Raw genomic sequence first — 144,179 nt, forward strand, 5'->3', positions numbered from 1 at the left:
CTCCCAAGGCTGTGGATCTGGAGTCACCTGGAGGCCAGACCAGGAAAAGGACAGCAGAATACCTTTGCTAAAGGACATTAGTGAACCAGGTGGGTTTTTAACCACAAATGGCAATGATTTATGGTCATTTTTAATTCCAGATTTTTATTGAACTCAAATTTCCCCATCTGCCGTGGTAGGATTCAATCCCCAGAGCATTATCCTGGGTGTCTGGATCACAAGGCCACTGACGATACCACAATGCCATCGCCTTCCCGCCTACACGATCACTGGATGTCTCCAAACCCTTTAAAGCCATGGAAACACTTTTGGCTTGTAGTCACTCATTACATGGGAATCACAGCAGCCAATGTACAGCAAATCCCACATAATGACTAACTGATTTTGCAATGTTGATTGTGATCTAAATATTGGTCAGGGCACTGGGGATAATTCCCCTGCTCTTTTCCTCATTCGTTCATGAGCGGCGGGACTTCGGCCCATCGCGGGTTGGAGAATCGCCGGGGGTGGGCCTGCCGACCGACGCGATTCCTGCCGACCGGCGCGGCGCGATTCCCGCCCCCGCCGAATCTCTGGTGGCGGAGAATTCGGGACACGGCGGGGGCGGGATTCACGCCAGCCCCCGGCGATTCTCCGACCCAGTGGGGGGTCGGAGAATCGCGCCCCAGGTCTTTGATTTGATTTGATTTGATTTATTATTGTCACATGTATTAGTATACAGTGAAAAGTATTTGTTCTTGCACGCTGTATAAACAATGCACACCGTACATAGGGAAGGAAGGAGAGACTGCAGAATGGCAAAGGGGCTGTTTAGCACAGGGCTAAATCGCTGGCTTTGAAAGCAGACCAAGGCAGGCCAGCAGCACGGTTCGATTCCCGTAACAACCTCCCCGAACAGGTGCCGGAATGTGGCGACTAGGGGTTTTTCACAGTAACTTCATTTGAAGCCTACTTGTGCCAATAAGTGATTTTCATTTCATTTCATATAATGTTACAGTTATAGCAAGGTGTAGAGAAAAGATCAACTTAATACGAGGTCGGTCCATTCAAAAGTCTGATGGCAGTAGGGAAGAAGCTGTTCTTGAGTCGGTTGGTACGTGACCTCAAACTTTGGTATCTTTTTCCTGACGGAAGAAGGTGGAAGAGAGAATGTCCGGGGTGCGTGGGTTCCTTAATTATGCTGGCTGCCTTTCTGAGGAAGCGGGAATTATCAATTGAGTCAATGGATGGGAGGCTGGTTTGCGTGATGGACTGGGCGACATTCACAACCTTTTGTAGTTTCCTGCGGTCTTGGGCAGAGCAGGCTCCATACCAAGCTGTGATACAACCAGAAAGAATGCTTTCTATGGTGCATCTGTGGAAGTTGGTCGTAGCTGACACGCCGAATTTCCTTAGTCTTCTGAGAAAGAAGAGTCGTTGGTGGACTTCCTTAACTATAGTGTCAGCATGGGGGGACCGGGACAGTGATCTGTACACCTAAAAACTTGAAGCTCTCGACCCTTTCTACTTAGTTCGCATTGATGTAGATAGGGGCATGTACTCCACTGTGCTTCCTGAAGTCAATGACAATCTCCCTCATTTTGTTCACATTGAGGGAGAGATCATTGGGCGGGATTCTCTCCTACCCGGCGGGGCGGGGGTCCCGGCGGGACGGAGTGGCGTGAACCACTCCGGCGTCGGGCTGCCCCAAAAGGTGCGGCATCCTCCGCATCTTCAGGGGCTAGGCTCGCCCCGGAGTGGTTGGAGCCCCACCGGCTGGCTGGAAAGGGGCCTGGCGCCATGCCAACCGGCGCCAAAGGGCCTCCGCCAGCCGGCGCATGCGCGGGAGCGCCAGCGCGTGCTGGCATCATCCCCATGCATGCGGAGAGGGAATCGCTTCCGCACCGGGAATGGCGGCAGACCACGGCCTCCAGTGCGTTTCGGTGGGCCCTGAACGCGGGCCAGGCCACCGTGGGGGCACCTCCCGGGACCAGATTCCCCCCGCGACCCCCCCAAGCCCGCCTGCGCCGCCAGGTCCCGGCGGTAAGGGACCTACTCTAATTTATGCCGGCGGGACCGGCAAAGAACGGGCGGGACTTCGGCCCATCGCGGGCCGGAGAATTCGGTCAGCCCCGGGGACCATTGAGTCGCGCCGGACCCCGCCACTCTCCGAGGTGGGCGGCGCGACTCATGCCGGGGCAATTTTTGGGGGCGCGAGAATTAGGAGGACGCGGGGGTGGGATTCACGCCGACCCCCGTCGATTCTGCCACCCGGCAGGGGGTCGGAGAATCCCGCCCATTGTCTTCAGCCGCTACAGAGCTTTGCATATATCGGGTGGTATTCTCCGGTCCCCCAGCCGCGTGCTTCTGGGCTGTGTGGCAGCGGGATTCTATCTTCCCCCTGCTTGTCCATGCGATTTCCCATTGAAGTCACCCCACACCGCCGTGAAACCCACGGGCAGGGGTGTGCTGCCAGTGGGAAACGAGAATTCCGATGGTGGAGAATTCCAGCCATCATGTCTGAGAAGTTGTTTTCTCCCTTTACCAAACTGGATGTTCCCATCTAGCTAACCATCTACAGGCAAAAACAGGAGTGGCAGGGTGGTTCCCTCTTGGGGCGAGATTCTCCGACCCCCGCCGGGTCGGAGAATCGCCGGGGCTGGCGTGAATCCCGCCCCCGCCGGTTGCCAAATTCTCCGGCACCGGATATTCGGCGGGGGCGGGAATCGGGCCGCGCCAGTTGGTGGGCCACCCCCCGGCGATTCTCCGGCCCGGATGGGCCGAAGTCCCGCTGCTGGAATGCCTGTCCCGCCGACGTGGATTAAACCACCTCTCTTACCGGCGGGACAAGGCGGCGCGGGCGGGCTCCGGGGTCCGGGTGCCCCCACGGTGGCCTGGCCCGCGATCGGGGCCCACCGATCCGCGGGCGGGCCTGTGCCGTGGGGGCACTCTTTTCCTTCCGCCTTCGCCACGGTCTCCACCATGGCGGAGGCGGAAGAGAGCCCCTCCACTGTGCATGCGCGGGAGCGTCAGTGGCCGCTCACGGCATCCCCGCGTATGCGCCGCCCGGCAATGTCAGTTTTGTGCCAGCTGGCGGGGCACCAAAGGCCTTTCCCGCCAGCTGTAGGGGCGGAAATCAGTCCGGCGCAGGCCTAGCCCCTAAAGGTTAGGGCTCGGCCCCTCAAGATGTGGAGGATTCCGCACCTTTGGGGTGGCGCGATGCCCGACTGATTTGCGCCGTTTTTGGCGCCTGTCGGCGGACATCGCGCCGATTACGGAGAACTTCGCCCTTGGTATCTTTCACCCACAATTGCTGCAGCAAAGTAATCCAACCATCATTCTTTGGTCTTAACTCTCTACTTATAGGGAAGTACTTGCTGCTGTTCAATATCCACCAGCTGTTTCTTATTGGTTATCTAATCCCCAATTAAAGTATTCAGAGAATGGAACAGTGTATGACATCTCAGTGTTAACACTTACTTACTTAATGTTCCAAATGAAGTGAAATCATCAACCTTTGGAATTATCCCAAACTGTGGCAATGGAAGCCACGGGTGTCTTATCGAGGCTGCACTGCACGATGGCCGAATCTCAAATCAGCTTACATCTGCAAATTCTGACATGCAATTACAACTTTGCAAAACGATTATGAATTTGAACAAACACAAATCAATGAAAAACAAATGTATGGAATTTTCCTCAGGGCGGTTCCCTGGAACTCCACTGACACAACTTCCCAGGAATCTCATTTGACGGGTTGGGATTCAAAAGTCAAAAAACCCAGATTCCAAATTGGGACTCTCTGTACTTGAAGTTTAAGAGTGAACTCTCCTCTATGGGCCAAGCAGCTTCCGTTACTGCGTGCAGCTATATCCAGGTACTGTTGATTTTCCTCAGATATATTGCTAATCTGCCTTATTTCACCAGTGCCAGACTTCATGATGTCTGCCGAGTTGGGGAGGGGAACGAGTAATTAGATTTATTTTTCCAAGTCCTTCATGAAAGATTTAGTTTCGAAAATACAATCCAAAATTCATGAGGTCGGTTTTCCAGTTCTTCCCCACCCTAAACCTCAACCAGGCAGATCTAAAGAGCAGAAGGAATTGCAGTCTACGTGTCTTGAATGAGAGCAGCATGTGGAGATGCATGGGCTTCAGAAATTAGCTAAGCTGAAGGAGTGCTCGGTTTGCTCTTTAAGATGGAAGCATTTAGAATTCATAGGCCCATAGTAAAAATTATCCTTGCTGCTATCACCAAATTTAACTGGTTTGCAATCTACCAAAAGAGGCAACGGCCACCCCATTGTGGAGGAGGTGGGGCTGGGAAATGCGATGAGCCATTCAAAGGTCAGTTGGCTTTGGCGGGAGAGGTTAATCCCGCCGTCAGAAAGTCCCACACGTTGGCCGGAATTTTCCGAGCGTTCCCGTTGGCAGGGTCTTCCTGTCCCGCCGGCGGTGAAACCCCACCGTTGGTTTCCCGGTGGCGAGGGGAGCGTAACAACGGGAAATCCCATTGATATTGGCGGGACCAGAAGATCCCGTCGCCAGCTGACTGGGGACCGCCTCCACGAAACATGCCACGGGGCGGAGGAGGGGCACAGAAACATGCCATGGGGCAGAGGAGGGTGCAGAAACACACCACGGGGTGGAGGGGGGGCACAGAAACATGCCATGGGGCAGAGGAGGGTGCAGAAACACACCACGGGGTGGAGGGGGGGCACAGAAACACACCACAGGGCAGGGGGACACACGCAGAAACACTCACAGGGCGGAGGAGGGTGCAGAAACACGCCACGGGGTGGAGGGGGGGGCACAGAAACACACCACAGGGTGGAGGGGACACACACGCAGAAACACTCACAGGGCAGGGGGGGGGACGCAGAAACACCCACAGGGCGGAGGGGGGGGCGCAGAAACACCCACAGGGCGGAGGGGGGGCGCAGAAACACGCCACGGGGTGGAGGGGGGGCACAGAAACACCCACAGGACGGAGGTGGGGCGCAGAAACACCCACAGGGCGGAGGGGGGGGGGGGGGTCGCAGATACACGCCACGTGTGGGGGGGTTGCGCAGAAGATCCCGCCTGTTATTTCCGCAATGCTGTTTACAGACTCAATTCATCCAACACAATTTAAGCAGTTTGTAGTCCGCCTGTTCCTTAAATTATAATAATGTGGAGATGCCGGCGTTGGACTGGGGTGAGCACAGTACGAAGTCTTACAACACCAGGTTAAAGTCCAACAGGTTTGTTTCGATGTCACTAGCTTTCGGAGCGCTGCTCCTTCCTCGGGTGAATGAAGTGGTCTGTTCCAGAAACATATATATAGACAGATTCAAAGATGCCAGACAATGCTTGGAATACGAGCATTTGCAGTTAATTAAGTGTTTACAGATCCAGAGATGGGGTAACCCCAGGTTAAAGAGGTGTGAATTGTATCAAGCCAGAACCTGGGGCGGGATTCTCCGCAATCGGCGCAATGTCCGCCGACCGGCGCCAAAAATGGCACGAATCAGTCCGGCATCGCGCCGCCCCAAAGGTGCGGAATTCTCCGCATCTTGAGGGGCTGAGCCCTCACCTTGAGGGGCTAGGCCCGCGCCGGACTGATTTCCGCCCTGCCAGCTGGCGGGAAAGGCCTTTGGTGCCCCGCCAGCTGGCGCGGAAATGATTTGCCGTGCGGCGCATGCGCGGGAGCGTCAGCGGCCGCTCACGGCATCCCCGCGCATGCGCAGTGGAGGGGGTCTCTTCTGCCTCCGCAATGGTGGAGACCATGGAGAAGGCGGAAGGAAAAGAGTCCCCCCACGGCACAGGCCCACCCGCGGATCGGTGGGCCCCGATCGCGGGCCAGGCCACTGTGGGGGCACCCCCCGGGGCCAGATCGCCCCGTGCACCCCGCCAGGACCCCGGAGCCCGCCCGCGCCGCCTTGTCCCGCAGGTAAGATAGGTGGATTGATTCTCACTGGCGGGACAGGCATTCCAGCAGCGGGACTTTGGCACATCGTGGGCCGGAGAATCGCCGGGGTGGGGGGGCCCGCCAACTGGTGCGGCGCAATTCCCACCCCCGCCGAACATCTGGTGCCGGAGAATTCGGCAACCGGCGGGGGCGGGATTCACGCCAGCCCCCAGTGATTCTCTGACCCAGCGGGGGGGGCGGAGAATCCCGCCTCTGGTGTTGTAAGACTTCTTACTTAAATTATCATCAAATACATTTGTACCAGGAGGTAACATTGTCTTGCAATAATCTTTTTTATGCCTCTAACTTATGTCATAATATACTTTTCTATCAAAAGTACGGGTGTCAAATTTGAGGCGACATGGTTATTTTATGTCATAAATGGCCTCAAGAGGCTCAAATGCAAACTGTGACCATTTGTGGCACCGTGAACTCCTGATACTTGTTCTGCAGCTGTGACTCACATCACATTGAAGCTGATCAGACCCACGATTATCAGAGTCCACGACAGGACTTCAGCTCGTTCAGAACTCCTGATTTTGAGGAATATGAGGGCAGATCAATAAATCTGTATTCGCCCTCCACCAAGGCTTTCGGCTGGACTGCAGTCAGCACGCCGTCTCCTGCTGCAGTCCGCTTATGCGGCAGAGATGGTGAATGAGCCATGGAGGAAGAATTGTTAAATTGAAACCAGGCACCTCCCGAAATGGTGAGCCAAACGCAGAGCTCTCCGGTCTCCTGCTACAAGGCATAAACCTATTCGACCATGAAAGAATGTCTAATGTGGAAAACCAAAAAGCAGAGCAACTGACAGAAAAGTCATTTTTATAAAATTAGACTGTTGGTTTGGCCGTTAACGGTGCTGAATTATTGTTTAACTTACGACTGAAAAAAAATGAGGAGAATTTATATACTGTGGTTACCATTATGTATAAAAAAGACTTGAAACACTGGGAAAAATGCAGAACGATTGACAAATATAATTTAGATATTGATTTAGATTTATTGTCCCGTGTACCGAGGTACAGTGAAAAGTATTGTTCTGCGTACAGTCCAGGCAGATCGTTCCATACATGAAAAACATAGGACATGCGATAGATACACAATGTAAATACATAGACACAGCCTCCGAGTGAAGCACACGGAGTGTAGTACTACTCAGTAGAGAAGATGTGTGAAGAGCTCAGTTCAGTCCATAAGAGGGTCATTCAGGAGTCTGGTAACAGCGGGGAAGAAGCTGTTTTTGAACCTTTTAGTGCGTGTTCACAGACTTTTGAATTTTTTGCCCGATGGAAGAAGTTGGAAGAGAGAATAACCTGGGTGGGAGGGGTCTTTGATTATGCTGCCCACTTTCCCCAGGCAGTGGGAGGTGTAGACAGAGTTAATGGATGGGAGGTGGGTTCACATGATAGACTGGGCTGCGTTCACTCTGTAGTTTCTTACGGACCAAGCGGTTGCCATACCAAGCTGTGATGCAGCCAGATAGCTTACTTTCTTTGGTTCATCTGTAAACATTGGTGAGAGTCAATGTGGACATGCCGAATTTCCTTAGCTTCCTGAGGAAATATAGGCCCTGTTGGGCTTTCTTGGGCGTAGTGTCGACTTGGGTGGACCAGGACAGATTTTTGGTGATGTGCACACCTCGGAATTTGAAGCTGTCAACCATCTCCACCCCAGCACCATTGATGTAGACAGGGGTGTGTACAATACTTTGCTTCCTAAAGTCAATGACCAGCTCTTTCGTTTTGCTGGCATTGAGGGAGAGATTGTTGTTGTCACATCACTCCACTAGGTTCTCTATCTCCCTCCTGTATTCTGACTCGTCATTGATCGAGATCCGACCCAGTATAGTCATGCCAGCAGCAAACTTGTAGATGGAGTTAGAGCACATTTTTCCACACAGTCGTGTGTGTATAGGGAATATAAAGGGGCTAAGTAAGCAGCCTTGCCCGTCCCCGGTATTGAGGTTATCTGGAGGAGGTGTTGTTGTTTATCCTCACTGATTGTGGTCTATGGGTCAGGAAGATTCCAGAACAAAAAGGGGACGACTATCTCACGCTGGGGCTCTTTTCTCTAGACTCTGTAAGATTGAGAGCTGATGTGACAGAGATCTTTTGGGACCGGTTTAGCTTAGTTGGCTGGACAGCTGGTTTGTGATGCAGAGCGAGGCCAGCAGCGCGGGTTCAATCCCTGTACCGGCTGAGGTTATTCGCAACCTTCTCAACCTTGCCCCTTGCCTGAGATGAGGTGATCCTCAGGTTAAATCACGATCAGCCTGCTCTTCCCATTGACAAGGGGAAGACACCTCTGGCCTTCTGGGACTATGGAGACTTTTCTTTACATTTTGATGGTAGACAGAGAGAAGATGTTTCCACATCTGAGTTTGACCAAAGTAAGCACCATAAATATAAGATTAATAAATCTGTTGAGGAATTCAGCAGAAATTTCTTTGCTCAGAGAGTGATTAGAATGGAGGACATGCTCCTATATAGACTGATTGAAGAAAATATCAAGATGCATTTGAAGGAATGTTCAGTAAGTACATGAATGGGAAAGGAATAGGAGGGTACATCAATAGGGTGAGATGAAGTAAAGGAGTCGGACGAGGCTTGTGATGAGCATAAGCACCAGTTGGATCAAATGACCTGTTTCTCTGAAATCTTGTGGCTGAGTAGATAGTGCCAGTGCCTCTGAGACAGATTGCTGAACCCATTCCAGGTCTTGTTGGCTGTGGGAGGAACATTCATGATGCAGTTCAATGATCCGATAATCAGTCTGTAAATTCACTTCCCCATTATTTCCCAAGTAACCATGGAGAACAAACAAAGTCTGTCTCTCTGCTGCAAATTCTGTGTTATAGTTGGGTGATTTGTCTGTTCTGGAAGAGGATTGAGAAATTGGCCTTACCTGCGCCTGTGCCTGTGGAAATTAAGTTTCACCACACTTCAAGTCAAGTCCAAATAATAACACTATTATGCATAACTGATGCCATTAGTGGAGCATCAGTAGGACCAATTATAACTGAACAATGGAGCTGAGACTGAACGGTTCTACAAACTCGGCCAACCTTCATGTGGTAAAAGTGTAAATCAGAATCATGGAGAAATAATAGATTTTAAAAATTTGCTTAAAGAGAAAATCTGTTTTAAGTATTGTTGCTAACTTTCCGGTTGGTTCAATTGCTCTGTTTTATAACCTTTGCTCTCGAGTCGCCAGGTATCTTTACGATACCGCCACGAGGCTCAACTCCAAGTAATGATCAATAACTCAATACACCAATTAGTAAGATTCAAATCAAAGCACATTTATCATACACAGTAATCACTACTCATGCACAAATTCTACGTCTAAGCTACTTCTACAACTAACAGGCTTATACTTAACTTCGGACTGGCCCACCAGGTCAGGGGAACAAATGGCCTTTCGTTCGGGTTCTGAGTCTGCGGGATTCGAAGTTGGTACGGATTGGTAGCTAGGAGCGCCTATCTCGTAGCGAGCGTTGAATTAAGACTTACTTCTTTCGGCGGTCACTGCACCGGTCACGGTCAATGTTGGTTTGTGTTGCTGGGTGACCCGGGCAGGACGAAGAGATGAAGAGAACGATTTGAACTTGGGGGCTTAACTTTATAGTCCCCAGGGGCTTCCCGCCTTTCGGGGCGGACCCTGTACCTGGTTCTAGGTGATTGGTCTTCGTTCCAATCGCTTGGTTCGATTTCTCCAATACTGGAGCGGTTCCCTGATCGATGGGCGGTCTTGAGGTGCTCGTTCACCTCGTTTGTGTTGGCTCCTGCTGGCGCCGAGGAGTCTGGCTTTGCTTTGTGTGTCCAAAATGTTACTTATTGTTCCCGGGGATTGCTCATCAGTATGTAGAAGGCTGCTACATTGTTCTGCTGATGGTCGCTGGTATCGATGTTGTCTGGCCTTTTGCAGAGTTAAATACACAGCAAACCTGCACCTGCTGGTTTCTGTCTGTGTTGGCTGACTTTCCCATCAGCCTTTGCCATTCACCATTTTAAATCGGGAGCTGGCCAATTTAGGTGGCTACAGTATCTTTTTTCTCTAAAGATACATTAATCCCCAAATTCCACAGACACTTTTAAATGGGGTGTAAGTGCAGTTAGGCAGGATTTCCTAACCAATCCACAACCCAAATATGTCGGGGCTAGAAGACAGGCCCAATGCCCGTTCACCAAAATTTCCTTTGCAAAATTAATGGGACAAAAATGAGAGGATGCAAATCCTACTCCAAATGCGGCCATCCACTCCCATCATGTCCTAATTTTTCCCCGGGAAATGGAATTTTGGATGCATTATGTGTATTCTTTTGTGTTCTTAACAAGTCACCTCACTAGTTTGTTCATATTTGTCCCCAATAATCCACTCTATTTCTCTGAAAGTGACATGAGAATGTAAGAAATAGGGGCAGGAGTCGGCTGATCGGTCCTTTCAACCTGTTCCGATATTCAATGCTGTGTCATAATGATGGGAAGTTGTGACTGAGTGACATCTACCTATAATTTCACCAGGTAAGCAAAATCATCTTGAACTGTTTTAAGATCATCTTTTCTTTTTAAATACAAGAAAAGACACTGAACAAAAATGGCTGCCATGAATCACCTGATGTCTGGGATTGCAACTTGACCTTTTCTAGAAAGTTACCATATGGATTGCATTGCTGACATGTTACTCAAGGATTTCCACACCTGGGGGTGTCAAAGTCCATTTCAAATAGGGACTCTTGAATGGAAGTCATTAAAATTTTAAAGTGCTCGACTTTAATCAACTGTCAAGACAATGGGAACTGCTGACTAGCCAGATACCCAACAGGCATTCAAAACACAAACCAACCCCATCTCCTGTTGGTTTCTACTGTTTTGAAGTGTGTTAAAAGTTTCTGAGATGCAAGATCATAAATGTTTGACAGCAATGACTACAAAACATGTTACTCAAATTCCTCCATGGAATATACCAGCAGGAGGTCTAAAAATTGGTTTTGCCAAGCCAGAAACAGAGAGAGAGAGAGAGAGAGAGAGAGAGAGAAATCAAAGTAATCTGGAAACGCTGTTGAAGGGAGTAGGGAGGATGGTTATTTTTCTCTCTCTCTCTCAAGAAGAAAAACCCTCAGCGGGGTTCTCCGCCACGGGATTCCCTGTTGTGGCGAGGGCACCCCGCCCAGGAAAACGCAGCTGGCGGACCAGAGAATCTCTCTCCCTATTTCTTAATAGTTAAAAATAATTCACAGAGGTGGAGTATTGCCATCAGAGAGGACCTTAGGAGAAATCCATCACTTTTTCACAGATGGATTATGGAAGTAAAAGGAGGGAAATTGTTTCCAGCGAGGTGCAGTTACCTGAACTTAAATTCAACTGGAGGATTTTATAGGAAATCTACTACCTTCTAATGGCTGCAAAATTCAGCAATTTACTGAGGGATGAGCAGAAACTCAATCATGTCTTCTTTAAACATTATTTGAACTCTTAGCTTTTCTAACTTCTGATATCTGCGTGTGTGTTGGTCCCTTTTTTTTACTGTTTTCCTCAGGTTTGACAACTATTAAATCTGATCTATCTTTGGCTCAAGAGAACCTGTTTTAATTGGCTCCTTAATAAATTGAAAATAAGGGCAGCACGGTGGCGCTGGGTTAGCACTGCTGCCTCACAGTGCCGAGGTCCCAGGTTCGATCCCGGCCCTGGGTCACTGTCCGTGTGGAGTTTGCACATTCTCTCCGTGTCTGCGTGGGTTTCGCCCCCACAACCCAAAGATGTGCAGGCTAGGTGGATTGGCCACGCTAAATTGCCCCTTAATTGGAAAAAATGAATTGGGTACTCTAAGTTTTTTTTAAAAAAAAGGAAAAAAAAAAGAAGTAAAAGAAAATACATTTGGCACTCACACGAAAAATGATTCCAAAATTACCTTTATTATGAACAATAGAGGGGGCTGAATAAAGGGAGCCAGGTCAGTCCCCCTCATCGCTGTGAGCGCCGGGAAACTGGCGGTTAAACACGCTCGCTATGAGACGTTGTTCCCATTTAGTTGAATCGCGCCCAAAGTCTCCCAAACGGAGAATTTGGCCCATGGTTCCAGTTCTTTAAATTTTTTATTTGTTTTTTCGAGTACCCAATTCATTTTTTCCAATTAAGGGGCAATTTAGAGTGGCCAATGCACCTCGTCTGCACATCTTTGGGTTGTCTGGGCGAAACCCACGCAGACACGGGGAGAACAAAGAACAAAGAAATGTACAGCACAGGAACAGGCCCTTCGGCCCTCCAAGCCCGTGCCGACCATGCTGCCCGACTAAACTACAATCTTCTACACTTCCTGGGTCCGTATCCCTCTATTCCCATCCTATTCATGTATTTGTCAAGATGCCCCTTAAATGTCACTATCGTCCCTGCTTCCACCACCTCCTCCGGTAGCAAGTTCCAGGCACCCACTACCCTCTGTGTAAAAAAACTTGCCTCGTACATCTACTCTAAACCTTGCCCCTCTCACCTTAAACCTATGCCCCCTAGCAATTGACCCCTCTACCCTGGGGAAAAGCCTCTGACTATCCACTTTGTCTATGCCCCTCATAATTTTGTAGACCTCTATCAGGTCGCCCCTCAACCTCCTTCGTTCCAGTGAGAACAAACCCAGTTTATTCAGCCCCTCCTCATAGCTATTGCCCTCCATACCAGGCAAAATGCTGGTAAATCTCTTCTGCACCCTCTCTAAAGCCTCCACATCCTTCTGGTAGTGTGGCGACCAGAATTGAACACTATACTCCAAGTGTGGCCTAACTAAGGTTCTATACAGCTGCAACATGACTTGCCAATTCTTATACTCAATGCCCCGGCCAATGAAGGCAAGCATGCCGTATGCCTTCTTGACTACCTTCTCCACCTGTGTTGCCCCTTTCAGTGACCTGTGGACTTGTACTCCTAGATCTCTCTGACTTTCAATACTCTTGAGGGTTCTACCATTCATTGTATATTCCCTACCTGCATTAGACCTTCCAAAATGCATTACCTCACATTTGTCCGGATTAAACTCCATCTGCCATCTCTCCGCCCAAGTCTCCAAACATTCTAAATCCTGCTGTATCCTTTGACAGTCCTCATTGCTATCCGCAATTCCACCAACCTTTGTGTCATCTGCAAACTTACTAATCAGACCAGTTACATTTTCCTCCAAATCATTTATATATACTACAAACAGCACGGTCCCAGCACTGATCCCTGTGGAACACCACTGGTCACAGCCCTCCAATGAGAAAAGCATCCTTCCATTGCTACTCTCTGCCTTCTATGACCTAGCCAGTTCTGTATCCACCTTGCCAGCTCACCCCTGATCCCGTGTGACTTCACCATGAGGGACCTTGTCAAAGACCCAGCAAGTCGGACCACATCTGTGGCGAGAGGAACAGAGTTGATGCTTTAGGTCATTAATTTATTGTCAGAACTGCCCTGACGGGAGGCGTCACGGTGGCGCAGTGGTTAATAATTATTATTATTTTGGCAAAGGGTCATCTGGACTCAAAACGTTAGCTCTTTTCACTCCTAAAGATGCTGCCAGACCTGCTGAGATTTTCCAGCATTTTCTCTTTGGTTAATAAAAATAATAATCTTTATTAGTGTCACAAGTTGGCTTACCTCAACAAGGCTATGAATGTATTGTGAAACGCCCCTGTTCGGGTACACAGAGGGAAAATTCAGAATGTCCAATTCACCTAACAAGCACGTCTTTCGGGACTTGTGGGATGAAACCGGAGCACCCGGAGGAAACCCACGCAGACACGGGGAGAACGTGCAGACCCCGCGCAGACAGTGACCCAAACTGGGAATCGAACCTGGGACTCTGGCGCTGTGAAGCAACAGTGCTAACCACTGTGCTGCCGTGCCGCCCACATTAAGCATTTCCAACAGTTTATCTTTGGATTTGACTTGTCATCGCTGTTACAGCTGCTGTGGCGCAAACTCACACCTGGCTGTCAGCAAGGGGTTAAGAATTGTCCTGGTTTTTATGTGCGGTGACATCATGAATGTTCCTCTAAAGATTTCCTGTGATTTATAGTGCGAGGAAAATTGTAAACACATCCTAACAGATAATTTTTTTCATAATTATGTTAGAAATAACAGACAATATTTTTCAAGCTGTTATGCAAACTGAGTTTTCAAAAGAAAGTTAGTGCAGGCTTCCATATAGGTCACAGTCATGTAACAATACCCGCTTTGAGTTGAACTGGTGACACTTCAGAACTTCTTACTAGCGACGGATCAGAGGGCAAATGAGTGATTATATGGGATAATTCATTCACTTTGTACCAATTGTGCAATGCCGCATTGTTTCTCAACCTTTTAGGTATCTGGAATTTTACTCATGATTCCTAAGTTGATCGGATTGGACAGCTGTGTCCATAAGGAGGCCCTTGTTCTGGTTGAAACAGCATGAGTCTGTGCGGTGCCTGAACGGGGCACTAAACCCCTCCTTTGACTGCCTTTTGTTAATGTAAGTGCAGGGCTGTTAGTTTTGGCAGAGGGAGAGCTGTTCTCAGCTTCCAGTGTGCAGCCAGTCCTGGAGACGATGCCAAGCTCTCCCTCAGGGATAATGCTCCAGTTAAAGGTTCTGAGGAGAGCCAGTACACAGCCTGCAGTGCAAATACAATACAATCTCACTAACCTCTTGGTGTGAAAGGATGAGAGGGGCCTAAATAAGGTTTTCTGCGCCTTAGATATATCTAGAATTGCAAACCTTAATATTATGCAGTAAGTTTTTTTCCTGATGCACGATCAATTGCACAAAGACTAAAGTTGGGTACAACTGTGGCTTTATTACAGTCAGATGCGTGGCCTCCTGCTGCAGCTGGCGAAATGGCAGGGCACTGTAGGTCATGCATGTTTATACAGTTCTCCGTGGGCGGAGCCAGCCTGCACGAGCTACCGGCGAACCTGTAGCGCAGGTCCAACCTTACATCCCCTAAAACAGTGGTTCACCACATTCACCCCCTGTTAAAAATGAATCCGGCGGGAGTGATGTGAAACTATATACAATTAGTACAATTATGTACAATGGCAGGGAAAGAAAAGTCCATGTTGACGGTCTTGAGTCCGTCAAAGGTTCAGCCGGTCCGGTGCTTTGTTGGGAGCGGCATAACGGTGGCGGCGAAGTCGGTGCTGGCGGTGGTGGAGGTGGCACCAATGGCGGTGGTGGTGGTGCTGATGCTGGCCAGTCATCGGGGAACTCCGGGAGCGTGCCGAAGTCCTCTCCGTCCTCTTGTGCGGAAGGTAGGAGGGGGAGGGTGGTCTGGTGGGGTCAATATTGGCGGCGCAGTGGGAGGTGGGGGGGGGCGCATTGGTGGCGGAGTGTGTTGGGGTGGAACCTGACGGTGCCAGGTCCCTGAGTGAGACAGTATCTTGGCGGCCGGCGGGGAACTCAACGTAGGCATATTGAGGGTTGGCGTGGAGCAGGTGAACCCTGTCCACCAAGGGGTCCGCCTTGTGGAGTCGGACGTGCCTACGGAGAAGGACCGGTCCTGGAGCAGCGAGCCAAGTCGGGAGCGACACCTGGGGACTTCCTGGGGAAGGTTAAAACACGTTCGTGGGGTGTGTTATTAGTGGCAGTGCACAATAGTGACCGGATGGAGTGCAGAGCATCAGGGAGGACCTCCTGCCAGCGAGTGGCTGGGAGGTTCCTGGACCGTAGCGCCAGCTGGACGGCCCTCCAAACCGTCGCATTCTCCCATTCTACTTGCCCGTTTCCCCGGGGGTTGTAGCTGGTCGTCCTGCTGGAGGCTATACCCCTGCTGAGCAGGAACTGATGCAGCTCATCGCTCATGAATGAGGATCCCCTGTCACTGTGGATGTAGGCGGGGAAACCGAACAGAGCGAAGATGATGCTGAGGGCCTTGATAACGGTGGCAGACGTCATATCGGGGCATGGAATGGCGAAGGGGAATCTGGAGTACTCATCGATCACACTGAGAATGTACGTGTTACGGTCGGTGGAGGGGAGGGGCCCTTTGAATTCCACGCTGAGGCGTTCAAAGGGGCGGGAAGCCTTCACCAGGCGCGCACGGTCCGGCCGGTAGAAGTGCCGCTTGCACTCCGCACAGACCTGGCAGTCCCTGGTGACTGTCCTTACTTCCTCGACAGAGCAGGGCAGGTTGCGAACTTTGACCAGATGGTACAATCGAGTGACCCCTGGGTGACAAAGGCTGTCGTGTAGGGCCCGTTGTTGGTCCACTTGTGCGCTGGCACATGTACCTCGGGAGAGGGCGTCTGGGGGCTCGTTGAGTTTACCGGGGCGATACAAGATCTCGTAATTATAGGTGGAGAGCTCGATTCTCCACCGCAAGATTTTATCATTTTTGATCTTGGCCCGCTGTGTGTTATTGAACATGAAGGATACAGACCGTTGGTCCATAAGGAGAGTGAATCTCTTACCGGCCAGGTAATGCCTCCAATGCCGCACAGCTTCAACGATAGCTTGGGCCTCCTTCTCGACGGATGAGTGTCGAATTTCAGAGGCATGAAGGGTGCGGGAAAAGAATGCCACGGGTCTGCCTGCCTGGTTTAGAGTGGCGGCAAGGGCGATGTCTGAAGCGTCGCTCTCTACTTGGAAAGGCAGTGACTCGTCCACTGCGCGCATCCCGGCCTTGGCGATGTCTGCTCTGATGCGGACGAAAGCATGTTGTGCCTCGGCCGCAAGGGGCAATTGGATGGACTGAATGAGTGGGCGGGCCTTGTCCGCATAGTTTGGGACCCACTGAGCGTAGTAGGAAAAGAACCCCAGGCAGCGTTTGAGGGCCTTGGGGCAGTGGGGGAGGGGAAGTTCCATGAGGGGGCGCATGCGCTCGGGGTCAGGCCCGAGAAGTCCGTTTTGGACTATATAGCCGAGAATGGCTAACCGAGTTGCGCTGAACACACACTTCTCTTTGTTGTAGGTCAGGTTGAGAAGAGTGGCAGTGCGGAGGAATTTATCGAGGTTGGCATCGTGGTCCTGCTGGTCATGGCCGCAGATGGTGACATTATTTAAGTACGGAAAGGTGGCCCGCAAACCGTACTGGTCGGCCATTCGGTCCATTTCCCTTTGGAAGACCGGGAGCCCATTTGTGACACCGAAAGGGACCCTAAGAAAGTGGTAGAGGCGACCGTCTGCCTCGAAGGCAGTGTATGGCCGGTCCGACTTCCGGATGGGGAGCTGGTGGTAGGCGGATTTCAGGTCAATTGTTGAGAAGACCCGGTACTGTGCAATCTGATTGACCATATCAGATATGCGTGGGAGGGGGTACACGTCGAGCTGCATGTACCTATTGATGGTCTGGCTGTAGTCCATGACCATCCTGTGTTTCTCCCCAGTTTTAACCACTATCACTTGGGCTCTCCAGGGGTTGTTGCTGGCCTCGATAATACCCTCCTTAAGCAGCCGCTGAACTTCGGACCTGATGAAGGTCTTGTCCTGGGTGCTGTACCGTCTGCTCCTAGTGGCAACGGGCTTGCAATCCACAGTTAGATTGGCAAAAAGGGAGGGGGGATCGACGTTGAGGGTCGCGAGGCTGCAAACGGTAAGGGGGGGTCAGGGCCCGCCGAATTTGAGGGTGAGGCTCTGGAGGTTGCACTGGAAGTCCAGGCCCAACAGGAGTGCAGCGCAGAGATTAGGAAGGACATAAAGGCAGAAGTTACTAAATTCTACGCCCTGGACCGTGAGGGTGACTGTACAAAAGCCTCGGATCGGGACGGAGTGGGATCCGGAGGCTAGGGAGATCCTTTGATTGGCAGGGTGGACCGCGAGGGAGCAGCGCCTTACCGTATCTGGGTGAACAAAGCTTTCGGTGCTCCCTGAGTCCAGCAGGCACGAGGTCGCGTGGCCGTTGATTTTAACCGTCGTCGACGCGGTGGCCAGGTTGTGCGGGCGAGATTGGTCCAGCGTCATCGAAGCGAGCTGCGGGTAGCCATCAGATACTTCAGGTGGCGAGCGTGTGCGATTCCGATGTCGGGATGTCCGGAGACCCTGTGGGGGACAAGATGGTGGCGCCCATGGTGCGCACATGGACCCGGGAGGAGAAGATGGCGGCTCCCATTGTGTATCTGGTGTGGGGGAGGGGGCAATAGCGGGCGCGATCGCAGCGACTGCGCGGGCCTGGCACACAGCCGCGAAGTAGACATTGGGCCGCTCCAAAATGATGCTGGTAATCTAGTGATGGGAGACAAGGAAATAGCTGAGGAACTAAATAGGGACTTTGCGTCAGTCTTCACAGTAGAAGACATGAGTAATATCCCAACAATTCAGGAGAGTCAGGGGGCAGAGTTGAATATGGTAGCCATCACAAAAGAGAAAGTGCTAGAGAAACTAAGAGGTCTAAAAATTGATAAATCTCCGGGCCCAGATGGGCTACATCCTAGAGTTCTAAAGGAGATAGCTGAAGAAATAGTGGAGGCGTTAGTTATGATCTTTCAAAAGTCACTGGAGTCAGGGAAAGTCCCAGAGGATTGGAAAATCGCTGTTGTAACCCCCCTGTTCAAGAAGGGAACAAGGAAAAAGATGGAAAATTATAGGCCAATTAGCCTAACCTCGGTTGTTGGCAAGATTCTAGAATCCATTGTTAAGGATGAGATTTCAAAATTCTTGGAAGTGCAGGGTCGGATTAGGACAAGTCAGCATGGATTTAGTAAGGGGAGGTCGTGCCTGACAAACCTGTTAGAGTTCTTTGAAGAGATAACAAATAGGTTAGACCAAGGAGAGCCAATGGATGTTATCTATCTTGACTTCCAAAAGGCCTTTGATAAGGTGCCTCACGGGAGACTGCTGATTAAAATAAGGGCCCATGGTATTTGAGGCAAGGTACTAACATGGATTGACGATTGGCTGTCAGGCAGAAGGCAGAGAGTTGGGATAAAAGGTTCTTTTTCGGAATGGCAACCGGTGACGAGTGGTGTCCCGCAGGGTTCAGTGTTGGGGCCTCAGCTGTTCTCTTTATATATTAACGATCTAGATGACGGGACTGGGGGCATTCTGGCTAAGTTTGCCGATGATACAAAGATCGGTGGAGGGGCAGGTAGAATTGAGTAGGTGGGGAGGCTGCAGAAAGATTTAGACAGTTTAGGAGAGTGGTCCAAGAAATGGCTGATGAAATTCAACGTGGGCAAGTGCGAGGTCTTGCACTTTGGAAAAAAGAATAGAGGCATGGACTATTTTCTAAACGGTGACAAAATTCATAATGCTGAAGTGCAAAGGGACTTGGGAGTCCTAGTCCAGGATTCTCTAAAGGTAAACTTGCAGGTTGAGTCCGTAATTAAGAAAGCAAATGCAATGTTGCAAGGATGACCTTGTGTCCACACAGGGTGGAATGTGGGAGACTATCCAGGAGTGCATTGGGATCGTTGAGCCTGGCGTTAACAAAGTCACAGTTGCAGGTTTCAGCAGCACATGAGTTGAGACAGTTGAGATGGCGCTGAGGGGGAACAAGGTGGCCTTGGGCACAGCACAAATATGAGGTTGGAAGCTTATCTCAGGATCTAATGTGACAGCATGCTCGCAAACAGATTGGCTTAACCTCAGACGGTTGCCCCAGGAATGGAGTCGGTAGTTAGGGAACCAAACAAGGAGCGGGGTCTGAAAAGAAATGCTGCAGCTTTTCCAATATTTAATTAGAGGAGATTTCTGCCTATCCGGTACTGGATAGCAAGCATTGTAGTCACTCTGCCACATTTGGCACTGGAGCGGGTCCAGCGGAGATTCACAAGGATGATCCCAGGAATGGTAGGCCTAACATACGATGAACGTCTGAGGATCCTGGGATTATATTCATTGGAGTTTAGGAGGTTGAGGGGAGATCTAATAGAAACTTACAAGATAATGAATGGCTTAGATAGGGTGGATGTAGGGAAGTTGTTTCCATTAGCAGGGGAGACTAGGACCCGGGGGCACAGCCTTAGAATAAAAGGGAGTCACTTTAGAACAGAGATGAGGAGAAATGTCTTCAGCCAGAGAGTGGTGGGTCTGTGGAATTCATTGCCACAGAGGGCAGTGGAGGCCGGGACGTTGAGTGTCTTTAAGACAGAAGTTGATAAATTCTTGATTTCTCGAGGAATTAAGGGCTATGGAGAGAGAGCGGGTAAATGGAGTTGAAATCAGCCATGATTGAATGGTGGAGTGGACTCCATGGGCCGAATGGCCTTACTTCCGCTCCTATGTCTTATGGTCTTATGGTCTTAAGTGGCCCTTTTTACTGCAGGCTTTACAAACGGCAGTGCGGGCCGGGCAGTGTTGGCGGGGGTGCTTCTGCTGACCGCAGAAGTAGCAGCGGGGACCCCCAGGTTGCGCGGATCGGCGTGCGGCGCAGGCGTATTGCGAAGGCAGGGCCTCGGCTGAGGAGGTCGTCGGTGGGGTCCAGGAGGGGTAGGAAGGAGTAGAAGGGTGGGCAGTGTGGCGGGAGAGGTATGATTGTACGTTACGGGATGCGACCGTCATGGAGAGCGCCAAAGTTTTCGTCTCCGCCAGTTCGAGCGTGGCCCCTTCCAGCAATCGTTCTTGGATGAGGTCCGACGCAATCCCCGTCACGAAGGCATCGCGCATGAGGAGATTCGCGTGTTCGGCGGCCGTAACGGCCTGACAGTCACAGTCTCGGACGAGTGGAATTAGGGCCCCCCAGAAGTCTTCAATGGACTCACCAGGTTGTTGCGAGCGGGTGGCAAGTACATGCCTGGCGAAGAGCGTGTTCGCCTTCTGCGCGTAGTGTTCTTTGAGGTGTTCCATTGCTTTTGTGTAATTCGTGGCGTCTTGGATCAACGGGAACACGCTGGAGCTCAGTCTGGAGTACAGGACGTTTATCTTCTGAGCCTCCGTTGACGCGGGGTCTGCCGCATTGATGTGAGCCTCGAAACATGCTAGCCAGTGAGTAAAGTCTTTCCTGGCGTCGGGCGAGTGCGGATCCAGCTGCAGGTGATCGGGCTTAATTCTGATATCCATTCTGTGGAAAATCTGACTGTAATAAATTGATGCGCAATCAATTGCACAAAGACTAAAGTTGGGAACAACTGTGGCTTTATTACAGTCAGATGCCTGGCCTCCTGCTGCAGCTGGCGAAATGGCAGGGCACTGGAGGTCACGCATATTTATACAGTTCTCCCTGGGCGGAGCCAGCCAGCAGGAGCTACTGGCGAACCTGTAGTGCAGGTCTTACCTTACATCTCCTATTACAGTGGTTCACCACATTTCCACTTTCTGAGTCTGACTCCAGTCTGTCCTTCGGCTCCAATAGATTTATCTTCATTATCAAATTCTGTTCCCCGATCATTGATTTATATGGCACCAAGTAGATTAAAAATGTTCCTTTATTTCAGAACTCCTTGACTTTTATCAACTTCACTTGTGCGATTAGGATTTTGCTGAGGATATGCATGGGTAAATGATATATTTTTAATGCAGTTTTAATGATGTGGGACATGATAATGTTTCAAAGCACTGTGACCATTGTGAGGTTCCAGCTCACTGATTTACACACTGTTTCAGCTCACTGCAGTACGCCTAATGTTGCAGCTCACTCTTATCTCATTGTGCTGTTCTAGGTCACTGCTGCTCATTGCATCCTACCACCTCAGCTCATCGCTGCCTTTGTAACCTCTAGACCTGCCTGTTCCAGTGCATTCCTGACTCTCAGTAAATATGAGACCATGAACCAATACTGCCTGTGTTCTAACCCCCACCTGGTCCCATTCTCCTGTCACCCTTGTGCTCGCTAACCAACATTAGTTCCCAGTTAAGCATTGTGTCATGTGAGAGTACCTTTAAGAAACGGGTGTTTATAAATGGGTGTGTATAAATATCTGTAGTGAGAGTACCTTTAAGAAATGGGTGTTTACTACTGCAGTGATGTCAGTGAGTGGGTAGAACTGGGCTGTCTGTCACCTTTTTACTTTAGTTTTTGAGCAGGCTGCAGGGTGTGTTTTAGTTTCGTTTTCAGTGTTGGAGCTGAAGCCAGACAGAGCAGCTGTACTGTTGATCTCTCTGCCATCAAAAGACTATGTCTTGATCATTTGGTGAATTCAGAATTATAAATGTCAGTAGTGAATGTAAACCTAATGTGCTTCTGTTGAAAGGTGTTTCTTCTGTCTTCTGGAATTTGTTTGGGAAGTTATTGAGGATTACTTAGTGTTGTATTCTTTGGGGGTTGTATTTGAATTGATGGTTGCTAAGATGTTCACTGTATATTTTAAAAAGGTTAACTTGAGTTCATAGAATAAACATTGTTTTGCTTTAAAAAATACTTTTCCATTTCTGCTGTACCACACCTGTAGAGTGGGCCGTGTGCTCCCCATACCACAATCTATTAAAAGTTGTGGGTCAGGTGAACTCCATGATACACTTTGGGGTTCTCTAAACCCTGGCCCATAACAATTGCCTCAATTTTAAAATTATCATCCCTGTTTCAAAATTCCTCCATAATCTCCTCAAGCCCTATCCCCCTCTAAGATATCTGTGCTCATCGAATTCTGAATATTGAATGGTGGTGCAGGCTAGAAGGGCCGAATGGCCTACTCCTGTTCCTAGTTTCTATGTTGTGGTCGCTATTGCTAAAATGCTCCCCCATCAACACATCAACCATCTGCCTGGCTTCATTCCGCAGAATTAGGTTCAGCACTGCACCATCCCTTGTTGGATCCTCTATATATTGAATAAAAAGTTCTCCTGTATACATTTTAAGAACTCTACTCCATCTAAGCCCTTAACATGATGGCTATCCCAATTAATTTTGGGAAAGTAGGGCAGCATGTGGCGTATTAATTAGCACTGCTGCTTCATGGCGCTGAGAACCTGGGTTTGATCCCGGCCCCGGGTCACTGCCCGTGGGGAGTTTACACATTCTCCCCGTGTCTGCGTGGGTTTCACCCACACAATCCAAAAATGTGTACGGTAGGTGGATTGGCCGCGCTAAATTGCCCCTTAATTGGAAACAATTAATAGGGTACTCTAAAAAAAATTTTTTTTTAATTATTTGGGAAAGTTGAAATCACTTAATAGAATTACCGGCTTATCATTTTTACACCCCTACGCGAATTGCGCACATTCTTTCTCCTCAATTTCCCGCTGACTATCTGGGGGTATAATAAACACCTAGCAACGGAGCTGTCCCTGTTTTATTCCTCAGCTCTACTGGGGTGGGGGGGTCATGGCAAGAGGGGTATGAGGGCGGTTGGCAGCAAGGCCAAGGTGATGACTCTGAGTGCCTTTGGTTGCGGGACCTGCTTCTGTCCTGGAGGTGACAAGTAGGTCACATGGGCATGGTGTATTTTGACATTCCTGCCTGCAACCAACGGGGTAGGATGAGTCCCTTAAATTGTCATTAATTTGCCTCTTAAGGGCCTCAATTGGTGGCAGAGTGGGAAGGTCGACATGGGCCTTCCCACCCAGAGTATAATTCTGGCAGGGGCGTGACGGTAACCGGCTTCCAGTCTGCTACCATCCCACCTAAATAAATGGACTTCCCGCATCCCAAGCTCGCCACCAGCAGGAACACAAGATTCTGGCCATTTGGTCAGATGACCAAAAAGCTTGGCCCAAGAGGTAGGTTGGAAGTCGTGTCTGAAGGGAAAGAGAGAGGTAGAGAAGGGGAAAGGATTAGAGACGGAATTCCAGAGCTTCGGGGCAGAGGGAAGAAAGTTGGCCTTTGCGCCAACGTCAGGACTGAGGCAGTCATTTGCCCGACCCATAAACAAATGAAGCGAAGTGAAAGAAATGAAATCGGCTGCAGGACAGAAATAGGCCAAAAAGTCCGAGGACCAATAATTAGCTCCAAGTCCAGACTCTCTTGATCCACGCCAAACTCAAAAGCTTTGGAGCATGTGGCTGAAAATCTACTCAGCAGTCCCATCGAGCAGGGGAACTCACCCATCAGATGAGTTCATCGCAGGGCGAGTTTACTTCAGTAGATTCGCAGGATTGAAGATTGATGGATTTTTTCTGTATGACATGTTTTGATTTCTTTACCTTCTGCTGTTATTCACAGCATCATCATACTGGCTGTCACATCCAACAGAAATGGAATATTTTACAATCACTCCTCATTGAAACCTAATGAGAAATTCATATATTGCCAAGCAGAAAATGCTCCACTCAAGGAGTTAACCTGGGGGCAGTGTTTGCTCTGTTGATTGAGTGTATTATCACATTCAACTATCTAGTTTTTTATTCCTCTTTTTCCATGGAAAGTTTACAAATCAAGTGACGCCACATTTTTACATTCCGTACTCCTTACGCAGCACTTGGAATATTTTAAATTTCCTACATATCACAAGCCAAGTATCCCCTTGAATGCAACCCGCCCCCGCCCCCCCCCCCCCCCCCCCCCAACCCCCGCAACAACTGTCTTTCAAATAACTACTGAAGCACTTCTGCATTTCATCAGTGTCTGGAAACACTGCCTGTTTCCATACCTCCATGTTAACCCTGGACAAACTGCAACTGCTTAGCTGACGGGATGGAAGTCGCACGTTTGCTGCTTTATTTACAATCTGAGTGCATTTCTTGTCGACTGACTTTTCCAGTTGTGGGTCTATATAGTCTCAGTGCATTTGGCAATTACTCTCAGGACTGATTAGCGCTTACTGAGGATTAAACTCCGAAACACGGAGACTGCAAAAGCTCAGACAGAGAAGGGCAACGTGTCCAGATGTCACAGGGTAGCTTAATAAACTATGAATTAAACAAACATACAATTTTCTTCCTCCAATATCTTAATACAGATATTGACCACCGGAAAGAAGTACCAACAATACATTGCATTTATGTAGCACCCTTAAGGGAGTAAAACATCCCAAGATACTTCATTGAAGCATTAGTTTTCAAAATAAATTTGACACCAAGCTACATGAAGAGATATTAGGACATGTGGCCAAAAGCTTGATAGAAAATAGGAGCAGGAGCAGGCCACTCGGCCCTTCGAACCTGCTGTACCATTCAACATGATCATGGCTGATCCTCTATCATAGTCCTGTGCTCTCCCCTTATCCCTTGACGCCTTGAGAGTCTAGAGTGGGAGAAGACATTACCCCGAACATCAATCCTAAATGGCCTATATTGTATTCCAAGACTGTGACCCTTTGTTCTAGATTTCCCCCAGCCATAGAAAACAACACCCAGTCAATCCAACCCCATCAATCAGATCCCCTCTCATTCTTCTAAACTCCAGTGAATATAGGCCCTGTCGACCAGTCAACCCACGACAGCACAGAGGCTAGCACTGCTGCTTCACAGCTCCAGGGACCTGGGTTCAATTCCGGCCTCGGGGACTGTCTGTGTGGAGTTTGCAGGTTCTCCCCATGCCTGCGTAGGTTTCCTCCGGGTGCTCCGATTTCCTCCTACAGTCCAAAGAAGTGGCGGTTAGGTGAATTACCCATGCTAAATTGCCTTTTCATGTCCAAAAGGTCAGGTGGGGTTACTGAGTCACGGGGATAGGGTGGAGGCGTGGACTTTCCAAGGGCTGGTACAGACTCGATGGGCCGAATGTAAATTCTATGATGCGGAGATGCCGGCGTTGGACTGGGGTGGGCACAGTAAGAAGTCTTACAACACCAGGTTAAAGTTCAACAGGTTTGTTTCGAATCACTAGCTTTCGGAGCACAGCTCCTTCCTCAGGTGAGTGGAGCACGGTAAATTCTATGATTATTCTATGACTTTCTCCTCATACAAGAATCCTACACGTGAAGTGGTCCAAAGAAGGAAATCCTGAGCTCAGGGTCTGGGCAGCTGAAGATAAAAGGTCACCAGAGGTGGCGATAAAAATTGGGAATGAGCAAGTAGCCAGAAAATGTAAGGAAAGAAAGCATAAACATACCCACTTGAGGAGTGCCAGGAAAACATGTTGAGAAACAAAAGCTGCCTGAGATCTATGTGCCTCAGCTGTGAATCCGATATGTTGGAGATGTCCATGATGCGAAAGTACAGAAAGAGAAGTAAAGGGAGAAATAATGGATTGAATGGTTGATGCAAACTGCCTAACCCCATTGCATAGGCCAACTTCACAAATTTGGAAGTTAAATAACCACAGATGTTCCAGCGGCTTGTTAATTTGTCAGCCAAAAAATCTGTCCTGGTCCACCTAGGTCGACGCTACCACCAAGAAAGCACAACAGCACCTATACTTCCTCAGGAAACTAAGGAAATTCGAGCATGTCCACATTGACTCTTACCAACTTTTACAGATGCACCATAGAAAGCATCCTATCTGTCTGCATCACAGCCTGGTATGGCAACTGCTCGGCCCAGGACCGCAAGAAACTTCAGAGAGTCGTGAACACCACCCAGTCCATCGCACAAACCTGCCTCCCATCCATTGACTCCATCTACACCTCCCGCTGCCTGGGGAAAGCGGGCAGCATAATCAAAGACCCCTCCCACCCGGCTTACTCACTCTTCCAACTTCTTCCATCAGGCAGGAGATACAAAAGTCTGAGAACACGCACGAACAGATTCAAAAACAGCTTCTTCCCCACTGTTTTTAATTCCTAAACGACCCTCTTATGGACTGACCTGATTAATACTACACTCCTGTATGCTTCACCCGATGCCAGTGTCTATGTATTCACATTGTGTGCCTTGTGTTGCCCTATTACGTATTTTCTTGTTATTTTCTTTTCATGCACTAAATGATCTGTTTGAGCTGCTCGCAGAAAAATACTTTTCACTGTATCTCGGTACACGTGGCAATAAACCAATCCAATCCAAACAGCCAGTCAGTCAGGGGTGGTTTTGATTGAGGCAAGGCCTGTGCAATTCACTATTGTTCCTCTTTGAAAAATGAGAGGACCAATGCGAAAGGGGTGATGACATTGCCACTCCTGAGTCCAAAGATTGTGGGTTTCCTGCAGTGCCGCTCCAGATAAAACAGAATCTAGGCCAGTGGTTTTCAGACTTTTTTCCGGGGACCCATTTTTACCAACCGGCCGACCTTCGGGACCCAACCCGGCCGACCTTCGGGACCCAACCCGGCCGACCTTCTCGACCCATGACGGCCGACCTTCGCGACCCACGCCAGCCGACCTTCGCGACCTACGTCGGCTGACCTGCACGACCCACGCCGGCTGACCTTCGCGACCCACGCCAGCCGACCTTTGCGGCCTACGCCGGCTGACCTGCACGACCCAGCATTTTCTCTTACCTTGTTTGCTGATGACAAAAATGGAGGAAATGGTTTTGAGTCCCTTTGGCCCTTGTACACGCTCCTCCAATAGAACCTGTTGGATGAAGGTGAAGCCTTCTGGTGTCGGAAAGTATGGAGTCTCCATCTGTCCAAAGTAATATATGGCTCGGTTATGCACCTATGAAGTGGTAAGTGTGCAGACTTGGCATACTCCTCTGTTTTTCCTTAGAATTCTGATCGTGAATTAATGCAGCGCAACTGGGGTAGATATGAATGAATGAAAAGAAATGAATGAAAATCGCTATTGTCACAAGTAGGCTTCAAATGAAGTTACTGTGAAAAGCCCCTAGTCGCCACATTCCGGCACCTGTTCAGGGAGATGTTCGCCACATTCCGGCGCCTGTTGGAGTAGATAAAGGGGAGAGAGGCTTCAAAAATATTGAGAAGGTTGAAGGCCCAGGATTAAATGTCACTATGGGATGCGAGCCGGTAGATATGTGACACGTTTGTGTCAAATTCCTTCATCTGTTTTTTGCAAAAGAAGTGCTAATCCATTACTTTTAGCAGGTTAACACCTCCATTGAAATAGCGTTGAACAGAATTTCAGATCTACATGCAAAGTATTTATGCGTTAGCCGTCTGTGTCCCACAATTGCAAAGCCTTGGAGACTGTGTGGGTGAGGCGGGGGAAAGAGGCCGGGAGCGACAAGGGCAAATCAGCCGCCTGCTGGTGATTGGAGCCGCGATTTGGAAATCAGGAGCAACACAGAAAAAGATGCGCTGGAAATTTCAAGATCTTGAAGAAAGGCTAACTTTATCAGGCTGTTAAATCTGAAGCTCACACCAGCTTCAGACAAACAGCCCAAAGTCATTGCTTCAGATGGGTCAAGTCTGAGCCCTTTGCCCCTTGAAGGAGTTAAACGTGACTAAAATAGCCACTGGGGCATAAGCCAGTGTCTCAATAACAGATTCCTGAAATTCAAATACTTCCACTCCTTGGAACCAAAATACACCAAGTGAAATCAGGAGATCAGGAGTAAAGCAACTCGATAACATTTTTAAAATGCGCCTCCCAACCATTAAGTCAAAAGAAAGACAATTTAAAGGAAACCATTCATCAGGGATGAGAAAAAAGCAAACCTACAGCTCTTCAAATAAGTTCGACTTAAAAAAATTTTTTTTTGGAGTATCCAATTCATTTTTTACGATTAAGGGGCAATTTAGCGTGGCCAATCCACCTACCCCGCACATCTTTTGGGTGGTGGGGGTGAAACCTATGCAAAAGAGGGAGAATGTGCAAACTCCACACGGGCAGTAACCCGGGGCTGGGATCGAACCCGGGACCCCGGAGCTGTGAAGCGACCGTGCTAACCCCTGCGCCGCCCATTGCAACGGCAAAACATAATTCACGCTGGAGGAGAAATGACTGAGAGAGAAATTAGAAATTCAAGAATACCCCGACTCTAATTCCATTAGCCACACAGCAGCGCATAGGCAGAGAGTACCTGACTATGAGTTTAGTCTGAGCATTAGTTTCTGTACAGGTTTCGTACAGAGAACTAGAAGGGTCTGGGGATATGGAATAGGCCACAGTGCAGATGCTTTTGGCTTTGCTTCATTTCAGTCTGAACCTGTTTTCAGCTTTCCCGATCCCTTAATGACAGGACGTGCTCCTTGGTGTGCTGTTCCGAGTCAGATGGAGCAGGAGGGCCTCTGCTTTGAGTCTCTGTTGTGTGCTGAGTTTGCTGATCTTGGCAGCACTTGGCACATCATTATTGAGATGCTGTTTAAAGAAATATATTCAAACAGCAGTCGACCGCAATCAAGTGGCTCACTTCCTGTCGGCTGTACTTAATAATGTAAATTTGATAATTTGCCTTCTTACAGCAGCCACAGGAACTAATTTGTCATGTGTATGTATGTGTGTAAGTATGTTTGTTTGTGTGTATGTGTGCATTTGTGCCTGTGTGTGTGTTTGTGTGCATGTATGTATTCGTGTGTGCTTGTGTATGTGTGTATGTGTTGTGAGTGACTTTGTGTGTGTGACTGTGTGCGTGTGTGTTGAATGTGTACATGTGTGTAAGTGTATGTGTATGTAGTGCGTATGTGTTGTATGTATGTGTCTGTGGGGGTGTCTTTGTGTGAGTGTCTGTGAGTCAATGTGTGTGTGGATGCGTGTGGATGTATGTATTGTATGTGTGTGTAAGTGTATGCATGTGTGCATGTGTGTGTGTCTGTTCTTTAATTTTGGTTCTGCCAACGGTTAATGCTGTTAGATGGGAATGTAAAGGGGGTTGGGGGGTGGGGGGGGGGGGGGAGGAGTGGTGATCTGGAGTCTGGCTAGCAACACTACAATGAAAAAATGCAGAGAATCTCAGTGCCCCTAAGTTAGGGAGGGGGGGGGGGGAGGCAATGGACCAGGAAGGCAATGGTCCCTGACAGAAAATAGAAGTGTACGGCCGTAGGATAAAACTGGGCCAGGCGATGAAGCCTGCCTCCCCACTCATTTCCATTACACACACAAGCAAATAGCCTGTGGGCATTGCATTTCAGACTCACATATGAGAAATAGCCACTTGAAATAGCTACTGTAGCTGTCCTAGAACCTCACTGTGCATGAATATCATTGGGAATAGCAGGAGAGCTAATTGAGAGAGAATCTGCTTTCCCCGGTTAAACAAATACTGCCTGCTGAAATTGGACAACGATTTCACATTTGAGAATAAAAGAATCGATTGTTTTGATCGTCTTGTTGTTTCACTGGGAGATGTGTTTTGACTTGAATATAATGTACCAAAGTGAGCTGACTGGCTGGGAACCATTTTCTCATACCAAAGCCAAATTTGGCTGTTTATTGCGAACTGATGCATGCCCAAAGCATTCAGGGTGGCAGATCAGCGTTGTGGCATTGAAGTAAGCTACTCGAGCTTTGTTTCTGCTGTTAATTTTTTTTAAAAATGATGTCCAGAACATGCTAACCTCCCACTGCTTTTACATCCCAGCACCAGTTGGTAATCTGACTTGGCTTGCTCGGTACGCAGTGCACGTTGCCAGTTCTTTTTGTGTTGCTGGTCAGGGCACCCTCACCACAGAAACAAATCTCAGCACTCTTTCTCTCTTGTCCCTCGGTGCTGTGTTTTCACTGGCCAGTGCAGAGCGAAGCAGCAACATCAAGAATGTCGTAATTCCGTTCTTGTCTTTCTCGTCCAGACAGCTGATCTGCGGCAGTGGAAGCAAACGTAAAGAGCAAGGACAAAAATATTAGTAACCATGAAAAGACAGTCTGAAACTTGCAATGAGGACAGGAGCTCCGCTGCAGCAATGTGTAAGTGCGCTACTGCATATCTCTGATTCAGGCTGCAAGCTCTAGTTCCGAGTGGCTCCCAAGGTAGACTCAACTTCCGTATGAAACGTGGGCGGCACGGTGACACAGTGGTTAGCACTGCTGCCTCACGGCGCCGAGGTCCCAGGTTCGATCCCGGCTCTGGGTCACTGGCCGTGTGGAGTTTGCACATTCTCCCTGTGTTTGCGTGAGTTTCGCCTCCACAACCCAAAGATGTACAGGCTAGGTGGATTGCTCCTTAATTGGAAAAAAACTGCCCCTTAATTGGAAAAAAATGAATTGGGTACTCAAAATTTATTTTTTTAAACTTCTGTATGAAACTCACCACATCGGCCCTCATGGTGTGGATCTTGTTGACATAAAAAACTTGTTCACGTCGTCCTAATTCTTCCTTCGCAAAACAGCTTAGTGTAAAACTGCTAAATATGATGGGGGCTTGAGTTGTCACAATTGGCTGCAGCCTGTATGGGCCTCCAGGAGACGGATGGGCCTCCAGGAGACGGGCGAGAATGCAGATTTACCTCCCTCACAGTGTGAGACTTGCACAATTTGTAGAGGCAACGAGAGCTCTGGTCTCCTATGGCACAATGCAACTTAAAGCACTGATCGACAGTGACGCCATAATTCAGCTTTGTTCAGATTCGCTGCTGTTCAGAGTTCGTTCTCACCGCTGGGAAGGCTGTTTAATTAGGCTCGTGATATCAGGATCCAAATTCAAACAGATTCTTGAGGAATAAAGAGTTAAACATTTAAAATTTTGCCCATTTTTGCACGGGGCCATAAAAGGCAACTTCATCATTTGGATACAGCACTAAATTATTACGCTACAAAGTCTTATTTACTTCAGGAAGTGGTGCAGAATGGCTGCTTTGAAGACAAAAGACAAGTGATGAGGCTCTAAAAGCCTGCATGTGATAAATAACACTTCAAGCAGCTACAGCTTTGCTCAGTTGAACACAAACAAAACCTGTAATGGTACATGACCTTTTGGCTTATTCACCAAAATAATTCCCCTGGAAGGTTTTCTTTTGAAAGTGTACAATTAACAAAATGAAATACTATAGGTTTTTGCCTTTACAGTACGATGACTTTACTTTCTCAACATGTAACAATTTATAAATAGTCCACTTTGTGCTCATAATGTATTTAACTCTTCCACTCCCATCGCCTTCAAAGGAGGTTTGGAGAGAACATGGGCTCGATTCAACAACCTCAACGAGCTTGACCTTGGAGTCAGGATGCGATGGTTGAATCCTGCGAGAGGCGGAAATGGGCCTCCGCGCCGGGCGTAAAACCGCGTGAGAGTTACCAGACTCTCAATTTACTCGGTGCCTGGGATTGAATGGCCGCGCCTGCGAGGCCACACTGCGCGCCATTCAGCACTGGCACCCGGGGGTTGGGGGGGTGGGTCTCGCAGGCAATTAGAGGCCCCCGGCTGGTAGGGGACAGGGCAGGGTGGTACCCTGGCACTCCCCCTGGCAGCCGTGCACCTTGGCACTACCTGGGTGCCCGGATGGCACTGCCAGAGTGGCAGGGGCACTGTCAGGGTACCAGCCTGGCAGTGCATGGTGCCTGGCTGCCCGGCTGGGGTGGTGCCTTTCCCATATGAGCGGGGGGAGGGGGGGGGGGGTTTTGAGGACTCCAGAAAAGGTTGAAGTGGTGAAGAGCAGGGCGGGTGGTGGGGGAGGTGGGGGGGTTAGGGTTAGGGTTAGGGTTGGGGGGGGGGGCGGGGGGATCCTGAAATGCCCTTTTTATGGATTTTAAAAATTGGTTAATCTCTTTGTGTGGCACCATTTGAAGAAGAGCAGAGGAGCTCCTGTTATTCTGGCCAATATTTATCCCTCACTCTATGTCGGACGTGTATGTGTCCTTAAATAGTGAGTAGACAATTCTAACATGGAAAACATCATAACCAGGTCCAATCATCTATTCTCTCTGAAGGTTCTTGGTAACAATCAGCAGTGGGAACCAAACTAATATTTTCTCTTGATAGCCCAGGACTAAGTGTAGAATAAAGTGTTAACTGATGGGATATACTAATGCAGGACGTAGATGGTGATGTACCACTGGCACCAATCAGTCATGCCTCATACCTCAAATCAATTAGACGGAGCTCTAATAAATAAATGTTAAGCAGCCACCAATGTTTACAGACTATCTAAGAACCAAATCCCCTGCCTAGGGTGGGATTCTCCCAGCCCCGGGCCGGAGATTCGCCGCAACCGTGCTACGCCGCCCCGACGCCGGCGCGCGATTCTCCGAGGTGCGGAAAATCGGCCCCATTTACGCCAGCGCATATGGCGCGTCGCCGGTCACGGGCCGCTGTCCGCGGTGTGGCACGGTTGCGGCGAATCTCCGGCCCGGCCCGGGGCTGGGAGAATCCCACCCTAGGCAGGGGATTGGGTTCTTAGATAGTCTGTAAACATTGGTGGCTGCTTAACATTTATTTATTAGAGCTCCGGCCCGGATGGGCCGAGCGGCCGCGCGGAAAAAGCAGAGTCCCGCCGGCACTGGTCACCCCTGGTCGCCGGCGGCGGGAACTCTGCGCGAAGGGTTGGGGTGCGGCCTGTGGGGAGGGGAGGGGGGCTCCATCCCTGGGCCCAGGATGGGGTGGGGCCTCCAATGGGGCCTGGCCCGCGACCGGGCCCACCGATCGATGGGCCGGCCTCTCTCCACCGCCCCCCCCCCCGCCGGCCCCTGAACCCCCACACCATGTTGCGTCGGGGCCGGTGCGCTGAAGAAGTCCCCCGCGCATTCGCGGGTTGGTGCGGCCCAACTGTGCATGCGCGGGTAGGCGCGGCGCCCGTTTGGTGCCGGGAAGGAAGGCTCGAGCAGCGCAAACCTCTCCAGCGCCGTGCTGGCCCCCTGTGGGGGACAGAATCGGTAGTCCCTGCGCCCGTTTCACGCCGTTGTGAAACGCGACGGCGTTCACGACGGCACAAACACTTAGTCTCCATTTCGGAGAATCACGCCCCTAATGTCCAAGACAGAAGGACCAATCTTACAACATGGTGGCTGCGATGGCGACGTTGATGTAAAAAAAAATCAGCTTTATCGAAGTAAACACAGACTGAAGAAACCTTTGAAAGCAGCTCGAGAAACTTTGGTGGGAGAAGGAGTGACACTGGAGAGAGATAACAGTGACCTGGTGAGCAGCCACTGCCCCGCTCCGCCCGTCTGGCTGCCTCGAGAGCGCACCGAGAGACTAGCAGTGGGAGTTATACAAATGCCATTTCCTCCGGTGCAGTGAGCATCGGGGGTCTACATGGAAAAGAGCCAAAGCTTCAGTTAACTCCTTCCTTTATACAATAGGTCCAGAAGCAGACAACACTCTCCGAAAGCATGGCATGCTGGAGTCCACCCTACTGAGCCACGGAAGGAGATATTAGAATGGGTGGCCACATATGTGGTCAAAGAGGTAGATTTTAAGGAGGGTCTTGAAGGAAAGAGATGGTGAGGCCGAGGGGTTAGGGAGTGTAGCCACTTAAAATGGCCAACTCCCGATTCAAAATGGCGAACGGCAAAGGCTGATGGGAAAGTCAGCCAACAGGACACAAACAAGCAGCTGCAGGTTGAGTGTGTATTTACCTCTGGAAAGGCCAGACAACCATCAGCATAACAAAACACCAGCCATCTGCATATTAATGAGAAATCCCCGGGAACAATAAGCAACATTTAGACACATAAAGCCAAACCAGACTCTTTGGCGCCAGCAGGAGCCTACACAAAAGGAGGTGAACGAGCACCTCAAGACCGCCCATCGATCAGGAAACCGCTCCAGCATTGGAGTAAATTGAACCAAGCGATTGGGACAAAGTCCAATCACTTGGGACTAGGTACAGGGTCCGCCCCGAAAGGCGGGAAGCCCCTGGGGACTATAAGAATTGAGCCCCAAGTTCAAATCGCTCTCTTCTTCTCCACCTCTTCGCTCTCTTCACGCTCTTCTTCCTGCCCGGGTCACCCAGCAACAACGAACCAACATTGACCATGACCGGAGCAGTGAAGATCGAAATCGTAAGTCTTAATTTAACGCTCGCTACGAGATAGGCGCTCCTAGCTACCAATCCGTACCAACTTCGAATCCCGCAGGCTCAGAACCCGAATGAAAGGCCATTTGTTTCCCTGACCTGGTGGGGCCAGTTCAAAGTTAAGTATAGGCCTGTTAGTTGTAGAAGTAGCTTAGACGTAGAATTTGTGCATGAGTAGCGATTACTGTGTATAATAAATGTTCTTTGATTTAAATCTTACTAATCGGTGTATTGGGTTATTGATCATTACTCGGACTTGAACCTCGTGGCGGTATCATAAAGATACCTGGCGACTCGAGAGCAAAGGTAATAAAACAGAGCAATTGAACTGAGGCAAAGTTAGCAACAGGAGGGAATTCCAGAGCCAGGGACCCTGTAGGCAGCTGAGTGCAATAGGCTGTCAATGACAGGGGAAAGAGAAACAGCTAAAATACTTCACAGGTTTATGGAACAGTGACCCTGAAGGAAGTGAGGCCTTAGCACCAACAGAACATAGAAAAATACAGCACAGAACAGGCCCTTTGGCCCACGATGTTGTGCCGAACCTTGTCCTAGGTTAATCATAGATTATCATAGAATTTACAGTGCAGAAGGAGGCCATTCGGCCCATTGAGTCTGCACCGGCTCTTGGAAAGAGCACCCTACCCAAGGTCAACACCTCCACCCAACACTAAGGGCAATTTTGGACACTAACGGCAATTTATCACGGCCAATCCACCAAACCTAACATCTTTGGACTGTGGAAGGAAACCGGAGCACCCGGAGGAAACCCACGCACACACGGGGAGGATGTGCAGACTCCGCACAGACAGTGACCCAAGCCGGAATCGATCCTGGGACCCTGGAGCTGTGAAGCAATTGTGCTATCCACAATGCTACCGTGCTGCCCTTAAGAACAAATTAATCTACACTATATCATTCTACCGTAATCCATGTACCTATCCAATAGCTGCATGAAGGTCCCTAATGTTTCCGACTCAACAACTTCCACAGGCAGTGCATTCCATGCCCCCACTACTCTCTGGGTAAAGAACCTACCTCTGATATCCCTCCTATATCTTCCACCATTCACCTTAAATTTATGTCCCCTTGTAATGGTTTGTTCCACCCGGGGAAAAAGTCTCTGACTGTCTACTCTATCTATTCCCCTTATCCAACTTCTTATAAACCTCTATCAAGTCGCCCCTCATCCTTCTCCGTTCTAATGAGAAAAGGCCTAGCACCCTCAACCTTTCCTCGTAAGACCTACTCTCCATTCCAGGCAACATCCTGGTAAATCTCCTTTGCACCTTTTCCAAAGCTTCCACATCCTTCCTAAAATGAGGCGACCAGAACTGTACACAGTACTCTAAATGTGGCCTTACCAAAGTTTTGTACAGCTGCATCATCACCTCACAGCTCTTAAATTCAATCCCTCTGTTAATGAACGCTCGCACACCATAGGCCTTCTTCACAGCTCTATCCACTTGAGTGGCAACTTTCAAAGATGTATGAACATAGACCCCAAGATCTCTCTGCTCCTCCACATTGCCAAGAACTCTACCGTTAACCCTGTATTCCGCATTCATATTTGTCCTTCCAAAATGGACACCTCACACTTTTCAGGGTTAAACTCCATCTGCCACTTCTCAGCCCAGCTCTGCATCCTATCTATGTCTCTTTGCAGCCGACAACAGCCCTCCTCACTATCCACAACTCCACCAATCTTCGTATCATCTGCAAATTTACTGACCCACCCTTCAACTCCCTCATCCAAGTCATTAATGAAAATCACAAACAGCAGAGGACCCAGAACTGATCCCTGCGGTACGCCACTGGTAACTGGGATCCAGGCGGAATATTTGCCATCCACCACCACTCTCTGACTTCTATCGGTTAGCCAGTTCGTTATCCAACTGGCCAAATTTCCCACTATCCCATGCCTCCTTACTTTCTGCAGAAGCCTACCATGGGGAACCTTATCAAATGCCTTACTAAAATCCATGTACACTACATCCACTGCTTTACCTTCAGCCACATGCTTGGTCACCTCCTCAAAGAATTCAATAAGACTTGTAAGGCAAGGCCTACCCCTCACAAATCCGTGCTGACTATCCCTAATCAAGCAGTGTCTTTCCAGGTGCTCAGAAATCCTATCCTACAGTACCCTTTCCATCACTTTGCCTACCACCGAAGTAAGACTAACTGGCCTGTAATTCCCAGGGTTATCCCTAGTTCCTTTTTTGAACAGGGGCACGACATTTGCCATTCTCCAATCCGCTGGTACCACCCCTGTTGACAGTGAGGATGAAAAGATCATTGCCAACGGCTCTGCAATTTCATCTCTTGCTTCCCATAGAATCCTTGGATATATCCCGTAAGCCCCGGGGGACTTGACTATCCTCAAGTTTTTCAAAATGCCCAACACATCTTCCTTCCTAACAAGTATTTCCTCAAGCTTACCAGTCTGTTTCACACTGTCCTCTCCAACAATACCGCCCCTCTCATTTGTAAATACAGAAGAAAAGTACTCGTTCAAGACCTCTCCTATCTCTTCAGACTCAATACACAATCTCCCGCTACTGTCCTTGATCGGACCTACCCTCGCTCTAGTCATTCTCATATTTCTCACATATGTGTAAAAGGCCTTGGGGTTTTCCTTGATCCTACCCGCCAAAGATTGTTCATGCCCTCTCTTAGCTCTCCTAATCCCTTTCTTCAGTTCCCTCCTGGCTATCTTGTATCCCTCCAGCACCTTGTCTGAACCTTGTTTCCTCAGCCTTACATAAGTCTCCTTCTTCCTCTTAACAAGACATTGAACCTCTCGTCAACCATGGTTCCCTCACTCAACCATCTCTTCCCTGCCAGAAGATGTCCTCCAGTTCTGAACAGCAGATGCCTGCCCCCTATTTATGTAATACATTGTAAACTTCCCAAAAGATAACTCCAAGTAAGTGATCCTTTGCAGTAGTGATCTTCTTCTGCAGTAGGATTAATACCCATGAGGTTGCTCTTTAAATCCAGCTGTATAGCTGCTGGTTTAACTGATATTCCCACTTGCTTGGCAGGTTCAAGAACACAATACCTACCCTGAAAATCCTTGAGTTGCTGCTTTCCCTGGTCTTGATATTGACGTTGAAAGTAAGGGAATGGAAATATCTTCATGGAAGAGCAATGTGCTGGCAAAATGACATTAACGCATTTGCCAGAAAAGCTGCCCAAAGTAATTGCTTTTGCTAACACACTGGTAATTTGGAGGTTGGCTGTGCTGAAAGTCTCGCGTGTGAACACAGGCCGATCGAGGTCTCCAACAGAATCTGAAGTCGTGACGCAAGTGGATTTTGAATGCTGAGCGTTAGTACTCATCAAAAGCTTCATATTTTGGGGCTGCCGGTTTGGGCGGTCTCTCTATCCCCGCCCATTTGGGAAAATTTCAGTTCATTATAATGAGAATCCATTCAGCTTTTCTTCTGCCGAAAACACTTTCAATTGTAACGATTGAAGATATTGTCAGATCGTACAGCACAGGGGGAAGCTACCCAGCCAATTGTTCCTGTGCTGCCTCCCTGGGTGCTTGGCCATATAGCCATACATTTCTGTTACTTTTTATTTCTGTAATCGGTCAGCTTTGGGTACGATTCTATCCTGATGAAATAATTTGAACGAGGAACCAGGGCCAATGGAATCATACCCCAGTTTGACTCAGTTACCAGAAGAGAGGCAGAGCTCACTTGTTAAACAGTTGCTATGTAAATAGCTCAACATTATGGGCAAGATTTCCTGGCCTCCCCATGCTTCTCAGTGAAGGGAGGCGGCCCGCACCCCTGGGAAACCTGTGGCGAGGGGGGTGCGCCGTAAGCGGGACCAGACGGTCCTTCAGCATGAACACCAGGAGATCTTGCCCCTTATCCTTCTCACTCAGTCCACACGATGGGAAAACTGATTGCACCTTGGAGGTTAGTGTCACTTTTGGTACATTATGACATTGTAGACACACAGCATAACTACAGGGGAAAGTCGTCTGTGCCATTTACGGTGACACGAAGCATAAGAACACTTGAGGAGTTGTTTATTTGAGGGGTGCAAGTGAGCTGGAATTCTGTTATTGTTGGGTTACCTTGGAAACTGTTGGGTGCCTTACTCTTTTTTAAAATTCATTTACAGGATGTGGGCGTCGCTGGTTAGACCAGCATTTATTGCCCATCCCTAGTTGCCCTTCAGAAGGTGGTGGTGAATTGTCTTCTTGAACCGCTGCAGTTCTTCAGGTGTAGGTACACCCATTATGCTGTCAGGGAGGGAGTTCCAGGATCTTGTCCCAGCGACAGTGAGCGAGGGGCGATATATTTCCAAGTCAGGGTGGTGAGTGACTTGGAGGGGAACCTCCAGGTGGTGGGGTTCCCAGATATCTGCTGCTCTTGTCCTTCTAGATGGTAGTGGTCATGGATTTGGAAGGTGCTGACGAAGGAACCTTGGTGAATTCCTGCAGTGCATCTTGTAGATGGTACACACGGCTGCCGCTGATCATTGGTGGTGGATGGAGTGAATGTATGTGGAAGGGGGAGCAATCAAGTGGGCTGCTTTGTCCTGGATTGTGTCAAGCTTTTTGAGTGTTGTTGGAGCTGCACTCATCCAGGCAAGTGGAGAGTATTCCATCACACTCCTGACTTGTGCCCTGTAGATGGTGGACAGACTTTGGGGGGTCAGGAGGTGAGTTACTCGCCGTAGGATTCCCAGCCTCTGACCTGCCCTGGTATCCTTAGCAAGCGATCTGCCATGAGGACAAAGATCTTTTTTTAAAGTAACTTTTATTTACATGCTCAGTCTTCTTCTTCAGCGATCACTCGCTAACGAGTATGATTGTCCACCTAAGAAACTCCGAATAATCGTCATGGGTTCTGTGTGTCCTTGCATAGCTGATGAGCCCGATCATAGGGCCAATCTTCACCCGCACACGTGGCAGGTGTTTCCGAAGGTGGGATTGGTCCTTGGACGCTAAGTCGCAGGTATTCCTTTCTCGGGCTCCTTTTCCAGGCCTCCTCTTGCCGCCGGGTGTCCTCGAAGAATTGTGTCCCTTGAATCAGGAGGTTCCCCCAAGTAGGTCTCTTCTGAGCAAGGGTCTCCCAGGCTTTGACGTCAATGTTGCCGTTCTTGAAGTAAACTTTCAGGGTGTCTTTGAAGCGCTTCCTTTGTCCTCCTTTTTCAGGAGCCTTCCTTGAGTTGTGCGAAGATTTGCTTTGGCAGTCGGGTGGCACACGCCAGCCATTTTGCTTCCGTCACAGGAGAGCTGAATTCTCAGAACGTGTTTGTGTAAAACACATTGGTACCTGTACAGATATCAGAACTTCAACAGACTTGCTGATCAATGGCTCTGCAGGGTAGTCATGCATTGAATTTTCAATGTCCCTATGGACACCAGCCAACGGCAGTGGGCCCACAGAACCTTTTGATTTAAAGGTGAAAAACCGGAGAGCTGTCACTTGCTGCACCAATGCTGGATTAGGGAGGCGGAAAATGAACCAGACACAATTCTTGCTCCTGACCTCTGGGTTTGGTTCCAATGGATAATTCTACAGAGGGGCTTCTGGTGGCAGAGCGTGAGAAACCTCAGAGGAATCGTACCAATGGCTAAATATAACCAACTCTGCTTATGACACAGAATGAGTGCAATATTAATGTCGCTCAAATATAAATTATATTCATTGAAGTTCAGAAAAATGAGAGGTGATGTGATTGAAACATATAAAAGATTCTTAGCGGGTTAGACAGGGTAAATGTTGGGAGGATGTTTCCACTCATGGGAGAGTGCAGGACCAGCGGGCGAGTTGCAGAATAAGATGGTGCTCATTTAAGACGGCTTTTAAAAAAATAAATTGAGAGTACCCGGTTATTTTTTCCCAATTAAGGGGCAATTTAGCGCGGCCAATCCACCTACCCTGCACATCTTTGGGTTGTGGGGGTAAAACCCACACAGACACGGGGAGAATGTGCAAACTCCACATGGACAGTGACCCGGGGCTGGGATTCGAACCCGGGTCCTCAGCGCCATGATGCAGCAGTGCTAACCACTGCGCCACGGTGCTGTCCTTTTAAGACGGCTTTGAGAAAGAATTTCTACTCTCAAAGAGTGGGGAGTCTTTGGAATTCTCTACCCTAGGAAGCTGTAAAGGACGAGTCCTTGAACATTTTCGCAGCTGAAATCGATAAGTTTTTAATCAGTTGGGGAATGAAGGGTTACGGAGAGAAGGCAGAAAAGCGGAATTTGCAAGTGTTAGATCAGCCATGATCTTATTAGATGGTGGAGTAGGCTCGAAGAGCTGAATGGCCTCCTCCTGTTCCTATTTCTTATGGTTTACAAATAAACTCATCAACCTCGGGCTAGGGAGGGGAGTAATGTCCAGGAGGGGTCCCCTGCTGATGCAGTGAGCCCAATTTCAACTCTGACGGGTTTTGAGTGAGTGAAAATCAGGGCTGGCGCGCGGGCTTTATCAAACTCAGAAGCAAGGGAAAGTTTATTGAGGCTCTGCTGCCACTATGAAGGTACGTCGGTGGTGAGCGTTGGAGAATCAAGGTCTTACCAGTCTGTTTGTGCAGGTCAAGGAGACAGATCCTGAGTCGGAATTAGAACATGGTAATTTGCTGCAGTGAGGGAATTCGGTGCAGAGTGGGAGAAGGTGCTTTTTCCCTACCATTTTGTTCTCTTTCTTCTGGCCTGTAACTTTTTACCTGCAGGGAGAGAACCAGAGAGCATCCTGGGAAGGTAAGTGATTTTTATTTTTATTACCTTTTCAAATTGTGTGTGTGTGTGGGGGGGGGGGAACTGAAGTGACATCACAGTAAAGCTGTGACCTGATAGGCTGGTTGGGAATCTACACTAAATTTAAAAATTTAGCATTGTTAAACTAATTAGACATAATTACGTAATTACTTAATTATAATTTAGAGGGGTATCGAAGCCAGAGATCGGAGAGTACTGTATTTATCTTTCACATTTATAGTAGAAATCTAGTGCTCGGAAACATATAGTTAACAGTAACTTAAATTTCTTAATTTTTTTATTTAATTTACTAATTAATTAACGCAATGTCAATTAGAGGGGTGCTGTGCTCTGACTGTGAGATGTGGCAGGTCCGGGAAGCTTCCAGCATCCCGGATGGCTTCATCTGCAGAAAGTGCACCCAACTGGAGTTCCTCACAGACCGCATGGTTCGGTTGGAGCAGCAGTTGGATGCACTTAGGAGCATGGAGGGGCGGAAAGCGTCATAGATCGCAGTTATATAAATGTAGTCACACCCAAGGTGCAGGCAGAGAAATGGGTGACCAACAGAAGGGGCAGGCAGTCAGTGCAGGAATCCCCTGTGATTGTCCCCCTCTTGAACAGTTATATCCCTTTGGATACTGTCGGGGGGGATAGCCTATCAGGGGAAAACAGCAGCAGCCAGAGCAGTGGCACCACAGCTGGCTCTGATGTTCAGCAGGGAGGGTCAAAGCGCATAAGAGCAATAGTCATAGGGGACTCTATAGTCAGGGGCACAGATAGGCGGTTCTGTGGATGTGAAAGAGACTCCTGGATGGTATGTTGCCTCCCTGGTGCCAGGGTCCCTGATGTCTCAGGATGGGTAGAGGGCATCCTGAAGGGGGAGGGCAAACAGGCAGAGGTCGTTGTACATATTGGTACTAATGACATAGGCAGGAAGGGGCATGAGGTCCTGCAGCAGGAGTTCAGGGAGCTAGGCAGAAAGTTAAAAGACAGAACATCTAGGGTTGTTAGCTCGGGATCACTCCCTGTGCCACGTGCCAGTGAGGCTACAAATAGGAAGATAGAGCAGCTAAACACGTGGCTAAACAGCTGGTGTAGGAGGGAGGGTTTCCGTTATCTGGACCACTGGGAGCTCTTCCGGGGCAGGTGTGACCTGTACAAGAAGGACGGGTTGCATCTAAACTGGCGAGGCATAAATATCCTGGCCGCGAGGTTTGTTAGTGTCACACGGGAGGGTTTACACTAGCATGGCAGGGGGGTGGGCACTGGAGCAATAGGTCAGAAGGTGAAAGCATTGAGGGAGAACTAGGGAATAGGGCCAGTATGGCTCTGAGGCAGAGCAGACAGGGAGATGTTGCTGAAAGCAGCGGGTCTGGTGGCCTGAAGTGCATAGGTTTTAATGCAAGAAGTATTACGGGTAAGGTAGATGAACTTAAAGTTTGGATTAGTACTTGGAACTATGACATTGTTGCCATTACAGAGACCTGGTTGAGGGAAGGACAGGATTGGCAGCTAAACGTTCCAGGATTTAGATGTTTCAGAAGGGATAGAGGGGGATGTAAAAGGGGTGGCGGAGTTACGCTACTGGTTAGGGAGAATATCACAGCTGTACTACGGGAGGACACCTCAGAGGGCAGTGAGGCTATATGGGTAGAGATCAGGAATAAGAAGGGTGCAGTCACAATGTTGGCGGTTTATTACAGGCCTCCCAACAGCCAGCGGGAGATAGAGGAGCAGATAGGTAGACAGATTTTGGAAACGAGTAAAAACAACTGGGTTGTTGTGATGGGAGACTTCAACTTCCCCAATATTGACTGGGACTCACTAGGGGCTAGGGGCTTAGACAGGGCAGAGTTTGTAAGGAGCATCCAGGAGGGCTTCTTAAAACAATATGTAGATAGTCCAACTAGGGAAGGGGCTGTACTGGACCTGGTATTAGGGAATGAGCCCGGCCAGGTGGTAGAAGTTTCAGTAGGGAGCATTTCGGGAACAGTGACCACAATTCAGTAAGTTTTAAAGTGCTGGTGGACAAGGATAAAAGTGGTCCTAGGGTGAATGTGCAAAATTGGGGGAAGGCTAATTATAACAATATTAGGCGGGAACTGAAGAACCTAGATTGGGGGTGGATGTTTGAGAGTAAATCAACATCTGACAAGTGGGAGAGGTATTGTAGGCCTCGTCAAAAGAAAAAGGAGGCATTTGTCACGGCTAGAAGGCTGGGAACAGACGAAGCCTGTGTGGAATATAAGGAATGTAGGAAGGAACTTAAGCAAGGAGTCAGGAGGGCTAGAAGGGGTCACGAAAAGTCATTGGAAAATAGGTTTAAGGAAAATCCCAAGGCTTTTTACACGTACATAAAAAAGCAAGAGGGTAGCCAGGGAAAGGGTTGGCCCACTGAAGTAGAGGCAAGGGAACCTATGTGTGGAGCCAAAGGAAATGGGCGAGGTACTAAATGAATACTTTGCATCAGTATTCACCAAAGAGAAGGAATTGATGGATGTTGAGTCTGGAGAAGGATGTGGAGATAGCCTGGGTCACATTGAGATCCAAAAAGACGAGGTGTTGGAAGTCTTGAAAAATATTAAGGAAGATAAGTCCCCAGGGCCTGATGGGATCTACCCCAGAATACTAAAGGAGGCTAGAAAGGAAATTGCTGAGGCCTTGACATAAATCTTTGGATCCTCACTGTCTTCAGGTGATGTCCCGGAGGACTGGAGAATAGCCAATGTTGTTCCTTTGTTTAAGAAGGGTAGCAAGGATAATCCAGGGAACTACAGGCCGGTGAGCCTTACGTCAGTGGTAGGGAAATTACTGGAGATAATTCTTTGAGACAGGATTGACTCCCATTTGGAAGCAAATGGACGTATTAGCGAGAGGCAGCATGGTTTTGTGAAGGGGAGGTCGTGTCTCACTAACTTGATAGAGTTTTTCGAAGAGGTCACAAAGATGATTGATGCAGGTAGGGCAGTGGATGTTGTCTATATGGACTTCAGTAAGGCCTTTGACAAGGTCCCTCATGGTAGACTAATACAAAAGGTGAAGTCACACGGGATCAGGGGTGAGCTGGCAAGACGGATACAGAACTGGCTAGGTCACAGAAGGTAGAGAGTAGCAATGGAAGGGTGCTTTTCTAATTGGAGGGCTGTGGCTAGTGGTGTTCCGCAGGGATCAGTGCTGGGACCTTTGCTGTGAGTAGTATATATAAATGATTTGGAGGAAAATGTAACTGGACTGATTAGTAAGTTTGCAGACAACACAAAGGTTGGTGGAATTACGGATAGCGATAAGGACTGTCAGAGGATACAGCAGGATTTAGATCGTTTGGAAATGGCCGCAGAGATGGCAGACGGAGTTTAATCCGGACAAATGTGAGGTAATGCATTTTGAAAGGTCTAATGCAGGTAGGGAATATACAGTGAATGGTAGAACCCTCAAGAGTATTGAAAGTCAGAGAGATCTAGGTGTACAGGTCCACAGGTCACTGAAAGGGGCAACACAGGTGGAGAAGGTAGTCAAGAAGGCATACGGCATGCTTGCCTTCATTGGCTGGGGCATTGAGGATAAGAATTGGCAAGTCATGTTGCAGCTGTATAGAACCTTAGTTGAGCCACACTTGGAATATAAGTGTTCAATTCTGGTCGCCACACTACCAGGAGGATGTGGAGGCTTCAGAGAGGGTGCAGAAGAGATTTACCAGAATGTTGCCTGGTATGGAGGGCATTAGCTATGAGGAGCGGTTGAATAAACTCGGTTTGTTCTCACTGGAACGACGGAGGTTGAGGGGCGACCTGATAGAGGTCTACAAAATTATGAGGGGCATCGACAGAGTGGATAGTCAGAGGCTTTTTCCCAGGGTAGAGGGGTCAATTACTCGGGGGCATAGGTTTAAGGTGCGAGGGGCAAGGTTTAGAGGAGGTGTACGAGGCAAGTTTTTTTACACAGAGGGTAGTGGGTGCCTGGAACTCGCTGCCGGAGGAGATGGTGGAAGCAGGGACGATAGTGACATTTAAGGGGCATCTTGACAAATACATGAATAGGATGGGAATAGAGGGATACGGACCCAGGAAGTGTAGAAGATTTTCATTTAGACAGGCAGCAGGGTCGGCACAGGCTTGGAGGGCCGAAGGGCCTGTTCCTGTGCTGTACGTTTCTTTGTTCTTTGTTCTTTGTTGGAGGTTCTGTGCAGTCTCACTGGAGTCTGCAGTCCCCCTCATGAATGCATGGCCTACTTACAGTGTGAGGCGATCGACGAGGCAGTGTTGACACAAAAGAGGTTTGTTAAACCCTGGCGAACTATATATACTGGACAGAACAACTAATACACAGGTCTTGTTCCTACGACTCCTGGGCTAACTCTGACCAATCCCAACGACCAGAACCGCGCCTAAACTCCTGACAGGCTTACATTCGCATGCTGTGTCCCCATAGGCCCTAGGCCCATCACATGGCCGGTGAAGTATTGCCCCTTAAAGGGACCATGCTACCACACTACCAGTATTCATTCAGCTGATTGGACAGAGCACAAGAAGGCCACGAGTAGGAATTAATGTCTTCAGCCGAAGGAGGGAAACAGCAGATGGAAAATTGGGGCAGCAGAGAAAATAAAAAGCAAGCTGAATCAATCTGCTGCTCCGTGCTATTAGAATCATTAAGAAAATCCATTTCTGTGAAGAACACTAAACTGATATTTGTAAAAATCGAAGAATAATAGGTTGTCAAATCAGAAACAGTATCATTTTACTTGGTTACCTCATTTCACATTTTCTTGGAAGAAGTTAAAGTCAAATTTATTTTCTCCCAAGAAGGCTTAATTGGAATTAGATTAGAAATTACGATCTCTTTGCTACTGGGTTTTAATTAGCGAGGTTGTTATTTCAGGATTTCGGTTTTATTCAAAATTAAATCTTGATGCAAGATTTTTCTAACCAAGAATGTTATTTTTGGCCCGGTTGTAAATTCCTATCAAATCTTTGGTAGGCAAAACATTAACATTTAACCGAAGCCATGAAGTCGCGGCTTACCTGCTAAGCGCTGCTGAGCCTTTGGCCTCAGAACCCTGTTGAGCTAGGTGATCTCTTCAGGGGTGGAAGTGATGAAAGATTCACAGAATCATAAAATGTGACAGCGCGGAGGAGGTTATGCAGCCCCGCTTGCCTGCACCAGCTCTTTGAAAGAATTAGTCCCACCCCCCAGCCTTTTCCCCACCACCATTCCGGCCAGTACCTTTGGAAAATGGGCATTTGTGTCATTTCACTCGGGTTCGGGTCAGGCTTCATACGGGGAAACACACTCTTGCACATCCTCTCTTTTGATTATTTATCGTGATCGCTGATCCTTGGCCACCATTGCTTAACAGACAGCATTTTGTGTTCAATCATGGCCAACAGTGGGAAAATGGGTGGGGGCATGTCTTCACTTTTTAAGTTAAATTGGCCTGTGTCGAACCAAGTGTGGGTTTGGCACATTTTGGGCCAATGGATCAACTCTCTGCAAAAGCTGACACAGGAGCTCGGACAGCCAAACAGGCCTGATGGGGATAGGCAAGGCCTCTGTGTGCAGTCCCACACATAATGAATGCTCTGTTCAGCAAGGTAGATAAAGCTCACAGGGCCCAGCCAATCAAACCCTAACATAGGGTTGCTGGCTTCGGGAAAGGAAGGCTACATGTTGAAGGGAGAGATTCTGATTGAAGGGATTCAATGGAGATGCATGAGCTGAAGATTAGATTCTGATCAGCGGGCAACCGTCAAGCACAAACTCCAGTGGGATCCTCCACTTCGCCGGCAGCGCACTCACGCCCGCGGATTTCCCGACGGTTTGGGGGTTCCCACAATGGGAAACCCAATTGGCCGTCTGCCGGGACGGAGAATCCCGCTGCCACCGGGGGCGCGCCACACCAGAAAACGGGTGCGGTGGGATGGAGAATCCCGCCCATCTGAAACCCTCCACAATTAATAAAATTCGTTATGATGGCTGCAGCATGAATTCTGAGAAACAAACAATGCTACAATTACCACAGTTTAAGATTTATAAGAACAGTGCTTAAAATAGATTAATTGTCTGAATTTGACCTTTTCAGATTAACATGGCTGTTATAACCTACCAGGGTAAGAGCTATTTTTGCTCCTTACTGCATTATTTATTTACAGCTGGTATCAATTGGAGCGTCATAGTATAGGAATTCAGACTTGAAGCATGTTTTTCCCAAGTTAAGTGAGGCAAGTCAGAGCCAAACTACGTCCTTTGCACTTGACAATAAATCCATGAGGTACTGAATTTTGTACGTTAGTGATTAGTCAGCTTGTAAAAACCCAGGAGAAGGAATTGCTGGCCTTCCAGTTGAGGCTCAGCGTTTCGCAAGCCGTCGCAACCACTACTGCTGATGGTCTTCGGAATGATTGCCATAAAAAGCAAATGCTCCCAGGGCTAATGCGTCATTCTATTTAAATGCAACTCGGGAACATTACGCTGCTGTTGACATCTCGCTGGTAATGTACATTCAGTCCTGCTTCTTCGCTCTTTCTCTCCAGCTGCCAACAGATTGCAGATAGGTTTTGTTCCTGATTTCCTGCTCATTAACCAGGTGAATGTTATTGGCATCAAGCCAATGACCTTAACCTCTTGGCAGGTCGGGTTTCCCCCCTCCCCTTCGACAGCTGCACTTTGTTTTTAAAAGGATGGGGTCGCCTTTCCAAAGCCCAGAGCCATGAAGAAAAAATATTTTTGTGAGGTTCCCCTTTGCTGTAGCAGAGCGTGGAGCTCACAAAAGAATTGGACTTAGCTCGGAGGAATGATCGGGCAGACTGAGCTTGCTTTCCGAGCAATGAAGGAGGCTGAGGGGAGAGTTAGGTGTGTAACATCTTGAGGGGTCTCAAGCGAATGGACAAGAGGGAACTAGTTCACTTAGCAGAGGAGATTAATAATCAGGGGACATGAATTTAAAGTAATTGGCAGAAGGATTAGAGGGGAGTTGAGAAATATTCTTACCCAGGGAGCAGTGAGAATTTTGGACTGTTTGAAAGGGGGCAGAGGCATAAACCCTCACCACATTTAAAAAGTACTTGGTTATGTATTTGAAATGGCTCACAGGCAAGAGCTGGAGAGTGGATATAGGGTGGTTCACTGTTTTTATCTGTCTCAGATACAATAATAATAATAAATAATGATTAATAATAATTTTTATTTGTGTCATAAGTAGGCTTACATTAACACTGCAATGAAGTTACTGTGAAAAGCCCCTCGTCACCACACTCCGACGCCTGCTCGGGTACACTGAGGGAGAATTCAGAATGTCCAATTCACCTAACAGCACGTCATTCGGGACTTGTGGGAGGAAACCGGAGCACCCGGAGGAAACCCACGCAGACACGGGGAGAATGTGCAGATTCCACACGGACAGTGTGAGCCAGGAATCGAACCGAGGTCCATGGCATTCTGAAGCCATTGTGCTACTGTGCCGCCAATATGATTGGTCAATATCACTGACCAATTGACCTTCTTTGGTGCTGGAAATATTCTGTGGATGGAATTCCCCCAACCAGCCCATGGTACGTTGATGGTGGGATTGATGATGGGTTTGATGGTGGGTGGGCGCACAGAATCTGGTTGATCAAAAAATCGGAAACCCACCAGTGTATTTACCATAAGGGCATTCTCCCTCTGCTGCACAAGCACATTTGCCTAGCGTTACAATATGATGTTTATATATGTTTCAGACTGTGAACTTAGGTTAAAATGAGGGGATGTGATTATTTGAAGTCTGCCAGATCACAAGTCCGGACGTAGTCAAGGGACTGGCGGACCCAGGTGTGAAGTCTGTACACCTCGGAACAAAGGACAAGGGCAGCTGTGCTAACAGTGAATAGACTTGCTGGCTCCTAGATTTTGGCGAAGAAGGAGGATGGAGAATGGGAAAGAACAGCAGTTGGTGCGGTCAGAAGAATGAAAAGGCAGCAGGTTCTTTGCGAGCTATCAAAGCCAGACGCAGGAGGGAGAGTCAAGGAGACGCAGTCTGCAATCATCTAAGGAATCCAGGAGATACGTCCTGGTGTGGCCAAGGGGAAAGAAAAACCATTAGGGTCAACTCTACTGCTCATACGTCAAACTCTCCAAAAACTAAGGGAAGTGCTTGGACAGCATAAACCCATTGGGAGCTGGAGGTCACGGTAGGTTATTCAAGGACAGTAATTCTACGGAGACTGCAATGTCTGATGTATAATAGAGGAACTTTCCTTTCTGTAGTTTCAAGTATAAGTTTCCTACAAAAATAATGGGCTGGATTCTCCGCCCTGTGACGCCAGCAGCACGGATCACGATCGGGCGTCCGGCCGAAATCGAGGTTCGTGCCAGGTGCAAAACCGATTGCTGTGCTCCAGTGCCCTGCTGGCAGTGGGAACGGGGTTCGCGCCCTCGTGGCAGCGGGTTTTAATAACGCATTTACATCCTCTTAGTAGGCCCGGCACCAGATTCTCCAGGCCCACCTCCGGGCCGGGAATCACTTGGGTACGGACCAGGACAGGCATCACTAAATGTGTACCTGGCACGCTGGCCCCCACATTGGGCCAGGGGGTAACTCCTGAAGGGAGTTGTCACCAAAGTCCACTCGAGGGCCACCTTTCCCCCCCCCCCGCAATGCACTACCTGCCCATCCCTACCCTTCCAGACCCCTCCCTCCACTACCCTCACCCCCCCCCCTCCCTCCACAGGGACCACCCCAACTAAAGGGACCCCCCCAGGGACCCCCCAGAAAAGAGACCCCTGTTAGGAAGTTACAGACCAGTCCAGACAGGAGCAGTGACAGAAATTACAGTTGAACACTTATCTGGAGGGACCATGTGTCTATTTCTGGAGCGAGAACAGCTCTGCCCTGTGTTTAAATCCCTCAGATGTTTTGTTGCAAGACATTCATTCATTTCAGGTAGTGGGCTCTGATTGACAGCTTCCACAAAACAGCTGCAGCCTTTGATTCATTCATCTCCCTTCATGGGTGAGTGACTCTAAATGCTGAAACCCCAATGTTTACAAACATGCACCACATCAAAGAGAGGTAAGTGCACTCAAGCATGTGATTGCAATGCACTTACCTCTCTTTTACATATGACATGTGCTGTAATACCTCTTGCAGTAAATGCCTGGCATAGACCCTTTTGCCTATCATTCTCTGTGATAACGACAGTGCAAGAATATGCCCAGAAGGAATGTCTTGAGAATTGTGGAAATGCATGGTGTTCTGACTCCTGAAAATCCAGCAGTGGGTCTGGGGCAACAGGTTGAGCCAAGGATGGGGAACAGGACTGGGACGGGGGGGGGGGGGTTGGGGTGGCAGAGTTGTGTGCAAATTTATTTTGAAAATCAAGGTACAGAGAGGAGAATTCTAAATCCCCACTCCCAGCGATTCCTCGCAGATTCTGCCAGCCACTCATTCAACTTTACTGTGCAAAGCCAAGAAAATGCAACTGCCACGCCATTGGCTCTCAGTCTGACATATGACGATGTGGACAGATTGTGCGAAGGTTCTAACACTCAGCGGAAGCGTTTTAATGTCACACAAATAATGGAAATGACTGCTGCCCAAATTTCCCTGAAAAAATGCCTCCTGTGCCAATTGGCAAAGGAAATCCCTTTGTGATCAATCAAGTCCCCGAGCGGAATTTAAACCCACAACCTTTTGCTTCACGAGGACTTTTAGGTTCAAAAGATTAAATGACTCAGGTGTGAGATTAATTCCCATGTCAACATTTTGTACAACAGGAGGGGCTGATATTTGCAGAATAGAATTTCAGAGCATAAATTAAAAATATCCAATGCGTCCATCAAAAACAATCATTTCACTATTTAGATCCATGCAATATGATCGCATCAGCAAATAAGTTGATTCCGCTACTGCAGAAAGTGGGCTAACTCCATTGTGGCACAAACTGTCCATGATTTTCAGACGGTCAACAGTTTGAATCAAATATTTATGCACTCAAAGGTATATTTGTTTACTTCTTTTGAGATATTCCTGTATTACAGTTCTTGACGCGAGTTATCACTGTATTATCTCACTTGTTGTGTGCGACTGTCCTGTACATTTCTTGTGAGTTGACAGAACCTGGCAGTTAAAAATAGACCGAATGACAATCGCGGACGGATGTTCTTTGTGATGTCGCGTCTGCTGAGTGCTGGACGCTGAAGGGCTGTTTCATTTTGATTTGCTTGTGAGGTTCCATTCGGACAATAATGTCAGAAAGCAGGTTGGCAAAGAAAACAGTGACATATGCATGTTTTCACGTCGCTTTGATGGTTCCAAATTGTCTGCCTCCTACTGTGGCCATGTTGATGAGGGAGAATGGGACCACACCATCAATATATCTGACTCGAAATGTCTGCCACCCTTGTGGAGCTCCCTGATGGTGCTGGGTTTGATGCTGCGGGAACATATCTCACTGACACGGCTGTAAGTAACAGCTCAAACCGTTCCTCTATTCCTTCTTTTACTTCTTCGCTTCTCTTGTGGGTAAGGTACTAATCTGCAATAGGATGGTCCCTGTCAGTTCTTAAATGAAAATCAAATTGCTCCTGCTTCATAGCATCACCTACAACCTTCTGGAGATCAGGGGATAATTAGCTAGGACAATTGCCACGTGCCACGACTGGCCATAGGTTTCCTGTCCTGTGACACTAACTGGAAGGACCACTTGTGTCTATTGGGTAAGAGCAGAATTCACGCCAGCTGATATTCCTTACCCCTCCCCAATCTCCAACAGTACTACGCTGTATCAATACGCACGGTGGGCTGAAGGGCCTGCACCAGGCTGTACTGTTCTATGTTCTATTACTGCTGGCTGATCATCATTTGCAGCATTAATGCATGTGTAAATAAGTTGCTTATGATTTCCCTACCAATACCATAGATGGGAAATTGTACCCCATTCTCGAGGCTCATGTATGACCAGTAGGTACCCGGGTAACCTTCTAGGGCAATTCTCAGAAACATAACAGAGGTTTGTTTTTTTGCTTTGGACTGGCTTTTATCCCATAAATGTGCATACTTGAGGTGAAAATGATCAGAAGCGAGCCCGCGGACGAGTCACAGGAGGAACCGAAGGATGGAGGACAGGTGCCAGCAAGGGTCCGGCATGCCTGGAAGACCAAGGATGCCCTCATCCACACCAAATTCATATAGGACGAGGCTTTGTCTGTCAGCACACCCCCTCCCCATCCCTTCCCCTCCTTCCCCCGTCCCTCCACCCCAGTGCTCACTCAGTGATCCTCTCTCTTGATCTTTCGTGGTTTACTGTTGTGTCCCCAGGATGCACGTCAGAGGTGGAGGCAGCCTGCTGCTTACTGTGCCCTGTGGCGTTTGTTGCCCTTGGAGGCTCTGGAGCTGGCGGGCCCTGGCTGACTTACTAGTGTCCCAGGCATCGCCATGCCACCCTGTTCTGCCCGCTGCCTCTGAGAAGCGCCGGTGTCAAGAGAGGGCGGTTCAGAAGAACTGAAGACCGTCATCTCCTTGGAGGCAGGCCCGGGTAGGTCTCCAGTGCTTCATCCTCCCTGACGGGGCCCCTAGGGGGACCACAAGGGACAGACGGGGAATCTGAAGTGAGCTCTAGAGGCCTCTGCGTCATCCTGGCATCATCCTAACGCCTCCCCATGGTGCCGACACCCTCAGCCATGGCCCTCAGTGACTGGGACATGCTCTGCAGTGCCTTGGCAATATCCACCTGCATCTGGGACATGTCCCTCAGTGACTGGACATAATGTTCAGGCCCTCAGCCATGGTTGTCACAGACTGAGCCATGACTTGGATACCACCACCCAAGATGCTGACCTCGTGCTCCATGCTTTCCACTGCGGTCACCACCCTAGCGGTGTTGGCCTCGGTGCCACACGTTGTCGGCACCATCTGCTGTGCCCGTAGCCCTTGGGACTCCTCCAATCAGCTACGTATTTGTTGGAGTGTCGCTGACACCCCCTCCTGAATCTCACTTCTGTGTCCTATCATCTGCATCAGCTCTGGGAAAACCTTGTCCAGAGGCTCAGTATCTGACTGGGACCCAGCTGTGTCCTGGGATCCAGCAGACCTCCGACTGCCACCTCCCTTGGATGTTCCTGCCTCTGCCTGATGTCCATCAGCAACCGTGTGGTGCTCATCAGATTGTGGCCCAGAAACCTGTCCATTAATGTCACCCACTAAGTTGTGTGTCTCTGCATTGATGGAAGGTGGGGTGATAGCTGTGATGTATCGATGGTGGTCTCCCCGGAGCTCTCCTCCGAGTTGGTCTCTTGGGTGGCAGAGGGGGGGTGGGGGGTGGGACTCTGGATGGCCCAGCCCCATCAGATGGAGATCCTGTGAGAGAATGGACTTGTGGTCAGTGACAGGGAAGGATCATTTTGTCTGACATCAACAGTTCACGTGAGACAGGTCATCTGATGAAGAGGGAATGGATCGTCACCTGTGAGGCGCAGGCCAACCTCACTGTCAGTGACTGCTCTCTCCTCGGTCGGCTATCTTCTCCTGCGGGGGCAAGGAGAGGGCCTTGTGAGCCACGTGCTTGATGGATCAAGGGGGTCTATGGCAGTCCGTGTTACCCCAGGGTGATTAACAGGATGTGTAGGCAGCAAAACTGGACATGAAGGGATTGTGCCTCTAGGCTCCAGGGGGCGCTGAGGAACAAGCACAAAGATTGGGTGTGGGGAGGGTGCAAGGTGTCAGCCAGTGATTTGTTTGGGGGGGGCAGGGGGGAGAAGGAATTTGAGGGGTGACAGGTGGCACTGATGCCAGGCAAGATGTGGTAACTTACCCTTGCAGCTCGGGGGATGTCGTTGGTCTTCCGACACTGGACAGCTGCCCGCACTGACAGCCGCTGCCTGTCAGGAGGTATTGCTGACACTGCTGCTGATCCTCCGACCCCCTCGGGTATCCAGGATGTACCGTCTGCCATCCACAGCATCGACAAGCCTGGCCAGGTCGGCATCCCCAAAAGAAAACTTTTATCTCCCTGTGTAAGTAGATGAACAGATTTAATTTTCTCGAGAGAAGGCAACTGTTGTGTCCTGTAACGAATTGGCAGTGTGCCACATGGCTACGTGGTGACTTCAGCAGAGGCTCTTGGGGCATTTTCCCTCTCTTCCATCTTAGACTGTGAGCAAGCAACACCTCTGTAAATAACCTCTGACAACTGGTTAAGTGACCCACGGTGCGGTAACTTGGTTCGTCTTTGTCTCCACTCTGAAGTTAAAGCAAAACTCCTTAAAACATAAGAGCGATGGAAGCATCTTCCTGGAGGTGTGGGTTGAACCATATCCCCAGGTGGAGAAAATGGCACAGCTAAAGGGTGTGGCAATGGGATTGGCGCTGGTAGCGCCGGTCGAAGGGTGTGGCAATGGGATTGGCGCTGGTAGCGCCGGTCGAATGGATGCCTGGGTGTCAGTCACTGGAAGCCAGATGTAACCCATTGTGGACTGACTGGAGAATTCGCTCTGAGAATCCGAAATGAGAAGCAAAAGCTGGGAAATTCTCGGAGGACAGGCTGTTAAAAGGCTGCAGTATTTTTCATGACCTTCAGAACATGACTTTACCAGGAAAGCAAAACATTCCTGTATCTGCAACGCTGCGTCAGGAAGAACACAGCTCAACATTGCTCTTTGTTTTTTCTGTAGATTATGGGAGAAGAACAACAAAAAGAGCTGACATTTATTTTTACCTTTTTATTTATTTGTGGGTTGTGAGCGTGCTGACAGGGCCAGCATTCGTTGCCCATTAGCAGGTGGTACTGAGCTACCTTCCTGAACCTCTGCATTTCCCATGGTGAAGGTATATCCACAGCTCTGTGGAGAGAGGGAGTGCTCGGATTCTGATCCAGTGATGGAACGGTGAGATGGTTAAGCGCGACTTGGAGGCACGGGTAAAATAAAAGCAACATAATGTGGTTGCTGGAAATCCAGAATAATTCCCAGCACTTTCTGTATTTGCTGGCAGTGGTAGTGTTCACGGTGTGAGTGCTCCATTTGTCTTTCTAGGTGTTAAAGGTTGCAGGTTTGGAATGTGCTGTTACAGCTGCCCTGATAAGTTCCTGCAGTAGGTCTTGTAGATCGCACAAATTGCAGCCACAGTGTGCCAGTGTGGCGGGAATAAATGTTCAGACCAACGCAGGTGGTGTCATTCAATCAGGCTGCCTTGTCCAGAACAATATTGAGTGTTTTTGCAGGCATTCCTGATGAGCAGAGTCCTCGATCCAACCACCTGGAGCTGGTTCATCAATGATCCTTTCTCCCACGTGAAGATCAGGGGCTGGATTCTCTGTTTCAGGGACTATGTCCCCGCGCCGTCGTGAATACTGTGGCTTTTCGCGCCAGAAAATCTGGTATCAAAATGCCACATATTCCCAGCCCTGCAGGGGGCGAGTAGGACCCGTCGTGAAGCTTGCAGCTCCAGCTGCAGATTCGGGCCCCCACACTTCCAGGTCAGAGGTGCACGGTGGAGGCATCCAGCGGCCGCGCCGTGCTCCATGCCGGATTCAGACCGCGGAGCTGGACCTCCTAAATAGAGCCCCCAATTGGCCGCGCGCCCCACCCTGACTGCCCGCTCAAAAATAGACCGGTCCCATATGAGGCCCCCTCTGCCTTCCGATTGGCCCGCCCCCGACCATGGGGGCCATGGACTGTCCACAGCCGCCACGCGGATATCTCGAACGGCAGGACCACATTACATCCACGCCGCCGGGACGTCTGCCGGTCAGGGGCGGAGAATAGCGAGGTGGGCCTCTGGGAATGGCGGCAGGTGGGTGATACCTGGCACGGCGTCCTTCCCGGGTATGCCACTTTTCGGGGGCCGGAGAATCGGGGAACCGGCGGCGGTCCCGAGTCCATGTGCGAAAGATGATTCTCCGCCCCGGCACCGGACGTGATTTCGCCCTCGCCGTGCAAAGAATCCAGCCCAGAAGTGACTATGTTTGGCTGGTGGTAAATGCACCATGGTGTGCTGGTGGTGGCCAAAGGGAATGTTTCGGGTTCTGGATGGGGTATCAGTCGAGCGGGCTGCTTTGTCCTGGATGGTGTTGAGCTTATTGAGTGTTGTATGCATTCCAATGGGCATGTGAACAGATATCCAGGCCGGAATCTCCCTCTCTTCATGCTGGTCTGATTCTCCGCTCCCATAGACAGCACACCCCCACCTCTGGGTTCCAGACAACGTGGGGGAGGCTGGGGCGGGGGTTCACTGGGAATTCCCATTGACAACAGCAGAGAATCCCGGCGTCACTGAACGGCGCACCACTCCCCGCTGCCGAGAAACACGCAGCTGGGAGGCTGGAGAATCCTGCCCGCTCTGTCGGTAGCACTTTTGCTTCTGAGTCAGAAAGTTCTGGGTTCAATTCCCATGGCAGAACTTGAACGCAAACATTCAGGCTGAGAAGTACTGGCCGATGGAAGGAATACTGCACTGTCTTCCAGGCAAGGTGTTTACCAAGGTTCCTTCTGCCCTCTTGGGTGGATGTGAAACATCTCAAGATGTTCATTGTATTTGGAGGGGAGTAGAGTAGTTATCCTCGGTGCCCTGGCCAATATTCATCCCATAATCAACATTGTAAACAGAGGATGGGATTCTCCATTTCAGAGACGAAGAGCTGACGCCGGGACTGAATGGCAGGTGGTCTACGGCCCCACTGCCAGGACCGGGGAGCAGTGCAGGAAGAAGGTGCACAACCCCTCCCAGGCCAGCCAGGGTGAGTCACCATCACCACTGTCCCCTGGCACCAACCCCCTGTCCCACACACTCACTGTCCCCCACCTAGAGGACGATCGAACCCCACCCGCCGGCAGTCCGTGTGCACCCCACCCTGCACCACATGCCAACACCCATACCAACCGCCATGGCCGGCATCCCACTCCGTAATCCCGCGACACTCCGGATCACATGTCTGGGGACAACGCTGACTTCTCATCACTGTTGTCGCCAGCACCATCCCCGAGACGTTCACCTCGGTTGGGCTTTATAGTGAAGAGGCTCCTGGGGCTCTACCTGGTGCGTACCACATACATGTGCGCACCACATACATGTAGTGAGTGGTACCTCACGTGGAGGTAGGATTCCCCGGGAGGGCGGACGGTCGGAGGGTGTCCCGACCCCAGGGACTAGCTGCCGCCCTGTCTGGTCTCGCGCTTCTGGAAAGGACAATCCGATCAATGCTGGAGGTGCAGACACCGAGCCAGGGACTACACGAGGGGGTGTCAGCAACCATCCAGCGCCTGCAGGTACAGGTGGAGAGGTCCAACCGACAGACGCAGGATGCAATGCCAGCCATGCGTGCCACCCAGGCCAACACTGCAAGGGTGGTGTCCGAGGTGATGGCCTTGGGTATGAGGGTTTTGCCCATGGGTCAAGACACTCTGTGCGGGTGGTGACCGAGGCACAGGACAGGGCGGCCATGTCACAGACAGCCAGGTCCCCACCTTGAAGGACAAGGACCTTGTGATACTGTCAATTCACTGTGAGACCGTGAGAACGAGTGAATACTAGGCTTTATTATCCAGGAACCCGCCTGCACATTCACCACAGACCTCGAGGCATAAACGTTCAGGGCGACCGTCACTTTGACAGCCTGCGGGAGTAGGTGCCCTCACCCATACCCCCGCGGTTCCGGGTGCACCTTGATCCGGCAGATATGCCATACTCCTTGGTCAGCTGGAGTCTTCGGTGACACGTTTGGTTCGGCAGGTCCTCAAAAGACGGATGCTGCTGGTACACAGGAGGCCTGGTGCAGAGCCTCCTTCCCACCTCCTCCTCGGCCTGTTGGGCGGCTGGCTCTCCATCCACACCGGCTGGCACGTGCTCCACTGGGGCAGGCTCCAGTTCTGCAGGGTCCTCCTCCAGCAGCTCCTGCTCAGGCAGCCTCGGTGCGTCCCCCAGGGCTGCGATGGCCAGGCAGATGCCAACCACCCCTGGTTAAATATTGAAATCAATTGCACGGGGTGAAGGGCAGACGTGTCAGCCTGGGGAGTACTTCCGTGCACACCAAGTCCAACAGGCTGCCCGCTTGCCCTGGTTTACATTGCAGCCCCCAGCCCCACCCCCCCATCCCATTCACACCCCCACCCCTGGTCGTTGCCCCTGACACTTTGCCCTCTGCACTGCACCTCTGGTCCTGTCGGTGCTTGGCACCAGGAGGCATCTAACCACACCATGCCATGGCCTGTGCTGGACCACGCCCAGCCGTTGATGGGTCAGCTGGTATCTATGGGCTCCTAGGGGGGTGGCCTGTGGGGGGCGGTGGGGCACCCATACAACCGGCTCTGTGCATCATTGGGACAGGGTGGGCAGTCAGTGGAGTCTCGGGAGACACCCTGGCTCCACGCCCCCTGCTACTCCCCCCGGCTCTGGCAGATGCCTTCCCACCCGGCGGCACGACTGGCAGCCCACTGTTGCGCCTTTGGAAACTTGCCTTACCTCCTCTCTCGCCCTCATCAGCCATGGCACCTGCTTCCCGATTTTAAATGACACAAGCAAACCGCGCCATCGTCACTTCCATCAGTCGGAGGCGGAGCACCGTGGGAGGCCAGAGAATACCGGGTCGGGCCCGTTGATGACATGCTAACGGCCGTTACTGTACAATGTGGAATGCATTCAGGGCGGCATCGAGGCACTGAAGCATGGTGTTCCGTTGGACACCTGGTGCCCACCTTGATTTTTGTCTGATCCGCGATTCTCCTCCGGATCCCAATTCCGGATACCGCTGGATGGAGAATCCCGCCCAGAGTGTCTGGTCCTATCACATTGCTGTTTGTGAATGTTTGCTGTGTGCAGATTGACTGCCATGTTTCCCACATGTGGTAAACCACTGTTGAATCTGTATTAGGTGATGTACGGTAGGACCTGTACTACAGGTTTGCCGGTAGTCCCTGCCTGCTGGCTCCGCCCAGCAGGCGGGGTATAAATATGCGTGTCCTCCAGCCAGCAGCCATTTCGCCAGCTGCTGTGGGAGGCCACACATCTGATAGCAATAAAGCCTCAGTTGGATTCAACTATCGTCTTTGTCCAATTGATCCTGCCTCACAACATTACAACAGTGACTACACTCAGGAGCTCCTCATTGGCTGGAAAATACTTTGAGACATCATCAAACACATCTGCGGGTCTCAGATCTGTGGCAATGTGCCATTCAGTACATCGTTGGATACCATTCAGACTGAGATTTGAACTTGCAATCTTCTCTGTCAGAGGCAGGTGTGCGAACACTGATCTATAGCATGCAGAAGACTTATAGGAACGCATATTTACATCACCTGTACTGGATATTTTGCCAGTGGGATTTGGTCGTGCAGTACTGAAGGTATGTGGAGAGGTGATACTGCATGTGTTCTGTTTAGTCTGGACCCCTGTTTATCATGGAATAAAACTCCATGTTTACATGACAGCTGTAAATTTTGCATTTGCTGTGAATTTTCACTGACTCTCAGTCGATGGTTAGGTATAAACATTGCACAACTATTTATACTGATGACATTCCAGAGTCCAAGTTTTAATGCACTGACAGAAGATCTGACACCTGCTGTAAAATAAGAGATTCATAGGAGTCCCAAGTAAGAATAAGGTGAAAGTTTCGCTATTGACCTGCATAATGGGGCTTGAGGCCCAGGATGCACTCGGCTAAAACAAACTGGCGTCCGACTGCAAGTGTTTCTGGTTTATTGCCCCTATCGATGAGGGCTCGCTCCCTGATGAGGTAGGTCCTTACTCTGTAAAACCTGAAAGGCAAAGAGAAGATCCTTCTAAAGGCCAGTCTCTGTCACACATGTTTGGGTTTTGTTCAGAGACTCAATTTCACTCAGTGTCCCAGGACATTCGCTGTGGCATTCTGAGCAAGCACTCTATGCAATCTCCCGCCTTCTCATAATATCCTAAGACCAGGAACAGGACTTTCTAATATAATTTTTAATAATCTTTATTGTCACAAGTAGGCTTACATTAACAGTTACCTTGCAAATCCCCTAGTCGCCACACTCGGGCGCCTGTTCGGGGACACAGAGGGAGAATTCAGAATGTCCAAATTACCTAACGGCACATCTTTCGGGACTTGTGGGAGGAAACCGGAGCACCCGGAGGAAACCCACGCTGACACGGGGGAGAACGTGCAGACTCCGCACAGACAGTGACCCAAGCGGGAATCAAACCCAGGTCCCTGGTGCTGTGAAGCAACAGTGCTACCCACTGTGCTACCGTGCCAATTCCCCCTCCCACCCCCCGTGCTGTGTTTTCCAGCGGCAGAGGCGGGGCTGGCCATTAACGGGCAGCAGGGTGATTCAGTCCCGCCGATGTCAACTTTCAATTGTCCGCTGGCCACGCTGCCCGGGGAATCCGCCACAAGGGGGGTCGCCATCGGCGAGACAGGAAACCCGGAACTAAAGGGATATAGAAATTGGTTTAGTGCTGGTCTGTGAGAGTAGGGCGATTGGGAGAGGGAGGGCAGTGATCATGCGGGAGGACAGGCAGCCAGAGAGGGAATTGGTAATTGGGAAGTGGTCAAAATAAGAAGGTTGAGAGATTGGGACTGGGTGGGTTGTCCCTGCAGATGGCTGGCATCGATAAGACAGCTCGAATGGCCTCATCCTGTGCTGTAGCCATTCCATGATATTGTTTAATTTTCGAAAATATCTTTATTCATAAAACACGGAGAGCACGTTTCATATTAAACATTTCCAGAAAGTGCAATAGAATTCAACTTCTCTCCATTCGGCATGTTGCACTCTGAGGGGCCGCAATACTTCAATAGACTCAACCAAGAAGGTTAAAGAAAACGTGGCTTATTCTAACACGCTAGTGTTTGGAATATACATCGGATCCCAGCGAGTCTGTACTCTCAGTACTATACCTCTCAGTACTATACCTCTCAGTACCATACTGTGCTCTCAGTACTATACCTCTCAGTACTATACTGTGCTCTCAGTACTATACCTCTCAGTACTATACCTCTCAGTACTATACCTCTCAGTACTATACCTCTCAGTACTATATCTCTCAGTACTATATCTCTCAGTACTATACTGTGCTCTCAGTACTATACCTCTCAGTACTATACCTCTCAGTACCATACTGTGCTCTCAGTACTATACTCTCAGTACCATACTGTGCTCTCAGTACTATACCTCTCAGTACTATACTGTGCTCTCAGTACTATACCTCTCAGTACTATATCTCTCAGTACTATACCTCTCAGTACTATACTGTGCTCTCAGTACTATACCTCTCAGTACTATACCTCTCAGTACCATTCTGTGCTCTCAGTACTATACCTCTCAGTACCATGCTGTGCTCTCAGTACTATACCTCTCAGTACTATACTGTGCTCTCAGTACTATACCTCTCAGTACTATACCTCTCAGTACTATACCTCTCAGTACTATATCTCTCAGTACTATACTGTGCTCTCAGTACTATACCTCACAGTACTATACCTCTCAGCACTATTCCTCTCAGTACCATACTGTGCTCTCAGTACTATACCTCTCAGTACTATACGGTGCTCTCAGTACTATACCTTTCAGTACTATACCTCTCAGTACTATACCTCTCAGTACTATACCTCTCAGTACCATACTGTGCTCTCAGTACTATACCTCTCAGTACTATACCTCTCAGTACCATACTGTGCTCTCAGTACTATACCTCTCAGTACTATACTGTGCTCTCAGTACTATACCTCTCAGTACTATACCTCTCAGTACTATACCTCTCAGTACTATATCTCTCAGTACTATATCTCTCAGTACTATACTGTGCTCTCAGTACTATACCTCACAGTACTATACCTCTCAGTACTATTCCACTCAGTACCATACTGTGCTCTCAGTATTATACCTCTCAGTACTATCCTGTGCTCTCAGTACTATACCTCTCAGTACTATGCCTCTCAGTACTATACCTCTCAGTACTATATCTCTCAGTACTATACTGTGCTCTCAGTACTATACCTCACAGTACTATACCTCTCAGTACTATTCCTCTCAGTACCATACTGTGCTCTCAGTACTATACCTCTCAGTACTATACTGTGCTCTCAGTACTATACCTCTCAGTACTATACCTCTCAGTACTAAACTGTGCTCTCAGTACGATACTGTGCTCAGTACTATTCCTCTCAGTACTATACCTCTCAGTACTGTACCTCTCAGTACTATACCTCTCAGTACTATATCTCTCAGTACTATATCTCTCAGTACTATACTGTGCTCTCAGTACTATACCTCTCAGTACTATACCTCTCAGTACCATACTGTGCTCTCAGTACTATATCTCTCAGTACTATACCTCTCAGTACCATACTGTGCTCTCAGTACTATACCTCTCAGTACTATATCTCTCAGTACTATACTGTGCTCTCAGTACTATACCTCTCAGTACTATACTGTGCTCTCAGTACTATACCTCTCAGTACTATACCTCTCAGTACTATACTGTGCTCTCAGTACTATACCTCTCAGTACTATACCTCTCAGTACTATATCTCTCAGTACTATACTGTGCTCTCAGTACTATACTGTGCTCAGTACTATACCTCTCAGTACTATACCTCAGTACTATACCTCTCAGTACTATACCTCTCAGTACTATACCTCTCAGTACTATACCTCAGTACTATACCTCTCAGTACTATACCTCTCAGTACTATACCTCTCAGTACTATACCTCTCAGTACTATATCTCTCAGTACTATACTGTGCTCTCAGTACCATACTGTGCTCTCAGTACTATACCTCTCAGTACTATACTGTGCTCTCAGTACTATACCTCTCAGTACTATACCTCTCAGTACTATACCTCTCAGTACTATATCTCTCAGTACTATATCTCTCAGTACTATACTGTGCTCTCAGTACTATACCTCACAGTACTATACCTCTCAGTACTATTCCACTCAGTACCATACTGTGCTCTCAGTATTATACCTCTCAGTACTATCCTGTGCTCTCAGTACTATACCTCTCAGTACTATGCCTCTCAGTACTATACCTCTCAGTACTATATCTCTCAGTACTATACTGTGCTCTCAGTACTATACCTCACAGTACTATACCTCTCAGTACTATTCCTCTCAGTACCATACTGTGCTCTCAGTACTATACCTCTCAGTACTATACTGTGCTCTCAGTACTATACCTCTCAGTACTATACCTCTCAGTACTAAACTGTGCTCTCAGTACGATACTGTGCTCAGTACTATTCCTCTCAGTACTATACCTCTCAGTACTGTACCTCTCAGTACTATACCTCTCAGTACTATATCTCTCAGTACTATATCTCTCAGTACTATACTGTGCTCTCAGTACTATACCTCTCAGTACTATACCTCTCAGTACCATACTGTGCTCTCAGTACTATATCTCTCAGTACTATACCTCTCAGTACCATACTGTGCTCTCAGTACTATACCTCTCAGTACTATATCTCTCAGTACTATACTGTGCTCTCAGTACTATACCTCTCAGTACTATACTGTGCTCTCAGTACTATACCTCTCAGTACTATACCTCTCAGTACTATACTGTGCTCTCAGTACTATACCTCTCAGTACTATACCTCTCAGTACTATATCTCTCAGTACTATACTGTGCTCTCAGTACTATACTGTGCTCAGTACTATACCTCTCAGTACTATACCTCAGTACTATACCTCTCAGTACTATACCTCTCAGTACTATACCTCTCAGTACTATACCTCAGTACTATACCTCTCAGTACTATACCTCTCAGTACTATACCTCTCAGTACTATACCTCTCAGTACTATATCTCTCAGTACTATACTGTGCTCTCAGTACTATACTGTGCTCAGTACTATACCTCTCAGTACTATACCTCTCAGTACTATACCTCTCAGTACTATACCTCTCAGTACTATATCTCTCAGTACTATACTGTGCTCTCAGTACTATACTGTGCTCAGTACTATACCTCTCAGTACTATACCTCTCAGTACTATACCTCTCAGTACTATACCTCTCAGTACTATATCTCTCAGTACTATACCTCTCAGTACTATACTGTGCTCTCAGTACTATACCTCTCAGTACTATACCTCTCAGTACTATACCTCTCAGTACTATACCTCTCAGTACTATACTGTGCTCTCAGTACTATACCTCTCAGTACTATACCTCTCAGTACTATATCTCTCAGTACTATACTGTGCTCTCAGTACTATACTGTGCTCAGTACTATACCTCTCAGTACTATACCTCTCAGTACTATACCTCCCAGTACTATACCTCTCAGTACTATATCTCTCAGTACTATACTGTGCTCTCAGTACTATACTGTGCTCTCAGTACTATACTGTGCTCAGTACTATACCTCTCAGTACTATACCTCTCAGTACTATACCTCTCAGTACTATATCTCTCAGTACTATACCTCTCAGTACTATATCTCTCAGTACTCTACTGTGCTCTCAGTACTATACTGTGCTCTCAGTACTATATCTCTCAGTACTATATCTCTCAGTACTATACCTCTCAGTACTATACTGTGCTCTCAGTACTATACTGTGCTCAGTACTATACCTCTCAGTACTATACCTCTCAGTACCATACTGTGCTCTCAGTACTATACCTCTCAGTACTATACCTCTCAGTACTATACCTCTCAGTACTATACCTCTCAGTACTATATCTCTCAGTACTATACTGTGCTCTCAGTACTATGTCTCACAGTACTATACCTCTCAGTACTATACCTCTCAGTACCATACTGTGCTCTCAGTACTATACCTCTCAGTACTATACCTCTCAGTACTATATCTCTCAGTACTATACTGTGCTCTCAGTACTATATCTCTCAGTACTATACTGTGCTCTCAGTACTATGCCTCACAGTACTATACCTCTCAGTACTATACCTCTCAGTACTATACCTCTCAGTACTATACCTCTCAGTACTAAACTGTGCTCTCAGTACTATTCCTCTCAGTACTATACCTCTCAGTACTATACTGTGCTCTCAGTGTTTCTGGCAGACGCGCGTCCGATTCTAATGCATGCCCGCGGACTGATATATTGCCCAAGTGCGCGATGATGTCGGGACACGTACCGACGACTTCTCTCACAATTTCACACACTTCCTGGTCAGGCTCCCGCCCACCCGATCAACGTAAAATCATGGCCCATGTTTCCAGCACATTTGAACACGTGTCTCGTCTGCCACATAAGGAGATGCCCATTTTGCATCATTGAATTATTGTAACAGAATTTCTGGCCCTGTGTCCCAATACCTAACCAACCACAAAGACACTACAAATTATCTCTTGGTGAAATTCATGCATTGTTTGAAAATGATTGACATGGAAATGCTGCTTTGCAAGGTCGATGCTGTTTCTTTGCAATTTTCACTTTCTGAAGAGGGGGCTAGTTTGTTACCGAACCCAAATCTCACCTCTGTTAAACCTGGGTCAACTCGTTCCAGATGGACTGGGCTCTGATTTCAGATCGTTTTAAATTTTAACTCCCATCCTGACCGTCTCCTGTTGTCTGGTTTATCTCACCTGACGGCCAGTTAGTGAAGTAAGAAACTAAAAGCTAATCTTTAATTTACAGGATTTATTTACAGAGAAAAACATTCGTGGAATCTACCTCCTCACAACAACAGTGTCCCTAAAGTGTCTCGTTATACTCTGTTTAGTGTGCCACTTAAACCAATAAACAAATTACCCCAGTGACAGCCCTCAAAGGGACATTGTTACAAAACTCTAATTTGATGAAGATGTCGGGGGGATTTTCTGTTGCCTGGCGCCGATATCGTAATCAGCATCGGGCGGAGAATCCCTTTGTACGACCGAATCAGGCACACCGCCTGTTTTCAGATGCTCCACCCCCTCCAAAACGGCATCATCGGGGAATACTCCGCACCCCGTTGGGAAGGCCTCTGGACATTACCTGAAGGCTCTCGCCCAATGCTCTGCCCCCTGGTGGGCCGAATTCCCGACGGCGCGGGACATGTGTGCTCTCAGTTTGAGTGAACTTCGTGTGGCGGCTGCGGACTGTGTCCAGCGCCGTCACAGTCGGGGGGGTGGGGGGGGGGGGGTAGTCCCGGGGTGGCGAGGGGGTGTCCAGGGAGGCACTATCTGGCAGGTCGGGTCCACGTGCGGCCAGTGCCATGTTGCACAGCGCGACCGCCGCAGGTCGTCATCGCGCGCATGCACGGCCACGGACCTGGCTATTCTCTGGCCGTTTTTGGCGCGGGAGCCGGGCATTTTACCCGGTTCCGCTTCTAACCCCTCACTGGTCTCAGAATCGGTGAGGGTTTGGCGCTGATTTTGCCGTCATAAAACGCCACAGTTCCCATACCGCCGTTGCCACTTGGCCTCAAAATCGGAGATTCCAGAACATCGTTTCTTGCCTTGATGATGCATTCTGGCCTTTGTGGTGCCCAACAGCCATGGAGGACCTCGAGGGTATCGCAGAATCCTGGGGCTCCCTCTTCAAGGACACTCGGGCAGACAGTCAGGTTGTATAATTCCCCAGCTGCCTGCTGCCTGCAGTCATCTTGGCCAAGTCTAGGAACAAGAAAGCCTCCCCTACCCCCATTCTGCACCAGGGAAATATTTCTTTGTGCTCTTTTGGGTAAAATCAAATAAATAAATAATCAAATTAGCTAACAACCACCACTTAAAGGAGCACTGTATATAAAGCAAATCTTTAACAGAAAATTATCAAATCAAATGAAGATAATGTTCTTGGGATTGATGACACGCTCCAGCCCCTGTGACGACCAGCTGTGGAAGGCCTCAAGCATCCAGGCAGGCATCGCATGTTCACTCTCCCGGGACACTCTTGCGTGAATGTAGCTGTGGAGGAGGGACAGACAGTCGGGCCGAATGACCCCATCAGCCGCTCACTGCCTGCACCTATTAATGGCCACTTGACCAGGCCCAGGAGCAGACTAACAACGGGATTTCCCCAAAACTGTCCCATCCCAACTCCACTCTGCAACAGGGAAACTTCTCTTTGTGATCTTTTCAGTACCAAATTAAGAAAATTAACAATTAACTAAAGATCCACCTCTGAAAGGGGTACTGTACAAAAACTTCAACAGATTTAATATTGTTTCAATTCCCAGCTTGGGTCACTGTCTGTGCGGAGTCTGCACGTTCTCCCCATGTCTGCGTGGGTTTCCTCCCGGTGCTCCGGTTTCCTCCCACAAGTCCTGAAAGATGTGCATGTTAGGTAATTTGGACATTCTGAATTCTCCCTCTGTGTACCCGAACAGGCGCCGGAGTGTGGCGACTCGGGAATTTTTACAGTCACTTCATTGCAGTGTTAATGTAAGCCTACTTGTGACACTGTTGCTCTTATTAGCCTTAGTTTTATTAGCTCTAATTCTGTCGCCTTTGCTCATGAGTCGCCAGGTATCTTTCTGATACCGCCACGTGGTTCAAGCTCCAGTTATGATTAATAAGACAGCACACCGCTTAGTAAGAGTTAAATCAACGATCATTTATTATATACAGCAATAAATACTTATACAATAATCCTACTTTCTAGACTACCACCTACCACTACAGGCCAATACTTAACTTTGGGAATGGCCCACCAGGTCAGGGAAATGAATGGCTTATCGAATTGGGTCTGGCCTGCGGGATTCAAAGGCTGATACAGGTCGATGGCTAGGAGTCTCTATCGGGTAGCGATCGCTGGAGTCAAACTTACGGTTTCTTGTCGGTGGTTCTTGCAGAGGTTGCGAGCAGGAGAAGAAGGGAGAGAAGGGTCGATCTGAACTTGGCCCCTTACTCTTATAGTTCCCAGGGGCTTCCCGCCTCTCGGGGCGGACCTTGACCCTGGTCCCAAGTGATTGGACTTGTTCCCAATCACTGGGTTCGATATTCTCCAATAATGGGGTGATTCCTTGATCGGGGGGTGGTCGTTCACCTTTCTTTGTCTCGGCCACTGCAGGCGCCGAGAGGTCTGGATCGGCATTCAATTGCTAATTTGTAGCAATTGTTCCCGGGGATAGCCGATTAAACTGCAGATGTCTGGGTTGATGTGCTGCTAATGGTCACAGGTATCGATCTGGGCCGACTTCCCCAGAGCCGAATACACTGTTCTGTCTGCAGCTGTCCGTTTGTGCCCTGTTGGCTGATTTTCCCATCAGCCTTTTCCCATTAGCCATTTTACATCGAGTTTTGGCCAAATTAATCGGGAATCAGCCATTTTAGGTGGCTGCAACACTAATAAATATTATTATTAATAAATTAAATTAAAACTTCATTATGGGTGGAGATTATGCCCGCCACTTCCACCTGTATATCCTTGACCTTAATTTAGACAATTAAGATATAACTAACATCGCCAGATGTAAAAACACTTTCAATGTTTCTACAATGTGATCTTCAGCATATATAGATGATCAAATCTTCAAGAACAATTTATAGGGTCTGTCTACAAACTATTTGGCATGTGTGAGATAGAGATGCATTCGTATAATTAATAAATCATTGATTTCTATATCTTTAAGCTAGTATGCATGGCACGATATGTTGTCATTTCCTGAACAATCTCACTACTGTAAACAACACACTCATTCATTCATTTATTCATTCATTGCAAAGTCTGTTTGTATTCCAAATGATTCAGACATCGTTCTGTCAGAGTGAGATTCTCACAACTGACATTATTCCACTCTCAGCTCAACCTTTCTTTGCTGCAGTTGTGAGTCACCGCATTTGTTTTTGCATGCATTAAAATAAGTAGCTTAAAAGATTGTTATTTTCTTTGCAACAAATTATCTTAAGGGCTGTTTTGTGTGGATTTTACACTCTCCAATTCTTCCCTTACACCTGCCCTTGAGGTGATCTGACCCAAGGCGGGATATTGATCCAGTACCTGGTGTAATTGGCCATCCTCGCGTATAAACAAGGCAGTGAATCAAGCTCTTTGACTGTGGAGGGCATCAAAAATCAGCCCCGATCTGTCTTCACCCTGTGCCCTCACACCACCACCATGTTTTGGTCCTTGTCTTACTAGGAGAGTGGGATCTTCCCATTCTGATTCCGTGACATGGCACACGGGGGATGGGTGGGGGGGGATCCTGCCCAGAGTTTTTCTACATTGTTCTGTCAGTGCGCTTTTCGCCTGCAGGTGACACTACAGTGGTCCTCTCACCCATCTCTCAAATCTCTGGAGCTCTACCTTTTTTTTAAATTTACAGTACCCAATTCATTTTTTCCAATTAAGGGGCAAATTAGCGTGGCCAATCCACCTAGCCTGCACATCTTTGGGTTGTGGGGGCGAGACCCACGCAAACACGAGGAGAATGTGCAAACTCCACACGGACAGTGACCCAGAGCCGGGATCGAACCTGGGACCTCGGCGCCGTGAGGCAGCAGGGCTAACCCACTGCACCACCGTGCTGCCCTCTGAAGCTCTACTCTTGGGAGATTAGGTTATTGATTAGTCACAGTTTTGCATATCTTACAAACCTTAGATCCATCACTGCCACACAGTCATAATGTCATCGGGCGGAGTTTTCCAAAATAATGGCAAAATGTCAGGTTCTGACTGAAAACCGAGGTGTTTCTCTCCAGAAACGGAGCCAGGTTTTCTCACCAGATCTTCAGAGAACCCGGAAGGGCATGTCTTGCACCATCCCTCTGGCGAGGCGGGCTCTGATGGAGTCGGCTATCTCGACCAAACAGAGATCGGGATGCCATCTTGAAAAGGTACCCAGATCTGTGAGATAAATGAACTATCCCCCCCCCCCCCCCCCGCCCCACCACCACCGTGGGCATGGAGGACCCCCTCACAAGCTTTGGAGTGACCTTCCCTCCACCATGGAAGTATGGGGGAACTCTTCCCCCCCCCACCCCATGTGAGGCAGGTGCCTCCCCTGTAACATACATAATGGGAAGCCCCCCCCCCCCCTCTCCTTCAATGGAGGACCCCATACAGGACCCTGCTTAATAGGGGGACCACCGTCAGGGACCTCCTTCATGGGGAACCCCCTCAACAACCCGCTAATTAGTGGTACCCCCAACAGGGACACCCTAACTAGAGGGACTCTCCCCACAGACCCTGCTCAGAATAAAGGCCCCTGTCTGGATTCTAGAGAACAATCCAGACAGAGACAGTGACAGAAATTACAGCTGTAACACTTACTTGGAAATTACAGCAGTAACACTTACCTGGAAATTACAGCACTAACACTTACCTGGAAATTACAGCACTAACACTTACCTGGAAATTACAGCAGTAACACTTACCTCGAAATTACAGCAGTAACACTTACCTGGAAATTACAGCAGTAACACTTACCTGGAAATTACAGCAGTAACACTTACCTGGAAATTACAGCAGTGACACTTAGCTGGAAATTACAGCAGTAACACTTACCTGGAGGCACCATGCGTCCATTCCTGGAAAGACAGTAGCTGTGACCTGTGTTTCAACCTCTCAGTTCCTGTGGTTGCAACACATTCATTATTTCTAATAGTGGGCTGCGACTGACAGCTTCCACAAAACAGCTGCAGCCTTGATTCATTCACCTCCCTTCATGGGTGAGTGACTCTAAATGCTGAACCCCCAATGTTTACAAACATCAACCACATCAAACACAGGTAAGTGCATTGCAATCACAAGCTTGAGAGAACTTAGGCCCCTGTTACACAATTCGGAGAGGAACAGGGGCGTGCTTGCCAGTATCTGGACCAACATTTCCTGGGTAACTATCAAGGCACCAAGTTAGAAATCCAAGTCTCTGATTTTAACTCAGAATTTGAGACTTTTTTGGAGAGTTCAGGGCAATGGGGCAATTACCTATCGGAAGTTCAGACTTCCTGGGCAATTCCCAGGAATCCATTCAAGGGGTATGTTTGGTCTCTGGGGACCCGGAGACTGGGCGATCCAAGCCATTACATTGCAGCTTGACACCGGAGTTACTAAAGCATTTGAACATCAGTAGTGCCAAAGCATTGATATAATACCAGCTGAGGCTCCAGACCCCCAAATTTGTTTTGAATTGAAATAGCTTTTACCAGGAGTTGTGTCTCCACTATTATTAATTGGAACAGTAAATTGCTCCTCGACCATTTGCTTTTGAATTGAGTCCCTCATAAAACACAGAACTATAATTTTTTTTTGTTATGAAACCAAATCCAACAGTTGCAGAGCTGACAGTCAGACACTGCATAAAACATCTCAGCCATAACAGTGCGCGCAATTGAATTATGTTCGCAAATCGGTTTCTTCTCACCTTTTACAAATAGACCATTAATACATTCTAAAGCTTTTAATGTTTGCCTGTGTAGGTCCTTAATGGGCGTTAATGGAATGGGCCGCAGAACTAAAGGGTGTAAGGTCGCCACACTCCACATTTGCAATGTTAACACGGGCTTTCTAGTTGTAAATGGAGGTCATAAATCGTGAGTATAATTATAATATATCGTTTAGAGGTTTGTGGGCCACGTCCTTGTTGCACATAGACTAAGGCAGGAGAATCCCGTGTAATCCCAAAAACAGGATTGGCACTGGGTGACAGACCCGTCCCCAGTCTCCAGTTCCGCCCGGTGGTCACGGCGGGATTCCCGTCCCGCGTTGACGGGAACATGCAAACAATTACTTTTCATTAATTCGAATGCGATGAATGGGTTAGAAGCTCAGATCTCTATTCCCCCTCCCCCCCCCCCCCCCCCCCTCCGACATGCTCCATCCCTCCCAGCCAGGAGTCACCCGGACATGATTTGGTGGAAGTATATGCAAACGCAGTCCTGGCACCATGGCCTTTGATGGGGAGCAAGGAGGTTAAGTACTTTTTTCAATGTCTTTGGGCTTGGTGGGGGTGTATGTATGCCTGGAGCCCTGGGACTAGTGAAGACCAACTTGTGACAAGGATGTGAACTCGGAATGTCGACCTCGGGATTGGAATGACCCCCTCAGCATCGGGGTCTCCCCCTCGGGATCGGGGTGTTCCCCTCGGGATTGGGGTACCGTGGCTGAACCTCCCATTGCTGCTTTAAAAGACTAGCAACTCACCCCTTGTGTGTTACCTACAGGATCCTGACTGTTTAAATTGTTGATGGCTGCCAGTACCCTGGAGATGCTCTGAGGTCTCCTGATCATCCAGTCATCCATCGACCCCACCCATCTGCAAACCCTCATGTGTCTGCGGAAGAATCGAGGGGATGGGCGTGGCTATGATCAATCTCTGGACCAGCAGGTGTTGGCACTCCTCGTCGCACTCCTTCGATGTTAAGCTCCACAGCAGAGGAAGCAGGGGATTAATAGAGTTAATCCCACACAAAGGACATTCAGGCCCTGAAAGCAGAATTTAAGGAGCGAGGAAGTAGATTAAAAAACAGGACGAAGAAGATAATCTCTGGATTACGTCCAGTGCCACATGCTCGTGAGTATAGAAATAGGAGGTTAGTCCAGATGACTGTATCGCTGGAGAGATGGGGCAGGAGGGAGGGCTTTAGATTTCTGGACCATTGGAACCGTTTTGGGGGACGGTGAGACCTGTAACAGGCACCTGAACCGAAATGGGACCAGTGCCCTTGCAGGGGGGTTTGCTAGTGCTGTTGGGAAAGGTTAAAATTTCTTGGCAGGGGCCTGGGGCCCTGAGAGAGGGTTCAGCAGGAATTGTGACACAGCCACAATTAGAGGAGACATCAAGTGAATCAGGAAGGCATAGAATGTCGAGCCAGCCAAGTCACAAGGGAGTTTGGCAGGATTGGATGATTTTTATCTTAATGCAAGAAGTCTGACGAGCAAGACAGATGAATTGAGGGCACAATTCGGGCAGGATGCATGTGGGCAGCATGCTGGTCTATTTGCATCGATGGATCACGCCTCCCCGTGGCTCCTACCGGCAGCGTGAAAATGTTCAGATTCTCCGCTGGTGGGAGTACTTAGATTCCGGAACAGAGAATCCAACCTTCATACCTGCTCAAGTTTTATATCCTGGATAAAATATAAAATGAGGTCGCTTTGACCTTTCCAAGTCATAGTTAGGAATGGGATCAAATGTTGGGTTAAATAATCAAACATGAGCCCATTTCTAAAAGTCCAAAAACATGTTTTTAAACTCAGCATATACGATAACACTATAACATACCGAGGCACGAGGTAATTTAATTTCATAAATACTATGGCTATACTGCCACAAAATGCTGCGTATCAATGCGCGTTTTGATCGGGGTGTGTCTGGTGCTTTCATTCTAAGATGTATGAGTTGTGTGAAGGATTCTGTCCCTCACTGATCCTGGTTATTTGCCAATTCCACACAATTCCATACCCTGGTAGAAAACTGAGGATCAGGCCCGGGGTTACCTGCCCATGTGAGGTGGCATGCATGGTGGAGGGGCTGAATGACCCCCTTATAGGTGAGTTGGGCCATTGAAGGGGTCCAGGGGTTGAGCCAGGGGATTGACAGATTGTGACAATCACTTCCTGCATGGAGAAGCTCCACTCGCTGGAGATGGATAGCGGGGCATTCCCGCCACTAGCTAATCCCGCCAAGAACAGACACTATTTTTTTCCCAGTTAGATTACGCACATGGGCGGGATTCTCCCGCAATTGGCGGGATGGCCCAAAGCCGGCGCCAAGAACGGTGCAAACCTCTCGGGCGTCGGTCCAACCGGAAGTTGCGGAATCCTCTGCACTTCCGGGGGCTAGGCCGGCGGTGGAGGGGTTGGCGCCACGCCAACCGGTGCCGAAGGGCCAGTGCGAGTTAGCACATGCACAGAACCGCCGGCGTGTTTCCTGCGCATGCGCAGGGGGGGTTCTCCACGCCGGCCATGGCGGAGCTCTACAGAGGCCGGCGCGGAAGGAAGGAGTGCCCCCATGGCACAGGCCCGCCCGCAGATTGGTGGGCCCCGATCGCGGGCCAGGCCACCGTGGCCCCCCCCCCCCCCAAGGACTCACCTAGCCAGCCTCCAAGCCAGGTCCCGCCGTGATGGACCATGTCCATTTCACGCCAGCGGGACTGGCCAGGAAATGACGGTCGCTCGGCCCATCGGGGCTCGGAGAATTGCCTGGCGGGGGCTGCTGCCAACTGCTCCCAACCGGCGCGGCGTGATTCCCACCCCCGCCTAAAAGCCGGCGCCGGAGAATACGGCAGCCGGCGCGGAGCGGCGGGGTGGGATTCACGCCGCCCCCCGGAGTTTCTCTGACCGGCGGGGAGTCTTTACTGACAGAAGGTATCATAGATTATCATAGAATTTACAGTGCAGAAGGAGGCCATTCGGCCCACTGAGTCTGCACCAGCTCTTGGAAAGAGCACCCTACCCAAGGTCCACAGCTCCACCCTATCCCCATAACCCAGTAACCCCACCCAATGCTAAGGCCAATTTTGGACACTAAGGGCAACTTTTATCATGGCCAATCCACCCAACCTGCACATCTTTGGACTGTGGGAGGAAACCGGAGCACCCAGAGGAAACCCACGCAGACACGGGGAGAACGTGCAGACTCCACACAGGCAGTCACCCAAGGTCGGAATCGAACCTGGGTCCCTGGCGCTGTGAAACGGCAGTGCTAACCACTGTACCACCATGCCGCCCGAGTTTTCAGACCCTTCGTCAGAACTGAAGGGTTGAAAACTGCAGTTTCTACAGCTCAAACACATTCTCCCTCACTTCAGTTATGATGAAGAGTCAAAGGACTCGAAACGTTAACTCTGTCTCTGTCCTAGTAGCTGCTGACAGACCTGCTGAGGTTTTCCCCACATCCTCTCTACTTGGCCCGTTCCTCTGTTGCCTTATTTTAAAAAAAAATTTAAAGTACCCAGTTCATTTTCTTTTCCAATGAAGGGACAATTTAGCGTGGCCAATCCACCTACCCTGCACATCTTTGGACTGTGGGAGGAAACCGGAGCACCCGGAGGAAACCCACGCAGACACGGGGAGGATGTGCAGACTCCGCACAGACAGTGACCCAAGCCGGGATCAAACCTGGGACCCTGGAGCTGTGAAGCAATTGTGCTAACCACAATGCTATCGTGCTGACCCGTGCTGTCCGATCGAATCCCTGTCCCCCATGGTGAATAAGAATCCCAATCAAGTAGGCCATTTACATCAGCTAGTTCCACATCTATTTACCTCTGACTGTTCTCATTTTGGGCTTTCACTAGGAGGTGGTGGGTTTATCCTGAAATAAAAGAGGTATAATTTGCACTGTTTAATTGTGATTTGGAGTTTAAACATCAAATACTCAGCAGACAATGAGTTAATTTAAATTTAGATATTTAGGTACCGTTTACATCAAACAACCTCTTTCAGCGTCTGTGTTTAGATTTCTGGACCTTACCATTTACGCAGTCAAAAGAGCCACTCAGAAAATACAGACTGTAGCATGGCCAAATTGCGTCAACATTGACATTTTCTCTTACCACACGGGTTTTATTTTGGTAAAGCGATGGGACAAAATGACAGGTTGGATAATCAAAAGCGAGGCCATTTTTAAATATCCACAAGTGGCAATTCAGGTTGATTATTCTCTTTTCTGAGGAGTTGGTACAATTAAAAAGCGAACCCAAAATATCGCAGGGCAAATTCAGGACTGTGTTTATTATCACAACATGGAATATGGCCGATGTGCCAGAAATATGGTGACAGTTAAATCTTGTTTAATGTACAAACTGTTTTCTGTTCAAAGCTTCATCCCTTTAGTCACCCCACATGCCTCCACGTCTCTTCATTCTGGCTTTATTGAGAATTCTTACAAGGTATCAATGCAACCTAGGTTCAAATTGCTCCCACGTGTCAGAGAGGGTTCTTGGAAAAAAATCCTCTACATTGAAGCCACAGAGACAATATGTGCATGGCACATATTGGCAAATGTCGGAAAAGTGAAGAGGTTTCGACTATAATTTTTTTTTTCAACAGGTTCCAAAGTTTCCGCCAGTTTTCAAGCTCGAGGGACTGAATGGCCTACTCCTGTTCCTATGTTCCTCTGGACAAGACCGTGACTGATTCCTGTTCTCTTGAAGGTTCTGATTCTTCCTTGAGGGGTAGGTACTCAGGCTCAGGCAGCAATATCACCTTTGCTGCAGTTATTTTTCTGTGAATTTAGCAGTGAGTATGTTATGGCTATTTGACTGTGGGTGCCGTCACAGCCAAGGCCAATTCTGTCATCCAAACATGCACAATTTTCAAAAGAGGTTATTAGACAGTAATGATGAACAGATACCCTTGACTCAGTAAGCAAAGCGGCCAGTGAATGCAGAGTTGTTGCTATTCTAGCCAATGTCATCGCACTCAGCACTGATGGGAATGAAGCCTGGGACCTCCTGTCCTTATGACGCAGCCCCCCCCCCCCCCCCCAGAAAATACCTTTGTTGATTATGTTGTTGGGGTGGCTGCTGCTGTGTAGACAACTCAAAGTGAACCCATATATATATCCCCAACGTAACCTGATCTATCATGGGAAGCCCTTTGGTACTACAGCAGCCGTTTGGGTGTCACAGTGCCATGGGACTGGTCAAACATGGGAGCCTCCGCAGTTGACCCTGCCCTGGCCTCCTGACACCAATGTTTGTGCTTTACCCCTTCTGGTCAGCGGAGAGAGAATCCTGTCTGTAGTCCTCTCCTTCTGGCTGCGTTTCACTAAGCTTCATGGATGACGGTTCAGTACCATCCAGCGCCATTACATAAAGGCTACAGAAGATATTTATGGTCTTAGCCTGCAGAACATTGCAAACATGATAAACTGCATCCTCTACCTCCTGTGAGGTATGATTCTGCCTTGTAACCACAGCTGGAATTCATCCATGATGTTGTCAGTCACAAATTATCTCGTGACTTGAAGATTAAAATCAGATTTACCCAATAAGATGTTGGGGAGGCTGGATCAGCCCTTAACTTTGCAGTAAGTACAATGTGCATCCTACAGTTAATGGTTAAAACATATTTTAACCTTTACTTTTGATGGGTTCCTATGCGTGTTGTGGGGAGAGTGAATGCAAGCAAAACAATGATAACTTACGGAACTGGACTTACGTGGGACTGTTCCCCCTCTGTCACTGCAACCTCAGTGCGATGGAAACTGCTTGTGTGCAAACCTGGCAACACCACCGGAGCAGAGCAGGATCTGCTCCAGGAACGTCCCAGCCATGGCGTCATTTACCCCAAATTCGGAACAGAGAGAGAGTGTATGGCAGACATCGTGAGAGTGAACACAATTTATATTTAAATTCATCGGACACTGTGATCTAGAACAGTTAACATCTCCACGTAGTAGAAAAGGAGTAAAAGAGACGGCAGTGAATCAGTACCGAGCCCTCGATGTTGAGGTTGGTGATACATTTGAAGTGTGTGGGAGGAAGAGAAGGCTGGGGGACTAGTGTGGACCACCCGATCCCCAGGAGAGTTTTTCATCCTTAATCATGCCCAGAAATAAAACTTCCTTTTCTTATACCAGAGACAGGTTAGGTTAGCTTGCTGAATGTTACCAATTGCCAATTGGTTGTCAGAGTCCATTCAGTTACAGGCAGCGAGTGCACAGTGCATGCATTCCAGCGATTCATCCTGTTAAAAGGGTCTCTGTTCAGGTCCATTCTATTGTACAAAACTCTGTTAAATACAGACCACTGAAGATATTTATGTCTAAGTCTGCAAAACATTGCAAGCGTGATAAATGGTGTGCTCTCGCTCCCTGTGAGCAATGATGTTAAGCTGCCTTGTGACACCAACTGGAATTCATTCATGATATTGTCAGTCATGAGTTACCAGGCGAGTTCCACGTGGAAATTAAAATCATATTTCATATTGAACCATTAAATATTTCTTATCCAATATACAAGCTCATTGGGAGAACCTCCCAATGTTAAAAATAAATAAGCCAGTGCAGCAGGAGTTAAAACAATACCATTTGACTCAATATGACGATTCTAGCTTAGGAATAATTGACAATGAACAAGTGTTTGATAAATTAATACTACAGCCCTCTATCTCATTCCAATGCGCAGGTTAGTGCCTGTATTAAAACAGCTCAGGGATGTCACACAACTGCATAAAACACCACTCCACTAATTTTTTTTCACATGTATTATTATCACATGTATTGGGTATACAGTGAAAAGTATTGTTTCCTGCATGCTGTATAACCAATGCATACATTACATAGGGAAGGAAGGGGAGACTGCACAATATAATGTTACAGTTATAGCAAGGTGTAGAGAAAAGATCAACTTTTCTAATATCAGACACAGTCATTTCTAAACTTCTTGGGCGTCATTCTCCGACCCCCCAGCGGGTCGGAGAATGGCCGTTGGCCGCCGTGAATCCCGCCCCCGCCGCCCGCCGAAGTCTCCGGTACCGGAGATTGGGCGGGGGCGGGAATCGGGCCGCGCCGGTTGGCGGGACCCCCCGCTCAATTCTCCAGCCCGGATGGGCCGAAGTCCCGCCCAGAAATTGCCTGTCCGCCGGCGTAAATTAAAGTTGGTATTTACCGGCGGGACCAGGCGGCGTGGGCGGGCTCCGGGGTCCTGGGGGGTGGGGGGGGCGGGGCGATCTGACCCCGGGGGGTGCCCCCACGGTGGCCTGGCCCGCGATCGGGGCCCACCGATCCGCGGGCGGGCCTGTGCCGTGGGGGCACTCTTTCCCTTCCGCCTCCGCCACGGCCTCCACCATGGCGGAGGCGGAAGTGACTCTCCCCACTGCGCATGCGCGGGAAACTGTCAGCGGCCGCTGACGCTCCCGCGCATGCGTCGCCCCGAATGCCATTTCCGCGCCAGCTGGCGGGGCAACAAACGCCATTTCCGCCGGCTGGCGGGGCGGAAATCCCTCCGGCGTCGGTCTAGCCCCTCAATGCCGGGGCTCGGCCGCCAAAGATGCGGAGCGTTCCGCACCTTTTGGGGCGGCGCGATGCCCGTCTGATTGGCACCGTTTTGGGCGCCAGTCGGCGGACATCACGCCGTTGGGGGAGAATTTCGCCCCAGGTATTGATGATTATTATTTCATGGCTGTTTTTGTTCACTGGGCCCATTAACACACAGAGCCCGGCCTTTGCCACCAGCACCTGAATGTTCAGCCAAAGGCTCCCCAGTAAGCTCAGATTTGCCAGTTCCAACGTCTGTGTCACCTCACAGCTGTTTAAAGGATATTAGTGCTCACACACATTCGCATTAGGTATTTTATCTGTGAACATTTACTTTACCAGGCTAACGACTGCCAACCCTCTAGTGAAGCTGCGCACTCTGCAGGAAATGGGCATGCTGTACAAGAGCCCGCAGTTACAGAGCTCACATCGGAAGACATGGAGCCCCGGGCCAGGAGGGCAAACATTGTGGATGGGTTCTCCATCCAGCGCTGTCGGAAGCGCGATCGGGCAGAGAATGGCGCGTCAGTCAAAAATCGAGGTCGCCGCTGGACGCCCAATGGAATGCCATGCTCCGGCGCGTCGAGTGTCGGGAATGCGTTCCATGCCGCTCGCTGGTGTGGGCGTGCAAATTGTACAATAACGGCCGTTAGCATATCGTTAACGGGCCCAACCCGATATTCTCCGGCCTCCCGAGGTGGAGCGCCCCCAGTGGTATGGGTGCTCCTCCCCCACCAGGGTCGGAGAATCCCGCCCCAGGTCTCCCCTTCAAACTTCAGAAACCTCAAGTTCACTGTATTTCCCCCTTACACACATGGCCATTATATTGTGAATCCACTGGCTGGTAAAGAATGATTAACTGTTCAGGTTATTCGTTATTCACAGCTCGAGAATGCAAAATGTCGGTTCAATGATTCTGTCACAACTTTCCTCAGAATCTGCAACACAGATAAAGACCTTTGGGTTAATTACTGCTTTATTAAGAAATGCAAGTCGGAGGAGGCCATTTTGCCCATCAAACCAACTTCACTATTCAGTCAGATCGTGACTGAACTGATTGTAGCTTCAACGCCACTTCCCTCCCTGTTCCCCATCAATTTGCGAACCAAAAACATGTCAACCTTGAATATATTCAATGACACAACCTCCACTCTTTCTTTCTAGAAAATTCCAAAGGTTTGCGATTCTCTGAAGGAAGAACATATGAATAATGAGCAGGAATCGGCCATTCAGCCCCTCAAGCCTGCTCCGCCATTTAATTTTCTCATGGCAGATCTGATGGTAACCTCAAACCTGCATCCAGCTCTCCCCTGATTACCCAGCTCCCTCTTGCTGACCAACAATCCATTCACCTCTGCCTTAAAAATTGTCGGATTCTCCGGTCACCCAGCTGCGTGTTTATCGTGCGCTGCCGGTGGGATTCTATCTTCCCGCCGCTTGTCAATGGGGTATCCCATTGAAACCACCAATGCCGCCTGGAACCTCACGGGAGAGATGTGGCCATGTGTCCTCACTTAACTTTATCCTTCATGGAGCCTGTCAACAATTGAGATATCGAGGACACATCTCCCACATCTTCCTTCCTCCACGGCATCTTCGCACTGATGCCGACTCCCACCAGCTTCCTGAGGTTCCTGGGCGTCCGGATCATCATTCTCCGATGAGCTCTCATCCTGCTCCAGTTCGCCCTCTGGAAAGGTCGCCTCTTTGCTTTGCCAGATTGTGAAGGGTGTAACACACTGCGATGATGCGGGGAACCCTATTGGGTGTGTATTGCAGTGAGCCACATGATTGCTCCAGGCAGCTGGAGCTCACCTTCAGAAGGTCTATGGTCTGCCCTGTAAGGGAGTGTGTGGAGCTGTTGACAGCATTGACAGGGAGTGGGAGTGACTCTGAGGGCAACGCACTGGTGTCATCAGCCAACATTCCAGTCAGGACCTCTTATCCCCAAGAAACAATCCCTACAGACGTTCTGGCCACTCGGAAATCCCAGGCACCTGGGAGTGACTGATGATGTAGGGGTCATGGCTGTGGTGATATGCATCACTGTAAATACACAAGGGGTTAATTTAAATACACTAGAACTAAATAAACACTAGAGGGAGCACCAGAGACACCATGACACACAGACATTCAACCAATAGGTCAGTAAGATAGGACACGACCAATGGGCAGTCAAGACACACCCAGAGGTGACACTACCACAAGGGGGCTACCCATATAAAAGGACAGGGCACACATGCTCGGTCTCTTTCCATAGGCAACACTCAGAGAGACAGGGGCAGATCGGAAGCATCACACCCACCGCATGGATTAGAGCATCTGGTTAGTTAGATTGAGTTACTATAGTAAGATTAGCAGGAGAGTCGAATTCAAGTAGTAGAATTGTTAACTGTTCAATAAATGTGTTAAACCTATCTGCAAGTCTGAACCTTCCTTTGTCAGAGCACACATCAAGGAAGCAGCTTATGCTACATGAAGAAGCAGAACACAACACTGGCAACAATGGGATACTGTGCAGTCTGTGCCTGTGATGGTCACACACCAGTTGTACATAGATAAACGGGAGCTCAGGTAGTTTATAAACATTAGCGGCTGCTGCCATGGAGCCTGTATAGCCAGGTGAGGTGCAGTCTATTGCACCCTGCACTCTTGAGAAGCCTGAGATAACTGAAGCCGGTGAATCTTAGCGCCTGGCTATCCTCGTCCAGAGAAAGCTGGCAGAATGATGGGCTTTCCTGCAAAGCGCACTGATCACCTTTATGTAACAGTGGCATTGATAAGTGGCACAGCAGTGTCTCCAGGTGGCACCAGTAGTACCAGGACACCATCCTGCCCAAAGAGCATGCAGTCGGGGGCCTCTAATCCCCTGGGAGACTGACTGTCTGGTCCCTGTTGGCAGGGCCCAGTGCTGAACAGCGCTAGCCTGAGATCTCGGAGGCAAAGGGGTTGAATCCCAAAGCCTCAGGTGCCTCAGGAATCTGCACATTAGAGTGAGGCTCACTGCCTGGCTCGAATATGCAGATTTGCTAAAAAGCGATCCCACCCGATGTGTTGAGGACTGAGAGATTCCGCAGAGGTCCCCTGTTAATCCCTGGAAAGAACCAGAGGTAAAGAAATTGAGCGCCGTCGTCACCTTCAAAGCCATTGGCAGTGGGAAGCCTCCAACCCCATGTGACGTCACTTCTTCCCAAAGGAATTACATAAGTGATGTACTCTCGGGAAGAGGAGAGATGCCCAGCATTACCTCGCACTCATTTGTAATTAGGAGACTCTTCATCATAAACCCTAGTTTTGCCGAGTCATCTCCATTGTCCTCCTGCCCCTCCTGCCCATGGGTCCCCTTGACCATGTTTCTCCTGCCAGAGCTGCGTTTGGCATTACTACTCCCCTCTCACCGCCTCCTCAGCACCCTGACAAAGGCAGCATTGAGTCCTGGTCCATTTTCCCTTTTGCCTTCTCCCTGAAATGAAGCATTGAAGACAATTAATGATGAAAGGATCAGGAAAGTGAAGTTCTGAATATGAAACCGACGGGAAATGTAAATCTCCGCAGCTTTTCCTACTTTTCTTGCACGGCTCTGAAGCAGCGTGGCCGCTGAGATACCGGCACACATTGAGGTGACCACGATGGCGTCTCGGAAATGTGACATCCCATCTCGAGGCTCTATGCACGGTCACCTCCCGAGGTGGACCCCTACCCCCCAGCCCTCAACCCCCACCCTTTATCATATCTTTCCAGTCTACAGGCTGAAGGTGCCTCCGGTTAGCATCAACATTCCATCTGCAGATCAGTCCAAAGACAGGCAATCCCACGCACAGTGACTGTGAAACAACCCTGTACACCAAGCTGTGCGTTCTTTACTCTGGAACACACAGCTCTTGCCCCTCCCTGGAGCTGGATTACCCCAAAGACTCCTCCTGCTGCATGTCCTCTGCACCCCTGCACTGTCTCCTCTCTCTGACTTATGACCAGGAGGTCTGTAGAGCCCTGAACTGCCTGTAATGTGTGACTCCTTACCACACTGCCACAGGAATGTCTGTACTCTGTGACTCCTGACCACAGGCCCCAGACCAAGGACTTGGACCTTCACAGAGTCCCCCATTGCCATAAAGATTAAGGGCTCCAGCATCCCTCCCAAACTACCCTCATCTTCTGAGTCTCGTGAGTCCTGTCCTTCATGTGCCCCACTAACAACCCCCAGCTCCTATTCCAGAATCTGTGCGTATCGTCTTCCAGTCAAAATTGCTGTATCCCTTTGACCCCCCCCCTTCTTTGTCAGCATTTCACCCTTGTCGGGCTCCAACCTCCCACCTCTCAGCCTTCCATTGTTCCTTGCACTCAGCTCGAAGTCATGAACGAACTGGGGCGAGATTCTCCGGCCCCCCGCCGGGTCGGAGAATCGCCGGGGGCTGGCGTGAATCCCGCCCCCGCCGATTGCCAAATTCTCTGGCACCGGATATTCGGCGGGGGCGGGAATCGCGGCGCGCCGGTTGGCGGGCCCCCCCCCCACGATTCTCCGGCCCGGATGGGCCGAAGTCCCACTGCTAAAATGCCTGTCCCGCCGGCGTAGATTAAACCACCTACCTTACCGGCGGGACAAGGCGGCGCGGGCGGGCTCCGGTGTCATGGGGGGGGGGGGGGGGCGCGGGGCGATCTGGCCCCAGGGGGTCGGAGAATCTCGCTCCTTTTGAGAAGTACTGACGTGCACAAGTTGGACCTCAGGGGCGAAATTCTCCGGTATCGGCGCGATGTCTGCTGACTGGCGCCCAAAACGGCGCAAATCAGTCGCCCGGAGATGTCATTTCCGCGCCAGCTGGCGGGGCACCAAAGGCCTTTTCCGCCAGCTGGCGGGGCGGAAATTAGTCCGGCGCAGGGCCTAGCCCCTTAAGGTTGGGGCTCTGCCCCCCAAGATGCGGAGCATTCCGCACCTTTGGGGCGGCGCGATGCCCGACTGATTTGCGCCGTTTTGGGCGCCAGTCAGCGGACATCGCGCCGTTTCGGGAGAATTTCGCCCCTGAGGTCCAACTTGTGCACGTCAGTGCTTCTCAAAAGGTTTGCGGCCGACTATATTTCCCGCTGGCGTGATGCAAGATTGGAAGGCGTGACGATATTCCAGTGAGCAGCTGTTTGAATGAGCATTCACGGGATGTTAATGAACACCCCAATGATGTTCACGCCACTGAGCAGCAGGATAACCGACCAGCCTTTAACCCGTCACTGGGAGAATTGCAAACTGCTTTTACGCAGGCAGGACTTTTTGTCGGCCGCTAAAGTCTTCGCTCCTGGCCACCACGGGGCCTGCCAGAGGCAGGATGGGAGAATTCCCCCCGAACTGTCAAGTTTTATATTTGAAGATTGGTCCAGTGGATTGGCTAGCTGCAGTGAGACTGCAAACCAACTCCTTCAGGGCAGAAGGCATAACTAATTCTGAAAAGAATTGAATCAAATTCTAAAAAAGAATGAACTGGAACAATCAACCCAGAATTCCCTGTAACTTTTAACTTGGTCACTTGTTCAAAAACAAAAACCTGCCTTTAAGGCACTATCCCTTTAAATTCAAATAAGTGTTATTAATAAGGTCAGCACGGTGGCACAGTGGTTAGCACTGCTGCCTCACAGCTCCAGGGACCTGGGTTCAATTCCGGTCGCGGGTGACTGTGTGGAGTCTGCACGTTCTCCCCGTGACTGCGTGGGTTTCCTCCGGGTGCTCCGGTTTACGCCCACAGTCCAAAGATGTGCAGGTTAGGTGGATTAGCCATGATTAATTGCCCTTAGTGTCCAAAGATGTGCAGGGTATGTTGCAGGGATAGGACGGAGTGGACGGGGGAGTGGACCTGGTTGGAGTGCTCTTTCGGAGGGTCAGTGCAGACTCGATAGGCTGAATGACCTCCGTCTGCGCTGTAGAGATTCAATGATTCTAATCATGGCAATGTTGATTGTATTTGTTTTGTGCTACATTTTGTGGCATGGTCACATGATCACCTCTGTACGATGTGTACTGCCCAGTGTTTGCAATGTCGTTATCAACTTGTGGAATGGACCCGGGGAAAGTAAAAACCCTGGAATCATTTGACAAACTAGGCTGCTGTAGTGAGGCAATAGTAGATTCTATCTGGAGGCTTTAAGTAGGGTGAGGCCTGTATACTTCCTTATCCATATCTATCCTGTGGATCTTGTGATTAACTGATTATAGAGGCAGAGGGAGGTCTTTTTGTGTAGGCTACAGTCTGAAACCCAACACATGTTGAATCACAAGACAAAAGTGCGAAATGGGGCAGGAACTTTACAATTGGTGACAGCAGGCAATATAAATGACAGGCAAAGAATTTTTAACCTTCCCACCTGGAGCTGAAGATTCAGCTGAGTCTTGAAGAACTTCAAGCTGAGGTGGAATTCAGAAACGGCATTAGCCCGGGGAAGCTTCGAGTAATCATAAACACGTCGTGCCAGTGAACCAGATAATAAGATAAACTTATGTTGGAAAAATCATCTATCTTTCAAATCTATGAGCTCGATTCAACCCCAAAAAAAAATCTCTGTCCGGTTTCAGGCACGTTTAATGTGGTGTTTCGTGCTGCCTGCAGCGCCAGGAAAGACCCCGTTTTTTTTTGGTCTTGACGAGAAACTCCCCGCCAAGGCCGCACTTCAGTCATTTCCTGCACTGACGAGGTCAGCTCGCCATTGTTAAAGGCAGCCCTGATCTTTCGACCCCCCCTCAGCAATCCCACCCAGCCTACTTACCCCCACGTCACCCAACTTACCTCTTCCAGGGTCCACGAGCCCCCCTCACCCCACCACTTATGGGTAAGGCACCCCCGGACCTGACCCCTGGCATGGGCAACCATCCAGTGCCCTGCCCGCCAGACAGTGCCATCTGGGTGCCTGGGTGTGGCAGGGTCAATGTGATAGGCTGACCACCCAGGGGTCCCAATGGCCTGGGATCTACCCAAGGTGCCGTTACGACTGGTCCACATTTGAGCACATACCTAATGCCTCGTTTATATATGCATATCTGGATCCTGCCCAGCGAGAGTGTGATCCAGATCGCGACATCTCGCGAGATTCCGTTGAATATTCCGAGACATTTTGAACATTGCGAATTTTGGAAAAGGCCTCTTGTGGGATTCAATGGCCTCATCCTGACACCAACCCGGGAGTGACGAGGCCATTGATTCGCACCTTCAGTTAAACACTGGAAAGACATTGCATTACCTGGAGTCTTGTAGGCTGATGGGAAGTTGTCTTAAAGAAGGGTCACAAGTTCACCTTTGGGCTGGGAGCAAGCCTACCTTTATCCTAGAAATCACCTGACCAGCATGGTACTCGAGGGGGAAGAGTTGTTTGTGGGTTTTGAACTGCAATCAGTTTAACTGATGGGGGAAAACTAGCGGGGCTAGTGATTTATGGAAATCACTTCATAGAGACAAGCTTTAGGTTTTGGACCTGTTGTTTTGGAACTTGCTGGGCTGGATTTACCGAGAGATCCCCTCACCGCTGAGAAACCTAATTAGGCTGCCCTAATTTACTCTCTCCCTGCCTTGGCTGAAACTCTGTGTGCTTGTCAACCAATGGCCAGTGATCCGACATCTGAATGTCACTCCTCTGCATTTGGAACCTGGAAGGCTGAGATGAGAAGTAATCTTCCAGCTCTACGTTCTCCTCCCTGCCCAAGCTCCGCTGGAGAGAACCTCTAGACATATGCTTCACACAAGGGAACTTCAGATTGACAACAACAAAACGCTGCAAACTTCATCATTTATGTTGAAAAGCTTGTCCTCTAAAGTCCATCTGTGCAGAGATCCTGGGCCGGAATCTCTGTTTCACCAGCAGCGCACCCACGGCAGTGGATTTCCTGACATCATGGGGGTGTCCACAATGGGAAACCCCATTGGCCGGCTGGCGGGACGGAGGATCCCGCAGCCGGCGGGGGAGTGCCGCACCAAAAAAACGGGAGAATCCCGCCCAATCTGTTTGTCCTTGTTTATTGTGAGCTGGGTATTTCGGAAACAGGAGAGGCAATTCTTCTTCCAGAGTGCAACTCCGTGTTGACCAGTTCTTACACCTTATTTGAAAAAAAGTTTTTAAATTATTCTGAGTTTATTGAAACAATTCTGGCTAAAGTCTCCTTTATTCTAGGTCCAACAACAGTGAAGGTAAATAAATGGCCATTTTAATTTATGAATTGAACTTTTAAACTAATGGTGTGATCTGGAGATGGGTGGGTCTGGATAAACTGCGCACTCCTCCCATCCTGGTTGTAACACTTACGTTACAAAAATGATGATCATCTTGTGTGTCACCCTGGAAATGAGGGTAAGTTGGAAGACTCGCACTGGGAACCGTACCTTAATGTTATAGAACATAGAACATACAGTGCAGAAGGAGGCCATTCGGCCCATCGCGTCTTCTGATTCCCATAAGTTAGAAATTGTCATGTGCTGGAGATTCAGCAAGTGTCTTTTCTTCCTGCTGCCCATGTGGCTGGCAGATTGATATATATACATTTTTATTACTTATTTATTCCTTTCTCTGGGTTCCTAAGCCAATGTATGCAGTGGAAGGGGTGAGCCCTTCATCCATCTCCTTGCTCCAAACAGCAATCCACTTTACAATCCCCAGACAAGGGAACATCCACATCCAGGCTGACAAGAAGAGGAATTACACTTAATCTTATGCTTGATCTTAGCCAAAAGGTTCAGCAGATGAGAGTGAATGTGGCACCCCAGGAAACATATTCACAGAACAATTAGTTCCTAGTTATTTACGATGAATATAGCAGTACGACAATATGACATCTTCCTTGCAAAATTGTCAGGATGGTTGCATCTATTCAATCTGAGAAATATTTTGCAATTGCACAGACCCTTCTGGTTAATTGAAGAAGTTATCTGACACGAATGAAATAATGAACTTTTCAACCTTTTTCACCTCTTCCACGGAGTAATATTACATTCTAATTTAGTTCTTTAATTTCTGATCTTTGGGTTTACCTTTTCAAGTGGATACAGAGAGGAATGCTGGATGTCAAACACTTGGCGCAGACTGTTATCCATTCAGTGTTGTGATGACCGCTGCTGTCGCCCTGTTCAGAGCTGAAAGCTGTGGCTCTCCTGCTGCATTGTGGCAGCTTTGAGCTATTGCATGTTCGCCTGTATTCCAGACGGAAGCAAGTAACCAATCACATTGGTTACTCATTTATAATGTGATTCACAAATAGTGATAGGGATCATGTAATAATTGATCATCGATTCTACAGCATGCACTAAAATAAGCTTTATCCAGTCCTAATAAACTACAATGTGGAGATGCCGGCATTGGACTGGGGTGAGCACAGTAAGAAGTCTGACAACACCAGGTTAAAGTTCAACAGGTTTGTTTCGAATCACTAGCTTTCGGAGCACTGCTCCTTCCTCAGGTGAATGAAGAGGTAGGTTCCAGAAACATATATATAGGGACCTGGGATTCATGTCGCATTACATTCACCCCCCACCATCTGGCCTCGGCTTACGAAATCCTACCAACTGTCCTGGCTTGAGACAATTCACACCTCTTTCTCCTGGGATTACCCCTATCTCTGGATCTGTAAAGACTTAATTACCTGCACAAGCTCGCAATCAAAGTATCGGGCGCGATTCTCCGACCCCCCACCGGGGCGGGAATCACGCTGCGCCAGTCGGCGGGAATCGCGCTGGTCGGCGGGCCCACCCCTGGCGATTCTCCGGCCCGCGGTGGGCCGAAGTCCCGCCGCTGTCAACCTTCGCCAGCCGGCGTGGATTAGACCTTTTCAACGGCGGGACAAGGCGATGCGGGGAGGCTCCGGGGCCCCGGGGGGGTGCCCCCACGGTGGCCTGGCCCGCGATCGGGGCCCACCAATCGGCGGGCGGGCCTGTGCCATGGGGGCACTCTTTTTCTTCCACCTTCGCCATGGTCTTCACTATGGCGGAGGCGGAAGAGACCCCTCCCCTGCGCATGTGTGGGGATGCCGTGAGCGGCCGCTGATGCTCCCGCGCATGCGTCGCCCGGCGAAGTACTTTCGGCGCCAGCTGGCGGGGCGCCAAAGGCCTTTCCCGCCAGCTGCTGGAGCGGAAACCGCTCCGGCTCGGGCCTAGCCCCTCAAGGTGAGGGCTTGGCTCCTAAAGGTGTGGAGAATTCCGCACCTTTGGGGCGGCCCGACGCCGGACTGATCCACGCCGTTTTTGGCGCCGGGTAGCGGACATTGCGCCGTTTGCGGAGAATCCCGCCCATCGGCTTGCACCTTTAACTTTGTCTATATTAATATTTCTGGAACCTACCTCTTCATTCACCTGAGGAAGGAGCAGTGCTCCGAAATCTAGTGATTTGAAACAAACCTGTTGGACTTTAACCTGGTGTTGTAAGGCTTCTTACTAATAAACTACAGCATGCAATGTAGATGTTGTTGTTTTGATTGAACCATTATCTCATGCCCTGATCAAATGAAGTTATGTCATGAGTTGACCTGTAAACCCAGTGCTCTCAATGTCACATCGTGTTGTCCAACAGAAGGTGCACTGAATGGTGATACCAGGTTCCCTGTTGATTTGTCTTTGCTTCTCAATAATGGAGTAATTTCAATGTCTGGTTGAAACCAGGCAGTGGGCAGTTAAGATGGAATGGACAGAAGCACCCATTGGCCTCGTACCCTGATCCAGCCAACTGCAACTTTAGATCTAAAGACTTGAGCGTCTAATCCAGGGTAACTCTGAACAAGAGCCTTCACTGTTTACAGTGCCTTCTTTCAGATGAAAAGTTAACCCGCACGTCCAGCAGCTCCATAAGGTGGATGTAAAGTCATTGTCCATCTGGCACCATCCATGAAAAGCAGCAAAGTCCTTCTCGTGTCTGGTCAACATTTATCTATCAACTTAAACACAGTATTTTCCAACCATAAATCTCATTGCTGTTTGTGGGGCCTTGCTCTGCGTAAATTGGCTGATGTGTTTCCTATGTCACCCCAGTGACAGAACTTCAAAAGTACTCACAATCTTTGCAATGTCGAGATCACAAGAGATGATTGAGTCCTTTCCATTTTCAGACCAGGAACAGGAGAGATGCCACTAATACAACTTTCAACGTTCAGTAAATCTGCTGAATATCAATAATTGTTTCATAGACTTTCCCAGTCTGTTGAACCCAATTAATGCCATTGCCTTGAATTCTGACCTTTAGATACAGCAGCTCCAATCAATTAGCTATCACTTGGCAGCAGCATTACTTAAATGTGCCCGAGGTTCTAGGAACTCTGTCCCTTAGCCTGTGGCACATAGGCGGGATTCTCCGTCCTGCTGCATCCATTTTCTGGTGCGGCGCTTCCCCGCCGGCAGCGAGATCTTCCGCCCTGGCAGCCGGCCAATGGGATTTCCCATTGTGGCCACCTCCACGCTGTCGGAGAATCCCATTGCCGGCGAAGCGGAGGATCACTCCAGTGGAGAATGCTCCCATTGCCAGCGAAGCGGAGGATCTCGCCGGTGGAGAATCCCAATGCCGGTGAAGCGGAGGATCACGCCGACGGAGAATCGCATTGCCGGCGAAGCGGAGGATCACGCCGGTGGAGAATCTCATTGCCGGCGAGTCGGAGGATCACTCCGGTGGAGAATGCTCCCATTGCCGGTGAAGCGGAGGATCACGCCGACGGAGAATCGCATTGCCGGCGAAGTGGAGGATCTCGCCGACGGAAAATCCCATTGCCGGTGAAGCGGAGGATCATGCAGGCGGAGAATCCCATTGCCGGTGAAGTGCAGGATCCCTCCAGCGGAGAATCCCATTGCCGGCGAAGCGGAGGATCACGCCGGCGGAGAATCCCATTGCCGACGAAGCGGAGGATCACGCCGGCGGAGAAGCTCATTGCCAGTGAAGCGGAGGATCTCGCCGGCGGAGAATCCCATTGCCGACGAAGCGGAGGATCACGCCGATGGAGAATCCCATTGCCAGCGAAGCGGAGGATCTCGCCGATGGAGCATCCCATTGCCGGCGAAGCGGAGCATCACGCCGGCGGAGAATCCCACTGCTGGTGAAGCGGGGGATCTCGCCGATGGAGAATCACATTGCCGGCGAAGGGGAGGATCTCACCGACGGAGAATCCCTTTGCCGGCGAAGCGGAGGATCACGCCGACGGAGAATCCCATTGCCGGCGAAGCGGAGGATCACGCCGAAGGAGAATCCCATTGCCGGCGAAGCGGAGGATCTCGCCGATGGAGAATGCTCCCAATGCCAGCAAAGCGGAGGATCTCGCCGATGGAGAATGCTCCCAATGCCGGCGAAGCGGAGGATCACGCCGACGGAGAATCGCATTGCCGGCGAAGCGGAGGATCACGCCGGCAGAGAATCCCATTGCCGGCGAAGCGGAGGATCACTCCAGTGGAGAATGCTCCCATTGCCAGCGAAGCGGAGGATCTCGCCGGTGGAGAATCCCAATGCCGGTGAAGCGGAGGATCACGCCGACGGAGAATCGCATTGCCGGCGAAGCGGAGGATCACGCCGGTGGAGAATCTCATTGCCGGCGAGTCGGAGGATCACTCCGGTGGAGAATGCTCCCATTGCCGGTGAAGCGGAGGATCACGCCGACGGAGAATCGCATTGCCGGCGAAGTGGAGGATCTCGCCGACGGAAAATCCCATTGCCGGTGAAGCGGAGGATCATGCAGGCGGAGAATCCCATTGCCGGCGAAGTGCAGGATCCCTCCGGCGGAGAATCCCATTGCCGGCGAAGCGGAGGATCACGCCGGCGGAGAATCCCATTGCCGACGAAGCGGAGGATCACGCCGGCGGAGAATCCCATTGCCGGCGAAGCGGAGGATCACGCCGGCGGAGAATCCCATTGCCGACGAAGCGGAGGATCTCGCCGGCGGAGAATCCCATTGCCGACGAAGCGGAGGATCTCGCCGATGGAGAATCCCATTGCCGACGAAGCAGAGGATCACGCCGATGGAGAATCCCATTGCCGACGAAGCGGAGGATCTCGCCGATGGAGAATCCCATTGCCGACGAAGCAGAGGATCACGCCGATGGATAATCCTATTGCCGACGAAGCGGAGGATCTCGCCGGCGGAGAATCCCATTGCCGACGAAGCGGAGGATCTCGCCGATGGAGAATCCCATTGCCAGCGAAGCGGAGGATCTCGCCGATGGAGAATCCCATTGCCGGCGAAGCGGAGGATCTCGCCGGTGGAGAATCCTATTGCCGACGAAGCGGAGGATCTCGCCGGTGGAGAATCCCATTGCCGGCGAAGCGGAGGATCACTCGGGCGGAGAATCCCATTGCCGGCGAAGCGGAGATTCTCCCCGATGGAGAATCCCATTGCCGGTGAAGCGGAGGATCACGCCGGCAGAGAATCCCATTGCTGGCGAAGCGGAGGATCACGCCGGCGGAGAATCCCATTGCCGGTGAAGTGGAGGATCTCGCCGGCGGAGATTCTCATTGCCAGTGAAGCAGAGGATCTCGCCGGCGGAGAATCCCATTGCCGGTGAAGCAGAGGATCATGCCAGCGGAGAAGCTCATTGACGACGAAGCGGAGGATCACTCCGGCGGAGAATCCCATTGCCGGCGGAGCGGAGGATCACGCCGGTGGAGAATCTCATTGCCGGTGAAGCGGAAGATCTCGCCGGTGGAGAATCCCATTGCCGGTGAAGCGGAGGACCTCACCGACCGAGAATCCCATTGCCGGTGAAGCGGAGGATCACGCCGGCGGAGAATCCCATTGCCGGTGAAGCGGAGGACCTCGCCGACCGAGAATCCCATTGCCAACGAAGCGGAGGATCACACCAGCAGAGAACCCTGCTGAATGTCTTTCTGTTCACCCAGAAACCACCAGGATTGTCAACCTAGTTGTGGTGTCACTGAGTTACCCGTCCAGTGTGATGTTGAGCGGAATTTTATTTTCTCACCGTTTCTGCGTGGGTTTCCTCCGGGTGCTCCGGTTTCCTCCCACAGTTCAAAGATGTGCAGGTTAGGTGGATTGGCCATGCTAAATTGCCCCTTAGTGTATAGGGCATGGGTGGGGTTGCGGAGATGTGGCGGGGCAGTGGGCTGGGATGGAGTGCTCTTTCAGAGGGCCAGTGCAGACTCGATGGACCGGATGGCCTCATTCTGCACTGCAGGAATGATTCTATCGTTCTAACACAAATCAAGACAATTGGTTTCTTTCTATCTACCCGATCAAATCGTATTCCAATGTTCCCAATCTAAATTGAAAATGAAAATGAAATGAAATGAAAATCGCTTATTGTCACAAGTCGGCTTCAAATAAAGTTACTGTGAAAAGCCCCTAGTCGCCACATTCTGGCGCCTGTTTGGAGAGGCTGGTACGGGAATTGAACCGTGCTGCTGGCCTGCCTTGGTTTGCTTTAAAAGCCAGCGATTTAGCCCTGTGCTAAACCAGCCCCTATGTTACTGTCCACTACAACTTGTAAGAACTGAAAATAACTAACCGATGTGTGATCAGGGTCCCTCAACACAGGGAGAAGATTGCAGTCCGCCAATACGCAATCCTCTTTATAACTCGAACAAGGAAATCTGGACAATTTGGCTTCTTTTGAAAGGCAATTTCTTTGATCTTTTGAGTTGGATTTTATTCAAATACACATCATGCTCTTAGCTGTTGAATACCACAGCAGTGATCCATAGAATTCTTATTAACAATGTCATTTCTATGTTGCCCTAAAAATAGAAATTGGAAGCTGGTCGAAAATATCATTGAGTAATGTGGACAGGAAAAAAATTCCTTGAAAAGTCCTTGAAAATATCTAGATTGTATCAAAAGGTTGTCATTTTATGCCACTTAATACTGCAAGGTTGCCTCATGACATGTCAGGGACAGCACCGGGCAAACCTAAAAATAAGGAGCGGGATTCTGTGTTGGCTGACGCCGAAATTGGGAAACGCGATTGGGCGGAGAAACGGTTCCGAGGCCGAAATCGTGATGTGCGTCGATTTGATGGCAAATTGCAATTCTCCATCACCTCGACTGCGGCGTCAATGCGATCTGGAACGCACGTACAGGAAACACTGTTTGCATATCAGTAGCGGGCCTGACCCAGTATTCTCCGGGGCCTCCGCGATTCCCCACCTCCGATGGGACGAATTCCCGCTGGAGCGGTTCACTTGTGCTTTTAAAAATCGTGAAAGCGGCATGGTGGCTGATGAGGGAGAGAGAGGGGCCAGCGACTGTCAGCTGCTGGGCTGGATGGGGTGCACAGACTCCGTGTCAGGATCGGGGGGGGGCGGAGGGGGGGGGGCGGTGGTGACAGGGGAACGGGCCGAGTGGCCGGGGTGACCCCCCCCCCCCCACGGGTCTTTTTTGGGGAAACATTTTATTGAGGCATTTATAATTTTAACATATTAACATTCTGAATAACAGAACGGTCTGTCACACGCAAAAACCCCACAGTAACATGCCCAACTTCTCCCATACTAAATTGCCCTTAGTGACCAAAATTGCCCTTAGTGTTGGATGGGGTTACTGGGTTATGGGAATAGGGTGGAGGTGTTGACTTTGGGTAGGGTGCTCTTTCCAAGAGCCGGTGCAGACTCGATGGGCCGAATGGCCTCCTTCTGCACTGTAAATTCTATGATAAAAAACGGCGCAAATCAGTCGGGCATCGCACCGCCCCAAAGGTGCGGAATGCTCCACATCTTGGGGGGGCCGAGCCCCAACCTTGAGGGGCTAGGCCGGCGCCGGAGGAATTTCTGCCCCGCAAGCTGGCGGGAAAGGCCTTTGTTGCCCCGCCAGCTGGCGCGGAAAAGACATCTCCGGGCGGCGCATGCGCGGGAGCATCAGCGGCCGCTCACGGCATCCCCGCGCATGCGCAGTGGAGGGAGTCTCTTCCGCCTCCGCTATGGTGGAGACCGTGGCAAAGGCGGAAGGAAAAGATTGCCCCCACGGCACAGGCCCGCCTGCGGATCGGTGGGCCCCGATCGCGGGCCAGGCCACCGTGGGGGCACCCCCCGGGACCAGATCACCCCGCCCCCCCCCCCCCCCCCCCCCCCCCCCAGGACCCCGGAGCCCGCCCGCGCTGCCTTGTCCCGCCGGTAAGGTAGATGGTTTAATTTACGCTGGCGGGACAGGCATTTTAGCGGTGGGACTTCGGCCCATCCGGGCTGGAGAATCTCGGGGGAGGGGGGACCCGCCAACCGGCGCGGCACAATTCCTTCTATACCTCCGAGACCCTCCCCTCCCTACCCCCTGTTTTTGATATTACCTTGTCCTGTAGTCCCCTCAGGGGGAGGCGAGGGAAAGTCCCGTACCTGCAGGTACTGGAATCCGTTCCCACCCGTAACTCAAACTCTTCCTCGAGCTCCGCCAGGCTCGGGAAACTCTCCTCAATGAAAAGGTCCCCAAATCTCTCAATCCCTGCCCGCGGCCACCTCCTAAAGCCCCGATCCAACCCCTCCCGGAGCAAACCGGTGGTTGTCACAGATCGGTGACCACACCAACGCACCCTCCAGACTCATATGCTGCCTCCACTGCCCCCACACTCTCAGGGCTGCCACCACCACCGAGCCGGCAAGAGCGGCAGAGGTGCCATTAACAGAGCCTCCAAACTCGTGCCCTTGCACAATGCCACCTCTACCCGCTCCCACACCAACCCCTCCCCCACTACCCACCTCCTAACCATCGAAATATTAGCCGCCCTGTAGTAATTAATAAAGTTCGGGAGGGCCAAGCCTCCCTCCCTGCACCCCCGCTCAAGAAGGACCTTCATCGCCCTCGGGGCTTTCCCAGCCCATATAAAACCCCAGATCGCCACGTTCCTTTTCCTAAAAATGCCTTTGGGATAAAGATTGGGAGACACTGAAATACAAACAGCAATCTCAGGGGGACTGTCATTTTCACAGTCTGTACCCTCCCCGCCAATGACAGCGGGAGCACGTCCCACCTGCGGAAGTCACCTTTCACTTGCTCAATCACCCTGCCCAAATTTAGTTTATGAAGCTGACCCCAGTGCCTTGCCACCTGAATCCACAGGTACCTAAAACTCCCTCGCATCACTTTGAACGGCATCTCCCCCAATCTCCTCTCCTGCCCCCTTGCCTGGATCGCGAACACCTCGCTCTTGCTCATGTTCAGTTTGTAGCCTGAGAACCGGCTAAGTTCCTCCAGCAATCCCATAATTCCTGCAATCCGCCCCAACGGGTCTGTTAGAAAATAGAACATAGAACACAGAACATTACAGCGCAGTACAGGCCCTTCGGCCCTCGATGTTGCGCCGACCTGTGAAACCACTCTAAAGCCCATCTACACTATTCCCTTATCGTCCATATGTCTATCCAATGACCATTTGAATGTCCTTAGTGTTGGCGAGTCCACTACTGTTGCAGGCAGGGCATTCCACGCCCTTACTACTCTCTGAGTAAAGAACCTATCTCTGACATCTGTCCTATATCTATCTCCCCTCAATTTAAAGGTATGTCCCCTCGTTCTAGACATCACCATCCGAGGAAAAAGGCTCGGATGTTATATCCCCCCCCCCCCCCCGGACTACGGTGGTGTCCAGTCACCATTGCTGCAGCCCGCAAGGCAGCCATCTTGCTGTGCACCCACCTTGGCTCCTGGTTCTGCAGATTGACACTAGCCATATGGGTGCCCACACCCCACACCCCGCCCTCCACCATATCCTGCATCAACCCAGCCGCCATCTGCCGGCGGGGAATCAGGCCGCCCACCCAGAGAAATACCCACTGTAACCCCAACGGGGGCTGCGGAGCGTACCACCAGCCACAGCACCCCTGGCACCAGGGACAGGCACCAGGGCCAGAGGCCTCCATGGTGCAGGCGATGATGGGGCCCAGGGAGCGGAGGTGGGGGGCGGGGGGATATGTGGGGGCAGAGCCCGCAGTGCTATACGGACCTGTAGCCCGGTGAACCTGGTTGGGCACGGGGGGGTTCGCACCATGCTAACATGTCGGCCTTTCACCCCCTGCAGACAATGGCCATTGAAATTCAACCAGCAATGGGGGCCTTCCTCCGAGTCGCCTCAGTCCTGGGGAATGCACTGCGGCTGTACGAGCTGGAGCTGCTCGAGGAGGAGGAAGCCGCGGAGCGTGCCCTAGAGGAACAGGAGGCAGCTGGTGAGGATGGAGAGCAGGCCGCCTGACAGGCTAAGGAGGAGGAGGTGCCACATGAGGCTTCATGTGTACGGGCGGCAACGGTCATGTGAGGACCTCTGGACCGGGAATGCCCTCGAAGTCTCCGGCTGAGCAGGGAGAGAGTGCGCCATATCTGCCAGATGATGGTACACCTGGCACTGCGGAGGTAAGGGGGAGGACACCCGCTCCTGGTGGCCGTCAAGGTGACGGCTGCCCTGAACGTTTACACCGCAGGGTCCTTCCGGAATCTCACAGAGTTCGGTGCACAGGTGCATCCACACCGTCATGGAGGCCCTATATGTCCAGTCGGCTCAATACATCCATTTCAATGTGGACTGAAGCCAGCAGAATGCCCAGGCAGCGGGAATCGCCACCAACATCGACATGCCCCGGGTCCAGGGGGTGATCGGCGGGTTGCCTGGCCCCCTACGAGCACCTGCAGATGATAGGTCGCTCTACACAAACCGAAAGGACTTCCATTCGATGAACGTGCAGCTGATATGTGACCATCAGCTGCGCATCAAACACGTCTGCACCCGATACCCGGGCAGTGCGCATGACGCCTTCACCCTGGACATTCCTGAGAAGCCCCCCCCAGTTGGGGGGGTTGGTTCCTGGGTGACAGGGGTTATCCACTGTGGTTGTGGTTGTTGACGGCTCTCCGGAGGCCACAGACTGATGCGGAGATCCGCTACAATGACGGGCATGCCACAACCAAGAGGGTTTTTGATTGGTGCTTCTGAAGATGCATTTCAGGTGCCTGTACAGCTCTGGAGGTCCCTCCAGTATGATGTTGAGAGGGGCGCCCACATCATGGCGGCCTGCTGCGTCCTCCACAACATCGCACAGCAGGGGGGTGATGTGCTGGAGGAGGAAGATGAACGGCAGCCTCGACCGACGATGACGATGAGAGGGAGGGGACGGGCGGGCAGGACATGGGGCCCAGGCAGGCACGAGAGGCTGCACGACATGTGCTTGGCTGCGGGGGGTGGGGGGGGGGGGTGGGGGGGGGTGGGGTGGGGGGGGGGGGGGGGTGGGGGGGGGGGGTGGGGGGGGGGGGTGGAAACTGGCCAGGAGCGCGAACACCACATCCCCCCCCCCCCGGCCTGGTACCTCCTCTGAAATTCCTTCCTGCAGCACTACGGGGTGGGGTCCCTGGGTTGGCAGTAACAGCGAGTTTGGTCCATGTGATGGAGGATGATGCCAACCCGCTCTGTGATGAGCTCTGGTGCTCCGCATCGTTTGACAACGTCTGACACCTGCCCACGGTCGCACTTTGCACCATTCTCCTGGGTGACCCCTGCATGCGAGCCGGCCATTCCATTACACGGGCCCATCGGATCCTTGGGGTGGAGGTGGTGGGCGGGTGGTGGGGAGCTCAGCACAGCCACAATGTTCACTCATTCCATCCCCCGCCGGAGCCCCCCCTCTGGCCAGACCAGACCAGCCCACCCCTCACACCCATCTGACAGAGCACCGAGGCAGGTTGTAACAGTGTGAACAGGTGTTTAATGTGACAGCGTATTTGCAGATTTGTGCCCCAGCCCCTATCATTAAACTGTGCGCTGCCCCCGCGCCAACTTAACTAGTGTCTAACTTTCTGGCCTTGCGGGCCCTAACACTACGTCTTGGTGGACCCCCAGACAGTGCATCAGGAGTGGTGGCGGCCTGCAGGATTCCCACCCTGCGACCTGGATCCCAGTAGGCAGCCGTCTTCTGGGGCGACTGGGCCTGGATGGGCCTGGCTGCTGCTCGGGTGACCCAATTGGCATGGCGCCACCCTGTTCTGCCCGCTGCCCACCAGATGCATCAGGGACAAGAGGGAAGAGTCCGCGGTGCTGCGATGTTCCGGCACCTTCCCCATGGGAGTCACGTGGGCCCCATCACCTTCTCCTCCCTCGGGGTGCCCGGTGGCCCCCAGGCTGCTCTATAGGATGGGGGTGTGAGGGGATCTCTCCTCTGGGGCCCCCCCACCTGGTGCTGTCAGTCCTGGAGGCCCGCTCTGGTCTTGACCAAGGTCTGCACGCTCGTGGCCATGGAACACAGGGAGTGGACCATCTCCATCTGGGACTGCGCCACATCACCCAGTGGCTGTGCCATCTCCCTCTAGGACTGGGCCACCTCCCTCTGAGTCTGCGCCACATCGACCAGTGTCTGGGCAATGCCACCAGCGTTCCCAGCCGTGGCCTGCTGTGACTGGGCCACGCTCAGCATCGCCACTGCAATGTCCAGGTGACTCTGGCATGGTGAGAGGGTCGCCCTGACCCGGGCCTCAGCTCCCGCCTGCACAGAATACCCCAGGCCTTGGACATGCCACAGCCAAAACTGTCGCCCCCAACGCTTCCACCGCGGGCGCCACCCATGTGGTGTTGGCCTGGGTGGAGCGCATTGTCAGCACCACCTCCTGCTCCTGCAGGCTTTAGCTGGGCCGGGGGTCAGCGGGTGGACCTCCCCCATCCCCAGCAGGTCCTGCAAGACACAGGACAAGACGCATGATTAGACCGCGGGCCGGGAGGGAGTGGGGGTGGGGGCGATGGGGGTGCAGATTGTGTGGGGGTGAGGGTGGGTTGAGGGTGAGGGTGGTGTGGAGAGGTGTGGGGGTAGGGTTGGCACACATGTCAGCGGGGTCTCACTTCCTCGCCAGCGGCTGAACCCCACCCCGGCGACCTCCATTTCCTCCAGGCCGCTGACCACATCCAGGGACCTCTGCTCTTCCACAGTCAGGGGCCGCAGATCCGGCAGTCTCCTCCAATTTTCTCCCAATTCCGGTGGTTATGAGCGGCCTTCACCTGGGGAGGGGAGGGAGAGGGGGGGGCGGAGCCAGTCCTCCCCCGCGTCCAGGACGTTCTCCAGCTGAGGGTCAGTGAATCTTGGTTTTGCTCTCCTCACCGCCATCTTTGTTGGCTGGGGTGGGGAGTGAAGTGTGTCTGTGCGCCTGCAGCCTGTCAGCCTCCTGAGTGTGAATCGCAAAACCGGTGAATTGGAATCAATTGTGTTGCATGCGCCGCCGGTGATAGCCCCTTTACAGTAGCTGAATCGGTCCAGGTGTGGTGCCAGTTTTGATGTCGTGGAATAACACGAATCCTGCGCCAGTGTTGACACTTACTCGCAGAAATGGAGAATTCCACTGTAGGTGTCGACATGGTGAAGCTACAACACGGGACTACTTGTGAGCCAAACAGCAGAAGCAGCAAGTAATAGAGCGAAGCGATTCCACGACAAACGCATCAGATCAAAGCTCTGCAGTCCTGCCACAGCCAGTTGTGGTGGACAATTAAGCAACTCGCTGGGAGCAGCTTCCACAGACATGCCCAGCCACAATGATGGAGGAGCCCAGCACAACAGCGTGAAAGATAAGACTGAAGCATTCACAATAATCTTCAGCCGGAAGTGCCGAGTGGAGGATCCATCTCGGTCTCCTCCGGAGGTCCCCAGCATCACCGATGGCAGTGTTCAGACAATTCGATTCACTCCACGTGATAGCAAGAAACGGCTGAAGGCTCTGGATACTGCAAAGGCTGTGGGCCCTGACAATATCCCGGCAATAGTCTTGAAGGCTTGTGCTCCAGAACTTGCCGCACCCCCAGCCAAGCTGTTCCAGTACAGCTACAACACTGGCATCTACCCGGCAGTGTGGAAAATTGCCCGGGTGTGTCTTACACAAAAAACAGGCCAATTCCAACCCAGCCAATTACCGGCCTATCAGTCTACTCTTGATCATCAGTAAAGTGATGGAAGGGGTCATCAACAGTGCTATTAAGCTGCACTTACTTCACAATAACCTGTTCACTGACACTTAGTTTGGGTTCCGTCAGGGTCACTCAGCTCCTGACCTCATTACCACCTTGGTTTCAACATGGAGAAAAGAGCTGAGCTCCAGAGGTGAGGTGAGAGTGACTGCCCTGACATCAAGGCAGCATTTGACCGAGTGTGGCATCAAGGAGCCCGAGCTAAACTGGAGTCAATGGGAATCAGGGGGGAAACTCTCCACTGGTTGGAGTCAGACCCGGCACAAAGGAAGATGGTTGTGGTGGTTGGAGGTCAATCATCTCAGCTCCAGGACATCACTGCGGGAGTTCCTCAGGGTAGTGTCCTCGGCCCAACCATCTTCAGCTGCTTCGTCAATGACCTCCCTTCCATCATGAGGTCAGTATTGGGGATGTTTCCAGATGACTGCCCAATGTTTAGCACCATTCACGACTCCTCAGATAATGAACAGTCCATATTCAAATGCAGCAAGACCTGGACAATATCCAGGCTTGGGCTGACAAGTGGCAAGTTACATTCGCGCCACACAAGTGCCAGGCAATGACCATCTCCTACGAGAGGATCTAACCACTGCCCCTTGACATTCAATGGCATTACCATCGCTGAATCCCCCACAATCAACATCATGGGGTGGTCCCATTGACCAGAAACTGAACTGGACTAACTATATAAATACTGTAACTATTAGAGCAGGTCAAAGGCTAAGAATCCTGCATAACTCAGCTCCTGACCCCCCAAAGGCTGTCCACCATCTACAAGGTACAAGTCAGGAGTGTGATGGAATACTCTCCACTTGCCTGGATGAGTGCAGCTCTAGCAACACTCAAGAAGTTCGGCACTATCCAGGATAAAGCAGCCCGCTTGATTGACATCCCCTCCACAAACATTCACTCCCTCCACCTCCGACACACAGTAACAGCCGTGTGTACCGTCTACAAGATGCAGGAACTCACCACGTCTCCATAGGCAGCACCTTCCACAAACATTACCATCTAGAAGGACAAGGACTGCAGATACCTGGGAACCCCATCATCTGGAAGTTCCCCTCCAAGTCGCACCCATCCTGATTTGGGAATATATCGCCGCTCCTTCATTGTCGCTGGTCACTCCCTCCCTAACAGCACTGTAGGTGTACCTGCACCACATGGACGGCAGCGGTTCCAAAGTCAGCTCACCACCACCTTCTCAAGGGTAATTAGGGATGAGCACTAAATGCTGCCCTAGTGTGACACCCACATCCCATAAATGAATAAAAGATTTATAAAAGCCTGATGTTGGGAGGAAATTTTCAATGTGAATGATTCATGATTGGTGATGTTGGAGATCCAATTTATTGTTGAACTGAGGTTATTTTCTTTCATTTGAGAAATCAAAGTTATGCTCCCAGCAGGGCACCATTCAGGACGACAAGAGTAAAGGACAAGTTCCCTAAATTATTTTAGCGTCCTCCCCTCTACTTATTGTTCCCCACCGGAAGTGGAGGCCCAGCTCCCTTCCCCGCAACTGAGCTGCGATCACGAGGCCAAAGCAGATTAAGTTGCGCTGGAGCTGAAGATTGAGGAAGGTTTAAAGTTCCAGCTGTGAACTTTGAGAAAAGACTAAGTGAATAAGTAAAGATTGGGCACTGGGTCTTGAGACCAAAACCGCCAGGACTGTTATGGCCAGATGAGGAGGGGTCGATGGACCCCCCTCTTGCCCCTCTCCTCGTTTTGCCACATCAGTTTTTTGGAGGGCAATACTTAATTGTTCACGTACTGTGATCATGAATGAACCAATCGGATAGATTTCCTTACGTTTAACAGAGGAAGTGGTCGGTTTTATTATATTTAAAGTGAACTAAGTTTGCAGGTTTGCCGCCTCCTCCTCATAGGTTGGAATGTGGATTGTAAATGATGATCTGAATGAGTGTCAGCCATTTCGATATCAGTTGGAATCACTTTACCGCCTAAAAGCTTTGTTGAAGCCTCCGATGGCCGGAGCTGCTTGGGGCCTGAATGGGAAGAGTTCCCGTCGGACCGAGTGCAGTCTAGCAGCGTCAAATACAGCAAGGCCGCACCCCCTGTTTTACAGCACTGCCTGCCTTACAGCAGGTAAGTTGAAAGTGCCCGGCGAGACTGACATGCCTGGTAGAAAGGGAGCGCCCAGGTAAGCGGATGGGATTTGGGTGGTCGGGAGGGTCGGAGGTGGCTTGGGGAGGCGGGGGGGTGGGGTTGAGTTTTGGAGGACGGTAGGGGAGTTAAATTGGGTTGGGGAGGAGAGTCTGGTCAGGGGTTCATGTCGAGGGGGTCTGGTCGGTGGGAGTCGAGTTGGGGGGCGGGAGCCAGGCCGGGGAAGCCCGGGCATGTCAGGGGAATCCAGGTGGGTCAGGTGGGGTTCCTGCCGGGTCAGGGAGATCAGGTCGGGTCTGTGGTGTTCTTTGTGATTCTGTTCTCAGGATGAATGTTCTAGTGTTCACAAAGACCACAGAAGCCAAATTCAATAACAAAGCTAACATTTATTCACACTACTGATTAAAGCTCGACCACTTCCTCCTATAGCAATCAATAATCTAGTCATCTACAATCTACACTCAACTAACACTACTCTCTACACTCTGGGCGGGATTGTCCCACCCCCCGCCAGGTCGGAGAATCCCCGGGGGGGGGGGGGGTGGCGTGAATCCCGCCCCCCGCTCCGACGCCGGCTGCCATATTCCCGCTCCGACGCCGGCTGCCATATTCTGTGGCGCCGGTTTTCGGGCGGGTTGGGGATCACGCCATGCCGGTCGGGGGCCGTTGGCAGCGGCCCCCCCAGCAATTCTCCGGGCCCCGATGGGCCGAGCGGCCGTCTGTTTCTGGCCAGTCCCGCCGGCGTGGATTGGACATGGTCCCACACGGCGGGACCTGGCAGGTAAGTCAGATGGTGCGGTCCTCGGGGGGGCGTGGGTGGATCCGACCCCGGGGGGGGTACCCCACGGTGGCCTGGCCCGCAGTCGGGGCACACCAATCTGCGGGCGGGCCTGTGCCATGGGAGCACTTCTTCCTTCCGCGCCGGCTCTTGTCGGGCTCCGCCCTGGCCGGCGCAGAGAAGACCCCCCCCCACTGAACTCTCTAGACTTCTCCCAGAGGTCTGAGAGTCAGTGATTTATATAGTTCTGCATCTAGCTCCATCTAGTGGTCAATTATGATAGTACATTAACCCTTTATGTACTAGACATTCTACATAATGTCACAGGGTCGGGGGTGGTTATCTCGGCGGTGGAGAGGGACACAGCGGTGAGAGCCGGGCCTGTGGGTTTTGGTGAGGGCGTATTCCCGGACAGCCGGGGGTCGTGGAGTGCAGAACCCCATAGGGATGTCGGGGGTTGGGAATGCCATGGCAGGGGGAGTGATTAGTTGCGGGGGGGGGGGGTGGGAATACACTGGAGGGTTGGGTTTGTGGGCCATGCCGTGCAGAGATCGGTCTGGGTGTTTGAAATAGTTAAACTGAGGCTAGAAGTGGTTTGATTTCTTCTAACTCTTTCAGAGTGACAATTAGTATAACGCTGGCAGAACCACCCAAAGTTAGCGATTGAAATCTCTTTGTCAGATGGTTCCTAGCATAACGCAATTGTCCAGGGGTACTCAGCTCTTCTGGACAAGTACTCGTACCTGGGAACATGCGAGGGATTCCCCAGCACATCTTTGGGGTATCCCATCATCTGACGCTGAGGAGCCAGGACGCTACGGACCGTAACAAATAGACACAAAAGTGAAGATTCAAATCAAAGGCGATCAGTAAATCTTTGATCTAGTAACAGACCCCTTATGAAACAAGAAGATTTATAGAGGTCTGTCTGATATTTTTCTTCCCCACAAGTGAGGTGACAAAATACTCAGTTTTTAAAATATAAATTTAGAGTACCCAATTCTTTTTTTCCCCAATTAAGGGGCAATTTGGTGTGGCCAATTCACCTACCCTGTATATTTTTTCGGGTTGTGGGGGTGAGACCCACACAGACACGAGGTGGGTAGGGATGCGCAAACTCCACACGGACAGTGACCCGGAGCCGGGATCGAACCTGGGTCCTCGCCGCCGTGAGGCAGCAGTGCTAACCACTGCACCACCGTGCCGCCCCAATGAAGTACCCCATGGGCAGCACGGTAGCGCAGTGGCTCGCACTGTCGCTTAACAGCTCCACGGCCCCATGTTCGATTCCCGGCTTGGGTCACTGTCTGCGCGGAGTCTGCACATCCTCCCCGTGTCTGCGTGGGTTTCCTCCGGGTGCTCCGGTTTCCTCCCACAGTCCAAAGATGTGCAGGTTAGGTGGACTGGCCATGATAAATTGCCCTTAGTGTCCAAAAAAGTGTAGGTGGGGTTACTGGGATAGGATGGAGGTGTGGGATTATGTAGGGTGCTTGTTCCAAGGGCCGGTGCAGACTCGATGGGCCAAATGGCCCCCTTCTGCTCTGTAAATTCTGTGATTCTATGAAATACTCACGAGCAAGAAAATGTGATGAAGTCATGGTCAGCCTTGCAAGCTGATTTTCATTGCTTGAGTTGGGGAGTGAAGAATGAACCATGTGGGAGTGGTGTGGATCCTTTCTGACATCTGTTCCAACTACCACACAGTGAACACAAAAGTTTTAAACTTGAATATACCCCTTTGATTTTTACAAATTCCTCTTTCTATTTTTAGTGGATGCCGCCACCACCTATATAACAATAGTGACTGCCTTTCAAAAATGTTTCATTGGCTGTGAAGCAGATTAGGATGTGCAGAGGTTGTGAGAAGCTGCCGTATAAATGTTAGCCAATTCTAATGATCTCAGCCATGCTTCTCACGTTACACCACTCCGGAACGAGGTGGGATATCACTGATTGTGAATTGTTCACTTGCCCAAGGTGCTGTGGTCGGTTTGACAACACTCTGGGCAGAATTCTATGGTCCCTCCCACTGGCGGGATCTTCTGATGCTGCCAAAGGCAATGGGCGGGATTCTCCCAGCCCCGCACCGGGCCGGAGAATCGCCGCAACAGCGCCACGCCGCCCCGACGGCGGTACGCGATTCTCCGAGGTGCGTCACCCCTGGTCGCTGCCGGCGGGAACTCTGCGCGAAGGGTCGGGGGGTGGCCTGTGGGGGGGGGGGGGTGGGCTCCGTTCCCGGCGGGGGCCTCCGATGGGGTCTGGCCCACGATCGGGGCCCACCGATCGGCCGGGCCAGCCTCTCCCCCCCCCACCGGGCCTACTTAGTTGCGCGGCCGGCCCCTGAACCCCCACGACATGTTGAGTCGGGGCCGGCGCGCTGAAGAAGTCCTCAGCGCATGCGCGGGATTGCGCGGCCCAACTGCGGATGCGCGGGTTGGCACGGCGTCCATTTGGCGCTGGGAAGGGAGGCTGGAGCGGCGTGAACCTCTCCAGCGCTGCGCTGGCCCCCTGTGGGGGCAGAATCGGTCGTACCCGGGCCCGTTTCGCGCCGTCGTGAAACGTGACGGCGTTCACGGCGGCGCGAACACTTAGTTTCCATTTCGGAGAATCACGCCCACCGGGCATTTGAATGGCACAGCGCATATTGTGCCCTCCACCCCTGTAAGATACACCCATTAATGATCTGCAGTATCACTTGAGAACTTTTAGCGTGTTTTTAAAATGTGGTCTCGAGGCACGGATCTGCTGACGGGAGGAAGCTTCAGTTATTCTCTGGTTGTCTTGAAAAATGAGGCCACCTTCTTGAAGTACTGCACATCTTGCTGTGATATGCTGTGCTATTCTGTAGGGAATTTCAGAATGTTGATCTATTGATCACGTTGGGGCAGCCATATATGTTCAAACCGGGATGGTGTGTGACTTAGAGGGGAACCTTTGGTGATGGGGTTCCCATAAGATTACAACTCTTCACCATGGTTACAGAGTTGATCCTGACTGTAATCCATCATCGCTCCGAGAATTCATGGTCAAGGATTCGCTCACGTCCAAGTGCTGGTTTGCATTTCCTGAGAATATTTTAAAATCTTTCTTGCGCTTGTAGGGTCTCACTCCCCCTGAGAGTCTTGTTTGAGCAACGAAGAACAAGGAAACATAGACTGAACTCTCCCACTGGGATATCACATGGAATTTTGCTTTGTAATGTATCTCTGTGAAAGAACAAAACTCAGGGATAGAAAGAAGATCATAAAATATTGAAATCTCACAGCAAGGAAGGAGGCCATTTACGTGCGAGCCCTTGGAAAGAACTAATAAACCAGTCTCACTCTAGTGAATCAATGTCAGTTTAGTGAACCAGCCACACTCTAGTGAATCAGTGTCAGTTTAGTGAACCAGCCACACTCTAGTGAATCAGTGTCAGTTTAGTGAACCAGTCTCACTCTAGTGAATCAGTCGAGTGAACAAGTCTCACTCCAGTGAATCAGTCTCACCCTGGGGAACAAGTCTCACTCTTGTGAATCACTCTCGTGAACAAGTCCAGTGAATCAGTGTCACCCTGGTGAACCAGTCTCGCTTTAGTGCATCAGTCTACTGAACCAGTCTCACTCTAGTGAATGAGTCACCCCCTGGTGAACAAGTCTCACTGTAGTGAATCAGTCACACCCTGGTGAACCAGTCTCGCTCTAGTGAATCACTCTAGTGAACAAGCTTCACTCTAGTGAATCAGCCAGATCCTGGTGAACCAGTCTCGCTCTAGTGAATCACTCTAGTGTACAAGCCTCTTCTAGTGAATCAGTGACACCCTGGTAAACCAGCCTCACTCTAATGAATCAGTGTCACCCTGGTGAACCAGTCTCACTTTAGTGAATCACTCTAGTGAACAAGCTTCACTCTAGTGAATCAGCCAGATCCTGGTGAACCAGTCTCACTTTAGTGAATCACTCTAGTGAACAAGCTTCACTCTAGTGAATCAGTCACACTCTGGTGAACAAGTCTCACTCTAGTGAATCAGTCACACCCTGGTGAACCAGTCTCGCTCTAGTGAATCACTCTAGTGAACAAGCTTCACTCTAGTGAATCAGCCAGATCCTGGTGAACCAGTCTCGCTCTAGTGAATCACTCTAGTGAACAAGGCTCTTCTAGTGAATCAGTCACACCCTGGTGAACCAGTCTCGCTCTAGTGAATCACTCTAGTGAACAAGCTTCACTCTAGTGTATCAGTGACACCCTGGTAAACCAGCCTCACTCTAATGAATCAGTGTCACCCTGGTGAACCAGTCTCACTTTAGTGAATCACTCTAGTGAACAAGCTTCACTCTAGTGAATCAGTCACACTCTGGTGAACAAGTCTCACTCTAGTGAATCAGTCACACCCTGGTGAACCAGTCTCGCTTTAGTGCATCACTCTAGTGAACAAGTCTCACTGTAGTGAATCAGTCACACCCTGGTGAACCAGTCTCGCTCTAGTGAATCACTCTAGTGAACAAGCTTCACTCTAGTGAATCAGCCAGATCCTGGTGAACCAGTCTCGCTCTAGTGAATCACTCTAGTGAACAAGGCTCTTCTAGTGAATCAGTCACACCCTGGTGAACCAGTCTCGCTCTAGTGAATCACTCTAGTGAACAAGCTTCACTCTAGTGTATCAGTGACACCCTGGTAAACCAGCCTCACTCTAATGAATCAGTGTCACCCTGGTGAACCAGTCTCACTTTAGTGAATCACTCTAGTGAACAAGCTTCACTCTAGTGAATCAGTCACACTCTGGTGAACAAGTCTCACTCTAGTGAATCAGTCACACCCTGGTGAACCAGTCTCGCTTTAGTGCATCACTCTAGTGAACAAGTCTCACTGTAGTGAATCAGTCACACCCTGGTGAACCAGTCTCGCTCTAGTGAATCACTCTAGTGAACAAGCTTCACTCTAGTGAATCAGCCAGATCCTGGTGAACCAGTCTCGCTCTAGTGAATCACTCTAGTGAACAAGGCTCTTCTAGTGAATCAGTCACACCCTGGTGAACCAGTCTCGCTCTAGTGAATCACTCTAGTGAACAAGTCAAACCCTCGTGAATCAGACCCTCACTCTCGTGAATCACTCTCGTAAATCAGACTCACTCTCGTGAATCAGTCTCACTCTAGTGAATCACTCTTGTGAATCAGACTCACTCTCGTGAATCAGTCTCAGTCTAGTGAATCACTCTTGTGAATCAGACTCACTCTCGTGAATCAGTCTCAGTCCAGTGAATCACTCTTGTGAATCAGACTCACTCTCGTGAATCAGTCTCAGTCTAGCAAATCAGTCTCACTCCCATGCTCAATAGTTTTACAGTTTTTTTCCTTTTCAGGTATATGTACAATCTCTTTTAGAAGTTACTATTGAATCTGCATTTTGCTGCTCTTACAGGCTGCGGATTTCAAGTTTTGGTCGAGTAATCTGTAAAGCTCATTGCTGCAGAGAAAGGGAAAATTAAAATTAACGCTTCAGAGGACAGATGGCCGTAATATTATTGATAAAATAGAGGAAAAGAAGAGCCCCGATGGAGAAATAAAGGTTTGAGACAGAGATATGAGAAAGAATCACTGTTTAAACGTGAGAGATCCAAGTTGGGTGAGTTTCTCGACAGAGGTGAGCTGTATTGAACTTGTGCATTTTAGAAAGTGAACAGCTGTTGAGGGGAGAGGGGCGTATTTGGCATAAAAATGGAAAGTTAGCTTTTCTGAGTCAGACACAGAGACCGAGGAGCAAGATTTCATTACTCAGCCAAAAGGACAGGTCAAAATTGACTGATTTGGGCTGTTCAATATGAGACTAATGAAGGTGAAAAATACACTATCTGAAGGAATTTACAAATTCACCAGAAACAGGATAGAAAAGTTGAGATTGCGACTGGAGGAGATTGCAGAGGTGTCCCCATTTGGTTTCTCCACCACCTATTCAACGTCTGAATCCGGGAGTCTGCAGAAATGCCAACTGGGTATTATTTATACACGGTCCTTGAAATTAAACATTGCCAGTCTATTTGGGGGGGAAGATGAAGCCTGCCCTCACCCTGTGAACGCTTCCAGTCCAGAGTCCCTGAATGGTGATCAGGACAGGAATCTGATCAATATTTTCTTCCAAGCCAAGGGCTGCTGGGGCTAAACGTAGTCCTCGTAAAATCATTCCAAGTAAGAGTGGCGAACTCAGTAGCGTTCATGGGATCTTGCTCATGGACGTGGTTTTGCTCCAAAGTGGAGAAGCTCGCTGAGCTATTTTTGGTGGGATTGTAAAGGACCAAGTACATTGAAATCTGTTCATCTCATGTTAGACTAGCTTTGGGTGCGTGTGGAGGAGAACAGGGAAGAATAGATTAATAATAATAATCTTTGTTAGTATAACAAGTGGGTTTACATTAACACTGCAATGAAGTTACTGTGAAAATCCCCGAGTCGCCACATTCCGGCGCCTGTTTGGGTACACAGAGGGAGAATTCAGAATGTCCAATTCAGCGAACAGCACGTCTTTTGGGACTAGTGGGAGGAAACCGGAGCACCCGGTAGAAACCCACGCAGACACGGGGAGAACGTGCAGACTCCGCACAGACAGTGACCCAAGCCGGGAATCGAACCTGGGTCCCTGCCGCTGTGAAGCAACAGTGCTAACCACTGAGCTACCGTGCCGCCTTAATGTTGATGGGGTTAAATTATGAAAGGGTGGGATGAGGCTCATGTGACATATAAACACCAACACAGACCAGTTGGATTTATTGGGCTGCTTCTGTGCTGTAAATAACATGTAACACATTCAAGGATAACAACAGATTAATCTGTTACAGATTTACATTAAATATCATGCATGCCAACTGGGTATAAAAAAAACTGTTTATAAAAATGGTGCATTAACTTCACAGGCAAGTATAGCAGGTGATGTACTTCTGGTGCATCAATAGTAATGATTGTGACAGATTTATTGTGCAATTCCAAAACATATTATTATTAGAAAACACAGGGCGAGGCACTAATCACTGTTTTGGCTGCTCAGATGTGTGATTACAAACAAAGCAATCCAGAGAAAAATATACATGTGCAGGATAACTATTTACAGAGCATCAGATTCTGCACACATGGGAACTGCTGACATGTATATCACATGGCACCAGTGAGTCCCAAACATAATCCTGGGTGGTGCATTATCTATTGCAGGTTATAAAAATATACGCATTATTTCCATGTATCAACACTGCCAAGCGCTAAGCATACAGGTCGAAGGTTATTTTATATCTACGACGGTTTTTCGCATTCCACAGTCACATTTTGCTGGGTATGGGTATACATGAGAAAATGTTCTCCCACGGATTGACTGGATTACTTTGGAATATAAGACGCTTTAGGAGTGAGGGGTCTGGTAGCATGCTGGAATACTCGCAGTGAGTAAGCCTGGCCCTAAGTGGTGAGAGATTGGGAAACATTGATTTACAAAAAAGACTTGGGTGTCCTTGTACACCAATCGCTGAAAGCAAGCACACAGGTGCAGAAAACAGATAACAGTTAAGCAAATGATATGTCGGCCTTCATTGCAAAAGGACTAGTGCACAGGAGCAAGGATGTCTTATTGCAGCTACACACTGACGTGGTGGGACCACCACTGGAGCATTGTGCAGTTTTGGTCTCATAGAACATAGAACGATACAGCGCAGTACAGGCCCTTCGGCCCACGATGTTGCACCGAAACAAAAGCCATCTAACCTACACTATGCCATTATCATCCATATGTTTATCCAATAAACTTTTAAATGCCCTCAATGTTGGCGATTTCACTACTGTAGCATGTTGGGCATTCCACGGCCTCACTACTCTTTGCGTAAAGAACCTACCTCTGACCTCTGTCCTATATCTATTACCCCTCAGTTTAAAGTTATGTCCCCTCGTGCCAGCCATATCCATCCGCGGGTGAAGGCTCTCACTGTCCACCCTATCCAACCCCCTGATCATTTTGTATGCCTCTATTAAGTCTCCTCTTAACCTTCTTCTCTCCAACGAAAACAACCTCAAGTCCATCAGCCTTTCCTCATAAGATTTTCCCTCCATACCAGGCAACATCCTGGTAAATCTCCTCTGCACCCGCTCCAAAGCCTCCACGTCCTTCCTATAATGCGGTGACCAGAACTGTACGCAATACTCCAAATGCGGCCGTACCAGAGTTCTGTACAGCTGCAACATGACCTCCCGACTCCGGAACTCAATCCCTCTACCAATAAAGGCCAACACTCCATAGGCCTTCTTCACAACCCTATCAACCTGGGTGGCAACTTTCAGGGATCTATGTACATGGACACCTAGATCCCTCTGCTCATCCACACTTTCAAGAACTTTACCATTAGCCAAATATTCCACATTCCTGTTATTCCTTCCAAAGTGAATCACCTCACACTTCTCTACATTAAACTCCATTTGCCACCTCTCAGCCCAGCTCTGCAGCTTATCTATATCCCTCTGTAACCTGCTACATCCTTCCACACTATCGACAACACCACCGACTTTAGTATCGTCTGCAAATTTACTCACCCACCCTTCTGCGCCTTCCTCTAGGTCATTGATAAAAATGACAAACAGCAACGGCCCCAGAACAGATCCTTGTGGTACTCCACTTGTGACTGTACTCCATTCTGAACATTTCCCATCAACCACCACCCTCTGTCTTCTTTCAGCTAGCCAATTTCTGATCCACGTCTCTAAATCACCCTCAATCCCCAGCCTCCGTATTTTTTGCAATAGCCTAACGTGGGGAACCTTATCAAACGCTTTGCTGAAATCCATATACACCACATCAACTGCTCTACCCTCGTCTACCTGTTCAGTCACCTTCTCAAAGAACTCAATAAGGTTTGTGAGGCATGACCTACCCTTCACAAAGCCATGCTGACTATCCCTGATCATATTATTCCTATCTAGATGATTATAAATCTTGTCTCTTATAATCCCCTCCAAGACTTTACCCACTACAGACGTGAGGCTCACCGGTCTATAGTTGCCGGGGTTGTCTCTGCTCCCCTTTTTGAACAAAGGGACCACATTTGCTGTCCTCCAGTCCTCTGGCACTATTCCTGTAGCCAATGATGACATAAAAATCAAAGCCAAAGGTCCAGCAATCTCTTCCCTGGCCTCCCAGAGAATCCTAGGATAAATCCCATCAGGTCCCGGGGACTTATCTATTTTCAGCCTGTCCAGAATTGCCAACACCTCTTCCCTACGTACCTCAATGCCATCTATTCTATTAGCCTGGGGCTCAGCATTCTCCTCCACAACATTATCTTTTTCCTGAGTGAATACTGACGAAAAATATTCACTTAGTATCTCGCCTATCTCTTCAGACTCCACACACAATTTCCCATCCCTGTCCTTGACTGGTCCTACTCTTTCCCTAGTCATTCGCTTATTCCTGACAATTTCTCCTTACCTAAGAAAAAAATCTTGTGTCATGACAACAGATCATAGCCCCAAATTACTTATGGACAACACAAAATTTTTAAAAGTCATGTGTTTTTTAAAAAGGACATACAAGTAGAAACTGGCTAGTAATGTATCAACTATCTGGAAAAACTCTGATGTGATTTACACTTGACCAACTAGCCCCCAGATAATGGAATGTCGCACCTTTTTCAGACAGAGTCACTTCAAAGGAAGAGATAAAACGCAAAAAATGAACTGCAATCTCCTGTGGAGATAATCAAGGCTAATTACCATCTTAGCAGAAACCATCTCTGTTGAGTTAAATCCCAGACTGTGGACATGATGTGGAGTTGAAAGAAAGCAGTTTCTGGGCTCCGCATTGTCATGATATTCAGGTAAACATCATAGCACATACATACTGATGGACAGATCAACGGACCAATCAACACACACACAACACCACAGCCAATCACAGGCAAGAGCATACACACTACAAAACAGGGAACACGGCACTTCCTGAGCATTCCAGCAGGAGACAGCTCAGGGCACAGAGCTCATAGCAAGCCACTCAGACATCCACCATGTGCTGAGTGCCACCACAAGATAGTATTAGGAATAGGTCCACAGATTCTAGGGTTATGATTGAATCTCAGTAACCAGTTTACCACTGTAAATAAATGATAGTAATAAAACTGAGTTGTACCATTCTTAACCGTGTTGGTTCGTCTGTGTAGCAGAGCACCCAACACATCACGCATCACATTAGTGGGTGTGATGCTAGGGATTCACCGGGAGGTACTGTTCCCTGCTGACTGGAGGAAGGGGCCTGCCAGTAAAGCAAGAAGGTGCAGCTGGAGGTGGTGGAGAAGGTCAGCCACAGGAATCTGCTGCCACATGCCTGTATTCAATGCGACAAGCAGGCCAATGACCTGAGCAAGGCAGGGAAGATGAGTACAGTGGCACATTCGGGACATCCTGATTTGTGTGTTGTGAAGTCTCTGGTCAAGTTTACTCACTCCTCGTAACAACTTAGCTTGGAGGTGAACCCATCCTTCCCTGTCTGTGCACTCAGTCTCAGGGTAATGGGCTAACTATTTGGGACTGAGATGAGGAGCAATGTCTTCACTCAAAGAGTTGCAAATTTTTGGAATTCTTTATTCTCGAGGCTGGGGTAGTTTAAGAAGTTTGAAGAACGCTGTTGAATCTGATGAGAGAAAAAAATCCTTTGTAAGCAGTCCCTGTTTATGATTTCAGGTTCAGTGAGGAGGGGATATCCTGCAGAGAGGAAAGAGAACAGGGAACACTTGCATTTCTAGAAGACCGTTTATGACATTAGATAGTCCCAAAGCACGTGGCAGCCAATGAGGTACTTTCAAATGCAGCAACCATGTTGTGCACAGAAAGCTCCCACTAACCACATAAATGACCAAATCATCTGCTTTAATGATGTTGGTTCAGGAATAAATATTGTCCGGGGGGGGGGGGGGGGGGGATCATCCCTGACATCCTGTGAAATGGTGACACTGGAGCTTCCACGTCCCTCGAAGAGGGAAGATGGGGCCAAGATTTATGCCAGGATTTTCTGGCCTTGCTGTGGTGGGACCCGCCATGGGGGGATGTGACGGGGGCAGCCAAAAGTCCTTTGATGTTTTTGTGGTAAGACTGGAGGACCCCAGCAGTGAGTGCGGGTGGAAGATGCCAGCCTGAGTGTTTCAGCTAAGAGAAGGCAGCACCTGACGGTGCAGCGCTCCTTCAGAATGACATTGAAGTGACAGCTTGGCTTTTGTGCGCAACAAACCCTCGACGTTCCGACTCAGAGGCGAGTGCTTCATCGGTCGAGCCAGGGCCGAGATTGCCTCACTTGATATCATCGCACATTGACTTTCCCAAAGAGATGACAAAGCTGGTAGATAGACTGGGCTGCAATCTCACTTCAACTCGTGTGAAGTCACAGAGGAAGGGGCTGAGAACTAACCCTGATATTTCCATCTCGGCGGTGGGGTTGCAATGGTGGAATATTTGCCTGTGCCCACAGATTTGCATTGACGTTCGATCAACATTTTAATGAAAAAGTTTCCTGTTTAAAAATGTGGTAAACGTCTGCTTCCCAGGTGCGAAGAGAGCTTCGTCCTGGCAGCCAGCCAATGGGGTTTCCCATTGTGGGCATCCCCACGCCATCAGGAAATCCGTGTGCGTGAGTGCGCTGCCAGCGAAGTGGAGGATCCCGCTGGCAGAGAATCCAGCGGAGTCTGGGAGCTCGATGGTAGATGCCAACCATACCAATGGCTGAGAGTTATTTCTGTGCACTTTGTATATTGAAGTTGTCGATGACTGTACTGGTGTACAAGGTCTCTTTGTATTTGGGGAAAAGGGAAGAGAGTGGGGTTGGGTGGGTAGGGTGACCTCTGGACATCCATTGATGATTTGGCTAACCATGGGCGAAATTCTCCATCCCGCCCCGCCACATTTCTGCCCTGACCGGCCGGCGGGAGTCTCCGTAACACCGGCCGGTCAATGGGGTTTCCCATTGTGGGGCAGCCCCACGCCGCCGGGAAACCCCCGGGCGCCGGCAAAACGGAGACTCCCGTCGGCGGAGAATGACGCCCCATATTGTAAGAGTCTGGCTTGTATCAACTGAACTCCCTTCATTTATTCAAAAGTGCTCATTGGCAAAGATCCTCGGACTCCAGAGAAAAGGTGGTGATGACATTGTTGCAGTAACAGCAATGGAACGCATTGGCAAATCATTGCCTTGGGGGATACAATTCATAAGATCCACCCTGCCACTTGGGGCCTTTGGCACAATTGGTACCAAGTGTCAATTATTTCATTCCATCTGGAAAAGTGCAAGCAGAGTCACCATGGCGACTCTAAAATCTTGCCCCATTTATCTAATGTTTCTAGTGGAATTGGAGGTGTGAAGGAATCTTCATGGCCGTTGAGCAGAAAAAGTCTTGCGGAATTCTTAAATCAATGGTTTTGAAGCAATTATAAAGAAAATTAATTCAATACAAAAGCCTTTGCTGAATAATTTAATACCTATTCATACCGATTGCCTTGTCAAATTAACAAGATTGAATAACTGAATTTTCACTTCCTTTGTTCAATTATTGGACTGACGATACTCTTAATTTAGTTGACAACGTATAGGAGTCGACAAGCATTTTCTAATCCAAAAACATTTTCATACACAGTAGCACTATTTTAATTATTGATTTGCAGTTGGTGTTATTCATTTCATTGCAGAGAATTATCATTGATGAATCACATCTTCTCCTTATTGATAAATATAGGTGAAGGGCCAAGGCTCATATAGTTGAGGCGTAGCATAATAGTTGCAGAGGCAGGAAAGATAACGTTAGAAGTGATACCAAGATGCATGTTTTGAACATATGTCCCGAGAACTGCTTTACCTCGATAACCACAATCTCATGCTGGCTGGATGCTGGATGCGTGGAAGATGCAAAGTGTCTGCATCATTGAACAACCTAAATAAATTGGGGCGAGAACACAAGGAACACAAAGATAACTGCGGTTGAGGGAGCCCATGTGATCTATGTAATTCAGCTGTAGAATGCCACTGACCCAATCGCAACATCCAATTGTCTCTGAGTAATGCTGGAATCTTTGCCTCCTCTTACCCCTACCTGAAACATCATCATTCCAGATATTAATGGGAAGGTGAAAAGTGTTTCCAGATAGGAGTCCTGACTTGTCCTTTACTAATTGGTGCCTACATCAATTGGTGCCTAACATTCCTTATTATAGAGTTGACATTTGACTTGACCTACATGCTCTGGATTAACCAGTCCCAGTTCACTTCACATTTTATATGCATCTAAAAATTTCCCTCTCGTTCGCCTCCATTTGAAGACTGGAGAATCCGAGAATTTACAACTTTTTTCCATAATTCATTCTTCTGGCACTAAGGGGGTGTTTTAACCTAAAGAAAGGGTGGATTTGGGTTGAGTAGGGATTAAAGTCTGAAAATTTGTTTTTCAATCCAAACCCTCCAATTTTCCAGCTTTGACAGAGCTTCACCGTCATTCTAGGTTTGGAATCTTCAGTGTTTGGATAGCCAGTGTCATGATGTCCACATCAGCATATCATGGTGCAATCACACACACACTGATGGACAGGTAGTTGGACCAACCAGCACACACATAACATCACAGCCAATCACCAGAGAGAGCACACGCACTATAAAACAGGGAACACCACAGTTCCCGCTCATTCTACCAGGAGATAGCTCAGAGCACAGAGCTCACAGCGTGTCACTCAGACATACACCATGTGCTGAGTGCCTCACTAAGATAGTGATAGGGCTGGGTCCACAGGTTAGCTGGTGAAGCACGTACCCAAGCCAGCAGTTAGTAGTTGTCGTTGTTAAGACAATAAAACAGAGTTGTACCATCTACAGCCGTGTTGGATCATTTGTGCATCGGAACACCCAACACGACAGCCAGCAGCTTCATTGGTGGATTCAGGATGCAAAGGTTTTCACATTGACCGTCTGGACCTAGGTGCCTTCGTGAGGAACTTCCATCATCAGGCACCTGCGCTGTGACCTCCACCTCCAGGCCTCCAATCCCAACACAAGGGGCGTCATTCTCCGACCCCCCAGAGGGTCGGAGAATGGCCGTTGGCCGCCGTGAATCCCGCCCCCGCCGGTTGCCGAAGTCTCCGAAGGGAGAAAAGTCGGCTGGCGTTAATGTCGCCGCTGCCGTCGGAGAATGTCACGGGTCTGCGCGAGGCAGCCGATTTTCGGCCTGCCGATATTCTCCCTTCCGGATGGGCCGAAGTCCCGTCGACGTGATGACCGTTCACGTCGACGTGAATCAAACCTCCTTTTCATCGGCGTGACCCGGTGCTCCAGGTTCACGCCGACCAGCGTGGAGGTGAGTGACGGCCTGGGGGGTTGGCTCTGGGCAGGCGATGGCGTGGCCGCAGTCTGGATGTGTGAGGACAGGTGTGTCTCGGGTTGTGTGTGTGTGTGTGCGGCGGGGGGGGGGGGGGGGGGGTGGTTAGAGTGGGCTGGGCTCTGGGGGAGTGCCGGGAGGGGGGTCCATGCTAGGGTGGGGGATGGGGGGGTCCGTGCCGGGGAGGGGGATGGGGAGTCCGTGCCGGGGAGGGGGATGGGGGGTCCGTGCCGGGGAGGGGGATGGGGGGGTCCGTGCCGGGGAGGGGGATGGGGGTCCGTGCCGGGGAGGGGGATGGGGGGTCCGTGCCGGGGAGGGGGATGGGGAGGTCCGTGCCGGGGAGGGGAATGGGGGGTCCGTGCCGGGGAGGAGGTTGGGGTCCGTGCCGGGGAGGAGGTTGGGGGGGTCCGTGCCGGGGAGGGGGATGGGGGGGTCCGTGCCGAGGAGGGGGATGCGAGGGCAAGTGAGTTGGTGCCAGCCTCCAACAGTTGGACCCATGTGGTCCATGCCACCTGGCTGGGGGGAGGAGGGGATATGGGCAATGATGACATGTCGTCGTTCCCCTCCCCCCCACCAGGCCGTCATGTTTTCCGATCATCCAGCGATGTTGGCCGCCGTGGCGACAGCCGCTAACGTCTATGTTGCCCTGGATGAGGAGGAGGAGGAGGCGGAGGAGCGTGCCAGAGAGGCGGCGCAGGCTTCCGCAGAGGGACAGGCGGCAGCCGCCCAGGCTGGAGGGACACCTGACCGACAGGACGAGGAGGGGGAGGAGGACGTCGCGGCCCCACGGCAACGGAGGCACCCGAGGGCGCCCCGTGTGTACCGGCCCCGGCAGTCATACCAGGACCTCACGGACCGGGAATGCAGGAGGAGACTCCGGATGAGGCGGGAAACCGTGGCGCACATCTGCCACCTGCTGGCATACCTGTCACCGCGTGGCACTGGCGGGGGACACCCTCTCCCCGTGTCCGTCAAGGTTACGGTGGCCCTGAACTTTTATGCAACGGGGTCATTCCAGGCACCGAGTGGGGACCTGTCCGGCATATCGCAGACATCGGGGCATCGGTGCATCCGCGCAGTGACAGATGCCCTATATGCCATGGCGCACCGCTACATCCGCTTCCCCGTGGGCCGGGCCAGCCAAGATGCCCGGGCCGTGGGCTTCTCTGCCGTGGCCGGGTTCCCCATGGTCCAGGGCGCGATTGATGGGATGCACGTCGCCATGCGGCCAGCTGCAGATAACAGGGCCGTGTTCACCAATAGGAAGGGGACCTATTCGATGAACATACAGGTGGTCTGCGACCACCGCATGATGATTCTGCACGTCTGTGCCCGTTACCCAGGCAGTGTACACGACTCATACGTGTTGTCGTGGTCATCCATCCCCACATGTACGAGGGACGCCATCCCCGGCTGAGGGGCTGGTTGCTGGGCGACAGGGGCTACCCATTGCGATCGTGGCTGATGACGCCTATACGGAGGCCACGCAATGAGGCGGAGAACCGCTACAATGATGCCCATGTAGCGACAAGGGGAGTGATAGAGAGGTGCTTTGGCGTGCTGAAGATGCGTTTCAGGTGCCTGGACCTCTCTGGGGGCGCCCTCCAGTATTGGTTAGATAGGGTCGGCCGCATCATTGTGGTGTGCTGCGTCCTGCACAACATAGCCCAACAGAGGGGCGATGTGCCGCAGGCAGAGGAGGGCGGAGTGGAGGAGCAGCAGGAAGAGGCGCAGTCCTCCCCAGATGAGGGGGATGGGGGTAATGGTCAGGGCAGACGGGGTAGACACAGGCGGGTGGCTGTCCACCGTTACCGGCTGGCCCAGCGGGCACGGGACAGATTGATAGCCGCCCGCTTCACTGACTTGATGGGCGTGGGAATCGGGTAGTATGGCCACAGACCGCACACCATGGCAACAGCTGACCACCCACACCCCCCACCCATCCACCCACCCAGCACCCTCATCCCCCTCCCAACCCCACCCACCCCACCCGCATGCACACCACCCCCCCCATTGCCGATCCACCTGCGGCACAACGGGCCGGGCTCACACAGTTGCGGGTGGACGCGTGTCTATTGCAGGCCATGGAGGATGATGACAACCCGCCCTGCGGTGAGCTCCTGGCTCCACATCGTTGGACTATGTCTGACCCATGGCCACAGTACCACCATCCACCCGGACCATCCCTGCATGCGGCTGTGACACTGCAGCGCACGGTCCCGCCCTCTGCCTGGGGGGATGTTGATGGCGGCCCAGGGGGAAGGGGGCAGACTCAGCTGGGGCTGAGGTAAGACCACCCCTCACACACACTTGCGCTCAACGTACATGACACCCCCGCACGCTTTGGACAGAGCACAAAGGCAGCTTCTGTAGGTGTAACATTGACTTTAATAACCAAAGGAGTTCATGCACGTGCCCTAGCCCCTAAAACTCATCTGTGCCCTGCACCCGTGCCAACTTACTCAGTGTCTAATTGTTTGGCCTTACGGGCCCTTTGACTACGTCTATGTGGTTCCACAGACGGTACAGCAGAACTGGAGGTGGACTCCTGTGATTCCTGCCCTCTGACACTGGATCCCTTTGGCGGCCGTTTCCTGGGGCGTCCTGGCCTAGATGGGCCAGGCTGCGGACCGGGCGACTGGGATGGCGAGCTGCCAGCCTGTCCTGCCCGCTGCCCACCCGATGCACCTGGGACGGAAGGGGGGGAGTCCGAGGTTTTGCGGTGTTCCGGGACCTCCCCCTACAGGGGGAGCCGGGACGGACCACACCACCTCCTCCTCCCTCGGGGTGCCCGATGGCCCCCAGGCCTCTACATGGGTGGAGGATGCGAACGGACTGGCCATCCGACGCCTCCCCGACATCTGGCGCTGCCAGTCCTGGCGGCCCGTGCTGGTATCGACAGGGGTCTGCAGGTTTGCAGCCATGGAGCCCAGGGGGTTGGCAAACCCTGTCTGTGACAGTGCGACGCCAGCTCGCACATGGCCACTGGCGCCGATGCCCTCAGCGATGGCCTGCAGAGACTGGGCCATGGCCTGCAGAGACTGGGCCATGGCCTGCTGAGGCTGGGCCATGGCCTGCAGAGACTGGGCTATGGCCTGCTGAGACTGGGCTATGGTGTTGAGCGCCTCTGCCATCTGGCGCTGGCACTGGCTCATGGCCTCCTATGAGAGGGCAGCCATGTCCTGGGCCACAGACGCCGCCTGCACGGAAAGCCCCAGGTCTCGCAAACCGTTCCCCATGTCTGACACCGTCGCACCCATTGCCTCCACCGCGGACGCCACCCGTGCGGTGTCGGCCTGGGTGGCACGCTTGACCGGCACCACTCCCAGCTCCTAGACGCGGGTGGACTCCTCCACCTGCGACTGCAGCCGCCGCAAGCCGGCCGTCACCCTCTTCGCTCGTCTCCGGGTCGGTGGTTGCATCGGATCTATGTGTGGGTGTGGTAACTCCAAGAACCCGGGATCCATCTGGGCGGCAGATGTTCGCTTGGGCTGGGCTGCCCTCCGACCGCCCGGCCCCTCTGCTGCTCCTACCTCCACCTGCTGTACCGGGACGGCTGTGTGGTGCGCACCAGTGAGTGTAGCAGACGCCTCATCACTAAAGTGCCCAACCGAGGTGAGTGTTTCTGCGATGGTGGAGGGTGTTGGTGACAGCAGTGGCATTGTGTCGCGCTCTTCGTCCCACTCTGAGTCCATGGCACTTTGGGGTGGGGGTTCGGCTCCACCCATCCACTCTGAGTCACTGTCCGGTATTTCGTCTTCCTGGGTAGTGCTGTCCCGGGTAGGGGTGTCCTGGGCAGTGCTGTCCCGGGTAGGGGTGTCCTGGGCAGTGCTGTCCCGGGTAGTGGTGTCCTGGGTAGTGGTGTCCTGGGTAGTGGTGTCCTGGGTAGTGGTGTCCTGGGTCGTGGTGTCCTGGCTCGGATGTGACGGGGGCCTGTGGCTGCCCCCCTCGTCGCTGGGTGTTCGCTCCCGCACGTGATGGGGGTGTCGTCTCCCTATTGCTCCAGGTCTCTCTGTCTCCCATGGTGTGCGAGGGGCATCCTGCGGGCGTCGCATGCTGGAGGGTCCGGGTCTCTCTGTCTCCCGTGAGCTTCAAGGGGCATCCTGCGGGTGTCGCATGCTGGAGGGTCCGGGTCTCTCTGTCTCCCGTGGCCTCCGAGGGGCATCCTGCGGGCGTCGCATGCTGGGGGGTCCGGGTCTCTCTGTCTCCCGTGGCCTCCGAGGGGCATCCTGCGGGCGGTCTGCATCTGCGGGGATGGGTGCCTGGACGTTTGGTCCTGCGATACACAATGAAGCATGCATGGTTAGACATCAGGCAGTGATCAGGTGATATGGGGGAGGGGGATATAGGGGAGGGGGGTTATGGGGATGGGCTGTCGGTGGCTCACTTGCTAGTACGCCCCCGACCTCTGCATCAGCAACCTCCTGGTCCTCAGGTCCGCCAGCCAGTTCCAGGGCCCATTCCTCGTGTTCGGTCAGTGGCCTCTCATCAGCGGGGCCTCCTCCAGTCCTCACATGCTCCCTATTGTTGTGTGCGCGCTTCTCCTGTGTGTGTGGGGGGGGGGGGGTGGTGGCAGGGGTAAGAGGCAACATTGTTAGGCATGTATATGAATGCACGCCATTGGTTGCGCGTGCATTGCAGAGGTTAAGGTTAGGGCTGGATTCACTTGGGGATATGGGGGATCTGGGGGAGGGGGGATATGGGGGATATGGGGGAGGGGGGATATGGGGGAGGGGGGATATGGGGGAGGGGTGATTTGGGGGAGGGGGGATATGGGGGATGGGGATATGGGGGAGGGGGGATATGGGGGATATGGGGGAGGGGGGATATGGGGGAGGGGGGATATGGGGGAGGGGGGATATGGGGAGGGGGGATATGGGGAGGGGGGATATGGGGGAGGGGGATATAGGGGAAGGGGGATATTGGGGAGGGGGGATATGGGGGATATGGGGGAGGGGGGGATATGGGGAGGGGGGATATGGGGAGGGGGATATGGGGGAGGGGGGATATGGGGAGGGGGATATGGGGAGGGGGGATATGGGGGAGGGGGGATATGGGGGAGGGGGGATATGGGGGAGGCTCACCCTGCCTGCTCTGACGAGGTCGTTCACCTTCTTGTGGCACTGGGTGCCTGTCCGTGGTGTCAGGGCCACAACGGTGACGGCCTCTGCCACCTCCCTCCACAGACGCCGGCTGTGGCGTGGGGCAACTCTGCGGCCGTGCCCGGGATACAGGGCGTCCCTCCTCTGCTCCACCGCGTCCAGGAGCGCCTCCACATCCCGTGACTCGAACCTCGGGGCTGAGCGGCGGCCAGCCATCCAGTCGGGTGCTCCGGTCGGGTGGGGGGGAGCAGCGCGGCCTTAAGAGCCGTCACGCCGTGCGGCGCGTATGACGCTGCACGGCGTGAACCACATGCGCAAGCGCGGATCCCGTTACGTCGCTGCTAGCCCATTTCGGGCCGGAGACTTTCGGCCAATTTTTCCGACGTGACGCAAGTCGGATTTGCGCCGTTTTTTGCGCTGAACGGCGGACTTTCCGCCGATAACGGAGAATTTCGCCCAAGGACTTTGACCTGCCCCCACTTATATGACCTCCTAATAGGAGGCCATAATAGCCTCCGCCTTCTTCAACCCCAAGTCCACGGATCAGCCCTCCCCCGACTGTGGCGACGCTGGACTGAATCCGCAGCCACCACGCCGAGTTCCCGATGGATGAGACCGCACACGACCGACGCCGTCGTCAACTTGACTGGTCGGGGTGGCGCATCGGGGAGTGGGCCTCAGGCAATTTCCTGAGGCCGTCGATACGTGGCACGGAATAGGCGTACTCCTAGAGTTCGCCACTTTGGAGGGGGAGGAGCATCGCGAAAGCGGTGCCGCCCCTGATTTGGTCGGGAACTCAGATTCTCCAGCCGATCACCAAACACTATTCCGGCGTCGGCCACCGGAGAATCCATCCCAAGGCTTTTGGTGAATTGGGATTCTGTAAGTTTGTGTATCGTGGATGCAGAAACTTTCATTAACACACATTTCACTGCTTGTCAAACCAAACTGACTGACTTTGATTCTGAAAACCTGCACGTTCTAACATCTCTTACAGTAATCCACCAAATTGTTTAAATCCAACTGGAAAAAAGCTACTTTATGGTCAGTAACCACCCCAACTATTCACCTTCAATCAGTATAACCTTGCTTTAGTTCTGGAATGGAAAATTCATGGTTAAAGATGGTGGGCATAATTCTCTGCCTTGCGATGCCACAAACGCGAACAGCGATTGGGCGAAGAATCAGGCGTCCGGCCAAAATTGAGGTCGGTGCCCAGCTCCCATTCGGGCACCATATTCTGATCCCCTGGGTGGCCATAAAGAGGTTTTCTCTCCACGTCAGCGGTATGCAAAACCAGCGCTTGCATGCATTTCACTGTGATTAGCGGGTTGGGCACAGTGTGCTCTGCCTTTCCACGATGCTCCGATCCTCTCAGGCAGGAGTCTCACGGACGTGAATTACTGCAAGTATTGACAAATGTGGGCTTGGCGCCAAGGCTGCGGAGGGGAAGTGGGTGGCTAAACAAACACTGAAAAACCGTTGAACACTATCCGGCTTGCCTGGGGGATGGCTGTCCAGGACGGGCGGGGGGGGGGTTAGTAGCGGGTAGTGATCTTGTGCCGAGTCCTTGGACTCGGGGTGACCCCCCTTTAGATCAGGGTGGCCTGTCTCAGACCCCCATTGCTGCTCTAACGTGATCGTGATGTAAAACTTTTTGGAATATCTGCATATTGCAGCAAGACAGCTAATCTCACTCTAATATACAGTCCTCGGAGGTAACCGAGACGTTTGCAGCTATCCCCTTCGCCTCGGAGACCTTGGGTGAAAGCTGTTCAGTACTGGTCTCAACCAAATGGGGACCAGACGGGGCGGCACTCATGGGGGTCTCCCAGGAGATTGGAGGTCGCCAGGTGCATGCCCTCTGGGCAGGACGGTACACTTGCCACGGCTGGTGCCACTTGGGAACTCTGGCAGTGCCAGCCTCACACCCTGGCAGTGCCACTTGGGTGCCAGAATGTCACTGCCAAGGTGTCCAGGTGCCCCGCCAGCTGGCAGTGCCAAGCTGGCATTTTCTGTGCGCCAATGATCGGTTGGGGGGGGTGCCCAGCACAGGTATGTGAGGGGCTGAGGACCCCCTTACAGTGAGTTGGGACTTGGAGTGCATTTGGGGGTCGCATTGGGATCTCCTCATGGCATCCCGATCTCCTCATGGTATCCCGATTTCTCCCTGCACTGAGGAGTGAGGCTCCTGAATGCAGGAAATGCAGCGTTCCCGCTGAGGCCCGTATCTAACCAGAGGCACATTCGATAGTGTTCTGTTTCTCGATGCTGCGAGCACCGGGAATCACACGGCTAAACGCACTCACCGTGGGGCCGTTCCCATTTGGTTAAAACGCACCCTAGTCTCCCAAATGGAGCATTTTGCCCAGTTTTAAGATGCATACAGACATTTGCTTTAGAACAAAGAACAAAGAAATGTACAGCACAGGAACAGGCCCTTCGGCCCTCCAAGCCCGTGCTGACCATGCTGCCCGACTAAACTACAATCTTCTGCACTTCCGGGGTCCGTTATCCCTCTATTCCCATCCTATTCATGTATTTGGGCTAGGCTGCCTACGCCTATTCCTATCTACTTGAAGCAGACGGACCCATGAATGTACTTATTTCACAGTGGGTTGGTGTCTTTTTTATCAGGTTCATGTTGACACTGCTAGTTCGGGATGATCTGTGACTGCTGCTGTCACCAATACTTTGGAAACGTTGATAGTCCATTCTGTTATTCTCCTTTCACTGTTTTGATGAGATTTTTCACAGTCTTGATCTTTAAAAATAAAATTTTTGACGGAACATTGTTAATCCGAGTCTGCTGCGACAGTTTTAATTTAGTTCTTGATGCTGAGCGTCAAAGAATCAATAACGAAAAGGCGATGGGAAGATCAGATACCACCTCCCACCCAAAGAATTACAACTCAGTGAATTCTCGATGGTAGAACCATTTTAAAATACTGCTTGGGGCAATCAGCTGAAACCTTACCGTCACCAGCAGTAACAGGCCGGAGGCAAGATATCTGACCTTGTGCCAAAACAATAAAGCAAAGACCAGGAGGTCCTTTTTGTGAAAGGATACCCAATGTCAGCTGGGATGCCGTTATCTAGCACGGCTGCTTGACTGGAACACCTTGTATATAAATCATTAAATTGTTGTAATTTGTCCTGCAACGCACCTCTTTACAAATAGAAGCATTTGGACGAGGTGGAAACTGAGCTTAATCCTATGTGCTTTGCATGAAGCAGCCAGAGAAATGTTAAGCCCTTTCTGCTTCTCTGGGCGCACCAGAAAATGGAAATCGTTTAAATCGCATGTTGCTGCCAAAATGAAATGCTTATCAAACCACCCACCCAAAAACTCCTCCCTGGACTTCCTGTTTACGTGCGGTTTTCCGTGTGAGCGAGCCAGTTAACACAGTTGGCTGGACGGCTAGTATGTGGATCAGGGTCCAACCGAGGTAGACTCGGGGTCTGCCTCCTCATCCTATCCAGCGTTTAAGAAATGATCGCACGTTGGCATGGTTCCGCAAATAATCACCAAAGACCGGAAGCGGTTCCAAATCATAGGTTTGCCATCGTTTGTAGACCTTTGAGAGATGCTTGTGGTGTGTACCATGAGTCAGGAGTGTGGATTTCGCCAGTCTTCGCCACTGATCTTCAACCCAACATAAATAGAATGATGCTGAGTTTACCAAGGGTGGTCTCTGGAATGGTTTGTAATTAAATCTAATTTCCATGAACCCACTATTAAGCTCCCAAAGTCATATTTAAAAAAAATTAATTAACGGGCTGTGGGTGTCGCTGGTTAGGCCAGTATTTATTGCCCATCCCTAATTGCCCTTCAGAAGGTGGTTATGAGCTGCCTTCTTGAGCCGCTGCAGTCCCGAGGTGTAGGTACACCCACAGTGCTGTTAGGGAGGGAGTTCCAGGATTTTGACCCAACGACAGTGAAGGAACGGCGATATATTTCCAAATCGGGATGGTGAGTGACTTGGAGGGGAATCTCCAGGTGGTGGGGTTCCCGGGTATCTGCTGCTCCTGTCCTTCTAGATGGTAGCGGTCGTGGGTTTGGAAGGCGTTGTCTAAGGACCCTTGCCGAGTTGCTGCAGTGCATCTTGTAGATAAACACAGCTGCCACTGTTCATTGGTGGCGGAGGGATTGAATGTTTGGGGAATGGGGAGCAATCAAGCAGGCTGCCATTTTTGCATGAATGTTTTGAGGTCGGCTAATGTGTGAACTGAGATACATGCGCAATGAAGCTCACTCATTGAGTCCTATAGCTACATTAGCGACTGTCTTCTGAGGCGATGATATTGCTAGGGACCATACGTGCCCTTGCATGAAGAATGGGAGATAACAGCAACGTTTTCCCCTCGTGATCTTTATACAGTAATGTCTGATGCAAAGTAAATCTCCGGTGATGGTAGGTTCGGGAAATTCCATGGAGGAATTCTTTGCCAACATTTGTTATCCAGGATCGAGATAATCGAGGATTATCAGTTTTAAGGGAACGTGCAGTGCCTTTCTGGAATGAACGAAGGGATAAAAAAAGTCAAAAAACTACAGGAGAGAAATTGTTGAGAAACATGTTTATTATGAATGAAATATTTATCATGTAAAATGGCAAGTCTCCTGTATTATTACAGTAGTTCCTTGTCGAAGGAAAATGAATAGTCACAGTTCTATGTATACTCTAATAGTTTTAACATGCTTAATTTAGCCAGCAGCACTTTAAATAAAGCATTAACTAAATAGACTGTTGCAGAACAATCATCCGGGTTAATATTTCAGCACAATTTGTGCAAAGTATGCAGGCATAATGAAAGAGTCCAGAATCAGTTTTGTTCTGTCTTTTTCCCTCTTCCAGGTTTTGGGTATTTGAAACCCAAATTTGCTGCTTGCAATATGATTAATTCATCCCATTAATACGAGAGAACAAACATTACACACATTCACACCACACCTCTCTGTCTGCTATTTTAATACAGGTATTGATTGACCTGTTCATTTTAAATGCGTTGACCTTGTTTCTTTAAACGGACAAATGAGGAATCGCCAAACTTGTTTCTCAATTTATCCATCGTCCCTTCAATTGGTTTTGACCTTGGTGACAGCCTGAGTGCAGAACATAGGCCCTTGACCCAACTTTTTCCAATGGTGGGAATTCGCAGCTGTTCACCTTTGGAGTGTCCGATGCCGAGGGCGGTTTGATGCATAGTGACTGTTTAACTTCCTCATTTCCATCTCCTTTTTCACTCCCTCCCCAGCGAGTAAATATTAGTTTAATTCAGCATGTGGTTTGAATGATTGAATCTGTGTGATTGACAGCGTGTGCTTCACGGACAAATGGATCATCCAATAATGAAAGTTGTATTTTTAATTGAATGAGGTGTGATGACATTTAAATAATGTGGCGGGAAGTTGTTTTCCGTTGAAAGTTAATAATAAAACTCCAAAGGGCCAGCAGGCCTTTCTTTTAGACTGCGACCCGTATTGACAATGTGACCCGCTGAGGCTGTGAAGCTGCCTTCTCCCAGGTTTCACGGCATATAAGCAATTAGTGTTATTTATGATGCAGGAGGTGCTGAGTCACCGTGGCCATTTAAGTTATTGTGCAGAGTCAATTATTATAAGAATTATAGGTAGTTCATGCTACAAAAGTGGGAGAAGCATGTGGGAGGTGTGACTGTGAGCATTAAGTGAGAATCGTAATCAAAGTGGGAGTTTTGGAATGTACATGACATCAAACAAATTGACTCCGTATAAGTCTGCTGTTGAGTTCTCTTTCATGGTACAACGCTAACTAAATTTTGCTGTGGTAAAAATAAACCTGAATCAGAGAAGGATTTGATTCCCGGCTTCATTATTCCGTCCACGTTTGGAATGCATCAGAGCATTGGGCTCGCTGCCTCCTCACACCTTCCCAGGCACAAAGAGCCGCTCATTTTAAAACCTGGGTCTAAAGTCAAATGCAATGATTGGATTACAGATCAGCGTGGTTCTCATATACAATCTCCAGGTATTGCTGGATTAGCAATTTCATATCAATAGTATTTGGGCGGCACAGTGGTTAGCACTGCTGCCTCACAGCACCAGGGTCCCGGGTTCAATTCCGGGCTTGGGCGACTGTCCATGTGGAGTCTGCACGTTCTCCCTGTGTGTGCATGGGTTTCCTCCGGGTGCTCCGGTTTCCTCCCACAAGTCCAACAAAGTGCGGGTTTGGTGGATTGGCCATGATAAATTCACTTGGTGTCCAGGGTTATGTGGGTGGGTGGGGTTATGGGGTTGCAGGGTTAGGGCAGGAACCTGGTTAGGGTGCTATGTCAGAGGGTTGGTGCAGATTCGATGGGGTGAATGGTCTCCTTCTGCACTGTAAGAATACGATGGATTCTAACCCACCAAAAGTGTCATGAGCCACATAGCAACCTTCTCAGCTTTATCAGCAATGATTCCATTGCATATACATCCCTGACATATGCGGCTTCTCTCATAATTCAGTAAAACAAAATAAATTAAATTGCCTCAGCAACAGAGAAAGATAGAATTAGATTGAGAAACAATTCAATATTTGAGAGCAGATTGAATAAATGAGAAACCTATATCGAGGGCGCAATTCAACCAAAGTATTTCTAAGGGCGCGATCTTCTGGCCTTGTTGCGCTCAAGCGAAACGAGGCCAGTGAATAGCGGGAGATGCCCAGGTGTCAGGCTGGTACTGCCAGGGATCAGGTCCTGGGGGGCCTTGCCAGGTAGTGGGGGGACGGTGATGAGGTGCGGTTCCCAGGCGCCTCCCCAAGATTTGGGGAGTGAGGGGGGGCAAAAACTAGGGGAGCCTGAAAGGGTGGGGGGAAAGATCGAGGCAGCTGGTCAAAATGAAGCCCCGATCTATGAGGAACCCAAATCACTCCAAGTGCGACCTCAGCAGAGAGAACCTCCTCGAGGCCAAAATCAAAATGGCAAACTGGACTTGAATGGCAGGACCTTTGTAGGCTGCAGGCGCTGGGAAATCCACCGCTAAGCATGCCATTCAGCGGACTTGGCGCCTATCATGTCGCTATCCTCTGCTGAGTATCAACCAATTTATTTTCTTTTTAATTTGTTCTTGGGATGTGGACACCAGCATTTATTGCCCATCCCTGAGGGCATTTAAGAGGCAACTTCATCGATGTGGGTCTGGAGTCACATTTAGGCCAGACTAGGTAAGGATTTCCTTCCCTAAAGTACATCGTGAACTAGATGGGTTTTTACTACAATCAACAGTGGTTTCATGGTCACCTTTTAATTCCAGATTTTTATTGAGTTAAATTTTGCCATCCATCCTGGTGGGATTTGACCTGGGCCCCCAGAGCATGACTCCTGGGTCACTAGTCCAGCGATGATACCAGTACGCCGCTGCCTCCCTTCCGGGACCGCTAACATCCTTTCTTCCACAGAAATCTCTCGCACATTTGATTTTCGCAGACTAGAAGTGTAAACTGCCCTTCCACACCAGTGAGTGATTGCATAGCATTTTTACATTGATGTTAAATAACAGCCCTTCTTGTTAAGGCATGCTATTATCCTGTTTGTGGGCAGATGATCAATGACAAGTGGGCATTCAGTCATGCTGTGTACCTCGGCGATGCCTGCAATTTGGTAAGACCTTTGCTGCCGTTGCTGATCATGCTATTGCTGAATATATATTGACCAAAACAGAATAGCAATGACTAGTTTATCTTATTAGAGCATGGTAAACTGGTTGACATTAATGCTGCTTCCAATGGGTGTCTGAGAAGTCATTGTGGCCTAAACCTTAGTGTCAATCAATGTGTGCGGTTGACTGTGATTATAGATCTGTTTTGGGGTCTCATGGCCTTTCATTTGAACCCAAGTCTTTTCCTGCACAGCTAGCTGACCATGTTGTGGTTGTCCTGTTGACTGGGGTTAGGAGGGATGAGATGTTTAAGAATTGTTTCCCCAGTGAGTATGTACAAACTTATGTCTTTCGATTTATTGGCCTTTAACAAGGCCGTAATAATGAAATGAAAAATTGAAAATTGCTTATTGTCACAAGTAGGCTTCAAATGAAGTTACTGTGAAAAGCCCCTAGTCGCCACATTCCGGCGCCTGTTCAGGGAGGCTGGAACGGGAATAAGTATTATCATTTGGATTTCCTCCCAATACTCAGGCACAACGAAGACGGCAGATTCCATAGGTCGGCCAGAACATGAGAAGCTGGAGCAGGAGGTTCCCACATGGCACGTCGGACCTGCTCCGACACTCAACACAAGCTAATCTTGGATTTCAACTCCACTTACCAGCCCACTCCCCAGATCCCTTAATTCCCCGAGATACTAACAATCTGTCTATCTTTCAGCCTTAAATGTATTCATTGATGGAGAGTCCACGATGCTCTGCGGTAGAGAATTCCAAAGGTTTACAACACTGTTAGTGAAGTAATTTCTCCTCCCCTCAGTCCTAAATGACGAGCCCCTTCTCCTGAGACTGTGCCCCTGTGTTTTACCTTCTCCTGACCAGGGGATACAATCTCTCAGCGCCCATCCTACTAAAATGTAAACCACGTGGGACAAATGATGAACACCCATTCTATTGAGACCTGCAAGTAAAATATGCAGGTCTTCTCAATTTGTTCTTCAAAGGTCTGGAGAAGGATGGTAGATATAGCTCAGAGTTGGAAATAAGCAGAAGCAAAGGAAGAATCATAGAGTCCTAGGGTGCAATTTAACGGAAATGAAACAGAGTCCCACATCGGGCACGTTTAGCCAGGTGTTTCTAGGCGCTGGCAATGCCGTGAATGATACCTGGGCCTCGGCGAGGATTGCCCCACCCAGGACGTACTCCAGTCCCATTTCCAGCACTAACAAGCTCTGCTTGCCAGTGTAGGAAGAGGTTGGGGCGCCATTTAAAAATGTCATTGATAGGGGCAGCATGGTGGCGCAGTGGCTAGCACTGCTGCCTCACGGCGCCGAGGTCCCAGGTTCGATCCCGACTCGGGGTCATTGTCCGTGTGGAATTTGCACATTCTCCCCGTGTTTGCGTGGGTTTCGCCCCCACAACCCAAAAGATGTGCAGGGTAGTTGGATTGGCCACGGTAAATTGCCCCTTAATTGGAAAAATGAATTGGATACTCTCAAATGTATAGAAAAAGAATGTCATTGATCTCTAGACACCCCTCCCCCTCTGTGGCCTCAGGACCCCTCCCAAAGCCTCAACTCACCAATTAGGGGGTCCTCGAGCCTCCCACACCCCCAATCAAAAGGGCAGGGCACCCCCAGCCCAACCACAGCCATGGGCAAGATGCCACCTGAGCACCTTGGCCCTGACACCCTGGCACTGTCCCTGTCAGCCTGGAAGTGCTGCCCAAGCCAGGGTGCCCAGTTGACACTGCCAGGGTGCCAGGCAGGTAGTGCCATGGTTCCCGGGGGGGCATCAGGAGTGCCAAGGTACCACCCCATCCACAGTCTGACCAGCTGGATGCTCCCAAGCGCCTGGGAGACTCTTCCCCCCCCCCTCGTTTGTGGAAACCAGTGACCAACGACACCCGCTCGGGGTCTCCAAGGCTAGGCTGTTCGATCCCGGGTGCTGGGTAGATCCGGCGTAGACATATTCAAGTGGGCAGCACGGTGGCACAGTGGTTAGCACTGCTGCCTCACAGCTCCGGGGACCCGGGTTCGATTCCGGCTCGGGTCACTGTCTGTGCGGAGTCTGCACGTTCTCCCCGTGTCTGCGTGGGTTTCCTCCGGGTGCTCCGGTTTCCTCCCACAGTCCAAAGATGTGCAGGTTAGGTGGATTGGCCATGCTAAATTGTCCTTAGTGTCCAAAGAGTTAGGTGTGGTTATTAGGTTACGGGGATGGGGCAGAGGCTTGGGCCTAGGTAGGGTGCTGTTTCAGAGGCTCGATGGGCCGAATGGCCTCCTTCTGCACTGTAGGGATTCTAAGCAAATACTAACTACTCATTTGAATATGCAAATCTTGACCCTGACCTCAATTGATTGCTTTTGATCTCGCGAAATATGACGAGGCCAGTGAGTCCCACGATAGGCCCTTTGCAAGAATCACCGGCCTCATTGTGTCACGGGTCGGACGCGGCGAGGCTGATGGACACGATCATAGAGTTTTTACAGCATAGAAAGAGGCCCTTCAGTCAATCGTGTCTGTGCTGGCCATCAAGCACCTATCTATTCTAATCCCAGCATTTGGTCCATAGCAATGTGTACTGTGGGCATATCAAGTGCCCATCTAAATGCTGCTTAAATATTGTGAGGGTTCCCGCCTCTCCCATCCTTTCCTGGATAAAGATAGATAGTTTTTTGAAGAATAAAGGGATTAAGGGTTATGGTGTTCGGGCCGGAAAGTGGAGCTGAGTCCACAAAAGATCAGCCATGATCTTAATAAATGGCGGAGCAGGCTCGAGGAGCCAGATGGCCGACTCCTGCTCCTAGTTCGTATGTTCTTATGTTATGTTCTTTCCGGCAGCGAGTTGCAGATTCCCGCCACCCTCCGAATGAAAAAGGGTTTCCTCAAATTCCCTCTAAATCTCCCGCCCCTTACCTTAAACAAAAGTAACAATAGCCAAAATAGCACACAAAAAATGTGTCACTGAAAGCCACTTTCTACTCAGATTGCATTGATGAATTTACGTGGAAAATTCTACTGGCTCCACAGAAATCTAACTCACAGCAGTGACAAACTTTTGAAACAACGTACATAATCGAAGGGAGCTGATGCAGCAACCTGCCATTATCATCTTGATTGTCAGTTGCTCCTGATTGAAAACTGCCAATTAAGTCAAATTTCAAAGACTCAATGGCTACCTGTCAGGTACCTTGATTACTGAACGTTTTCAGAACACAACAAAATAGTCGCAGCAGGCATGGGTCTGACGGGTAGGACACTGCTTGGTGGAACAGCCAATACAGCTAAAAGTTTGGTCATCGCCATACAGCAGATGTCACTGTGAATTAATACGCCTGTCTTTATTTGGTACTACAGAGAATTGGATTAATAAATAATGGAATGCAGAAGGCAGTATGTTGATCATTTCCATCACCTGGCTGGAAAATATACCTTCCTACACTGGATATCTCTCTCTAAGCTAGCTATGGGGATATTTGCATGATCCTCTGCTCCCAGTACTGTGTGGGCAGGAGCCAGAGCGACGACACCACATTCCCAGTTCCCTGACTCATAAGCGATGTTCCCCACTGGGGGTTCAGGACTGCGGATGGAGAATCTGATGTGCATGTGAGGATTGAATTAAATCTCATTTGATCTGACGAGGAACTGCTAACAAAACTGTAAACAAAATCATAGAATCATGGGGTGAGTTTTACAGCTCCCCACCAGCGCATCCTTTGTAGGCCGAGACGGGGGCGCTGTGGGGGCGAGGGGCCATGTGGAATAAAGTGGCTGGCCAATCCACCACCTGCCCCCCCATCCCGACCTATCCCTCATATGATAGGGGTGCGGGAGGGTGGGGGGGGGGGGGGGGGGGGGAGAATATAAGGCTTCAACCAACCTAACTGCCTTTAGCCCTATTGAGGCTCTTAAGTGGTTAATGAATGACCACATGAGGAGCTAGTTCCACCTCCATTGCGATAGGTAGGGAAGGCAGCTGGACCAGCAGATTTCACTGCACTGTGGAAGGCAGGATGAAGGCAGGGATATCTCCTTTCGCATGGGCGAGGGGGGGAGGTCCCCATTTGTCTGTAAGGAACCCCCCCTCCCCAAATAGTATCCCACCTTTGTGTCTCCCCTCTGGCCTATGAAAGACAATCTCCCCCCCCCCCCCCCCGCACCCCCCCCTCCACCCCCACTTGTTCTTCTTTCCGAGGGACTCGATGCACTCCCAGCAGGGACCTCTTCCTGCCCCTGGTGGAAGTCCCACTTTTGCCTCATTAAGGTGCCCAGAATGTTGGGCAGCCAGATTTAAATCCTTGATGCTGACCGTTTTTTAAAGTTGTGGGGGCGTAAGAAAAATGTCCCCCTGTAACACTCACGGGGGCCATGTGGCGCATCAAATCTGTACTGGTGGGACATTTTCTTTCAATGCGGCAGGGGTATCGCCCCCTGAATCTCTGAGGGGATCGTAGATCTCGCAGTCAACAGATAAATTTCTCATCTAGAATTCTCGGAAAGTGAGGGAAATATTGGAATATTGTGCAGCTTACAAATGAAACTGAATAGCTAAGCACAAAATCATTTCTCCTAACATTTTAATACTTTCCATTTATCTAGTTTTTTTTATAGCACGACGCTATTTCTGGCAATAAGCCACAGGGGTGATAACTTTCCACTTGAACTCTCTGGGAGATTGCTGTCGTTTTTTTTCCTGTACTAAATATTGTAGTTTATTTGGAGAACACTTTATTCCTATAAAATATTCCAATGTTTCCACTTATGTCACTTACCCTTCACGGAATTCTAGGTTAGAAATTCATCTGGAGTTCGGTGGACTGCCGGACATGCAATTCCCTCCGAGATTCCGTGCACACAACCAAATCTCACTTCAAATCTGGTGTCATTTGATATGTCCATGTGTACATATCTGAGCGGGTCAGATGTACAATCTTCCACTGTAAATAATTAGTTCTATCCGAAGTTCAATTTCTTTCAAACCAAAGTGTAGCTTTGTGCTCGTGAATGTTTTTGGATATGTTTCAATCCACAAGAATGATGTTATTTAAGGAACAAACGCTAATTGTTTCTAGGAAGTTACTCGATATTACGTTGTATGAGAGAATGGAACCAACATGAGCCTTCAAGGATACCTGTTTGCCGGATCCTTCGATAGCACCTTCCAGGTCCGCCAGCACCATGAAGGACAAGGGCAACAGATCCATGGGACTACCACAACCAGCAAGTTCTCCTCCAAACCGCACACCACCCTGACCTGGAATTGTATCACCATTCCTTCACCATTGCTCAATCAGTAACTTGAACTCCCTCCCTAACAGCACCGTATGTCCACCGTCCAGACCGTAGCTGTTTAAGAGGTTGTCTCACCATTACTTTCCCCAGGGGATGGGCAATTAATGGTGGCCTTGCAAGTGGTGCTGACATCCCGAGAACAAATAAAAGAAAAGCAAAGTGGCACTGCCAGATTCGCTCAATGATGCCAACCTCACCTCTTAGTCAGTAAGCTGGGCGGTTCAAGCACCACCCCCCGGATTTGAGCGCAATGGCCTGGGTACGGAAGGGGAAACTGCTAGTTTTTCAGGCAGTCGCACATGCGTAGAATTACACAGAAACGCAGGATTTGCTGTCAGTGAGTCTTGGTGGGTTGTAGAGAGTCCCGTGGACTGCAATCTCTACTGCAACCATGAATTGTCCCTCTTGAGTTCATTCGACTTCTTCAGCATTAGTTTCATTGTGAGCACCTTTGAAAAAGTTACACCTTGTTTCATGAAGTGTAACTGAATTCTTATTGGTAAATTAACTTCATAATTAGGACTAAACACTCTCAAAACCCTCTTTCCTCTTTAGCGCTGAACAGCTAATTTCATATTTCTGGGATGTCAAATTTCTCCAGAATGTAAAATGATTCTACATTTTAAAAAATTGTTTTTAACTTTTTTCAGAAGTCTATGTTTATCTTCTATCTTAATCCAATCGTAATCATTTATTTTAATATCCGAACATTTCATTTAAAAGCAAATATATAAAATATATAAAACTTTCACTCAGCTCCTGACCTCATTACAGCCCTGGTTCAAACATGGACAAAAGAGCTGAATGCCAGAGGTGAGGTGAGAGTGACTGCTCTTGACATCAAGGCAGCATTTGACCAGGTATGGCATCAAGGAGCACTAGCTAAACTGGAGTCAATGGGAATGAGGGAGAAAGCTCTCCGCTGGTTGGAGTCATACCCGGCACAAAGGAAGATGGTTGTGGTGGTTGGAGGTCAATCATCTCAGCTCCAGGACATCACTGCAGGAGTTCCTCAGGGTAGTGGCCTCGGCCCGACCGTCTTCAGCTTGCCTGGATGGGCGCAGCTCCAACAACACTCAAGAGGCTCGGCACCATCCAGCACAAAGCAGCCCACTTGATTGCTCCTCCTTCCACAAACATTCAAACCTTTCACCATCAACGAACAGTGGCAGCCGTGTGTACCATCTACAAGATGCACTGCAGGAACTCATTAAGGTTCCTCAGGCAACATCTTCCAAACCCACGACTACTACCATCTATAAGGACAAGAGCAGCAGATACCTGGGAACCCCACCACCTGGAGGTTCCTCTCCAAGCCACTCACCACCCTGGCTTGGAAATATATCGCCGTTCCTTCACTGTCATTGGGGCAGCAACCTGGAACTCCCTCCCTAACAGCACTGTGGGTGAAGAACTGCAGCGGTTCAAGAAGGCAGCTCACCACCACCTTCTGAAGGACAAACTAGGGATGGGCAATAAATGCTGGTCTAAACTGCGACGTCCACATCCCGTAAAGAAACATTGTCGACTGTGCCATCAGTTGCCTAGGCCCCAAACTCTGAAATCCCCTCCCTTACCTTTCCACTTCTCTATCTCACTTTCAAACACTTCATAAAACCTACCTCTTTGGCCAAGCTTTTGGTCACCTGACATATCTCTCCTCATGTTCCTCCTCAAAGTCTTACCTGTTTTTGCCATGTTCCTGTGAAGTGGCTTGGGACATTTCGTTACATCAGAAGTGCTAGATAAATGCAAGCTGCTCACTAAATCTCTGCTGCCCGATGATCAAGATCCATGGCGAGCCATTGGACAATGTTGGCCAGTTCTCATGCCGTGGCAGCCTCCTCTCAGTGAGGGCAGACAGCGACAATGAAACGCAACATGGCTCCCTGACCAAGTGTGCCAACTCTGCCTTCGGCTGTCTGAGGAGGCGAGTGTTAGCTGACAAAAACCTCAAACCCAGCAGCCAGTTCATGGTCTACAGGGATGCAGGGAAACCTGCCCTCCTGTACGTGTCCGAGACACGGGTATAAGAAGAAGCTGACTGCCAGGTCACGGCACGGGATTGGAACAAAAGCGGACCTTAAAACTCAGGCCATAATATAGTGCGCGCCGAAGAGCGTAGAGAATATCAAATATTATTTTAGTCACTTTATTAAATCATGGCTCTAACCGTTTAGGGCGGATATAAAAGATCTGTGGCATCATCGGAAAAAGATGAGGGAAGTTCTTCCTGTGTCCCGACCACAATTAACCTTCATCCTAAACAGATTAGTAGGCCATTTGTTTCACTGACATTTGTACTATTTGTTCTGCTACTTCATTGGCCGACAAAACAAAAGTAACTAAACTCTTAAAGTGGTTTTGAATCTAAACGACAGATTTTAATCTCCTTCACACTGCATCCACAGACGTGGCACTTTGTGTCAGGACGCCTCGTAGATCGGTCATAATGATTGCTTTGATGTTCCTCTGCAGCTTTTTATCAGAAGATGAAAGAGATAATTGGGAATCAATGAGCAGGAGCACAATGGCCAAGTTAATGTCATACCTGTGGCAAGGACTTGGTGCAATAGCAGCAGTGCAGATCAGAGAGGCTGCCTGTAGCGATAGAGCAAAGGACAGTCGATGCTCAAGGACTAGAGAGGTAATGATAATCAGGGGTCCACTCGCAGGATGAGGAAATGAGCAACATCCCTTCTCTATCTCTATAATTTAGAGAAGCATACAAAAATCTGAAGAGTCCTGTTTCCTTTGTGTCTTCTGTCTGTGGTCCTGAATAGTCCACCTGGACATTAGTTTGGAATTGTCCATTAATACAAAATTTATAATAAAAGCAAAATACTGCGGGTGCTGGAAATCTGAAATGAAACCAGAAAATACCCGCCTATTCCAGCCGGCAGCGCAACCCCCTCCCTGCCCCCGTGGGTTTTCTGGCAGTGTGGGGTGGCTTCATTGGGAAACCCTTTTGACAAGTGGAGGGGTGACGGAATGCCGCCACTGGCAAACACGATGGGGGAAACCGGAGAATCCATGGGGCGGGATTCTCCAATAATGGGGCTATGTCCCCACGCCGGTGTGAAAAGCGGCGCCAACCACTCCGGTGTCAACGGTCCCCGATAATGGGGAGTGCTCCCCTTCCTAGGGGGCCAGGTTGCCGCCGGATTGTCCCTGCAGCTCCAGATGCCGCAGAACGGCCCGCGCGGGTTCGTGCAAGCACGGAACGGCGGGCGTATTTCCGCGTATGCGCGGGGGGTTCCCCTCTCCGCGCCGGCCCCCGGGCAATATGGCAGAGCCCTACAGGGGCCCGGCGCGGAGTAAAATAGGCCCCCACGGAACCAGTCCGCGCGCCGATCGGCAGGCTCCGATCGTGGGCCAGGCCACCGTGGGGGCACCCCCCCCCCCCCCGGGTTGGATCACCCCCGCCCCCCCCCTCCAGGACAGCCCCCGCAGACACACCTTCCAGGACCCGCCGTGTGGCACAATAGTAACTCACGCCGGCGCGACTCGGCCAAACTCGTCGGCCACTCGGTCCATCGGGGCCCTGAGAATCGCCGGGGGGGGGCGCTGTCAACGGCCCCCGACTGGCACAGCGGGAATCCCGCGGGCGCCCAAGAATCGGTGGTGGTGAATGGGGAGGCCGGCGGCGGGGCACAATTCTCACGTTCCCCCAGGGATTCTCCAACCCGGCGCTAGGTCGGAGAAACTTTCTACAGACGACGCAGACTACAGCTTGACAATGACCCAGACGGAAGGTTCATGACATTGGGCTGGATTTAATGTTCCTGACACAGGTTGGATAACGGGTGGGAAGCCCCCACATCGCTTGCTCGAAACCTATTCAGTGGGATTCTTTGCTGGCGGGATTCTCCGTTGCACCAGTAGCGCAGTCATGCCCACCGGTTTCCCGGGTTCGATTCCGGCTTGGGTCACTGTCTGTGCGGAGTCTGCACGTTCTCCCCGTGTGTGCGTGGGTTTCCTCCGGGTGCCCTGGTTTCCTCCCACAGTCCAAAGATGTGCAGGTTAGGTGGATTGGCCATGATAAATTGTCCCTTAGAGTCCAGAAAGGTTAGGAGGGGTGACGGGGATAGGGAGGGGGATCTCGAGGGTCGGTGCTCTTTCAGAGGGTCGGTGCAGACTCGATTGGCCTCCTTGAGCACGATGAATTCTGGAATGTCGATGTTGGTTGAGGATTGGATTGAGCTCAGCTTTTCTTCCAACTATGGAGAACATCCCAACAACACTCACATCTAACCCACTCATCAGGAGTTGGGCGAGGCCCTGGACAGATTTGGAAATATACTGAGGAGGCCGAGGTTCTATGAGGGCTGCTGTCAGAGGCTTGGTACTGCAGTTTAGACCAAGTTTGTAGCATCGCTTTGAGCTCATTTCATTCACACAACACTGCCGCTCCCTGAGACAACTCCACAGCAGCTGTCAGACTTCAAGTAGCTCGTTGGAAACACTCACGCTCAATTAGTTCAGCGCCCGCCCTCTTCCTGCCCCCCCTCAGAAGTTCTGAGTGCCTGTGAACGAGGGTCCCCAGGGCACAAGCAAACCCGACAGTGTGCCCTGCATTCTGAGACCCCCGATCTGCTGCAGGGTGAACACCAGTGGTGGCAGGATGAGGCACTGGAGGAGGCATTACTTGCCCATTTAAGGATCTCAATTGGCAGTGGAATGACCACACGCAGCCCTTCCGGCAAATGACCTAATCAGGGCAGCGGCGGGAAGAAAGTGGGTTCCTCACCCCGCATTTCTCCATCTCATTAAATGCTGCCTCCTGGAGAAGGGAATTAAATTCTATCCAATGTGTGTCCTGTTGTTCCGCCAAACTCTCTTCCCCATTGTCTCAATTGTAGAAAAAGCCACCTCTGATCTAGAATCCCTGCGGTGCAAAAGAAGGCCATTCGGCCCATCAAGTCTTCACAGACCTTGCAAAGGAGCACCCTACCTAGCCCCACTCCCCCACCCTATCCCTGTAACCTCACCTAAAGCCACACAGACATGGGGAGAATGTGGAAACCCCACACAGACACGGGGAGAATGTGGAAACCCCACACAGACACAGGGAGAATGTGTAAACCCCACGCAGCCACGGGGAGAATGTGTAAACTCCACACAGACACGGGGAAAACTTGTAAACCCCACACAGCCACGGGGAGAATGTGTAAACTCCACACAGACACGGGGAAAACGTGCAAACTCCACACAGCCACGGGGAGAATGTGTGAACCCCACACAGACACGGGGAGAATGTGTGAACCCCACACAGACACGGGGAGAATGTGTAAACCCCACACAGACACGGGGAGAATGTGTGAACCCCACACAGAAACGGGGAGAATGTGTAAACCCCACACAGACACGGGGAGAATGTGTAAACTCCACACAGACACGGGGAGAATGTGTGAACCCCACACAGACACGGGGAGAATGTGTAAACCCCACACAGACACGGGGAGAATGTGCAAACGCCACACAGACACGGGGAGAATGTGTAAACCCCACACAGTCATGGGGAGAATGTGTAAACCCCACACAGACACGGGGAAAATGTGTAAACCCCACACAGACACGGGGAGACAGCGCAAACGCCACACAGACACGGGGAGAATGTGTGAACCCCACACAGACACGGGGAGACAGCGCAAACGCCACACAGTCATGGGGAGAATGTGTAAACCCCACACAGACACGGGGAGAATGTGTAAACCCCACACAGTCATGGGGAGAATGTGTAAACCCCACACAGACACGGGGAGAATGTGTAAACTCCACACAGACACGGGGAGAATGTGTAAACTCCACACAGTCACTCAAAGCTGAAATTAAACCCTGGTCCCCGGGTGACTGTCTGAGTGGAATCTACTCTTTCTATTTATTCCTCAACAGTCACATCCTCCTCCTTTTTCATATTAACTTCCTTTGGCACATTTATATAGTGCCTTTCAAAAGCATAGGACATTGCTTCGTAAATAAAGTACTTTTGAAGTATTGTCACCGTTGTCTTGGCTGCCAATTTGCACAAAGCAAACTTCCACAAACTGCAATATGATTACATCAGAACATAAGAACTAGGAGCAGGAGTCGGCCATCTGGCCCCTCGAGCCTGCTCCACCATTCAATGAGATCATGGCTGATCTTTTGTGGACTCAGCTCCACTTTCCGGCCTGAACACCATAACCCTTAATCCCTTTATTCTTCAAAAAACTATCTATCTTTATCTTAAAAACATTTAATGAAGGAGCCTCAACTGCTTCACTGCGCAAGGAATTCCATAGATTCACAAACCTTTGGGTGAAGAGGTTCCTCCTAAGCTCAGTCCTAAATCTACTTCCCCTTATTTTGAGGCTATGCCCCCTAGTTCTGCTTTCACCTGCCAGTGGAAACAACCTGCCCGCATCTATCTTATCTATTCCCTTCATAATTTTATATGTTTCTATAAGATCCCCCCGCATCCTTCTAAATTCCAATGAGTACAGTCCCAGTCTACTCAACCTCTCCTCGAAATCCAACCCCTTCAGCTCTGGGATTAACCTAGTGAATCTCCTCTGCACACCCTCCAGTGCCAGTACGTCCTTTCTCAAGTAAGGAGACCAAAACTGAACACAATACTCCAGGTGTGGCCTCACTAACACCTTATACAATTGCAGCATAACCTCCCTAGTCTTAAACTCCATCCCTCCAGCAATGAAGGACAAAATTCCATTTGCCTTCTTAATCACCTGTTGCACCTGTAAACCAACTTTTTGGAACTCATGCACTAGCACACCCAGATCTCTCTGCACAGCAGCACGTTTTAATATTTTATCATTTAAATAATAATTCCTTTTGTTGTTATTCCTACCAAAATGGATAACCTCACATTTGTCAACATTGTATTCCATCTGCCAGACCCTAGCCCATTCACTTAACCTATCCAAATCCCTCTGCAGACTTCCGGTATCCTCTGCACTTTTTGCTTTACCACTCATCTTAGTGTTGACTGCAGACTTGGACACATTGCCCTTGGTCCCCAACTCAAAATCATCTATGTAAATTGTGAACAATTGTGGGCCCAACACTGATCCCTGAGGGACACCACTAGCTACTGATTGCCAACCAGAGAAACACCCAATAATCCCCATTCTTTGCTTTCTATTAATTAACCAATCCTCTATCCATGCTACTACTTTACCCTTAATGCCATGCATCTTTATCTGATGCAGCAACCCTTTGTGTGGCACCTTGTGTAGTCATCTGGGATGGCCACGTCCCGATTACAAAATGGACACTTGCAAAGACTGCAGGGAAAATTGGACAATGCAAAGAAACAAGCAGGTGGAAGGTCTGTCTGTTGATTAGAACCTTAAACGCTCAGACAGGACATAAACTACCAAAGGATGTACATACTAATGAGCCATCTCCGGGGACAAAAGGGAAACATTTAGATACACAATGTTAGGACAGACTCCCTGGCGCCAGAAGAAGCTGAGACAAAGCTGACTGACAGTCACCAGGACACGCCCAGCGATCAGGGAACCACCCCTCTATTGGAGGAAAATCGATACAGATGATTGGGAAAGACCCAATTAGTTGGGGCCAAGTTCAAGGCCCGTCCAAAAGAGTGCGAAGCCCTTTGCAGTATAAGAGGTATCCCCCAAGGGAGAAACGCCCTCCTTTGGCTTTGGCTCTCACCGAAGCGAGAGACCAGCCTGGCAGCTGCACCAGACCAAGTAAGTTCCAAGTCAACGCACGCTACGAGATAGACGTTCCTAGTTGCTACCCTGTAAACAGCTCAACCCAGCAGCCTCAGAACCGAGCAACGGCCATTGTTCCTCTGACTGAGTGGGTGCCCGAAGCTAAGTATAGGCCTTAGTAATAGTGGTAGTTTAGTTCGTAGAGTTTATGCATGAGTAGATTTGACTGTGTGTAAATAAATGAGCATTGCTTTTGATCTTACTAACGGGTGTATCGAGTCATTGATCAGTATTCGGTTCTGAACCTTGTGGTATGTCGAAAGATACCTGGCGAGTCTTGAGCAAACGTGATTAAATAGAGCCAAATTAAGAACCAACCAAAAGTTAGCAACACTTGTCAAAAGCTTTCTGGAAATCCAGATATACCACATCCATTGGCTCCCCG

The 144,179-nt window shown here is 50.3% G+C and overlaps 2 long non-coding RNA genes across 4 annotated transcripts; one reads left to right on the forward strand and one right to left on the reverse strand.

Annotated features, from left to right (window-relative positions):
• Positions 1-6,924: 6,924 nt before the first annotated feature.
• Positions 6,925-47,436, reverse strand: LOC140394905 (uncharacterized). Its single transcript, XR_011936072.1, has 5 exons — positions 47,254-47,436; positions 30,712-31,111; positions 30,023-30,262; positions 27,062-27,188; positions 6,925-8,656 (listed from the first exon to the last, which is right to left on the reverse strand). It is a non-coding gene; the product is annotated as an uncharacterized lncRNA (long non-coding RNA).
• LOC140394904 (uncharacterized) lies at positions 30,253-81,346 on the forward strand. Of its 3 annotated transcripts, XR_011936070.1 has the most exons (5): positions 47,471-47,638; positions 71,422-71,535; positions 72,166-72,515; positions 75,998-76,122; positions 79,272-81,346. It is a non-coding gene; the product is annotated as an uncharacterized lncRNA (long non-coding RNA). The 3 variants fall into 3 exon arrangements; XR_011936071.1 differs by lacking the exons at positions 47,471-47,638; positions 71,422-71,535 and adding an exon at positions 30,253-30,368; XR_011936069.1 differs by lacking the exons at positions 71,422-71,535; positions 72,166-72,515 and having other exon boundaries at positions 47,492-47,638.
• Positions 81,347-144,179: the final 62,833 nt, after the last annotated feature.

Source organism: Scyliorhinus torazame, chromosome 18 (genome assembly GCF_047496885.1).
Source record: "Scyliorhinus torazame isolate Kashiwa2021f chromosome 18, sScyTor2.1, whole genome shotgun sequence".
Lineage (NCBI taxonomy): Eukaryota > Metazoa > Chordata > Chondrichthyes > Carcharhiniformes > Scyliorhinidae > Scyliorhinus > Scyliorhinus torazame.